The sequence below is a fragment of the Miscanthus floridulus genome, chromosome 10 (assembly GCF_019320115.1).
Source record: "Miscanthus floridulus cultivar M001 chromosome 10, ASM1932011v1, whole genome shotgun sequence".
Classification (NCBI taxonomy): Eukaryota; Viridiplantae; Streptophyta; class Magnoliopsida; order Poales; family Poaceae; genus Miscanthus; species Miscanthus floridulus.
The window spans coordinates 121,374,136-121,506,986 of NC_089589.1; the positions used below are offsets into that span (position 1 = coordinate 121,374,136).

General features: G+C 48.8%; 5 protein-coding genes across 6 annotated transcripts in view; all 5 read left to right on the forward strand.

The window, feature by feature from the left end:
- Positions 1-8,448, forward strand: part of LOC136489460 (putative disease resistance protein RGA3) — a 15,385-nt gene extending 6,937 nt beyond the window's left edge. The window contains exons 2-4 of the mRNA XM_066486088.1: positions 1,929-3,047; positions 5,582-6,360; positions 7,878-8,448. Of these exons, the coding sequence (XP_066342185.1) occupies positions 1,929-3,047; positions 5,582-6,360; positions 7,878-8,448 (2,469 nt within the window). The remainder of the gene's footprint in view (positions 1-1,928; positions 3,048-5,581; positions 6,361-7,877) is intronic.
- Positions 8,449-16,471: 8,023 nt separating this feature from the next.
- Positions 16,472-81,171, forward strand: LOC136489461 (uncharacterized). The gene is made up of 9 exons (XM_066486089.1): positions 16,472-16,559; positions 16,674-16,919; positions 17,824-17,924; positions 18,364-19,162; positions 26,385-26,399; positions 29,150-30,428; positions 32,790-33,087; positions 77,632-77,813; positions 80,961-81,171. The coding sequence occupies exons 1-9, from the start codon at positions 16,472-16,474 to the stop codon at positions 81,169-81,171; spliced, it is 3,219 nt and encodes a 1,072-aa protein (XP_066342186.1).
- Positions 81,172-90,366: 9,195 nt separating this feature from the next.
- Positions 90,367-98,269, forward strand: LOC136487083 (putative disease resistance protein RGA1). The gene is made up of 5 exons (XM_066484217.1): positions 90,367-90,745; positions 91,500-92,633; positions 95,235-96,101; positions 96,181-97,559; positions 98,133-98,269. The coding sequence occupies exons 1-4, from the start codon at positions 90,455-90,457 to the stop codon at positions 96,349-96,351; spliced, it is 2,463 nt and encodes an 820-aa protein (XP_066340314.1). The 5' UTR covers positions 90,367-90,454; the 3' UTR covers positions 96,352-97,559; positions 98,133-98,269.
- LOC136489462 (putative disease resistance protein RGA3) lies at positions 96,801-97,598 on the forward strand. The gene has a single exon (XM_066486090.1). It carries the CDS (start codon positions 96,801-96,803, stop codon positions 97,596-97,598), a length of 798 nt encoding a protein of 265 aa, XP_066342187.1.
- A 25,784-nt stretch (positions 98,270-124,053) lies between the features above and the next one.
- On the forward strand, positions 124,054-130,783 carry LOC136487081 (uncharacterized). Of its 2 annotated transcripts, XM_066484216.1 has the most exons (13): positions 124,054-124,531; positions 124,842-124,900; positions 124,992-125,075; positions 125,174-125,467; positions 125,658-125,797; positions 126,474-126,561; positions 127,180-127,362; positions 127,505-127,666; positions 127,765-127,958; positions 128,216-128,366; positions 129,482-129,644; positions 129,988-130,070; positions 130,210-130,783. In XM_066484216.1, exons 1-12 carry the CDS (start codon positions 124,135-124,137, stop codon positions 130,050-130,052), a joined length of 1,980 nt encoding a protein of 659 aa, XP_066340313.1. In that variant the 5' UTR covers positions 124,054-124,134; the 3' UTR covers positions 130,053-130,070; positions 130,210-130,783. The 2 variants fall into 2 exon arrangements, 1 of the variants encoding a protein (XP_066340313.1); XR_010767135.1 differs by lacking the exons at positions 129,988-130,070; positions 130,210-130,783 and having other exon boundaries at positions 127,765-127,881; positions 129,482-129,619.
- Positions 130,784-132,851: the final 2,068 nt, after the last annotated feature.

Here is a 132,851-nt window from a genome sequence, read left to right on the forward strand (position 1 = left end):
TGGTATAGACAGAAAGAGACTAAGGGATATAGGGATTGTTTCCTCCACTACAAGAGTGACCATGTTGCTGTAAGAAGGTTAGTGAGGAAGCTAGGTGGGTGCAAGATGGCGGTGGGCCAATTGATGCTTACCACATCACTGGTTTGAGTGGAGGGCCACTGCATAGATCCATGGTGGTGCTCCGCTGTTGAGGGGCTGGTTTATTGAGCATGAAAGGAGGTAGAATTAAACATGGTGCCTATGCAGTGCTATTGAAGTATGGTGAACGACAGTGCAATATTTATAGGTCACTTGAGGTGTTTAGGGCATCGGTGGATCTTGGCGAGTGGATGAAACTGTTACGGCGGTAGGGATCTTCAATTCAACAATAGGTGCTTTGTACCATCCAGTGGTATTGGAAAATGCCATACTAACTAATATCATTTGACATTTTATGATATCCTTTTGTACCATTTTCAATTTTTTTCAAAAAGATTAAAGGTATCATTTTGTGATTTTAGCATGGCAATTTTTTTTTTTGCTTTTTTTATTAGTTATTATGATACCATTTCTTGCTGGATGGCGGCATGTGTAATGGCGTTGTACCATGAGGTTCAGTAGCTCTATCTTCTTGATTTTTCCAGCGAAATCCATGCATGCATTATAGTTTACATCATAAAGCGTCATTTCTTAATTTTTTTAACAGTATGTAGGGATATTATAGTTATGATTCTTCTTTACTGAAAGATGTGAAGTATATATTTAACATGTTCTTATTTCAGTTTGTGGTTATTGAATATGTTATATTCCATATAGTTCTATATACAATTTGATGCATCTTTGCCTAGTGTACGTTCCAACTAAGAAATTAAATAAACTCAAACTCTTGCAGATGCCAGGAGTTCTCTCCTGTCTTCCAGTGGCATACAAGAAGATTACCGTGGCTAATAGGATGAAAACTTTGAGAGAAAAGCTGAGCAAAGTCAGAAATGAAATTGATAGCTTTAACTTCAGAAAGGGCAGTAGTATTAATAATGCGGTGTTTGCAATTGTCCGCCTTGCAAAATCGATTTACGGAGGCGTTTAATGTGGTCGAGCCTGTTAGAAGCCCATCTCGGCCCAAAACTCAGGCCACAATATATAACCCGAACGAAAACCTAGCTCCAAAATCCACTCACTCTTCTCTCCCACACCTCTCTCCTATGCGCCGCTCAGGCCCCGACTCAGCACCGCTCGACTCTCTTCTCTCTGGCCCCTACGGCGGGCTCAGGCGGTGGCACGGCACGGGGACGCTGGATCCAGCGACAGCGGTTTGCGGGGAGCCCCCTCTCTCCTCCCCCGATGGCGGCGTGACGCGGGGACGCCGGATCCGGTGGTGGGGGCACGCGGGGAGGCAACAGGCGGCGGTGGTGGGGCCGTGCGGAGCAAGTGGGCTCGCCAATGGGCTCTGAAATGGGCTCGCTGGTGGGCTTTCATTTTTTAATTTTTTAAAAATGATTTACCGAGCCAGGCAATAGAACCGCCTCTGTAAGTCGGTGATTTACAACGACCTTTGGAACGAGGCGGTTATGATGCCTGCCTCGGTAAATCGAAAACACCCGCCTAGTAGTGAGCATGGCACCAGTGCTGCACAAATCGAGCCCCTTGCAGCATGCGCAAGAGCTTGGCCCGCCGTCCCACTAGTGATGTTCTTGGCTATTGATGCAAACAATTTTTTTCATATTTAATAGAAATATGAAACAAAAAACAATATTTCTTAATTTGTGTGTGACAGTGTGTAGGGATATATTATAGTTTGATCATTCTTTACTAAGAGATTTCAAGTATCTAGCATGTTCTTATTTCAGTTTGTGGTTATTGAATAGGTTATATTCATCATAATTTTATACAATTTGATGCATCTTTGCTTAGTGTAGGATCCTACTAAGAACTAAATCTAACTCTTGCAGATGCCAGGAGTTCTCTCATGTCTCCCAGTGGCATACAAGAAGATTGCTATGGCTAATAGGATGAAGAGTTTGAGAGAAAAACTGAGGAAAATTGAAAAACAAATTGCTATCTTTGACTTCAAAAAGGGCAGTAATACTAATAATGAGCAGCCTTATGATGAACGTGAAACAACATCATATTTGCCTGAAGAACCATTGATTGGAAGGGACGGAGAAAAGCAGGAAATCATAAAGCTGTTATCTGCAAATACCAACAACGATGAGATAGTGATTGTCACTATATGTGGCCTTGGAGGTATGGGTAAGAGTACTTTGACAAAACAAGTTTACAATGATGCCCAGTTCAAAATGTATGATCATCGTATATGGGTTTATGTGTCCCAAGACTTCAATTTGAAAAAAATAGGAAGCTCTATCATTTCTCAACTACCAAGCCAAGGAGGTCCACAAAATATGGGAATACAGCAGGTGATAAACCAATGCCTTGAAAACCTACTCCTAGGCAAGAAGGTTCTGATTGTTTTAGATGACTTATGGGAGGAAAAGATGACCGAGTTGGACAAACTGAGAAGAATGCTTCAGGTCAAGGGCAGTAAGGTAGATGTCGTAGTAACTACACGCAAGGAACAGATTGCAAGGAAACTTTCCTCCGGTGAACCATACAAGCTACGACCTTTGGAAGATGATATATGTTGGGAAATAATTAAGAGATCTGGTAGGTTTGAACTGAAACCTAACAAAGAAAATATGGAGCAAATAGGATTGGATATTGCAAAGAAATGTGGAGGTGTGCCATTAGCAGCTCAAGTAGTTGGATCCATGCTACAAAAAATAGATGATCTGTCCGGATGGATTGAAATAAATAGCAGTGATATCTGGAATATATCTTCTGAAGACAATGATGTGCTTCCATCCTTGAAATTAAGTTATGAAAGGATGCCACCACAGCTCAGGGTATGCTTTTCCTATTGTTCCATATTCCCCAAAGGCCATAATATTGTCGGAGATGATTTGGCTCAACAGTGGATTGCTCTAGATTTTACGGAGCAATCAAAGGCAAAGGAATATATCAAGCAACTTCTGGGAATGTCCTTTCTTCATGTTTCAAAGTTGCCCTCGGTATGCTACATACAACTTCTGGAACACTACTTTTTCCTGATGATTATAACTATGTTGATTCCTATTGTACGTCATGCTTTCATATAGGCATGTTGCATGCATAACATATACACTATATAGTTGATGGGCCTTGCTAAGGTACACCCTTGTGCCTAGCACTTGTGCTGGACCTGGTTCAAGTAATTCACGTTCAAGACCCCATGCCTAGCATGTAAAATAAATAAACAATTTAAATACCAACACGTTCACGTTTCAATTTAAGTAAATAACTAAAATACACCTCAATATTTGTCACACTGAACAAAAAAATACAACTCAAGTTTAGCATCATGGGATTAATGACAACTCCACATAGATCAATGTGTTGAAAAAACAAGACATGTATGTATGGAACCGTTGGTATAGACCAATTAATTAAAAAAACGTTACATGTTATGTTGAGAAACATTCATATATATGCCTTTGCATGTTTACATGCATGTTAGATCTAATTTATAGATACTCACTACTAGAGAACAGACTTTAGAACGATGTCTCAATTTGCCATTAGCCTCGGCATTTTTTGCCCCCTGGACTAGAGAGGCCTTTAGTCCTGGTTGGTGTCTCCAACCGGGACTAAAGGTCCCTGCCCAACGGCTACTGCGCTCGGCACAGTGGCAGGAGACCTTTACTCCCGATTAGAGACACCAACCGGGACTAAAATTCCTTCAACCTTTAGTCCCGGTTGGTAATACCAACCTAGACTAAAGGTAGACCCTTTAGTCCCGGTTGGTAACCGGGACTAAAGGTCCCCCGATGGGTTAGTTCTAAAGGAAAGCATCCCATCCATTGTTAGATGTGTTGTGTAGGTGGGGTGGTAAGCTACGTGCGAGGCAGTGCATGAGGTCTTGGGTTCGAATCTCACGGGGCGCAGCGGTGGGAGACATTATTTTTTTTAAAGCTAGGAGGATAACCGGGACTAAAGAATAACACCTTTAGTCCCGGATTGCTAGTCCCGGTTGGGAAACCAGGAAGTAGAGCTAGTTCCCAACCGGGACTAGATCTCATTTCTGTAGTAGTGACTTTACCTAGAATTTGGCTTACCTTCCTATTTCTCAAAATAATAAAGTATAGTTCTCTTTTTTGAAGAAACAAAGTACAGTTCTCTTATTAACTGTCAGGAGGTAATATGTAATTACAACCATCCAGATCAACGGTCCATAGTTATTTGGGTGTACCATAGCAAAACCCATAGTAGATAAATAGTTGAATGATTTTCCCTTATGCATTTCTAGTTGTGGTAAAAAAAACACTAAGTGGCAATATGCTTGCCCGGAAGTACATATTTTATCTAGTCCTAAAAAGCATGATATATACAATCAAATATAGTTATAGGTAATATCATGTAAAGTAGCATGTAGCTTCACTAAGTACTTTTGTGGGTCTTTTTAAAAAAAAGTACTTTTGTGGGTCCCTCTCTAACCACGCTGGGAACATGTCTTGTATTCACCAAACAATCCAGTTCGTGTATCCTTCTTCATTCGGTGGACATTCTGGTGATCCTATTCACAGTGACTTCAACTCGTGCGCCACCTCTGAGCACACTATATGATCCCATGACATTGTTCTTATCTTCCTCCGCTATGCATATACACACACACTATGCATTTGTCACTGTGTGGAGTAGTCACGAATGGTGGCAGTTCATCCTGTAACAATGGGTGGCTGTGGTATGAAAACTATAACCACACTCAACACAGCCCTGTTTTTAGAATCTAACGGGCCAACAAAGGTCTAAAGGGCATAAACCGAAGTTTCTTTGGCCTTTTCAGCCATACTTCAATGCCAAATATATGAGCATGTTTATAGGTTGGAACGTGAGAAATTTATTTTTCACTTGTAACATATAAATGAGCACTATTTACTAGTAAATCCAACAACCATAACAATTTGGGATGTAGCTGCAGTGCTTCTTGGAGAACTTAATGTTCTTAATCATATTAGTGGAGCTGTTTACATTCTTTGTATTTGTATATAAAAAATTTCTTAATAATGCAAAGAAGAAATTTTATACTTGCATAATTGCATATTGTTGTATTCTACTTACTCTGGTAACAAACAATAATTTGTACATATCGTTGTATTTTATACTTCCAATCCAGGCAGTTAGTAGTCCCTAGTGTATATCTTTGATTGGACTTTTGTCTTACAAGCTTAGGATATATAATTATGAAGCCCGATTAATTTATGATATGATTGATATTGAAGATTAAATATCATAGACTGCAAAAAACATTAGTTTTGAACAGAACCTTGTTCAGAAGGACGACCTAAAAATTCTGCACATGAATTGTACTAGAATTCGGTGCAACTTATAATTCGATATCAACCTTTATAAAAAAAATTATTACTTAATTCCCTGTCTCCATTCTCATAAGTAAACAGGGTTTCCTTGCAGTTTATTTGCATCTGATCGTTGGACTTTACTTCTCTTTATAAAATGTGAGCATTAGTTGACATTTCTAATCAATATTGCTATATACTTGTCCTTTCAGACTTGTCGAGAGCAAGTGGTGCGGTACACCATGCATGACCTGGTGCACGACCTGGCAAGATTGACAATGGATGACAAGCTAATAGATTTCAACGCACAGCAGAGAAATACACGTGGCCAGAAATATTGTCGCTATTCATTGCTAAAAAATTATAACCAGACAATAAAGTTGGCAAGTATTTTGCCTTCCAAGATTAGGGCACTTCGCTTCTCGGATAGTGGCGAACTGCATATCCAGAGTGGTGCATTTTCATTTGCGAACTGTCTGCGTATTTTGGATTTCAGTGAATGCTCAGGTATATTGTTGCCAGCTTCAATTGGCAAACTGAAGCAACTGAGGTGTCTTATTGCTCCAAGAATGCAAGATGAGAGTCTCCCGGAGTGTATCACTGAGCTAGGAAAACTGCAGTACCTAAACATAAATGGATCTTCTCAGATTTCTGCACTGCCAGAATCAATTGGCAAGCTTGGATGTCTGAAATATCTATGTTTGTCTGGTTGTTCTAGTATATCGAAACTGCCAGAATCATTTGGGGACTTAAAATGTATGGTGCATCTTGACATGTCAGGCTGTTCTGGGATAAGGGAACTGGAAGACTGGCTTGGTAAGCTCAGGAATTTGCAGCATCTTGACTTATCTGGATGCTCAAGTGTAAAAGCAATACCTGAACCGTTGTGTGGCCTCACACAACTCCAATATTTGGACTTATCATCTTGTCAATGCCTTGATCGGCTACCAGAAGCTATTGGTAGTCTCATGGATTTACAATATTTAAACATGCACACAGAGACTTTGCCGAGTGCAAAATTCTTTGCCGAGCGTCAAAAATCGGGCACTCGGCAAAGACCTTCTTTGCCGAGTGCTGCCCACTCGGCAAAGATTTCTTTGCCGAGTGCCGGGAACTCGGCAAACACGGGCACTCGGCAAAGGACTTCTTTGCCGAGTGCCAGACTCTCGGCAAAATATCTACACTCGGCATAGGCTGACCCGTGAAACGGCGTCCTGTCACGGCCTTCTTTGCCGAGCGTCTGCGATTAGGCACTCGGCAAAGATTTGTTTTTTTTTGTTTTTAATTTCTTTGCCGAGTGCCCCAGATTTGGCACTCGGCAAAGATTTAAATTTTTTTAAAAAAATTCTTTGCCGAGCGTCTCAGATCTGGCGCTCGGCAAAGAATTTTTTTTTATTTTTAAAATACTTTGCCGAGTGCCCCCTAGGACGGCACTCGGCAAAGATTTAATTTTTTTTTATTATTTCTTTGCCGAGTGCTCCTGTGGACGCACTCGGCAAAGAGGAAATTTTAAAAAAAAATTAAAACATTCTTTGCCGAGTGTCTGATGGTTGGCACTCGGCAAAGACACCCTTTGCCGAGTGCCATGCCCCGGCACTCGGCAAAGTTTTTTTGTTTTTTTGTTTTTGGCCTCCAATGTGGAGATGTCCTGGTTTGTAAGCATCGTACGTGACAACGTGCACGAAATCTTCTGAAATTTTTATCATAGCCTCCACATATGATATCACGACATCTCAACAAGTTTCATGATTTTCGGACTTCGTTTGCTTTTTATAGAATTTATAAACACTTCACACGCAATTTCGCGGACATGTTTCGTGAACAAGATGTCCGAAATTTCGGGTCCGTTCCTGGATACGGCCTCTCACAACACTCACTAACATGACTATCAATTTTCGAATCATTAAACTCCATTATTCGTACCACGTGCAGTTCAAATTTCAAATTTCTGAAAAATTCAAGTAAACGAAATAAAGTAACTAAATATAACAAAAAGCTACAAAAAATCCCCAAATTGTAACTAGGAGTTCCTGGTGCTTTAAAAAGGCTGCACAAAAAAATTGGAGGCCAAAAACAAAAAAAAACAAAAAAACTTTGCCGAGTGTCGGGGCATGGCACTCGGCAAAGGGTGTCTTTGCCGAGTGCCAACCATCAGGCACTCGGCAAAGAATGTTTTAAATTTTTTTTTAAAATTTCCTCTTTGCCGAGTGCTGTCCACAGGAGCACTCGACAAAGAAATAATAAAAAAAATTAAATCTTTGCCGAGTGCCGTCCAGGGGGGCACTCGGCAAAGTATTTTAAAAATAAAAAAAAAATCTTTGCCGAGCGCCAGATCTGAGACGCTCGGCAAAGAATTTTTAAAAAAAAATTTAAATCTTTGCCGAGTGCCAGATCTGGGGCACTCGGCAAAGAAATTAAAAACAAAAAAAAACAAATCTTTGCCGAGTGCCTCCCTGATCCGGCACTCGGTAAAGCCGCGGACTTAGCGGTTTTTGACCGGCCGGGCAGTCACAGCCAGCCACCCCGCGCCCACGCCCGCCCGCCCCCGCCTCCGCCTCCGCACCGCGCGCCGGCCCACACCGCCCCGCTCGCCCGCCGCCGCCACCGGCCGCCCGCGCGCCCGCACCGCACCGGCCGCCCGCGCTGCCCGCGCGCCTGCCCGCGCGCCCTGCGCCCGCGCCGCCCGCGCGGCCGCCCGCGCGCCGTGCCCTCGGCCGGCCCTGCCCTCGGCCGGCCCTTCCCCTGGCCGCGCCGCCCGCTGTCGTCGCGCCCTGCCGCCGGCCGCGCCGTGCCCCCGGCCGGCCCTTCCCCCAGCCACGCCGCCCGCTGCCCGCGCGCCAGGCCGCGCCGTGCCCCTGGCTGGCCCTTCCCCCGGCCGCGCCGCCCTGACCCCGGCCGGCCCTGCGCCCTGGCCGCGCCTTTTTTCGGCCTTGCCCTGCCCCCGGCCACGCCCCGTGGACCACCCGCCCCGACGCCATCCGTGCTCGACCCCGTCCCCGACTCCGCCCGATCCCGACGTCGCCCGCCCCTACCCCGTCGCCCGTCAGGTATGCCTTCTCACTTATTATTGTCGAGGTAGTTGTAGTTGTAGTAGTATTAGTTGTACTAGTGGTAGTATTAGTACAACTAGTGGTAGTATTAGTAGTAGAATTAGTGGTAGTAGTAGTAGAAGTAGTGGTAGTAGTAGTAGTACAACTAATGGTAGTAGTTGTAGCAATAGTGGTAGTATTAGAAGAACCAATGGTAGTAGTAGTAGCAATAGTGAAAGTAGTAGTACAAGTAGTGGTACTACTTGGATATATTCTTCTGCATGGATTGATATCCAAACTACATGGCTTCTGTTGAGCCATATGTGCTTGTCGGCCATCGTGCCGTTGTTTTTTGCAGGTTTTGGAAACCTCACCGTGCAGGGGAGGTTCTGCCGAATTTTTTTGTAAATGACAGTATTTTGTTCCATTTTTGTAGAGAAGAGCCCGTCAGAGCTGAGTCGGAGTTCTCGCCACCAGTGTCGGTCTGCCTGCACCGCGTCGTCTCGCCACTGCACCGACCCGCCACGGCCCCGCTAGCCTGACTCCGTCGCCACCCTAGGTATAACCCCTCTTTTCGTATCATTGTCGTAGATCACGTAACCCAGTTAGGCGTCTCCTGTTCGAAAGAGATACGGTTGGAGGTATGCAGATCTTTGCATATCTATGACCGTATCTATTTCGGATTGTCCACGCTTTTTGGACAGCCCACGGATGCGTAGATGGGTTAGTTTCCATGTTCTGCTCTAGTCCGAGACAGAGTTTCGGCATCACCTCCCTGTTGTTCTCCGGATACACACTCTTCTTTGGCAGGACGTGTATCTGGAGAACAGCGGGGAGGTGTTGCCGAAATTCTATCTCGGATAGGAGTAGAGCATGGAAACTAACCTCATCTACGCATCTGCGGGTGGGATTAGGACCTATCCTCACCTATTAGACAGTAGGAACACCATGTAGATGCAATTGATGGTTACATTACTCGCCGATACATATGTTAGAGGATGGATGACCGTCAGTGGATGTACACGGGCTGGAGAAGTCAGAGTGATTACACCACGGAATGGATGAACAAGACCGATGCTTTCTTGAACAGTGCATTTGGCAACGCTGCTAAAGGACATTGCCTAGTTTTGTGTCCCTACAGCAAATGTGGAAACAGGAGAAGGGTAAACAAGGTGGAAATGGGTAAACATCTTGTGAAGAATGGATTTACGCCGGACTACACCCGGTGGGTCCACCATGGTGAAGCCCATCGTATGAGAGAGGAGGTGGTGAGACCACGGGTGGAGGCTTTTGATGCTGATGCCAGGGGTAGCAGACATGTTAGATGACTTTCACCAAGGACAGTTCGATGAGGGACGTGAGAAGGAGGAGATGGAAGCAGCCGCACAGGCGTTCTACGATATGATGGACTCGGCACAGAAACCCCTTCACGATCGGTCAACGGTGTCTCAACTGGATGCCATTGGACGCTTAATGGGGTTGAAGTCCGAGTTAAACTTAAGTCGACCTGGCTTCGATAAGATGTTGGCCGTGATTGGCACCTTGCTTCCCGAGGGCCACATTCTGCCGAAGAGCATGTACGAGTCACAGAAACTCCTTCGAGCACTTAAGATGCCGTATGAGCAGATACATGCTTGTCCGAAAGGGTGCCTCCTATTTAGGAAAGAACACGAGCATGCAAAGTTCTGTCCAAAGTGTAAATCCTCCAGGTACCTGGAGGTAGACTCTGATGATGGCCAGAAGAGGCAACTTACGATCCCCATGAAAATCCTACGGTACCTTCCGTTCCTACCGAGGATCCAACGGCTATACATGACCGAGGAATCCGCGAAACAGATGACATGGCACAAAAATGGCAAACGGTACAATCCTGACAAGATGGTACATCCATCCGATGGTGAAGCTTGGATCCGCTTTAATGACAAACATCGTGACAAAGCAGATGAGGCTCGTAATGTACGTGTCACGTTGGCAACAGATGGGTTCAATCCTTATGGAATGATGGCTGCCCCATACACATGTTGGCCCGTCTTTGTTATCCCCCTTAATCTCCCCCCCCGGTGTCTCCTTTCAACGACATAACGTATTCTTGTCGTTGATAATTCCTGGACACCCAGGGAGTAATATGGGTGTGTTCATGGAGCCCGTGTTTCATGAATTGGTCCGTGCTTGGGACGAAGGGGTATGGACATACGATCGAGCTACAAAGACAACCTTCAAAATGCATGTTTGGTACCACTACTCCCTGCATGACTTTCTGGCGTATGGGATATTCTGCGCCTGGTGTGTTCACGGGAAGTTCCCATGTCCAATATGCAAGGAAGGTGTGAGGTTTATTTGGTTGCAGAAGGGTGGCAAGTATTCGTTGTTTGATAGACATCGTCAATTCCTACCTCTTGACCATCCATTCAGACAAGACATCAAGAACTTTACGAAAGGCGTCAAAGTGACAAACCCTGCACCGCGGATGATGAATGGTGCCGAGGTTCATGCTCAGATAGATGCTCTCGTGCCCAATGAAGAAGGTGGTTTTGTGGGATATGGTGAGTAGCATATGTGGACTCATATCTCGGGCATGACGAGGCTCCCCTATTTCGATGACCTTCTTCTACCACATAACATTGATGTAATGCACACTGAAAAGAATGTCGCCGAGGCACTTTGGGCAACACTCATGGACACTAAAAAGTCTAAGGACAACCCAAAGGCTAGAGTAGACCTGGCAACGTTGTGCGATAGACCAAATCAAGAGATGCAACCTCCTAGTCGTGGCAAGACCTGGAGAAGGCCTAAGGCTGATTTCGTCTTGAAAAAGGACCAAAGGAGGGAAGTACTTGAATGGATCAAGAAGCTAATGTTCCCTGATGGGTATGCAGCGAATCTAAAGAGGGGAGTTAACTTAGGCACTCTGCGAGTCAACGGGATGAAGAGTCATGACTACCACATATGGATTGAGCGGCTTCTTCCGGCGATGGTTCGAGGCTATGTCCTGGAGCATGTCTGGCAAGTGCTGGCAGAGTTGAGATACTTATTCCGCCAGCTTTGTGCCAAGGAGCTCTCTCAGACCGTCATTGATGACTTGGAAAAAGCGGCACCTGTGTTGCTCTGTAAGTTAGAGAAGATCTTTCCACCCGCCTGCTTCTTGTCGATGCAGCATTTGATTGTGCACCTCCCGTATGAGGCACGGATGGGGGGGCCCGTGCAGAACCGTTGGTGCTATCCAATCGAGAGATGTCTGAAGACTCTTCGCAAAAAATGTAGAAATAAAGCCAGAATTGAGGCTTCCATTGCAGAGGCATACATTCTAGAGGAGGTGTCGAACTTCACAGAGAAATACTACAATAAGAAACTTCCTAACGTTCATAATCCACCCCCTCGTTACAATGCTGGTGAAAATGAATCGAACCTCAGCCTTTTCCAAGGGCAACTTGGAAGCGCAAGTGCATCGACCACTAAGCAATTGAAAAATGAAGAGTGGCGCAGTATCATGCTATATGTGTTGACCAACCTTGTCGAGGTGCAACCGTTCATTCGGTAAGTTCTAAACGAACTTGTTTCATTTCGCTGTATGTCCTTGTTTCGTCGTCCAACCCCCTTGTTTCTCGTTGGTACAGGGAATTTCTTCGTCAATCCTGGCATGGATCAAGGCAACCTACCCCGCAAGAAAATGATACCCTTCTTTCACGGGGTGCGGGACCAGGGAGCCCCGATTTCATTTGTTGGTTCAAACAGAAAGCCCAAACTGATGCGCCTATAAGTGATGAGTTAAGACAGGTTGTAAATGGCTATGCCGTTAGGGTCAAGTCATTTACCGGTTATGACGTGAATGGATATCGTTTTCACACAGCAAGCTACGAGCAGAGTCGGCCCAATCGATAAACCACAAACAGCGGAGTTGTTACGCCCGGCACTGATGGACTCGACTATTATGGAAGAATTGAAGAAATCTACGAACTATCATTTTATGGTTCCAAACCTCTTACTCCTGTCATATTCAAATGCCACTGGTTTCATCCTGGTGTAACGAGACGGACCCCTAAGCTTGGGCTAGTCGAGATTCGACAAGATTCCGTCTATCCAGGAAAAGATGTCTACATTGTGGCTCAACAGGCCGTCCAGGTTTATTATACGTCATACGCGTGCAAAGACGCCGAGCATCTTAAGGGTTGGTCTATTGTGCACAAGGTATCGCCACACGGTAAACTACCTGTCCCAAACGATGAAGATTACAACTTCAACCCAAACACATATGATGGAGAGTTCTATCAAGAAGAGGGGCTACAAGGGAGGTTTGACATAGACTTAACCGAAGAGATAGGAATGGAAGTAGATAATGAAAGGGATGATGACGAGGACGCTGGAGACGAGGTGCGAAATCTGAAGGACATACAAATGCTTGAGCGATTACATTTCGGCAATGACAATGAAGACAACATTCCTCCTTCGGATAGTGTTGATGAGTTGGACAATGTTGATAGTGATGACGAGACCTATGATCCAGCTAATTTCAATCATGAAGATTATTTCTAATACATGTAATATTATGTTTTTTGTAATTATGTTTTGTTCATTTTTGCATATATTTCTAATACATGTAATACTATGTTTTTTGTAATTATGTTTTGTTTATTTTTGCACCTATTTCTAATTACGTCTTGTTTTTCTTTTTTATTGCAGGTGATTGAACAAAGATGGCGGGCGACCGTCATAGGTCTGTGAACTCGATTTACCAAAGACCACGCCGGTCGCAGGAGGGGGCGGAGGGGGCGGCAGAGGGATCGAACAGGAGGAGGAGGACCGCTAGCCGCAGGAGGGGGCCGTCTCCTCCCACGCCACGTGAGGAGGACCGCCAGCCGCAGGAGGAGGTGGTGCCCGTGGACGAGTCAGACTGAGGAGTTGGTTCGGCAGACGGAGGAGGAGGAGGAGGAGGAGGTGGTGGAGGAGGAGGAGGGGGGGAGGCGGCAGGCACGGGTTCCGCTTCCTCCAACTCCTCTTCGAGTGTCTACTTGCGAGGTCCCGCGAGCCTCCCACAGGTTTCGCTTCCTCACCAACGCCCAGTGATTCGCCCCGAAGGACAAAAGTAAGTAACTGTATATGTTATCACCACTACTTCATATGATATGATGAAAAAAACTAATAATTTTTCTTAATTACTTGTGCAGGAACTGGGTGGTTGTGTCGGGTGGTAGCGCACGGCTAGTCAACGGCATCCTGGGTCTTCTGTGCAGGCAGCACTTCCCCGGCATTGTCACGTACGCATCGAAGACGGAGCCGGCCTACTCGTTTGACCACTACGTCGTCGCCTCCGATGCGGAGTACCCCAACAAGGCGGCGCGGGTGAAGGCAGAGTTTTGGGTAAGTCTCCCTTGCACAACATTGCTCAATACGTCGCATTCATTGGACTTTTCTTGAAATAATGAATCGATACATCGCTTTTGTATGCAGACTTATTACAGATGCGAGGAGGGATTTGAGGCCAGGGCGGAGCAGGCGACTACCAAAGCCTGTAAAAAACTCGTCACCGACATGCATCACGAGGCGCGCATCCAGGCCATCGTAACCTACTACGGGTCGAAGCTTGGAGAGAGGAAAACCAAGAAAGACGCAAGAGAGATGCAGCTGACCCGGGAGCAGTACCTTGAGGTAAATGAAGAACATCAATATTGATTCGATTTGAGATTAAGTTGGTTTAATTTGATCTTCTTATATGTCCAATACTTGATGACGTGTAGGTGATTCCCTGGTGGTGCCAAGCGTATCCCGAGTGCTGGGCGATGATGGTGGACAGGTGGTTCACGGAGGAGTACCTCAAGACGCACAGGGATGCCCGGGACCGTCGTTTACTGATGCAAGGTCCAGCACACCATCAAGGCAGCCGCAACCTCGCCGGATACAAACAAGCATGGGTACGCGAATTGATTTATCTATTGTCACGCTCAGTTCTGTCTGATTTCTAATCATCGTGCTGTCTTTCTCGCAGTCGGCGTCACATAGTGGCCAGGCTTGCTCGGACTTCCAGGCATGGTGTATGGCCCACAAGGGTAAGGCGACGTCCGACGTCTCCTTCAACCTAGAGGACCCGCCCGAGGCATACACGAACCCGAGCGTCCACTCCCGCATCAGTGAGTACACTGAGGTGGCGAGGTCGCTCCATGGGGCAGACCACGATCCGAGCACCCAGGACTTCGATGGAGAGGCCGTCATGAGGGCGGGGCAAGGCAAGAAGCATGGGCGGTTCTGGCTTGGCGACGGCGTCATCGACACGGCCTCTACTCCCTCTCTCTCCCAGATCCGAGCACGGAGCACGAGCGAGAGCCCGGCCATTCGCACACGGCCGACCGCTGCACAGCACCGGGTCGACGCACTCGAGGTTATTCCTGTTTTACTCGTCATACATTGATCTTTACACACCTTAATTAGCTTTGCATTACTGAAACATTGGAGTGAAATATTGCAGGCCCGGCTGGAACAAGAAATGAAGGAACGTCAGGAGCTGGGGGCCCAGTTGGAGGCCGAGCGGGCCGAGCGGCAGGCCCAGGCGCAGAGGCTGATGGACATTACGGATTTCCTACAAGGGCTTGGGCAACGTATGGGCTTGTCTCTGCCACCTGGGCTGTTGGTTCCACCTCCGCCTCCACGTCCTGCAGCTGCAGCTACTCCTGTGAGTATCAAAGTTTTTTACTTTCGCTTGTGCTTTGCTTGTATGGCCTCTATCGTCCTAGATTAGCTATCAAAATAATCTTGTCTCACATGCAATCTTTTCTCCTTTGTGCAGTCTCCATCTGACGGTGGTTCGAATAATCTACCTCATGCACCTACGAATGATGCATCTGGGCCTTCACCACAGTCGCAGTGGCCGAGATGAGTGCATGTTGTATTTTTTACATTTGTTGTTCACTTGGTGATGGACTTGTGATATACTTGTGATGCACTTGTGGACTTTGATGGACTTGTAAACTTATTTGGATGGACTTGAGCACTTATTATTATATATTGTGATGGATGTGATATGGGCGATGGATGTGTGGATGGATGAGATATATATGTGATGGATGAGATATATATGCGATGGATGAGATATATATGTGATGGATGAGATATATATGTGATATATGTTTGTATGAATGTATTTGTCATGATGGAATGCAAAAAAAAATTGCCGTTTTGGGTCACTTTGCCGAGTGTTGCACTCGGCAAAGGACCCCTTTGCCGAGCGCAATGGTCACAACACTCGGCAAAGCTGGCAAAATGGGCGACCAGAAAACAGATTTTCCAGCTTTGCCGAGTGCTGTGACTACAACACTCGGCAAAGAAATTTAAAAATAAAAAATAAACTTTGCCGAGTGCCTGCCGTGTTGGCACTCGGCAAAGAGTTTTTTTTAAAAAAAATAAAAAATCTTTGTCGAGTGCCTAGAGGGGTGGCACTCGGCAAAGAAAATTTTCAAAAAAAATAAAAGCTCTTTGCCGAGTGCCTTCCGGGTTGGCGCTCGGCAAAGAATTTTTTTTAAAAAAAATAAAAAATATTTGCCGAGCGCCTGGAGTGTTGGCACTCGGCAAAGAAAATTTTTCAAAAAAAATAAAAGCTCTTTGCCGAGTGCCTCACGGTTTGGCACTCGGCAAAGAATTTTTTTAAAAAAAAAAATCTTTGCCGAGCGCCTCACGGGTTGGCGCTCGGCAAAGAAATTTTTTAAAAAAAATTAAAAAAATCTTTGCCGAGTGCCTGCAGGGTTGACACTCGGCAAAGTGACCGTCAACGGGACCGGCGCCGTGACGGTCGCTTTTCTTTGCTGAGTGCCCCCGGGGCACTCGGCAAAGCCTTTGCCGAGTGCCCGATAAAATACACTCGGCAAAGAGTGCTTTGCCGATCAATTTTTTACCGTGTGTGCTTTGCCGAGTGCCGCACTCGGCAAAGGCTTTGCCGAGTGCAATATAGCCTTTGCCGAGTGCCTCAGGCACTAGGCAAAGAACCTGAATCCAGTAGTGATGTCATGCTGTTTTCAAATCAGAGAACTTCCAGAGTCACTGATGATGCTCCAAAATTTGTTGCATCTAGATCTGTCATTTTGCACCAGCATGTCAGGGGTACGGGTATTTGATATTGGTGTTCAAGATTTATCATATGTTTTGGCAAACCTCACCAATCTCAAGTACTTGGGCCTAGGTAATTCAATCATACACGGCAGGGGTAGTTATGTCTTCCCTGATGGGATCGGTGGCCTTACCAATCTGGAGCACCTGAACCTATCTTATAATTATAATATTGCATCTCTTCCAGAAAGTTTTGGTAACCTCAAAAGATTGCATACACTGGATCTTCCGGAATGTTCTGGGCTTAAGTCCCTACCAAAGAGTATAGGTACACTTGGGCTGAAGACTTTATTGCTGGATGGGTGCTCGGATGAACTGCTGGATCAGGCCAGTTCCCTGGTAAATTATTCACAAACATTACCACTCTTCAAGGTTCGTGCTGATGAGTTCAATGGTTGCAGCAATCTTCCTCTGCTCGAGGGCGCCCATGTCAGTGAGTTAAGAATACGTTGTCTTGAAAAATGTAAGGTCTCTAGAAGAAGCAACTAAAGTTAAGTTGTCAGGCAAATATAATCTGTCCAAGTTAACATTGGCTTGGTCGACTGAGCGTGCGGAACAATTTTTGAAGGACAAAGATTTGTTGGGACAACTAGTGCCACCAAAAGGCCTGAAGCACATGCATCTCCAAGGTTACAACTGTACAAGGTTTCCAGGCTGGCTTATGGATATTTCTTGTTACCTCACAAACCTTGTTTATATTCGACTGCAAGATCTGCCTACGTGTAGCAACCTGCCACCACTTGCACAGTTACGGCACCTAGAAAACCTGGAGCTCTTCAATTTGCCTGGCATTAAAAGAATCGACAGGGAATTTGCGGTGGCAAAGGAGCATTCCGTCGGTTGTCACATTTCTGGATCTCAGAAATGGATGGGTTGGAGGAGTGGAACACAACATACTGTGTTGAGGAGGGTGTGGAGGAGTTCATGTTCCCTGTGCTAGACTATCTAAGTATAGACAGGTGTCCAAGGTTGAGGTTGAAGCCATGCCCACCAACATTTCTTGAGTGCTATATAGGCAGGAGCGACCAAGTTATTTCTTCATTGGAGGAGGTAGACAAAATCAGTCATCACTGTTCTTCCTCTAGTCCAGCCATCAAATTGCATTTGGCAGGTTTACGCTACTCCTGCCAGAGCATAAGGATATTTCACCACTTCCCTCTACTCCGAGAGTTGACAATCTCTGAGGATCACCTGACAAACCTGGAACTATTTCAGGAAAGCATGCGGCACCTCACTTCCCTTGAGTCGTTGACGTTGTTATGCTGCAATAGCATATCCGCACTGCCTGAGTGGCTGGGCGACCTCTCCTCTCTAAAAAGCCTTTTCATCATTGGCAGCAATAGCATCAACTCATTGCCTCCATGTATACAACCGGCAACTGAAGGAGTGGTGTGAATCGGAAGAGAACAAGGCGAATCTGGCTCACATAAACGTTGTAGTAAGTTCACTACCCGAACCTTATGTCCCCCTCAGGTGACGATGAGAACCTCGTCGAGGTCGCTCCTGCCTGCGGTGCCACCGAAGTGGAGCAGGCTAGTCTCTCAGGTGCGGCGGCCTCGCCGCCCCTAGCGGAATGATTGACCAGCTGCTCGTGCCAGTTGTGGAGCATTGTCACCACGACATGCCGTTCTGGTGCGCCTGCTCCCTACGACCTAAAAATTCTGCACATGAATTGTACTAGAATTCGGTGCAACTTATAATTCGATATCAACCTTTATAAAAAAAATTATTACTTAATTCCCTGTCTCCATTCTCATAAGTAAACAGGGTTTCCTTGCAGTTTATTTGCATCTGATCGTTGGACTTTACTTCTCTTTATAAAATGTGAGCATTAGTTGACATTTCTAATCAATATTGCTATATACTTGTCCTTTCAGACTTGTCGAGAGCAAGTGGTGCGGTACACCATGCATGACCTGGTGCACGACCTGGCAAGATTGACAATGGATGACAAGCTAATAGATTTCAACGCACAGCAGAGAAATACACGTGGCCAGAAATATTGTCGCTATTCATTGCTAAAAAATTATAACCAGACAATAAAGTTGGCAAGTATTTTGCCTTCCAAGATTAGGGCACTTCGCTTCTCGGATAGTGGCGAACTGCATATCCAGAGTGGTGCATTTTCATTTGCGAACTGTCTGCGTATTTTGGATTTCAGTGAATGCTCAGGTATATTGTTGCCAGCTTCAATTGGCAAACTGAAGCAACTGAGGTGTCTTATTGCTCCAAGAATGCAAAATGAGAGTCTCCCGGAGTGTATCACTGAGCTAGGAAAACTGCAGTACCTAAACATAAATGGATCTTCTCAGATTTCTGCACTGCCAGAATCAATTGGCAAGCTTGGATGTCTGAAATATCTATGTTTGTCTGGTTGTTCTAGTATATCGAAACTGCCAGAATCATTTGGGGACTTAAAATGTATGGTGCATCTTGACATGTCAGGCTGTTCTGGGATAAGGGAACTGGAAGACTGGCTTGGTAAGCTCAGGAATTTGCAGCATCTTGACTTATCTGGATGCTCAAGTGTAAAAGCAATACCTGAACCGTTGTGTGGCCTCACACAACTCCAATATTTGGACTTATCATCTTGTCAATGCCTTGATCGGCTACCAGAAGCTATTGGTAGTCTCATGGATTTACAATATTTAAACATGCACACAGAGACTTTGCCGAGTGCAAAATTCTTTGCCGAGCGTCAAAAATCGGGCACTCGGCAAAGACCTTCTTTGCCGAGTGCTGCACTCGGCAAAGATTTCTTTGCCGAGTGCCGGGAACTCGGCAAACACGGGCACTCGGCAAAGGACTTCTTTGCCGAGTGCCAGACTCTCGGCAAAATATCTACACTCGGCATAGGCTGCCCGTGAAACGGCGTCCTGTCACGGCCTTCTTTGCCGAGCGTCTGCGATTAGGCACTCGGCAAAGATTTGTTTTTTTTTTGTTTTTAATTTCTTGCCGAGTGCCCCAGATTTGGCACTCGGCAAAGATTTAAATTTTTTTTAAAAAAATTCTTTGCCGAGCGTCTCAGATCTGGCGCTCGGCAAAGAATTTTTTTTTTATTTTTAAAATACTTTGCCGAGTGCCCCCTAGACGGCACTCGGCAAAGATTTAATTTTTTTTTATTATTTCTTTGCCGAGTGCTCCTGTGGACGCACTCGGCAAAGAGGAAATTTTAAAAAAAAATTAAAACATTCTTTGCCGAGTGTCTGATGGTTGGCACTCGGCAAAGACACCCTTTGCCGAGTGCCATGCCCCGGCACTCGGCAAAGTTTTTTTGTTTTTTTGTTTTTGGCCTCCAATGTGGAGATGTCCTGGTTTGTAAGCATCGTACGTGACAACGTGCACGAAATCTTCTGAAATTTTTATCATAGCCTCCACATATGATATCACGACATCTCAACAAGTTTCATGATTTTCGGACTTCGTTTGCTTTTTATAGAATTTATAAACACTTCACACGCAATTTCGCGGACATGTTTCGTGAACAAGATGTCCGAAATTTCGGGTCCGTTCCTGGATACGGCCTCTCACAACACTCACTAACATGACTATCAATTTTCGAATCATTAAACTCCATTATTCGTACCACGTGCAGTTCAAATTTCAAATTTCTGGAAAAATTCAAGTAAACGAAATAAAGTAACTAAATATAACAAAAAGCTACAAAAAATCCCCAAATTGTAACTAGGAGTTCCTGGTGCTTTAAAAAGGCTGCACAAAAAAATTGGAGGCCAAAAACAAAAAAAACAAAAAAACTTTGCCGAGTGCCGGGGCATGGCACTCGGCAAAGGGTGTCTTTGCCGAGTGCCAACCATCAGGCACTCGGCAAAGAATGTTTTAAATTTTTTTTTAAAATTTCCTCTTGCCGAGTGCGTCCACAGGAGCACTCGACAAAGAAATAATAAAAAAAATTAAATCTTTGCCGAGTGCCGTCCAGGGGGCACTCGGCAAAGTATTTTAAAAATAAAAAAAAATCTTTGCCGAGCGCCAGATCTGAGACGCTCGGCAAAGAATTTTAAAAAAAAATTAAATCTTTGCCGAGTGCCAGATCTGGGGCACTCGGCAAAGAAATTAAAAACAAAAAAAACAAATCTTTGCCGAGTGCCTCCCTGATCCGGCACTCGGTAAAGCCGCGGACTTAGCGGTTTTTGACCGGCCGGGCAGTCACAGCCAGCCACCCCGCGCCCACGCCCGCCCGCCCCCGCCTCCGCCTCCGCACCGCGCGCCACGCCCACACCGCCCCGCTCGCCCGCGCCGCCACCGGCCGCCCGCGCGCCCGCACCACCACCGGCCGCCCGCGCTGCCCGCGCGCCCTGCGCCGCGCGGCCGCCCGCGCGCCGTGCCCTCGGCCGGCCCTGCCCTCGGCCGGCCCTTCCCCTGGCCGCGCCGCCCGCTGCTGTCGCGCCCTGCCGCCGGCCGCGCCGTGCCCCCGGCCGGCCCTTCCCCCAGCCACGCCGCCCGCTGCCCGCGCGCCAGGCCGCGCCGTGCCCCCGGCTGGCCCTTCCCCCAGCCGCGCCGCCCTGACCCCGGCCGCCCTGCGCCCCGGCCGCGCCTTTTTTCCGGCCTTGCCCTGCCCCCGGCCGCGCCCCGTGGACCACCCGCCCCGACGCCATCCGTGCTCGACCCCGTCCCCGACTCCGCCCGATCCCGACGTCGCCCGCCCCTACCCCGTCGCCCGTCAGGTATGCCTTCTCACTTATTATTGTCGAGGTAGTTGTAGTTGTAGTAGTATTAGTTGTACTAGTGGTAGTATTAGTACAACTAGTGGTAGTATTAGTAGTAGAATTAGTGGTAGTAGTAGTAGAAGTAGTGGTAGTAGTAGTAGTACAACTAATGGTAGTAGTTGTAGCAATAGTGGTAGTAGTAGAAGAACCAATGGTAGTAGTAGTAGCAATAGTGAAAGTAGTAGTACAAGTAGTGGTACTACTTGGATATATTCTTCTGCATGGATTGATATCCAAACTACATGGCTTCTGTTGAGCCATATGTGCTTGTCGGCCATCGTGCCGTTGTTTTTTGCAGGTTTTGGAAACCTCACCGTGCAGGGGAGGTTCTGCCGAATTTTTTTGTAAATGACAGTATTTTGTTCCATTTTTGTAGAGAAGAGCCCGTCAGAGTTGAGTCGGAGTTCTCGCCACCGTGTCGGTCTGCCTGCACCGCGTCGTCTCGCCACTGCACCGACCCGCCACGGCCCCGCTAGCCTGACTCCGTCGCCACCCTAGGTATAACCCCTCTTTTCGTATCATTGTCGTAGATCGCGTAACCCAGTTAGGCGTCTCCCTGTTCGAAAGAGATACGGTTGGAGGTATGCAGATCTTTGCATATCTATGACCGTATCTATTTCGGATTGTCCACGCTTTTTGGACAGCCCAGCGGATGCGTAGATGGGTTAGTTTCCATGTTCTGCTCTAGTCCGAGACAGAGTTTCGGCATCACCTCCCTGTTGTTCTCCGGATACACACTCTTCTTTGGCAGGACGTGTATCTGGAGAACAGCGGGGAGGTGCTGCCGAAATTCTATCTCGGATAGGAGTAGAGCATGGAAACTAACCTCATCTACGCATCTGCGGGTGGGATTAGGACCTATCCTCACCTATTAGACAGTAGGAACACCATGTAGATGCAATTGATGGTTACATTACTCGCCGATACATATGTTAGAGGATGGATGACCGTCAGTGGATGTACACGGGCTGGAGAAGTCAGAGTGATTACACCACGGAATGGATGAACAAGACCGATGCTTTCTTGAACAGTGCATTTGGCAACGCTGCTAAAGGACATTGCCTAGTTTTGTGTCCCTACAGCAAATGTGGAAACAGGAGAAGGGTAAACAAGGTGGAAATGGGTAAACATCTTGTGAAGAATGGATTTACGCCGGACTACACCCGGTGGGTCCACCATGGTGAAGCCCATCGTATGAGAGAGGAGGTGGTGAGACCACGGGTGGAGGCTTTTGATGCTGATGCCGGGGTAGCAGACATGTTAGATGACTTTCACCAAGGACAGTTCGATGAGGGACGTGAGAAGGAGGAGATGGAAGCAGCCGCACAGGCGTTCTACGATATGATGGACTCGGCACAGAAACCCCTTCACGATCGGTCAACGGTGTCTCAACTGGATGCCATTGGACGCTTAATGGGGTTGAAGTCGAGTTAAACTTAAGTCGACCTGGCTTCGATAAGATGTTGGCCGTGATTGGCACCTTGCTTCCGGAGGGCCACATTCTGCCGAAGAGCATGTACGAGTCACAGAAACTCCTTCGAGCACTTAAGATGCCGTATGAGCAGATACATGCTTGTCCGAAAGGGTGCCTCCTATTTAGGAAAGAACACGAGCATGCAAAGTTCTGTCCAAAGTGTAAATCCTCCAGGTACCTGGAGGTAGACTCTGATGATGGCCAGAAGAGGCAACTTACGATCCCCATGAAAATCCTACGGTACCTTCCGTTCCTACCGAGGATCCAACGGCTATACATGACCGAGGAATCCGCGAAACAGATGACATGGCACAAAAATGGCAAACGGTACAATCCTGACAAGATGGTACATCCATCCGATGGTGAAGCTTGGATCCGCTTTAATGACAAACATCGTGACAAAGCAGATGAGGCTCGTAATGTACGTGTCGCGTTGGCAACAGATGGGTTCAATCCTTATGGAATGATGGCTGCCCCATACACATGTTGGCCCGTCTTTGTTATCCCCCTTAATCTCCCCCCCCGGTGTCTCCTTTCAACGACATAACGTATTCTTGTCGTTGATAATTCCTGGACACCCAGGGAGTAATATGGGTGTGTTCATGGAGCCCGTGTTTGATGAATTGGTCCAGTGCTTGGGACGAAGGGGTATGGACATACGATCGAGCTACAAAGACAACCTTCAAAATGCACTGTTTGGTACCACTACTCCCTGCATGACTTTCTGGCGTATGGGATATTCTGCGCCTGGTGTGTTCACGGGAAGTTCCCATGTCCAATATGCAAGGAAGGTGTGAGGTTTATTTGGTTGCAGAAGGGTGGCAAGTATTCGTTGTTTGATAGACATCGTCAATTCCTACCTCTTGACCATCCATTCAGACAAGACATCAAGAACTTTACGAAAGGCGTCAAAGTGACAAACCCTGCACCGCGGATGATGAATGGTGCCGAGGTTCATGCTCAGATAGATGCTCTCGTGCCCAATGAAGAAGGTGGTTTTGTGGGATATGGTGAGCAGCATATGTGGACTCATATCTCGGGCATGACGAGGCTCCCCTATTTCGATGACCTTCTTCTACCACATAACATTGATGTAATGCACACTGAAAAGAATGTCGCCGAGGCACTTTGGGCAACACTCATGGACACTAAAAGTCTAAGGACAACCCAAAGGCTAGAGTAGACCTGGCAACGTTGTGCGATAGACCAAATCAAGAGATGCAACCTCCTAGTCGTGGCAAGACCTGGAGAAGGCCTAAGGCTGATTTTGTCTTGAAAAAGGACCAAAGGAGGGAAGTACTTGAATGGATCAAGAAGCTAATGTTCCCTGATGGGTATGCAGCGAATCTAAAGAGGGGAGTTAACTTAGGCACTCTGCGAGTCAACGGGATGAAGAGTCATGACTACCACATATGGATTGAGCGGCTTCTTCCGGCGATGGTTCAAGGCTATGTCCTGGAGCATGTCTGGCAAGTGCTGGCAGAGTTGAGATACTTATTCCGCCAGCTTTGTGCCAAGGAGCTCTCTCAGACCGTCATTGATGACTTGGAAAAAGCGGCACCTGTGTTGCTCTGTAAGTTAGAGAAGATCTTTCCACCCGCCTGCTTCTTGTCGATGCAGCATTTGATTGTGCACCTCCCGTATGAGGCACGGATGGGGGGGCCCGTGCAGAACCGTTGGTGCTATCCAATCGAGAGATGTCTGAAGACTCTTCGCAAAAAATGTAGAAATAAAGCCAGAATTGAGGCTTCCATTGCAGAGGCATACATTCTAGAGGAGGTGTCGAACTTCACAGAGAAATACTACAATAAGAAACTTCCTAACGTTCATAATCCACCCCCTCGTTACAATGCTGGTGAAAATGAATCGAACCTCAGCCTTTTCCAAGGGCAACTTGGAAGCGCAAGTGCATCGACCACTAAGCAATTGAAAAATGAAGAGTGGCGCAGTATCATGCTATATGTGTTGACCAACCTTGTCGAGGTGCAACCGTTCATTCGGTAAGTTCTAAACGAACTTGTTTCATTTCGCTGTATGTCCTTGTTTCGTCGTCCAACCCCCTTGTTTCTCGTTGGTACAGGGAATTTCTTCGTCAATCCTGGCATGGATCAAGGCAACCTACCCCGCAAGAAAATGATACCCTTCTTTCATGGGGTGCGGGACCAGGGAGCCCCGATTTCATTTGTTGGTTCAAACAGAAAGCCCAAACTGATGCGCTTATAAGTGATGAGTTAAGACATGTTGTAAATGGCTATGCCGTTAGGGTCAAGTCATTTACCGGTTATGATGTGAATGGATATCGTTTTCACACAGCAAGCTACGAGCAGAGTCGGCCCAATCGATAAACCACAAACAGCGGAGTTGTTACGCCCGGCACTGATGGACTCGACTATTATGGAAGAATTGAAGAAATCTACGAACTATCATTTTATGGTTCCAAACCTCTTACTCCTGTCATATTCAAATGCCACTGGTTTCATCCTGGTGTAACGAGACGGACCCCTAAGCTTGGGCTAGTCGAGATTCGACAAGATTCCGTCTATCCAGGAAAAGATGTCTACATTGTGGCTCAACAGGCCGTCCAGGTTTATTATACGTCATACGCGTGCAAAGACGCCGAGCATCTTAAGGGTTGGTCTATTGTGCACAAGGTATCGCCACACGGTAAACTACCTGTCCCAAACGATGAAGATTACAACTTCAACCCAAACACATATGATGGAGAGTTCTATCAAGAAGAGGGGCTACAAGGGAGGTTTGACATAGACTTAACCGAAGAGATAGGAATGGAAGTAGATAATGAAAGGGATGATGACGAGGACGCTGGAGACGAGGTGCGAAATCTGAAGGACATACAAATGCTTGAGCGATTACATTTCGGCAATGACAATGAAGACAACATTCCTCCTTCGGATAATGTTGATGAGTTGGACAATGTTGATAGTGATGACGAGACCTATGATCCAGCTAATTTCAATCAGGAAGATTATTTCTAATACATGTAATATTATGTTTTTTGTAATTATGTTTTGTTCATTTTTGCATATATTTCTAATACATGTAATACTATGTTTTTTGTAATTATGTTTTGTTTATTTTTGCACCTATTTCTAATTACGTCTTGTTTTTCTTTTTTATTGCAGGTGATTGAACAAAGATGGCGGGCGACCGTCATAGGTCTGTGAACTCGATTTACCAAAGACCACGCCGGTCGTAGGAGGGGGCGGAGGGGGCGGCAGAGGGATCGAACAGGAGGAGGAGGACCGCTAGCCGCAGGAGGGGGCCGTCTCCTCCCACGCCACGTGAGGAGGACCGCCAGCCGCAGGAGGAGGTGGTGCCCGTGGACGAGTCAGACGAGGAGTTGGTTCGGTAGACGGAGGAGGAGGAGGAGGAGGAGGAGGTGGTGGAGGAGGAGGAGGGGGGGAGGCGGCAGGCACGGGTTCCGCTTCCTCCAACTCCTCTTCGAGTGTCTACTTGCGAGGTCCCGCGAGCCTCCCACAGGTTTCGCTTCCTCACCAACGCCCAGTGATTCGCCCCGAAGGACAAAAGTAAGTAACTGTATATGTTATCACCACTACTTCATATGATATGATGAAAAAAACTAATAATTTTTCTTAATTACTTGTGCAGGAACTAGGTGGTTGTGTCGGGTGGTAGCGCACGGCTAGTCAACGGCATCCTGGGTCTTCTGTGCAGGCAGCACTTCCCCGGCATTGTCACGTACGCATCGAAGACGGAGACGGCCTACTCGTTTGACCACTACGTCGTCGCCTCCGATGCGGAGTACCCCAACAAGGCGGCGCGGGTGAAGGCAGAGTTTTGGGTAAGTCTCCCTTGCACAACATTGCTCAATACGTCGCATTCATTGGACTTTTCTTGAAATAATGAATCGATACATCGCTTTTGTATGCAGACTTATTACAGATGCGAGGAGGGATTTGAGGCCAGGGCGGAGCAGGCGACTACCAAAGCCTGTAAAAAACTCGTCACCGACATGCATCACGAGGCGCGCATCCAGGCCATCGTAACCTACTACGGGTCGAAGCTTGAAGAGAGGAAAACCAAGAAAGACGCAAGAGAGATGCAGCTGACCCGGGAGCAGTACCTTGAGGTAAATGAAGAATATCAATATTGATTCGATTTGAGATTAAGTTGGTTTAATTTGATCTTCTTATATGTCCAATACTTGATGACGTGTAGGTGATTCCCTGGTGGTGCCAAGCGTATCCCGAGTGCTGGGCGATGATGGTGGACAGGTGGTTCATGGAGGAGTACCTCAAGACGCACAGGGATGCCCGGGACCGTCGTTTACTGATGCAAGGTCCAGCACACCATCAAGGCAGCCGCAACCTCGCCGGATACAAACAAGCATGGGTACTGCGAATTGATTTATCTATTGTCACGCTCAGTTCTGTCTGATTTCTAATCATCGTGCTGTCTTTCTCGCAGTCGGCGTCATATAGTGGCCAGGCTTGCTCGGACTTCCAGGCATGGTGTATGGCCCACAAGGGTAAGGCGACGTCCGACGTCTCCTTCAACCTAGAGGACCCGCCCGAGGCATACACGAACCCGAGCGTCCACTCCCGCATCAGTGAGTACACTGAGGTGGCGAGGTCGCTCCATGGGGCAGACCACGATCCGAGCACCCAGGACTTCGATGGAGAGGCCGTCATGAGGGCGGGGCAAGGCAAGAAGCATGGGCGGTTCTGGCTTGGCGACGGCGTCATCGACACGGCCTCTACTCCCTCTCTCTCCCAGATCCGAGCACGGAGCACGAGCGAGAGCCCGGCCATTCGCACACGGCCGACCGCTGCACAGCACCGGGTCGACGCACTCGAGGTTATTCCTGCTTTATTCGTCATACATTGATCTTTACACACCTTAATTAGCTTTGCATTACTGAAACATTGGAGTGAAATATTGCAGGCCCGGCTGGAACAAGAAATGAAGGAACGTCAGGAGCTGGGGGCCCAGTTGGAGGCCGAGTGGGCCGAGCGGCAGGCCCAGGCGCAGAGGCTGATGGACATTACGGATTTCCTACAAGGGCTTGGGCAACGTATGGGCTTGTCTCTGCCACCTGGGCTGTTGGTTCCACCTCCGCCTCCACGTCCTGCAGCTGCAGCTACTCCTGTGAGTATCAAAGTTTTTTACTTTCGCTTGTGCTTTGCTTGTATGGCCTCTATCGTCCTAGATTAGCTATCAAAATAATCTTGTCTCACATGCAATCTTTTCTCCTTTGTGCAGTCTCCATCTGACGGTGGTTCGAATAATCTACCTCATGCACCTACGAATGATGCATCTGGGCCTTCACCACAGTCGCAGTGGCCGAGATGAGTGCATGTTGTATTTTTTACATTTGTTGTTCACTTGGTGATGGACTTGTGATATACTTGTGATGCACTTGTGGACTTTGATGGACTTGTAAACTTATTTGGATGGACTTGAGCACTTATTATTATATATTGTGATGGATGTGATATGGGCGGATGGATGTGTGGATGGATGAGATATATATGTGATGGATGAGATATATATGCGATGGATGAGATATATATGCGATGGATGAGATATATATGTGATGGATGAGATATATATGTGATATATGTTTGTATGAATGTATTTGTCATGATGGAATGCAAAAAAAATTGCCGTTTTGGGTCACTTTGCCGAGTGTTGCACTCGGCAAAGGACCCCTTTGCCGAGCGCAATGGTCACAACACTCGGCAAAGCTGGCAAAATGGGCGACCAGAAAACAGATTTTCCAGCTTTGCCGAGTGCTGTGACTACAACACTCGGCAAAGAAATTTAAAAAATAAAAAATAAACTTTGCCGAGTGCCTGCCGTGTTGGCACTCGGCAAAGAGTTTTTTTAAAAAAATAAAAAATCTTTGTCGAGTGCCTAGAGGGGTGGCACTCGGCAAAGAAAATTTTCAAAAAAAAATAAAAGCTTTTTGCCGAGTGCCTTCCGGGTTGGCGCTCGGCAAAGATTTTTTTAAAAAAAATAAAAAATATTTGCCGAGCGCCTGGAGTGTTGGCACTCGGCAAAGAAAATTTTTAAAAAAAATAAAAGCTCTTTGCCGAGTGCCTCACGGTTTGGCACTCGGCAAAGAAATTTTTTTTAAAAAAAAAATCTTTGCCGAGCGCCTCACGGGTTGGCGCTCGGCAAAGAAATTTTTTAAAAAAAATTAAAAAAATCTTTGCCGAGTGCCTGCAGGGTTGACACTCGGCAAAGTGACCGTCAACGGGACCGGCGCTGTGACGGTCGCTTTTCTTTGCTGAGTGCCCCCGGGGCACTCGGCAAAGCCTTTGCCGAGTGCCCGATAAAATACACTCGGCAAAGAGTGCTTTGCCGATCAATTTTTTACCGTGTGTGCTTTGCCGAGTGCCGCACTCGGCAAAGGCTTTGCCGAGTGCAATATAGCCTTTGCCGAGTGCCTCAGGCACTCGGCAAAGAACCTGAATCCAGTAGTGATGTCATGCTGTTTTCAAATCAGAGAACTTCCAGAGTCACTGATGATGCTCCAAAATTTGTTGCATCTAGATCTGTCATTTTGCACCAGCATGTCAGGGGTACGGGTATTTGATATTGGTGTTCAAGATTTATCATATGTTTTGGCAAACCTCACCAATCTCAAGTACTTGGGCCTAGGTAATTCAATCATACACGGCAGGGGTAGTTATGTCTTCCCTGATGGGATCGGTGGCCTTACCAATCTGGAGCACCTGAACCTATCTTATAATTATAATATTGCATCTCTTCCAGAAAGTTTTGGTAACCTCAAAAGATTGCATACACTGGATCTTCCGGAATGTTCTGGGCTTAAGTCCCTACCAAAGAGTATAGGTACACTTGGGCTGAAGACTTTATTGCTGGATGGGTGCTCGGATGAACTGCTGGATCAGGCCAGTTCCCTGGTAAATTATTCACAAACATTACCACTCTTCAAGGTTCGTGCTGATGAGTTCAATGGTTGCAGCAATCTTCCTCTGCTCGAGGGCGCCCATGTCAGTGAGTTAAGAATACGTTGTCTTGAAAATGTAAGGTCTCTAGAAGAAGCAACTAAAGTTAAGTTGTCAGGCAAATATAATCTGTCCAAGTTAACATTGGCTTGGTCGACTGAGCGTGCGGAACAATTTTTGAAGGACAAAGATTTGTTGGGACAACTAGTGCCACCAAAAGGCCTGAAGCACATGCATCTCCAAGGTTACAACTGTACAAGGTTTCCAGGCTGGCTTATGGATATTTCTTGTTACCTCACAAACCTTGTTTATATTCGACTGCAAGATCTGCCTACGTGTAGCAACCTGCCACCACTTGCACAGTTACGGCACCTAGAAAACCTGGAGCTCTTCAATTTGCCTGGCATTAAAAGAATCGACAGGGAATTTTGCGGTGGCAAAGGAGCATTCCGTCGGTTGTCACATTTCTGGATCTCAGAAATGGATGGGTTGGAGGAGTGGAACACAACATACTGTGTTGAGGAGGGTGTGGAGGAGTTCATGTTCCCTGTGCTAGACTATCTAAGTATAGACAGGTGTCCAAGGTTGAGGTTGAAGCCATGCCCACCAACATTTCTTGAGTGCTATATAGGCAGGAGCGACCAAGTTATTTCTTCATTGGAGGAGGTAGACAAAATCAGTCATCACTGTTCTTCCTCTAGTCCAGCCATCAAATTGCATTTGGCAGGTTTACGCTACTCCTGCCAGAGCATAAGGATATTTCACCACTTCCCTCTACTCCGAGAGTTGACAATCTCTGAGGATCACCTGACAAACCTGGAACTATTTCAGGAAAGCATGCGGCACCTCACTTCCCTTGAGTCGTTGACGTTGTTATGCTGCAATAGCATATCCGCACTGCCTGAGTGGCTGGGCGACCTCTCCTCTCTAAAAAGCCTTTTCATCATTGGCAGCAATAGCATCAACTCATTGCCTCCATGTATACAACCGGCAACTGAAGGAGTGGTGTGAATCGGAAGAGAACAAGGCGAATCTGGCTCACATAAACGTTGTAGTAAGTTCACTACCCGAACCTTATGTCCCCCTCAGGTGACGATGAGAACCTCGTCGAGGTCGCTCCTGCCTGCGGTGCCACCGAAGTGGAGCAGGCTAGTCTCTCAGGTGCGGCGGCCTCGCCGCCCCTAGCGGAATGATTGACCAGCTGCTCGTGCCAGTTGTGGAGCATTGTCACCACGACATGCCGTTCTGGTGCGCCTGCTCCCTTCGCCAAACTAGTAGGCCTCGGGCCTGCAATTTTGGTCATAGGCGAAGTCTTGTAACTAGCTACCCCTTGCCTTTCTGGCCTAGAAGTGTCCTTAGTACAGTTTGTAGTTTTGGATCAGTCTGTGTCCCTAGTTACCTTTTATGTCTGAAGTTCAGACCTTGTACTAGTGAGCATGTGGAGGCTCGCGTTGTAAGCTTGACCTGCTCTTCCTGTTGTATGAGCGGTCTGCTGTCTGGTGATGGCCACCAGCCCTATGAATAGAACTTTCTCAAGTGTGGTGATGGCTGAACTGCTCTCGTCAAATTCGACCATTGTCCTTCCCCAAGAAGCCATGCTCTCGGACATCCCTCATTCCAAGCTCAGATCCTTCTTACCTCACCGCCTGGATTGTTTTGATCATGCTCCTACTGTTGACACTTCTGGTGGGATCCTCACTATATGGTCTTCCAGCGCCTTCATTTGTATTGCCTCGTCTCGCACCCGTCATTCCCTCACTCTCCATCTTGCATCCACATACTCTAACAAATCCTTCTACATTGCTAACATATACGCCCCCTCCTATTCCACCTACTACTCCCTGGATGCTTGGTGGTGATTTAAACATGGTCCGTTACTCTCACGAAAAAAACAACACAAACTTCCTTGATATTGTTGCCAGCTTCAATTGGCAGACTGGAGCAGTTGAGGTGTCTTATTGCTCCGAGAATGAAAAATGAGAGTCTACCAAAGTGTGTCACTAAGCTATCAAAACAGCAATTCCTACACATAAATGGATCTTCTAAAATAACTGAACTACCAAGATCAATTGGCAAGCTTGGGTGTCTTAAATATCTATGGTTGTCCGGTTGTTCTGGTATATCCAAATTGTCGGTCATTTGGTGACTTAAAAAGTATTGTGCATCTGGACATGTCAGGTTGTTCAGGGTTAAGACAACTGCCAGACTCTCTTGGTAATCTCAAACATCTGCAGCATCTTAAGTTTTCTGGATGTTCTAGTGTAAAAGCAGTACCTCGATCATTGTGTAGCCCAACACAACTCCAATATTTGAACTTATCATCATGTGCTTGTCTTGAAGGGCTACCAGATAACATTGCAGTTTTGTGTAGCCCAACACAAAACTGCAATGTTCTAGTGTAAAACTGCAGCCTAGTTGATCTACGACATTTATACATGTCAGGCTGTGAACAAATCAGAGAACTGCAAGAGTCACTCATGAAGATCCAAAGTTTGTCGCATCTAAATTTGTCATGTTGCAGGCGCATACAGAGAGGGTCACTGGCAGGTGTGCGTGGCCTAACCGCACTGCAACACCTGGATATTTCACGTTTATGGCAGGTTTGAAGAGCATGCACCTCGAAGGTTACAGCAGTACAACTGTACAAGCATTATTCCAGGCTGGCTCATGGCTATTTCTCATCACCTCACAAACCTTGTTTCTTTTGAGCTACGTGATCTGCCCACGTGTAGCAACCTGTTACCACTTGGACAGTTACTGCACCTAGACAAGCTGTCGCTCTGGAAATTGCCTGCCATTAAAAGAATCGACAGGGAATTCTGTGGTGGCAACGGAGCATTCCGTAGATTGTTATCCTTCTAAGTCTCACATATGGAAGGCTTGGAGGAGTGGAGGAGTTCGTGTTCCATGTGCTAGACCGTCTGGATATGACATCTTGTCCAAGGTTGAGGTTGAAGCCATGCCTACCAACATTTTGTGTTTGCAACATATTTTGAAGCGACCAAGTTATATCTTCATTGGAGGCGGTAGACAAAACAAGTCATCACTGCTCTTCCTCTAGTCGAGCCATCAGATTGGATTTGCATTTACTGGACCACTCCTGCCACAGCATAAGGCTATTTCACCACTTCCCTGACCTGCGAGAGTTTGCGTATCTCTGCAGATCAGCTGACGAGCCCGCCAGAAAGCATGCGGCACGTCACTTCCCTTGAGTCACTGACGTTGGATTGGTGCGATCGCATATCAGCACTGCCAGAATGGCTGGGTGACCTCTCCTCTCTAAAAAGCCATGTCATCTCGAGATGTGACGGCATCAAGTCGTTGCCTGCATGTATACAGCAACTCACCAAGCTTCAGAAGTTAGAGATTTGGAGCAGCCCGGAACTGAAGAAGTGGTGTGATTCAGAAGAGAACAAGACGAAGCTGGCTCACATAAACCTTCGAGTAGGTTCACTGCCGAGCTGTACTATATCATTTTTCAGCCTTATGTTCTTTGTTTGCATTCTCTTCGATCGTGCAGTACTTCAGTTTCAAAGCTGCATACAAAAAGTACGATAAAATTTAAGAAAGTAATTTAGAGGCTCAACTCTCTCGGATGGATTAGTTATAGTTAAGGATGAAAACGGTCGAACTCGGTCGAAAAACTCCTCAACCGTTTTCTACTTTTACATTTGAAATACGAAAGCGAAAGCGAAAGCGGACAAGCCAGACACGAAAACGAATACGAACTTACGGATTATCTAGAATTTCGGAAACGAACCAATTCGAGCGGAATTATGTCGAACACGGTCGGTATGCGAAAATTCAATACGAAATACCGACCCACAGTGCATAGCATTAAACAAGTGCACGACCAAATGCATAAGAAGTTCACAACTAACAAGTACATGATCTAGTTCAAATGCATAGTATTAAACAAGTGCACGACCAAATACATAACAAGTCTAGAACAAGCAATTAACAGAACATACTGAATCATGTGGTCGCCACGCCAGGTGTGAATCATGTGGTCGCCAGGTCAAACCCTAGTCAAACCTAGGAGAGCTCACCGATAATCTGTGCATTCATATAGAATTGCTTGTAGGAGTATGACTATGTTCTTGAGTTGGATTTTGGTTTGAGTCTTGTTGGAGTTTGGAGAGCATGAACCCATAGCAAATTCCTCTCAATTTTCTTTTGAATTCATCTCAATTCCCTTGAGACATAATTCATAAAAAGAAAATCTAGTTTTCCTTTCTCAATCCAGCCAAACCAGCCCACTACCTCTTTCCCATCCCTTCACCCGCGCCAGGCCCAGCTCCCCTTCTCCCACTTGGCCCACTCGCGCTGCAGCAGGCCGCCCAGCTGGCCCACTCCCCTTCTACCTCTTCCTCCCTTCTCCTTTCCTGCGGCCCAGCTCACGTCCTTCCTTCCCCGCTGGCCCAGCTCCAGCTTGCCTCACGCCCTTGGTCCACCAGCTAGCAGCACGCGTAGCTGGAACCGAATTTAGAATACGGAACACTCCGAATAAAATGTAGAAAACTAGAAATCGGTCGAACAAAGCTTAAACCGAATTCGATCCGATTTCAAATTTAGTATTCCGTATTTTAAATTCGAATTTAGTGTTCCGTATTTTGTCCGAAAATACGAATTCGCTCGGGTCAAATGTAGAAAACGATACGGTTCGGTTTGGCATATTTCCTTTCCGTTTTCATCCTTAGTTATAGTTAGCACACCTAAATTAAACAATTGCAATACCAATCTGTTCTGTTCATTGAAAACAGAATAGTGAGAACAACTATTTCAAAGAAGACATTATCTAGGCTGGAGGATTATCTAGGCTGATGCGTTGCTATCAATCGTAGCTGGAAATTAATGTTCCACTTTGGAGGGACTGAGTTGAAGAGTACCGTGTACAACAATATCGCCTTCAGTCTACTCACAGAAATTTTGAGCCTTCGTTTGGTGCAGATCTACTGAAGGTGTGAAGAATGTGACCTTTTCATTTCGACATCCCGCTTGGAGGTAATTATAGCCTAAAATTCAAGTACATCTTCTGGCTCTTGAATACAAATCATTGTGTTGATGGGACATGGGAGGGGAAGATTGCCGCAAACTAACTCATTTGTCAGAAAATCAATCACACAAAAATCTTATCAAGATAGCTAAGGTGATACCCATGAAGACTTGGCAGCAATCAACTAACACTCATTGTGTTATGTGGTTGCCAAGCTTGGACACAATACTAACAAGGAGCTCCAACTTCACAATGCGGACCACAGCCAAAACCATCAAGAATGCCAGCCATGTGCCGAAAAGATGAAGTGGCGCCAATGAACGAGACATAGGCCTCGTCACCACCTCAACAAGACTGGCACGAGCCTCTACAGGTCATGGTCGCCAAGCTCAGCATGTAAGCTATCTTTTTTTGGAAAGAACATTAAAAGCTTTGCCGCAAATTTATTAGAAGGATAAAGGTGAAAAACAACAAATACGACTTGGCCAGGCGGCCACCCACTTAAAACTCACAACTTACATCCGTTTGAGCCTCCAAGAGTTGGAGCACAAACCGAAAAAAATGTACAAAGAAAAGAGAAGGCACAACATGAAAAACCACTATCAGAAGCGGCTAAAGCATATTGTTCTATAGCTTCTTTTATGATGAAAGCAATATCTAACGAGTGCTTAGAAACTTACTGGATAATTCTCTGTTTGTGTTCGTTCTAGATATTCCACCAGAAATGGATGATTAGGGCCTGTTTGGAACGCAGGAATCACACAGGAATTTTACAGGAATCAGTTCAATTTCACAGGAAAAACGCAGAAATAGGAAAAAAATCCCGCATTCCAACAAGCCAGAAATGGATGATTAATCCGTCGAACTCCCTGTGTCTTCTTTTTTTCAATCTTGACTCTTGATCTTCTCCACCATTTTTATGGTGACGCCTGAAGAAAGACACTGCTGACCATTAAGAAATTTCACCAACTCAGAAGGACATTCCACACCTGTTTTGTGAAAGTGCAATAATTGCAAAGAAGGTTAATCCTTTCATTGGCCACGTCACACGGTTTGCAGATAGGGTCATGTTTTGCCATCCATTCTTCTGGAGGTTTTCTGCAGTGAGAATCTTTCTATGAAACAGAGTCCGCACAAAAGAATTGACTCTTAGGCTCAGCCTTTGCCTGCCAGATTGGAGCAATCTTGAGCCTACTTATTACATCACCTATGAATTAGATAAGCACTACCTCCAATTCGAGTACTCTCTATTTCCAAATACAGCAGTGTTCACATTGATTTTCCTTCGCCTTGTCTTCTGGTATAGGCGCGGGGTGATGTTCCGTGCAGCCCTGCCATCGATCCAGCATGAACAACAGAGAGAAGTTTTGTCCCCTTTTCCAACAGATACAATGTTTGAGGCATGAAAAAAGTCCCAATCGGCCTTCTCACAGGGTGTCGGGTATCATAAAAAGGGTACCCTAAGCAAAGACCGAAAAAATTGCTCAGGACTTGTAAATATCGAAGCCAAAATACAACCGCAGGCAAACCCCCATTTCATCCGAGGCCCGGCTGGATCACCCGGCCCACCTCGAACAACATCCGGGCACAACCGAAGCAGGCTCGGCCCAGAACCATACCGCGAGGCCTCGGACGAGGTACCAATTCTCCGACTCGCCCGAGGCCCCGCGCCACGAGGCTTCGGACGAGCCACCGATTCTCCGACTCGCCCAAGGCCCCGCACTACGAGGCCTCGGACGAGCACCCAGTTACCGACTCGCTCGAGGCCGGCTCGACATCAACCCCGTCACCGCCGCTTTGACCGACTTCTCTGACGGGACGTCACATCCAACTAAAGCGTTCAACCACTCCCGCAATGTCAGCCGCACGGCGGCACGGTACAGCGGAGTGGCCGACGAGACGGAAGTCACATCAACGCCCTGCCACCCGAGACAGGACGGGGAGGGGGTTACCGGCCGCTGTGCTCGGCACTATGCCCACGGCTGACGCCCATGCTACGCTGTGCTACCTAACCCCTGCTCCAAGGACAGCGCGGCGTGGAAAGTCATGCCCGGGTCCATGTAGCCTCGGAATCGACGCAAAAGGCCAACTGCTCTCTCCGAGCCTCGGCTAACCGCTCCCGGTTTCCTGTAGCCTCGGGGCTTGCGCCCGCCGAGCCCCCCCCCCCCCCCCACAATGGTTCAGCATCTGCACCGACTGGGCCTCGGCTCTCTACGTCGATGACGCGCTGGGACCGGCACGTCGCCCGCAGTATGCGCCACGCCCTGCGTCAGGCTGCAGGAGCTCCCACGTCGTACACAGGGCCTAGCTCTGGTAGCCCCGGAATCAGCGTGCCCACGCCGTCGCATCAACCCGGCCTCGGCTCTCCATGCCGGTTGTCGGGTACCTTAGAACGGGGTACCCCGAGCGAACATCAAAGGGGTCACTTAAGTCCCATCAAAAAATAAAGCTAGAAGGTAAGCCACGGGCCCCTCACCCGCCACGTCCGAGCCCACCAGGCTCTCCGCCTCGCCTCGAGCCTCGCGCAGGAGGTCTCGGCGCCCTGACGCAATCTCCGCCTCACGAGAGGCTCTCCATGGAAGGCCTCGGCAGGGAGTGCAATCTCCGTCTCGCGCAAGGCCTCATTCTCCGTATCGTTCGAGGCCGGTTCGTCCATAGTCCGTCACCCCCCGCCTCGGCCGACCCTCCCGACATCACGTCGTGTCTCATTAATACGCCAACCACTCCCGCAATCTCAGCCAGACGATGGCTCGACACCGCAGAATGTCCGACGGGACCTAAGGTCGCATCAGCGCCATACTAGCTAGGACAGGGCATGGCGGGGATTACCGTCCACTGTGTCCCAACGCTGTGCCCACGATCAGTGCCCACACTACACTGTGCCCCGCGATCCCCGCCTCGAAAACAACATTACATGGACGGCCTGGCCCGGTTCATCACCGCCTCCAAGCTAGCACCCCGGATCGACCGCTCTCTCCTGGGCCTCTGTACTATACACCAGGGCCTCGGCTATCTCAGGGTTCGTGCCCGCCGAGACCCCCCACTGCGGTGCAGCCTTGGCACCGACCAAGCCTCGGCCTCGTGCACAGTCCATCCACAGCGGCTTGCACGTCCACCGCCGCACCCACTCCGAGGCAGTCCTAGGGCTCCCACGACGCACAGGATCGGATGGGACTAGCACGCCGCCCTAGTGCTCCAAGGACGGACCACTCCGACGACCACGCCGCCACAAGGAACAGGCCACAAGGCTCGGACATGCCGCCCCTGTTGGCACGACACAGTATAGGTAGCACATGTACCGTCCTTGTCCTCCCTTCAGACTATAAAAGGAGAGGACTTGGGCCATTTTAAGGGGAGGGACAGAGAAGAACACACACAGACTCATCCCAGCCGCCTGAGAGCAATGTCTCAAGCGGCCCACACGACACCTCGCCGAGACCTAGGACTAGCTCCCTCTCTCACCCAGCTTATAACCCCCTACTACAAGCACTTCGGTGCAAGGAATATAAGATCGATCTCTCGGACTAGACGTAGGGCACCGATTGCCTGAACCAGTATAAACCTTGTGTCTCTTTGCATCACCATCCGGAATTGGGAACACGCAGGATAAATTCACTAGTTGGTTGAGGACCCCCCGGTCCGAAACACCGACAGTTGGCGCGCCAGGTAGGGGTCTCTGCGTGTCAGTTTCGTCATCCCAGCAAGTTCTGGATGGCAGACCCCGTACGATCATTGCGTCTAGGCACGGTGGTTTGGTTCGGGAGCCTAGAGTTCATGTCTCTAGGGCATGAGTACAACATGGTACTCCTCACTCCTCGAGCCCCACCAACCGACGACGAAGTCACGCATCGGCAGCCCAGGCGTAGGCGGTGCCCGGGCGGCCGCTCTCGCCGCACTCGCTAGGCACGACGCGAGCAAGACCACCCCGACGCTACGCGAATCCAGGGCGGCACGCCGCTCCCCACCGATATCCTACGACCAGCTGTTGGCACAGAGTCCCTGGCTGGGGACCTGTCTAGCCTGAGCTTGGACAAAGGAAAATCGCCGGTGGCACACAGCGATGCCCAGTCATCAAGCTCCGCTCCACCACTCCCGGAGGAGCCAATTCCGGCAAAGCAAAGTCTGGCGACGGCACCATCCCCATACTCCTTTGGGTTGAGAAATGCCACCACCTCTTATGCTTACGCTTACGCTGCCGCCCACGAGGATCCCTCAGAACGCCGCCAGCGTTTCGCTCTCGACATAGGCACCCACGCCGACTCCTCGGAGGAGGATGAGGCATGGCCCAGAGTGGATTTCTCTGGACTCCACGACCCTGGGGCTATGCGCCAGTTCTTGACCGCAAGCGACTACTGCTTTGGCTACTCTGACTCCGACGGTGAAGGCGCTTACGACCCCACTCGCGAGTGTTTCCACGTCGGGCTCAGGATGCCGAGGGCGGGCGAGGAGGACGAGGGGGTAGGTAGCTATTCCCCGCTTCGCCTAGGTACAGGCGCCGCCACACCTCCGCACATTGTCCTACCGGCAGCACAGAACGAGAACCTCGCTCTTGCGCGACCTCAACGTCCAGACCTGGAACAGCTCCGCGAGCTCCAAGCCAAGGTCGAACAACACCGACTCCTTCTACAGCAGCTTCGAGACTCTCTCGAATAGGAGCAGCGAGGTCGCGGCGAAGGCGGAGGAGCCCGACGGAGGGCCCGCGATGTACATCACCGCATCCACGACGGCGAAGGGAGCGAGCAACCCCCGGTCTTCAATCGCGCTAGCCAGAACATCGCGGCTGCGGCAATGCTGGTCCGCGCGATGCCCGAGCCCTCTACCACGGAGGGGCAGCGGGTCCATGACGAGCTCCGAGAGCTCCTAGAGACCGCCGCGGTTCAGCAGGCCGAGAGTTCCGCCTCCCGATGGCACGGGGGCGTCTCGAACCTGCCCGCGGCACCACCTCGGCAGGATAGGGAAGCCTCGGCTCATCCCGAACCCGCTCGAGCACCGATAGCCCACAGGGTCCCCGTGCTTCTGGACCACCTCGACAATTGGTGCGAGGTGCAGGGAGACCATGAGGTGGTCAGCAGGCGATGACGCCACGACAACGAGGGGCCCGCTCGGGGCTACCACCCACACCGAGGCGGCCGCTATGACAGCGAAGAGGATCGCAGTCCTTCTCCTGAACCGCCAGGCCCTCGGGTCTTCAGCAGGGCCATCTGCGCAGCTCTTTTCCTGGCCCGGTTTTGGCAACCAGCCAATCTCGCAAAGTACAGCGGCGAGACCAACCCCGAACTCTGGCTTGCCGATTACCGCCTGGCCTGCCAGCTAGGTGGCGCGGATGATGACCTCCTCATCATCCGCAACCTCCCCTTGCTCTTGTCAGACTCAGCGTGGGCCTGGCTCGAGCACCTTCCTCCCTCACAAATCCACGACTGGCGCGACTTGGTTAGGATCTTCATCGGGAACTTCCAGGGCACATACGTGCGCCCTGGGAACTCCTGGGATCTCAAGAGCTATCGCCAGAAACCGGACGAGTCTCTCTGAGACTTCATCCGACGCTTCTCCAAGCAGTGCACCGAGTTGCCCAGCGTCGGCGACTCGGAGATCGTCCAGTCTTTCCTCTCTGGCACCACCTGCCGAGACTTGGTTCGAGAGTTAGGTCAGAACGTGCCGCGCTCAGCTACCGCTGCTCCTCGACATCGCCACCAGCTTCGCCTCGGGTGAGGAGGCTGTTGGAGCCATCTTCCCCGACAGCGACACCAAGGGTAAGCGGAGGGACGAGGCCCCCGAGGCCTCAGCCTCCCACCTCCCCAAGAGAAAGAAAAAGGGGCGCCTAGGGAAGCAGGAGGTCCTAGAGTCCGATCTGGTCGCGGCCGCAGAATGCAAGAATCCTCGAGGCCCCAAAGGCCCTATGCCTTTCGACGATATGCTTAAGAAACCCTACCCTTACCACCAAGGCCCGGTCAAGCACGCCCTCGAGGATTGCTCCATGCTGCGGCGTTACTACGCCAGGCTCGGGCCCCCCAACGACGACGCCAAGCAGAAGGGCGCCGGCGACCGGGACGACGACAAGGACGATGGGTTCCCCGAGGTACGCAACGCCTTCATGATCTTCGGTGGACCCTCGGCGTGCCTCACAGCACGGCAGCGCAAAAGGGAACACCGAGAGGTCTTCTCGATCAAAGTGGCCACCCCCCGGTACCTCGACTGGTCTTAGGAGGCGATCACCTTTGATCGAGACGACCACCCTGACCATGTTCCGAATCCCGGGCAGTACCCACTGGTTGTCGACCCGATCATCGGCAACATCCGACTCTCCAAGGTGTTGATGGACGGAGGCAGCGGCCTCAATATCCTCTACGTCAACACCCTGGAGCTCTTGGAGATCGACCAGTCGAGGCTCTGAGGCGACGTCGCACCCTTCCACGGCATCGTGCTAGGGAAGCGCACGCGACCCCTCGGGCGCATCGACCTTCCCGTCTGCTTCGGCACCCCCTCTAACTACCGCAAGGAAGTCCTGACCTTCGAGGTAGTCGGGTTCGGGGGAGCCTACCACGCCATCCTGGGGTGGCCGTGCTACGCCAAGTTCATGGCAATCCCCAACTATACCTACCTCAAGCTCAAGAAGCTAGGCCCCAGCGGTATCATCACGATTGAGTCCACGTACGAACATGCATACGACTGCGACGTCGAGTGCATCGAGTACGCCGAGGCTCTTGTGGAGGCCGAGACCCTCATCGCCCACCTCGACCAACTCAGTGGCGAGGCGCCTGACTCCAAGCGTCGCGCAGGGGTGTTCGAGCCCGCGGAGGCCATCAAACTCATCCTGGTCGACCCCGCCTGCCCCGGCGACCAAGCGCTGAGGATCAGCGCCACCCTCGGCATCAAATAGGAAGCCGTGCTCGTCGACTTCCTCCGTGCGAATGCCGACATATTCGCATGGAGTCCCTCGGACATGCCATGCATACCGAGGGAGGTCGCCGAGCACACCTTGGACATCTGAGCCAGATCTAGACCGGCGAGGCAACGCCTGCGCCGCTTTGATGAAGAAAAGCGTAGGGCCATCGATGAGGAGATACAGAAACTCCTGGTGGCCGGGTTCATCAAGGAAGTGTCCCACCCAGAGTGGTTGGCTAACCCCATGTTAGTCAAGAAGAAAAATGGGAAATGGAGGATGTGTGTAGACTACACCGGGTTGAACAAAGCCTGTCCAAAAGTCCCCTTCCCATTACCCCGAATCGATCAAATCGTTGATTCCACTGCAGGGTGCGAGACCCTGTCTTTCCTTGATGCGTATTCTGGTTACCACCAAATCAAGATGAAAGAGTCCGACCAGCTCGCGACTTCTTTCATCACACCATTCGGCATGTACTGCTACGTGACTATGCCTTTCGGCCTTAGAAACGCAGGTGCCACATACCAGCGGTGCATGACCCAGGTCTTTGGCAACAACATTGGGCGGATCATCGAGGCCTACGTAGACGACATCGTGGTCAAGACCAGAAAGGCCGAGGATCTCGTCGACGACTTGAGGATAACCTTCAAATGCCTTAGAGAGAAGGGCATCAAGCTCAATCCCAAGAAGTGTGTGTTCGGGGTCCCCCGAGGCATGCTCTTGGGATTCATAGTCTCGGAACGCGGCATTGAAGCCAACCCAGAGAAGGTCTCGGCCATAACCAGCATGGGACCAATCAGAGACCTCAAGGGAGTACAGAGGGTCATGGGATGCCTTGTGGCCCTGAGCCGCTTCATCTCGCGCCTCGGCGAAAAAGGTTTGCCTCTGTACCGACTCTTGAGAAAATCTGAGCATTTTTCTTGGACCCCCGAGGCCGAAGAAGCACTCGATAGACTCAAAGCGCTGCTCACGAATCCTCCCGTCCTGGTACCCCCGACCAGGGACGAGGCCCTCTTACTCTACGTCGCCGCAATGACCCAAGTGGTCAGCGCTGCCGTAGTAGTAGAGAGGCAGGAAGAGGGGCATACTCTGCCCACCCAACGACCTGTTTATTTCGTCAGCGAGGTGCTCTCCGAGACCAAAGCATGCTACCCCCACATCCAGAAGCTGGTCTACACCGTGGTCCTGGCCCGACGCAAACTGCGTCACTACTTCGAGTCTCACCCAGTGACGGTGGTATCATCTTTCCCCCTGGGGGAGATAGTTCATAACCGGGAGGCCTCCGACAGGATAGCCAAGTGGGCCGTCGAGCTTATGGGGGAAACCTTGACTTTTGCGCCTTGAAAAGCGATCAAGTCTCAGGTCTTGGCCGATTTCGTGGCTGAGTGGGCAGACACCCAACTACCACCTGCTCAAATTCAGACGGAGTGCTGGACCATGTACTTCGACGGATCCCTGATGAAGACCGAGGCAGGCGCGGGTCTGCTCTTCATCTCGCCCCTCGGAGTGCACATGCGCTACATGGTGCGGCTCCACTTCGCTGCCTCCAACAACATGGCCGAGTACAAGGCCCTCGTCAATGGCTTACAAGTTGCCATCGAACTTGGGGCACGGCGTCTCGACGTCCGGGGTGACTCGCAGCTCATCGTGGACCAAGTGATGAAGGAGTCAAATTGCCTCGACCCCAAAATGGAGGCTTACTGCAAATTGGTACGTCACCTTGAAGACAAGTTCGACGGCCTCGAACTAAACCACATCGCGCGGAAGTACAACGAGGCCGCCGACGAACTGGCAAAGATGGCCTCGGCACGGGCCTCGGTCCCCCGAACGTCTTTGCCAGAGACCTCCACAAACCTTCCGTCGACTACACCTTGGTAACAGAGGAAGGCCCACCTATGGAAACTACGGCGAAGCTCGACGCCCCCTCTGCTACCGAGACCCCCTCGACCGAGCCCGAGGTCATGGAAGTCAACACCGAGCCTCGGCAGACTGATCAGGACACGGATTGGCGGATCCCATTCCTCGATTGGCTTGATCGGGGGGGAGCTTCCTGGCGACAGGACTGAAGCACGATGGCTTGCGCGCCGAGCCAAGACCTACGTCCTCTACAATGATGAATTGTATAGGCGAAGTCCCTCAGGTGTCCTCCAACGATGTTTCACTGCCGAGGCGAGCCGAGCCCTGCTTTGGGACTTGCACGCAGGGGCTTGCGGGCACCATGCGGCGCCTCGGACGCTCGTGGGGAAAGCTTTCCGCCAAGGGTTCTACTGGCCGATGGCGGTCGCCGATGCCACCAAGCTAGTACGCTCCTACGAAGGATGCCAGTACTACGCTCGGCAGACACATCTCCCGGCCCTGGCCCTGCAAACCATCCCCATCACGTGGCCGTTCGCCGTGTGGGGGCTCGACATGGTCGGGCCTCTGCAAAAGGCCCCCGGAGGCTACACCCACCTACTAGTATCAATCGACAAGTTCTCCAAATGGATCGAGGCTCGTCCGATCAATCGAATCAAATCCGAGCAGGCAGTGCTATTCTTCACTGACATTATCCACAGATTTGGGGTTCCCAACACCATCATCACCAACAATGGGACACAGTTCACCGGTAAAAAGTTCCTGACATTTTGCGACGACCACCACATCCGTGTGGCCTGGTCCGCCGTAGGACACCCGAGGACCAACGGCCAAGTAGAGCGTGCCAACGGCATGATCCTACAAGGCCTCAAGCCAAGGATTCATGACCGGTTGAAAAAGTTTGGCAAGAAATGGCTCGCCGAACTCCCATCGGTCATCTGGAGCCTGTGGAACACTCCAAGCCGAGCCACGGGGTTCACGCCTTTCTTCCTGGTCTATGGGGCCGAGGCCATCCTCCCCACTGACTTGGAATATGGTTCCCCAAGGCTACAGGCCTATAACGAACAAAGTAACCGCACCACCCGAGAAGACGCCATCGATCAACTGGAGGAAGCCCGAGACGTCGCGCTACTACACTCAGCTAAATACCAGCAGACCCTACGGCGCTACCAGGCCTGGCGTGTCTGAGGCCAAGACTTGAAGGTAGGTGACCTGGTGTTCAGGCTAGCACAGAGCAACAAGGGCCGCCACAAGCTGACCCCGCCATGGGAAGGACCGTACATCGTCGCCCAAGTACTGAAGCCCGAGACCTACAAGCTGGCCAACGAAAAGGGCGAAATCTTCACCAACGCTTGGAACATAGAATAGCTACGTCGCTTTTATCCTTAAATTTCCAAGCATTGTATATATCGTTTCTCGGAATACAATTAAAAAAGCGTTCTTTAGTTGGTCTAATTTTTTGAGAAACCCCCCCCCAAGCCCATCGTGGGTCTCGGCAATACGGTAATACGGTAAGGGAGACTTGGCTCTGCCTCGGCAGAACCAAGCCTCCCTCGGGGGCTAGATGGGGGACTCCCCCTAAGTCCCACGCACCATCCTTTAGTCGTTTTTCAAAAAATTTCCTACGCCAAGTCCCCAGCACACTCTGACGAATCGGTTGCAAAACCCCTTGGACCAAAGTCTGTTTCCTAAGCAAGAGGCCGGTAGAGTCGCGAGACGGCCTACGCCTCCGGGCTACGGCACTCCCTCACTAAATCTCGCCCAAGGGATGGCTTAGGCTCCAAGGAGGAGTTTTGCAAAAGAAATCTGATCAGATGCAATAGAGGGCAGAGGCTTGGAAACACGAGAAAAACAACTAAGAAACACGAATACTTCAAAAAGAAAGGCCTCGATGGCCACAAGCGTCATGGTACAAAGATAATTCCTACTCTATTTTTACATGGCCCCTTGGGCCCAGGTCAAGGCTCAGGGCCTCCAACATCGGCAGATGGTAGGGGAGGGACCACCTCCTCTTCGAAGAGCGTCGCCAGCGCCGTACCAGGGCCTTCAGCCGCCTCCATCAGCTTCGTGACCGCCGCGTCGGCCTCCTCGTCATCATCAGGCAAGACATAGCCATCACTGATGGCCAGAAGGTCGACACCAACGTAGTGAGAGGAGATGATGGCCAATGCCCGCTTGACACCCGTGTGCAACGCTCCTCAGAGCCGCTCGCGCATCTAGCTGCTCAGCGCAATCAAACGGCTCCCAAGGGAGCTGCCTGACTGAACACCTTCGACCTCCAAGGCCTCGCAGGCGGAAAGGGCGGCACGTTTCAGTGCCTCGTGCTCCCCGATCTCGGTCTCGAGCACCATCTGCACCGCGCTGGAAGCCTCGGCTGCTCGAGTAACCTCCGCCTCTGACTCTGCACCACAGGAAAACGGAATGAGGTCGAGCGAGGGAAGAAACAACCTAAGTTAGGGGTGGAAGCCCACGGAACTCACCCTTGGCCTTCTGCTCCCAGCGTCAGGTCTCGACCTGACAGGCCTCGGCTTTCTCCTTCCCGCGCAAGGCCTCGGCCTGGGAGGCCTCGACCTTCTCCTTCAATCGCTGGGCCTCGACCCGAGAAGCCTCGTCCGCCCTGGAAGCTTCACTCCCCAGCTCTGCGTCATACAAGGAAGTTAGGGAGCGAACACAAGGAAAAGAAAACAAAACAAGGGGACCGGAACTCACCCTCGATCGTCCCCCTCCAAACCACAGCCTCGGTCTGCGAGGCCTCAACCGCAGCAAGGGCCTCGTCCAGAGCGCCTTTCGTCAGCTGGTGCGCACTCTCCTCTGCCCCCAGCTGCCCAGCAAGGGCCTTGCCCGAGGCCGTCGCTTCTTCGGCCCAGGACCTGAAGGCATCCCGATCACCGGCGACGCGGGTAAGCTCCTCCTCCAACTCCTTGACCCGCGCCATCAAAGGGGCGGCCTGCCCCTGGGCCGTGACCACCTCGACCCTCGCATCGGCACAATGAAGCCGAAGGTCCTCCACCTCCGTGCTCCACGCCGCCAGCAGCTCGTTGGCTCCCGCAAGCAGGCCCCTTTGCCGCTGGAGCTGGTCCTAGATGTCCCTCTCCCGCCAGAGAAAGACTGACTTCCCAAGGGACCGGGTCTCGAGCTCCTAGGGAAGCAGAACAGGGGTCATTGATTGCAACAAAACCCAGAAAAAGACAACATCGCGGGAGAAAGGAAAACACGAACCTGGGCGACTCCGGGCAGTTCGTCGGCCACCACGGACAGCACCGTCCGTAGCGACCGCTCCGCCAGCTGGCGGTATTGCTCGAAGGTGCCCCAGTGCCCGCCCTCGACTACGTCCTCGAGGGCGAACAGAGGCTCCCCTCAGGGTCGTCCCGGCGCCGCCACAGTACCCGCGGGTGATCCCACCCATGAGGCTCGGGTCGCACCCGCACGAGGGCCGAGCTTCCTTCGTCCAAGATCGGCGCCGGCTGCTCCACGGCACCAGTCTCCTCGGCATCGACCACCTCCCGCGCCCAGGAAGTATCGTTGGAGGAGATCGGATAGACCTCCGCCTCCCGGGCGCTCTCTCACGACAACGGCGGGCCCTGAACCAAGGGCACCACCGAGGCCTCCACCACCTTCGTCTCCGCCTCCTGGATAGACGTCCTCGCCGCCATCACGATGGCCTTGGTAATCTCGGGGGCTCCGGCCTCTGCAACTGTGGCCTCGACGGTCTTGGGGGCTCCGGCCTCCGCCATCGTGGCCTCGGTGGACGCAGAAACACCGACCGCGGCCACTGTGGTCTCGGCGGTCTTGGGCGCCCGAGCCCCCGTCGCCTCAGCCTCGGAGGCCCCGGGGGCCTCAGCAACCAAGGGCACGCCGGCCCCATCTGACTCGTGAGCCTCGCCCTCGCAGGGCGGAAGCACTCCCTCCCTCGTCTATGTAGGGGTCGCCTCGGCGGCCCCTCCTCGGGCGGCCGGCTCCTTCGGGTCGGCCCTCGCCGACGCCGTGCCACGTTGAATAGCGGCTTGTGCCTCTGCCACCCAGTGGGCGGAGGAGCCGGGGCTCGCCTTGAGCGCCTTAAGGGGCGCCAAGGGAAGGTCCTCCGCAGGCCGCTTCCGACTAAGAAAAAATAACCTACAGGGTTAGCGCGAGGCCAAAAAGGCGAACGGAAGGCACTATGACCCTACCAAAAATACACCTACCTTGAACGGGGCGGCAATCGCTTCGCCACGGCAAACCTCATCCGCAAAGGCGGAGGTGGCGGCAGAGGCATCGCCTCCGTGTCCATCGGCGCCGGCCGGTCCTCAAAGGACCCCGCCGCCTCGTTGGTCCTCTGCAGGGGCGGTTGCGTCGCCTCCGCCGCCACTTGTTCCACCATCACCGTCGAGCCCACCGGGCTAACGGCGCGTTTGCCCAACGTCCGCGCCTCGGGCGTGTCGGCCTCAGCCCCGGAGCGGGCAATCGCCAGCGCCCCGGGCACCACCTCCACTATGTCAGGAAGGTGGTCCAGGGGACCTCACCCTCCCTCGCCGTTGTCATCCCTGTCCGAGGCCTCCGTCGACAGCGACGTCGACGGGGATTCCTCCAACAGGAGACCATCCTTCCGTTGTTGACAGCGGCGCTTATCCAGCTCTTCGCGCGCGAGGATTTGCTTCATGCGCTTCGCCGCCTTGGCGCCTTTTCGCTTCTTCTGCGCGTCGGCATGCGCGCGGTTGATCGCCCACCGCCTCGCGTCCTCGGAAATGGGCGGCGGAGAGGAGCACACGTCCCTCATCCCCAGCAGGAACAACGGACGTGCATAAGGAAACAAGGGGTAACGGGAGATTAAGGAGGCTCGGAGGCTATAGCGGCACACGACTTACCAGCGAAAGGAACCCCCGCGACGGCCGCATCATGATAGGTGTCAAGTTGCCACCCCTCAGCTTTGCCTCTACCGTCTCCCCCACCCGACGAAGAATTTCCTCATCGGAAAGGGCAGAGGAGGACATCCGGGTGCCCTCAATGGGCTCACCCGGCTTCATCTCGAACAGCCGCCGCCGCCGAGCCATCAGCGGCAGCACCCTCCGGTGGTGGAAGGCGGCCATGACCAAAGCCACGGTGAGACCGTGGCCCCGTAGCCTCGCCAGCCCCTCCAGAAGCGGCTGCATCTTGGGCTGGTCGTCCTTCGGGACGCCGTACTTCCATCTCTCCGGGCAACTCCCCACAATCCGCCCAGTGTAGGGGGGAAGTCCTCCGTCGTCGTTGCGAAGGTAGAACCAACTCGTGTACCACCGGCGATTGGAGGACGCGAGTTGGGCCGGGATGTAGAGGTGTAGGCGGTCCTGGCGCACTTGGAGAGTGCAGCCGCCGGCCCTCGTCGCCTTCCTCGTACCCGACGTGCCCGTCGGCTTGGTAGTGTGCCCTGCCCAGAATAGGTGGAGCCACAACTCCCAATGGGGAGCAATCCCCAAATACCCCTCGAGACGGCAACAAAGATAGCCGCCTGAGCGATGGAGTTGGGATTAAAGTTGTGGAGCTCCATGCCGTAGTAGTGCGGGAGCGCCCGCATGAACCAATCCGCCGGGACGCCGAGGCCGCGCTCATGAAAGGAGACGAAGCTCACGACGTAGCCATCGCGAGGCCTCGGCTCTGGCTCGCCGTACGGAGCAATCCACTCCGGCCTGGTGGGGTCTGTCACCGGACGGAGGAGTCCACCGTCGACAAGCGACTGAAGCATCTCCTCGGTGATGTCCGACGGATCCCAGGGGTACGCCTCGACAACAACGATGTCGCCGGCCATGGGTGCGATGGAGGAATCGGGTGCGGCGGTGAGTTTTTCTCTCTCTCCCACGCTCTCGCTTTTTTCTCGATTTCTCCCTAGGCTTGCTCTTCTCCCCTCTTCTTCCTGGCACCCACTGCTTTAGCGACGGCTCGACGGAGGCAGTGCTAATGCAGGCAAGGTAAGACGAGGAGGGGCGAGACTCTTCAGAGATTTATGCAGGGAGGAGGCGAAATGAACGGGCAACGAAATCGGGGAAGTTTCCCCCTCGATCCGGCGTAGTTAACCATGAGCCGATTTTGTCGGCCCACGCGCCCACGTCTCCCTCATTAAATGCGTGAACAGTTACGTCCCATCCACCACATCACGCTCGGCCACTATGGCAGCAGGCGTCGTTTCGCCTCCCAAGGAAACCGCCTCAAAAGGCGCGCCACCCATTGCCGAGCCAATAGGGAAGATATTCCCCCTGGCCTATTCCTTTCATATGAAGGAACCGGGCTCTGAGCCTATTACGGTCCAGGGGTTCGAAGGCTGGGCCCCAAGGGGTTTCGACAGCCGCCCCAGGATAACAGAGTCAAGGACGACCGCGGGCGAGCCTATACGGGGCCGAGACCCAAGCAAGCAAAACGCTTGGGACGCCCAAAGTCGTGTCCGAGACCGGCAGGAAGATCTCTGAATGGGATCCCACCGTAGGGAGGCACCGAGCCACCGAGGCCCAGCGAACGGCCTCGGCACCCACTAGAGAAATCCTCTAGTACTCTTGGAGTGTGTCCCTAGACTGCTAGCCGTCCCCTAGCGAATGGGGTTCGGGCCTCCACTCGGACTACCCGATAACAGCTCACCAGAAGTGCCATCGCTCGTGCCCGCCGAGGGTAGCGAGGCACATTCCACCCCTCCTTCCGAGCGAAAAGGAAGCATGAGGGTCGTACAAAAAGTCAGGGGAACCCCCGACGGCCTTCTCGCTCTATGCAGAGGCTAAGGGGCTCTTCCTACAACTTTGCCGAGACCCAGCGACCCCGACTCGCACTCAAAGGGGCTCGGCAAAACAAACCCTCCTTCCGAGCAAAAAGGAAGCGTGAGGGTCGTGCAAAAAGACAGGGGAACTCCTGATGGCCCTCTCACCCTGTGCAGAGGCTAGGGGGCTCTTCCTGTAGATACACTGAGACCCCATGACCCGGGCTCACACCCAAAGGGGCCTCGGCAAACAAACCCTCACGCGCGAGGGGCGTATAAAAAGTCAGGGGAACTCCCGACGGCCCTCTCGCTCCGCGTAGAGGCTAGGGGCTCTTCCTGCAACCTTGCCGAGACCAGAATGGGCTCGGCAAACAAACCCTCCGTCCGAATGAAAAGGATATATGAGGGTCGGATGAAAAGGTCAGGGGACCCCCGACCGCCCTCTTGCTCCAAGCGGAGGCTCGGGGGCTCCTCTTGCACCCAAGACAGACAAACGGTCCAAGTCCACGCTGGAGGTTTCGTTTCAAATACGATAAAGGGCACCGAGCCCGTTACGGTCCAGGGGTTTGAAGGCTGGGCCTCCAGAGGTTTCGACAGCCGCCCTAGGGCAACAAAGTCAGGGACAACCTTAGGGCGAGCCTACGAATGGCCGAGGCCCGAGCGAACAATCGCTCGGGGCACCCTAAGTCGTGTCCGAGACCGGCAGGGAAGTCTCCGAATGGGATCCCACCATAGGGAGGCACCGAGCCACCGAGGCCCAGCGAACGGCCTTGGCACCCACTAAAGAAACCCTCTGGTACTCTTGGAGTGCGTCTCTGGACCACTAGCCGTCCCCTAGCGAACGGGGTACGGGCCTCTACTCGGACTCACCCGATAATAGCTCACCGGAAGTGCCCACGCTCGCGCCCATCGAGGGTAGCCTGGCACATTCCACCCCTCCTTCCGAGCGAAAAGGAAGCGTGAGGGTCATACCCAACATCAGGGGGACCCCTGACGGACCTCTCGCTCCGTGCGAAGGCTAGAGGGCTTTTCCTGCAGCCTCGCCAAGACCCCCGCGACCCGAACTTGCGCTTGTGGGCTCGGCAAATGCGATAAAAACTCCTCGCTCGAACGCAAAAACGAAAAAAGCCCCTAGAGGAGTAACTCCACTCCTCCAGGGCCTTGGGGGCTACACCCGGCGAGTGCGCTCACGCGCACCCACCAGAACCTCAAGAAACAAAACCCAATTCCTACGAGAACGGGTATAAACCAAGCCTCGGCAAACCCTCAGGGAGAGTGCACGCACTCCCCCGGAGGCTCGGGGGCTACCGTCGGGTACCTTAGAACAGGATACCCCGAGCGAACATCAAAGGGGTCACTTAAGTCCCATCAAAAAACAAAGCTAGAAGGTAAGCCGCGGGCCCCTCACCCGCCACGTCCGAGCCCACCAGGCTCTCCGCCTCGCCTCGAGCCTCGCGCAGGAGGTCTCGGTGCCCTGACACAATCTCCGCCTCGGGAGAGGCTCTCCATGGAAGGCCTCGATAGGGAGTGCAATCTCCGTCTCGCGCGAGGCCTCATTCTCCGTATCGCTCGAGGCCGGTTCGTCCATAGTACGTCGCCCCCCGCCTCGTCCGACCCTCCCGACATCACGTCGTGTCTCATTAATACGCCAACCACTCCCGCAATCTCAGCCAGACGATGGCTCGACACCGCAGAATGGCCTACGGGACCTAAGGTCGCATCAGCGCCATACTAGCTGGGATAGGGCATGGCGGGGATTACCGGCCACTGTGTCCCAACGCTGTGCCCACGATCAGTGCCCACACTACACTGTGCCTCGCGATCCCTGCCTCGAAAACAACATTACATGGACGGCCTGGCCCGGTTCATCACCGCCTCCAAGCTAGCACCCCGGATCGACCGCTCTCTCCTGGCCTCTGTACTATACACCAGGGCCTCGGCTATCTCGGGGTTCGTGCCCGCCGAAACCCCCCACTATGGTGCAGCCTCGGCACCAACCAAGCCTCAGCCTCGTGCATAGTCTGTCCACAGCGGCTTGCACGTCCACCGCCGCACCCACTCCGAGGCAGTCCCGGGGCTCCCACGACGCACAGGATTGGATGGGACTAGCACGCCGCCCCAGTGCTCTAAGGACGAACCACTCCGATGACCACGCCGCCACAAGAACAGGCCACAGGGCTCGGACATGTCGCCCCTATTAGCACGACACAGTATAGGTAGCACGACACAGGGCTTCAGACTATAAAAGGAGAGGACTTGGGCCATTTTAAGGGGAGGGACAGAGAAGAACACACACAGACTCATCCCAGCCGCCTGAGAGCAACGTCTCAAGCGGCCCACACGACACCTCGCCGAGACCTGGGACTAGCTCCCTCTCTCACCCAGCTTGTAACCCCCTACTACAAGCACTTTGGTGCAAGGAATACAAGATCGATCTCTCGGACTGGACATAGGGCACCGATTGCCTGAACCAGTATAAACCTTGTGTCTCTTTCCATCACCATCCGAAATTGGGAACACGCAGGATAAATTCACTAGTTGGTTGAGGACCCCCCGGTCCGAAACACCGACACCGGTCAAACCCACAGTGACCAGCACGTCTCCAATAGAAGAAGGCGCGCCTGTCGGACCACCATAGGAGCTCCCACGTCGCATAGGATCGGGCGTGACCGGCGCGTCGCTCCAGTGCACCGAAGACAAGACCGCTCCACCGACCATACTGCCACAGTGACAAGCTGCAGGGCTCGGACATGCCTCCTTTGCCAAACAAAAAACGTCACGTAGCAAATACATGTACCGCCCCTGTGCCTCCCTTCGGCTATAAGAGGGAGTGACCAGGGCCGCTCCTAGGCATCAGATAACACACCCTATAACGCACACACTCCTTCGCTGCAAGGGATCAACATCTCTGTCGATGCGGGACCCACAGGATACCCCACAAGGGAGAGAGAAGATCTAGTCCAACTAGGATTCTCCCCATGTAATCTTAGTAGTATAACTATTAAGTAATCCTACTAGGAAATCTCATTGTAAACGGACTAGGACTCTGGCCTCCTGACTATATAAAGGAGGGCAGGGCTCCTGAGACAGAGGACAATGATATAACACAACACTTGACAATCAATCCAACGCAAAAAGGCTAAAGCCGATTGGACGTAAGGTTATTACTCGATCTACGATCGAGGGCCTGAACCAGGATAAATCGGCTGTCTCTTGCGTTAACCATCGAGTTCGGCATACGCCGAAGTCCGAACATACTGCCCCGGGTACCCCTGTGGCAGGCTATCGGTGGTAAAACATCGACAGCTGGCGCGCCAGGTAGGGGTCGAACCTACGGCCTTCGGTGACTTTGCATCCGAGAGCTCGATGGACCTCGACAACATAATCTTCCCGACGAGATCAACTTTCATCTTCGGCTCATGGATCTGCGAGGCAGACAACAATGGCAAGCTTCAGGGCCATCTCCTCAAAGATCCATATCATCATAAAGAATTTCCTATTTCAACAACTACAACGGATCAGCTCACCAAAAGATTCGCGTAGCTCATAGTATCCGATTCAAATCAGATTTCACGACCACTCATATCCGATTCGAATTCAAGCTCCAAGGCGAAGTTTTATCCGAGTGCTTTCAAGAAACCGAGTTCTTTTTCGGCAAGATTCCAGAGCACAACCCAAAACAACTCGGATTACCCTCAGAGTTCTTTCAAGAGGTCGAGTTCTTTTCCATTTGGGCTCAACAACATGGCAAAATCCTATCAGGGACAGTTCGAAAGATCTTTCAATCCAAGATTCGGGATACCACTGACAGGAGCTCAGGAGGGTCTCGTGCTAACGATAACATCGCAAGACTGTATCATCCACTGGCCAGGTTCCGTTCCTGAAAGTAGCGGAACCCAACTAGTCGGCACAACAACAACAGCTATTCTACCTTACCAAGAAGGAGACTCGATCTACGACACCGAGGCATCCACTGAAGTTATCAGCGATTCCGACAGCATGAAAACTAACGCCAATAACAGAACGACTCATGCGCGAGAAGTGCTCATGGTTCGACGACCGCGGTCACCATTAAATCCCCCGGAAGCACCCGATGTCAGATCATCAGATGAATCAGAATCCAACATATCACCTTTTGCCCAGGGCCACGACGGAGAAACAGATAGTCAGAAACAAGCTAGAGAAAGAAAAAACAAGTTGAAGCAAGGGCGTCAACACCGTGCTAGGCAGCGCAGGGAAGCTTGGATCAGATACGAATCAGAATTGGCTGAGTACGACAAAAGAAAATCGCAACGAGAAGTCGAGGGGAGACGCACAGCGAATACGCCTTACGATAAGATTCGAGAAGCATTAGAAGAACTCGAAACAACTTCACATCCCGGTGAGAAGTATGAACAGCTCCAGGACTTGCTCCGATCGACGATCCCGAGAACGCGTGAAGAGAGAGCTCGATCAAGACTACCCGCCAGATCAACAACCAACAGGCAAGAAGATCAAAATCAAAGGAAATCCGCTTTTGAAAGACTTGGGCCGGGTGGAAGCCATGACGGAGGAAGTAGGAAGGAACATAATCAAGGCCACCAATTTGAACAACCGAGGAAGACTAGGAGTAGGGTACCTACCCAGACAACCTCGCAAGATTATGCCCATCAAAATGACAGTTGGCCAGAAGAAGGTGCCGAATCCGAATTCAAAGAAACCAAGACACACGACAGATTCCCCTGTTTCGCGAACAGGCTTGCATTGGTACGATTACCTCATAAATTTAAGCCGTCTAACCACTCCAAGTATGATGGCAAAACTGAACCAAGGCAGTGGCTCAGAATATATTCACAATCAATCGAACTAGCCGGAGGAGACGACGATATCAAAACCCTGTTCTTTCCCATGGCACTGGAAGCCATGCCTCTCCAATGGTTCGACAAACTGAACCCAGGATCTATCAGAAATTGGGAGGATTTGCAAAGAGCTTTTTGTGAGAATTTTGCAGGAATCATTACACACCCAATCACTCATGCAGAACTAAAAGGACTCAAGCAAAAGGGAGGTGAAAGTCTCAGAAATTACTATCGACGATTCGGCGAACTACGAGCTCAAGTGCATGACATAACCGAACGAGAAGTAATTGAAGCTTTCTCTCACAGAATCATGGCTAGGTGGCAATTTCAAGACTTCTGCAAAGAAAATCCGAGAAACAATGAAGAATTCAGACGAACAGTAGAAAAGATGATCACTGCAGAAGAAAAAACACGAGAAAGGTTCCCGGACAGAAACAACCAGGACAACTCGGACAAGCAAAATCATCGGAATAGCAGACATCAAGAAAGAAAACGTAGACCAGACAATACTGTGGCAATGGCCGACAAATCAAAGAAGTTTCCCAAACCCAGAAGATATGATGACATTGAAAACATACGTTGCCCATTGCACCCTAGTGGGAGGCACACCATCGGAAATTGCTATACTTTCAATGATCGATACACAAGAAAAGATAGTAAGGAAAACACCAAAGAGGACAATCAGAAAAGAGAAGAAGACAACCACGAGGACAAAGGATTCCAAAAACCTAGGGGAACGGTAGCAGTGATTTTCTCAGGGGCTCCGGATTGCAGAAGCAAACATCAAGAAAAACTAGCACTGCGGACCATTATGACAGCAGAACCGGCTACACCAAGATACCTCAATTGGTCACAGTATCCTATCCAATTTACCAGAGAAGACCAATGGACTAGCGTGGGAAACGCAGGCCATTATCCATTGGTTCTGGATCCGACTATTGCTGGTATGACCGTCACCAAAGTACTAATCGATGGAGGAGCTGGGCTTAACATCATCTTTTCAGAAACTCTAAGGAAAATGGGACTACAACTCGCCGGGATGATTACGCCAACAAGCACACCTTTTTATGGAATAGTACCCGGCAAAGCAGCCATGCCACTCGGACAAATTACTTTACCTGTTACTTTTGGAACTCCTTCAAACTACCGAACAGAGTTTATCAAATTCAAAGTCGCCGACTTCGATTCATCATATCATGCAATCCTCGGACGTCCAGCACTGGCCAAATTCATGGCAATACCACATTATCCGTACTTACTGCTTAAGATGCCAGGACCCAACGGTATCCTTTCTCTTCAAAGCGATTTAAAGCGTGCTTTTGACTGCGACGTTCAGGCGATCCAAATTGCGGCTAAAGCACAAGCCGACAATGGAAGAAAAGAGATAGCCGCAATCACTACAGAAACAAGCCAGGAAGAATTAGAAATACCGGCTAAAAAACCCAGTATCATCGCACCACCAAAAGAAGCCGACGTCAAGCAAATCGACTTGGGCACAGGCGATACCTCCAAAACAGCAACTATCAGTGCTCACCTCTCGGCAAAATAGGAACTCGCGCTCACCAACTTTCTTCGGGACAACAAAGATATCTTCGCTTGGAAGCCAGCCGACATGCCAGGAGTCCCAAGGGAGTTGGCTGAGCACAGAATTGATGTTAACAAAAGCTCCAAACCTGTAAAACAACGGCTACGACGATTCTCACCCGACAAAAAGGCAGCAATTAAAAAGGAAATAACAAAGCTGATGGTAGCCGGATTCATCAAGGAAATCCTTCATCCAGATTGGCTAGCAAACCCGGTCCTTGTACAGAAGAAAAACACGGACGAGTGGCGTATGTGCGTCGATTACACAGATCTCAACAAACATTGCCCAAAAGATCCGTTCGGGCTACCACGCATTGACCAGATAGTTGACTCGACAGCAGGATCTGCGTTATTATCTTTTCTCGATTGCTATTCAGGGTATCACCAGATCGCACTAAAAGAAGAAGACCAGAGCAAGACATCTTTCATCATCCCGTTTGGTGCCTACTGCTACAAGACCGTGTCGTTTGGACTAAAGAACGCTGGCGCCACGTACCAAAGAGCTATCCAGACTTGCCTTGGGAATCAAATCGGTGAAAATGTGGAGGCATACGTGGACGATGTGGTGGTGAAAACAAAGAACCCAGACACTCTAATTGAAGATTTGAAGCAAACCTTCGAAAACTTGAAGAAATGGAGATGGAAATTGAACCCAAATAAATGTGTATTTGGAGTTCCCTCAGGACAACTACTTGGATTTTTGGTCAGTCAGCGCGGGATCGAAGCCAGCACCAAGCAAATTCGAGCTATAACAGAAATGGGCCCACCTAGAAGTGTCAAAGAAGTGCAGAAACTAACAGGATGCATGGCGGCCCTCAACCGTTTCATATCAAGACTCGGCGAAAAGGGGTTACCTTTCTTTAAACTACTAAAGAAGACAGACAAGTTCGAGTGGACAATAGAAGCCGACAAAGCTTTCAAAAAACTTAAAGAATACCTCACTTCATCGCCTATCCTGACACCTCCAAAGAAAGATGAAGATATGATGCTATATATCGCGGCAACTCCCACCGTAATCAGCACAGCAATAGTCATAGAAAGAGAAGAACAAGGACGCGTGTATAAAGTGCAACGTCCAGTATACTACATCAGCGAAGTACTGTCAGAATCCAAAATCCGGTACCCACATGTACAAAAACTACTCTACGCTCTACTCATTACCTCATGGAAGCTTCGCCACTATTTCGAAAGCCACAAGATTACCGTAGTGACAGATTTTCCACTCGGAGACATCCTACACAATAAAGACGCCACGGGACGCATATCCAAATGGGCAGTTGAAATTGGAGCTCTTGACATCAATTTCACCCCACGAAAAGCAATCAAATCTCAAGCCCTCGCCGATTTCGTAGCCGAATGGACAGAGATTCAACAGCCCTTATCAGATACAATCCTCGACCACTGGAAGATGTACTTTGACGGATCACTCAAACTAGGCGGGGCCGGTGCAGGCATTCTCCTCATTTCTCCAGAGGGAAAACAACTCAAGTACGTTCTTCAGATATTATGGCAAGCTACAAATAACGAAGCAGAATATGAAGCCCTCATCCACGGGCTACGAGTCGCGATTACCCTCGGAATAAAAAGATTACTCGTATACGGTGATTCAGCAGTAGTCATCAACCAAGTCAACAAAGATTGGGACTGCACCAAAGAAAACATGGGTGCTTATTGTGCTGAAATACGGAAACTTGAAAAACACTTCCAAGGATTAGAAATTTTACACGTCCTACGCGATTCCAACATTGCAACAGATGTCCTTGCCAAGCTCAGATCAGACAGAGCAAAGGTTCCACCCGGCGTATTCATAGAAGAGCTATCAGTTCCCTCTATCAAACAACCCGGTGAAGCAACACATGAAATTCAGGCTAAAGGCGTTCAGATCTTGATAATCAACACTTCATGGACCCAAGTTTTCATTGACTATATCAAAGAAAATAAACTGCCAGCAGATAAAGCAGAGGCCACACAAGTTGTTCGCAGAAGCAAAAACTACGTTTTAGTAGGGAATAAACTCTACAGAAGAGCAGCATCATCGGGAGTACTACTAAAATGTGTCTCATTTGAAGAAGGCAAAGAAATCCTAAATGAAATACACTCAGGTTGCTGTGGAAATCACGCCGCCTCAAGGACATTGGTTGGCAAAGCATTTCGCACCGGATTCTACTGGCCAACCGCTTTGAAAGACGCCGAAGAGCTTGTCAGAAAATGCAAAGGTTGCCAAATGTTTGCAAGACAAGCCCATGTACCAGCTCACAATCTTATCTGCATCCCACCCGCTTGGCCTTTTTCCTGCTGGGGGCTAGATCAAGTAGGACCCCTGAAAAAAGCAAAAGGCGGCTTCGAGTACATCTTCGTAGCAATCGACAAATTCACCAAGTGGATTGAATACAAACCACTCGCGAAGTACAGCGCAACCAAAGCAGTCGAGTTCATCCAAGACATTATGCGCCGCTTCAGCATGCCCAATCGAATCATCACAGATCTAGGCTCCCCCTTCACAGCTACGGAATTCAAGAGCTGGGCACAAGACTGTGGTTTCAGTATAGACTATGCATCCGTTGCACATCCAGAAGCCAACGGACAAGTAGAAAGGGCTAACGGACTCATACTAGCCGGATTAAAACCAAGGTTATACGAAGAACTAGTGGACTATGGGTCCAAATGGATTGAAGAATTACCGAAAGTAGTATGGGGGCTACGAACTCAAATAAGCAGAGCAACAGGCCACTCACCCTTCTTCCTAGTTTACGGGTTAGAGGCCGTACTACCCGCTGACTTGATCTGGACATCCCCAAAAATAGAACAATATGATGAAGGAGAAGCAGAACACACAAGAAGATTAGAACTCGACAGCTCAGAAGAAGTCAGAATAAACGCTACCCTCCAATCAGCCAGATACCTACAAGGCTTAAGACGGCACTACAACAAGAGTACCCAACCTCGATCACTACAAGTTGGAGACTTAGTGCTAAGAAGGATACAAAAGACTGATGGACGACATAAGCTACTCAGTCCATGGGAAGGCCCGTTCATTGTCACAAAAGTCACCGGACCAGGCACATACAAGTTAATGACCGAAGATGAAAAAGAAGTCAGCAATACATGGCACATCAGCCAGCTAAGAAGATTCTACGCGTAAAAACAACTCAAGAAAAAAAAAGCAGATATGCAAGCCACAAGGGACCTACGTTCACAATCAACGAAAGACAATACTCTTCAACAACATATGTATTAATTTATACTCATGATCAATAAAGATGGTATTCATCCGCAGCATGTCTTGTCATGACTTCCAACGAGTTGTTTTCATGAAACAAAAAGCAAAATGGCTGAAAACATGCCTGAGCATCCCGGCCGAGAGCAAAATAGCTGAAAAAACGCTTGAGCCCGCCGATGAGGGTAGCTAAAAGCTAACACCCGAAACAAAAAGCAAAATGGCTGAAAACATGCCTGAGCATCCCGGCCGAGAGCAAAATAGCTGAAAAAACGCTTGAGCCCGCCGATGAGGGTAGCTAAAAGCTAACACCCGAAACAAAAAGCAAAATGGCTGAAAATATGCCTGAGCATCCCGGCCGAGAGCAAAATAGCTAAAAAAACGCTTGAGCCCGCCGATGAGGGTAGCTAAAAGCTAACACCCGAAAACAAAAAGCAAAATGGCTGAAAACATGCCTGAGCATCCCGGCCGAGAGCAAAATAGCTGAAAAAACGCTTGAGCCCCGCCGATGAGGGTAGCTAAAAGCTAACACCCGAAACAAAAAGCAAAATGGCTGAAAACATGCCTGAGCATCCCGGCCGAGAGCAAAATAGCTGAAAAAAACGCTTGAACCCGCCGATGAGGGTAGCTAAAAGCTAACACCCGAAACAAAAAAGCAAAATGGCTGAAAACATGCCTGAGCATCCCGGCCGGGAGCAAAATAGCTGAAAAAACGCTTGAGCCCGCCGATGAGGGTAGCTAAAAGCTAACACCCGAAACAAAAAGCAAAATGGCTGAAAACATGCCTGAGCATCCAAGCAACCCGCACTACTCCTCACAGAGACCTGGGACCAGCTCCCTCTCTCGCTCAGCTTGTAAACCCCTACTACAAGCACCTCGGTGCAAGGAATATAAGATCGCTCTCTCAGACTGGACGTAGGGCACCTATTACCTGAACCAGTATAAACCTTGTGTCTCTTTGCATCACCATCTAGGATTAGGGACACGCAGTACATTTTCACTCATTGGTTGAGGACCCGTCGGTCCAAAACACCGACAGTTGGCGCTCCAGGTAGGGGGCATACTGCGTGTCAGCTTAGTCATCCCAACAAGTTCCGGATGGCAGACCCCGTGAGACCACTGCGTCTCGACATGGTGATCTGGTTCGGGAGCCTAGAGTTCATGTCTCTAGGATACTAGTACGACCTGGTACTCCTCCCACCCAGAACCCCATCGACCGACGACGATATCGCGCACCAGCAGCCCAGGCGCAGGTGGCTGCCTGGGCCAGTCGCTCTCGTCGTGCTCGCCAGGCACGACGTGAGCGGAACCACCCCAACACCACGCAAGTTCAAGGCAACGCTCCGCGCTCCGCCAGTTTCCCACACCCGGCCGTTGGCTGTAGAGTCCCTAGCTAGGGAACCTGTCTTGCTTAAGCCTGGGCAAGGGAAAGGCATCGGTGGCGCGCAGCGACACCCCGTCATCAAGTTCTGCCCCGCCACCTCCTGAGGAGCCGACTTCGGCAAAGCGGAGCCCAGGCGACAACATCATCCCCATATCCTTTCGGGTTGATCAATGTCACCGCCGCCTACGCTTCCGCTCACATAGGACCCCCAGGATGCCATCAACGATCTGCCCTCGACCTCATTGCCACAACTCCGACCCACGCCCACGCTAACTCCTCGGAGGAGGATAGGACGTGGGCCGGAGCGGACTTCTCCGGGCTTCACGACCCTGAAGCTATGCGCCGCTTCATGGTCGTGAGCGACTACTACTTTGGCTACTCCGACTCCGATGATGAAGATGCTTACGACCCGACTCGTGAGTGCTTCCACGTCGAGCTCGGGATGCCAAACGCGGGCGACAAGGACGAAGGGGCAGGCACTCGCCCCCCGTCCCGTGTGGGGGCAAGCAACACCACACCGCCACGCGCCGAGCCCCCGCCAGCGTGAGACGATGTCCCCGCCCCCGAGGAACTTCGACGCCTAGACCTAGAGCAGCTCCGTGAGCTTCAGGCCAAGGTCAAACAAGACTGACTCCTTCTGCAGCAGCTCCGAGACACTCTCGAGTGAGAGCAGCGGGGTCACGGTGATGGCGGAGCAGCCTGGCGGAGGGCTCGCGACGTCAACCACCGCATCAACAACGACGAAGGGGGCGAGCAACCCCCTATCTTCAATCGCGCTAGCCAAAACATCACGGCAGCAGGCGATGCTACTCCAAACAATGCCCGAGCCATCTACCTTGAAGGGGCGACGGGTCCACGGCAAACTCCGAGACCTTCTCAAGACCGCCATGGTACAGCAGGCCGAAAGCTCCATGTCTCAACGGCGCGGGGATGCCTCAGAATGGCCCACGGTGCTGCCTCGACAAGATAGAGAGGCCTCGGTCCATCCCGAGCCTACTCGGGCACCGAAAGCCAACAAGACCCCCTCGGTGCACGACCACCTCAGCAACCGACACGAGGCGCAAGGCGACCACGATGTGGTCAGCAGGCGACGGTGCCACGACAATGATGGGCCCGCCCGAGGCTACCACCTGCCCCGAGGCAATCGCTACGATAGTGGGGAGGACCATAGTCCTTCTCTCGGGCCACCTGGCCCTCGAGTCTTCAGCAAGGCCATCCACAGCGCCCACTTCCAGGCTAGGTTTCGACAACCGGCCAACCTCTCCAAGTATAGCGGCAAGACCAACCCTGAGCTATGGCTAGGCCGATTACTATCTAGCTTGTCAGCTAGGCGGCGCGGACGACGACCTGCTCATCATCCGCAACCTCCCCCTATTCCTGTTAGACTCGACGTGAGCCTGGCTTGAACACCTTCCTCCCTTGTAGATCAATAGCTGGCGTGACCTAGTAAAGGTCTTCGTCGGGAATTTCTAGGGCACATACGTGCGCCCGGGGAACTCCTGGGACCTCAAGAGTTGTCGCCAGAAGTTGGACGAGTCTCTCCGAGACTTCGTCCGACTGCTTCTCCAAGCAATGCACCGAGTTGCCCAGCGTCGGCGACTCAGAAATTGTCCAGGCTTTCCTCTCTGGCACCTCCTGCCGAGACCTGGTCCAAGAATTAGGCCGGAATGTACCGACCTCGGCGGCCGTGCTCCTCGACTGTCGCCACCAACTTCGCCTCGGGCGAAGAGGCTGTCGGGGCCATCTTCCCCGACAATGACGCCAAGGGGAAGCGGAGGGCCGAGGCCCTAAAAAGGGTCGCCTGGGGAAGCAAGAGGCCCTCGAGGCCTGATCTCGTTGCAGCCGCGGATCGAAAGAATCCCCGAGGCCCCGCCAGGGCCCCAGGCTCTTCGACGACATGCTTAAGAGGCCATGCCATGAAAGCATCTAGGCCCCTTATTGGGTTTCGGTGATTAATGACAATACAAGATTACTATGACTAACGTGTGTTTTGCAGAGGCAATTAAGTTAGGTCATGGTAATGGAGATTAATTGGGCCATCAAGGCTGTCATGCCCCTACGATGGAAATCGTTTCGGTTTTCAAAGGATGGACGACAAGGTTAAGGATGACTAGTTCTAAGTGTCGATTGGAGTTGGAGTGACACTTAGAGTAGTTTAGGACTTTGTTTTTCCTTTAGCCGTACTATTAAGGAGGGTATGGACGGGTAGCTTGACCTAGGTGAGTCTAGTAAGTTAGGTGTGGTGCACACTTGTTAAAACTAGCACTAGGTGGCTCCACAACAGTCCTATGATCCTATGGAGCAAACTTCATTCACATATGATCGAGAGTTGGAAGTGAATGGAGGGTCAAATGCTGACCGGACACTGGCTCCGGTGCGACCGGACACTGGCCGTAGGGTTCGGTCAGTTCATTTGATCAAGCAGATTGAGTTCGGTGCGACCGGACGCTGGAGTGGTCAAGTGACCGGACGCAGAGAGGCAGCGTCCGGTCGACTCTAGTAAGGTTCCAGAGAAGAGAATCTGCGACCGGACGCGTCCGGTCAGTGCTGACCGGACCCTGGGGGTTCAGCGTCCGGTCGAGTACAGTAAGGTTCCAGTGAGGGTTTAATGCGACCAGACACGTCTGGTCAGTGGTGATCGGACCCTGCCAGCGTTCGGTCAACACTTTATCACTGGTTTGCGGGTTGAACTGACCGGAGCGTCCGGTCACCCCGCAGAAGCTCATAACGGTTCATTTTTCAAGCTGCCTTATAAATAGAAGCTCCACTCGTGTGTGGAGTGACTTTTGCTCATTCCAACAGCTGAGAAACACATTTGTGAGTGCCAAGAAGAGCAAGGTCCTAGTGAGGTGATTGAGATTCATGAATCCAAGAGAGTAGCCTCATTAGTGAATCAAGAGTAGCAAAGTGTGCATCCACCATTCTCATTAGGCTTCGCGTGGTCAAGTGAGAGTTCGTGCTTGTTACTCTTGGTGATCGCCATCACCTAGACGGCTTGGTGATGATTGGAAGCTTGGTGATCACCCGACGGAGCTTGTGGGTGACCCAACTCAAGTTGTGAGCGGCTTTGGGTGATTCGCCACGACGGAGTGTCGAAGAATCAACCCATAGAGAGCACTTGATCCTTGCGCGGATCAAGGGGGAGCTATACCCTTGCACGAGTGCTCCAACGAGGACTAGTGGGGAGTGGCGACTCTCTGATACCTCAGAAAAATATCACCGCGTTCCTCTCTCTCTATTTACTTTGAGCATTTACTTTGAGCAATTCAATACTTGTCTTTACATTCATAGAATTGTCATACTAGAGTAAGTTTGGAACATAGGTTGCAAGTCTGTTGTGCGTTAGTGTAATAGAAACACTTTTCTAGGCACAAGGGGTTAATTGGGCTAACCGTAGGATTTAATTATTGCAAGAAAATTTAGAATTAGCCTAATTTACCCCCCCCCCTCTTGGGCATCTTGATCCTTTCAATTGGTATCAGAGCGTCGTGCTCACATTTTTAAGCTTAACCGCTTAGAGCAAGATGTCTTACGGGGATGGACCTCCTCCTATCTTTGAGGGAGATGACTTTCCATATTGGAAAATCCGCATGGAGGCGTACTTAGAAGCTCTAGACGTTGGTATTCTTAGAGCCGCCTCACAAGGCTTCCCAAAACCTCGGGATGCTACTAACCTACAAGGCGATGAGGTTAATTATGAAAAATGGAATGCAAAGGCTCGCAACACCATCTTTAGAGGCCTTTGCAAAGATGTGTTCAACCGCGTAAGGAACCACAAAGACGCCCATGCACTATGGTTGGATGTTTGTGCGCTCCATGAGGGAACCAAGAGTGAGCATGAGGAACGCTATCATCTTGTGATTAAAAAGCTAAATTCATTTGAGATGCTTCCCAAAGAATATGCTAATGAGATGTATTCACGTTTGAATGTTCTTGTAGAGGAAGTCAATGGGCTTGGACTTACTCAAACGTCACCATCCGACGTTGTGAGAAAGATCTTGAGTATCCTCCCCATTGACAAATATGGGCATATTGTGACCGTGCTACACCAAGGTGATTTTTCCACCGCTACACCGACACAAATCTTGGGAAAGATCAATGCTCATGAGATGTATATGCACATCACGCCACAAGATGGCTCATCCTCTACCAAGAAGAAAGAGAAGGACTTAGCATTCAAAGCTAGCCAAGACAAGGGCAAAGCAAGACTTGAGTATGAGAGCTCAAGTGATGAAGAAGATGAAGATGAAAACCTTGCTCTCATGGTGAAGAAAGCCGCCAAGATGCTAAAGAAGCTAAACAAGAGTGGCATCAAGTTCGACAGGCAAGAAGAAGAAGTTCTTCACAAGCTCTAGAAGAAAGCCAATCTCCTGAAATGGATTGCTTCAATTGTGGTGAACTTGGTCATCTAGCACATCAATGCCCCAAGCCCAAGAAAGACAAGTTCAAGAACAAGAACAAGGGCAAGAAAGATGATTCAAGTAATGAAGATGAAGATGAGAAGAAGAAGAACAAGCCATACAAGAAGAGAGATGGCAAAAAGAGGGAATTCCACAAGAAGAAGAAGAGTGGAAAGGCCTACATCGTCGGTGATTGGCTCACGGACATTGATTCATCTAGTGGATCATCTGATGATGATAGTGACAATGAGAAGGTGGCCGCCATTGCTATTGACCTTTCATCTTCACCACCACCATCGCCATCATCCTCTACACACCTATGCCTTATGGCCAAGGGTGAATGCAAGGTATCAAATGATGGTGATAGTAGTGATGATGAACATGCTAGTGATGATGATAGCGATAGCGATGATGATGATTCACCTTCATATGATGATCTTGTCAAAATACTAAGAAAATACACTAAGATCATTAGGAAGAGTAGAGCTAAAAATGAAAAGCTTGATGCTAAAAATGATTCACTTTTAGCAAAATGTGATACATTGGAAAAGGTCCAATATTGAGCTCAAAGAAACAAATGATTCTTTATCATCCAAACTCAAGGAGCTCAAATCTTCTAAGAAAGAGCTTAAAGATAAACATGATAAACTTGAGTGGGTGCACAATGAGCTCATCACTAGCCACAACAAGCTAAAAGATGAATACACTACTCTTAAGATCAATCATGATACTCTTGTTATTGCTCAAGAATTTTTATCGAATGAGCCACATGATGCCACTAACCATGTTGTTAAGATTGATATAGCTACTTCATGTGATGATTTAATTGATGAGAGCATTGAGCAAGGATCTAGTAGCAAAGGCAAGCAAGTGGTTGAGTGCAATGACTATGATGAGTATGTCAAGCTCAAGAGTGATAATGAGAAGCTCATGAAAGATCTTGAAGAGATGAAAAGCCACAACACCATTGTGCTAGAAACTCTTCATCATGACAAAGAGTTGATCCTTGAGAATGAGAAGCTCAAAGAAGAAAACAAGAAGCTCAAGGAAGAGAAGAAAGATGATGCTCTAAAGGAAGAAAATAAGAAGCTCAAGTTGGAGAAAGAGCATCTCAAGATTGGGTTGAGCAAGTTTGCTAGAGGCAAGCACCTCTAAAGTGAGCTACTCATGAACACAGTTATGAAGATGGATAGAAGTGGCATTGGATATGTGGCAAGTGTAGAAAAGAAGAAGGCTCAAGTTCAACAACAACAATCAAAGCCAAAGCCAAAGCCAAAGAGATGTTTTGAGTGTGGACAAGAAGGCCACTTTGCTCATGAGTGCCAAACTCCACCGCCACAACCCTTGCCCAAGCATGCTAGACCCTTTGCCTTCAATGCTCACTACATGCTTAGAAAGGACTCTAGTGGAAAGATGAAAGTCATGTTCTTAGGTCCCCCTAACAAGAATAGGCCTAAGAAGATTTGGGTGGCTACGTCACTTGTTGAAAAGGTGAAGGGCCCTCAACAAGTTTGGATTCCTAAAGCTTGAATCTCTTGTGTGTAGGTAAACTACAAGACCGGTGGAAAGTCATTGGGTTATTGATAGTGGTTGCACTCAACATATGACCGGTGATCCTCGTATGTTCACCTCACTAGATGAAGAGGTAGATGGACAAGAGAAAATAACATTTGGAGATAACTCAAAGGGCAAGGTCAAAGGATTAGGTAAAGTGGCAATATCAAATGATCATTCCATCTCCAATGTGCTATATGTCGCTTCATTGAGCTTCAACTTGCTATCCGTTGGACAATTATGTGATCTTGGCTTCCAATGCTTGTTCATCGAGAAGGAGGTTGTTGTATCCAAGGTAGATGACAATCAAGTGATATTCAATGGATTTAGCTACAACAACTTATATCTAGTGGACTTCACCTCCAAAGATGCAAATTTGAAGACTTGCCTATTCACCAAAACAACACTTGGGTGGCTATGGCATAGAAGACTTGCTCATGTTGGGATGAGCTCACTCAAGAAGCTTATGAAGAATGATTTGGTGAGAGGGTTGAAGGATGTGAAGTTTGAAAAGGACAAGCTTTGTAGTGCATGTCAAGCCGGCAAACAAGTTGCAAATACTCATCCAACCAAAGCTTTCATGTCAACCACAAGAGTGCTAGAACTCCTTCACATGGATTTATTTGGACCAACAACATACAAGAGTTTGGGAGGAAATCTTTATTGTCTTGTGATCGTTGATGACTATTCAAGGTATACATGGGTATTCTTCCTTCATGACAAATCCGAAGTTGCATCTTGCTTCAAGAAGTTTGCCAAGAGAGCTCAAAATGAATTTGAAGTGAAGCTCAAGAAGATAAGAAGTGACAATGGAAAAGAATTTGACAACACAAACATTGAAGCTTATTGTGATGAAGTTGGGATCAAGCATGAAGTCTCCACAACTTATACTCCTCAACAAAATGGTGTAGTTGAGAGGAAGAACCAGACTTTGATCACTCTTGCAAGGACAATGCTAGATGAGTACAACACCCCCGAAGCTCTATGGGTGGAAGCAATCAACACCGCATGCTATGCATCAAACCGCCTATTCCTTCAAAAGTTCCTTGGCAAGACACCTTATGAGTTGCTCAATGGGAAGAAGCCGGACGTCTCCTTCTTTAGGGTGTTTGGTTGCAAATGCTACATCTACAAGAAGCGGCAACACCTAGGGAAGTTCCAAAGACGTTGTGATATTAGTTTTCTTGTTGGTTACTCATCAAAGTCTAAATCATATAGAGTATTTAATCATACCACCGGCTTGGTTGAAGAAACATATGATGTGGAATTTGATGAATCTAACGGCTCCCAAGGGCACATGAGAATCTTGATGATGTAGGTGATGAACCATTGAGGGAGGCTATGAAGAACATTCCGGTTGGAGACATCAAGCTAAAAGATGATGAAGATGATGTACAAGTCATTGATCAACCTTCTTCATCAAGTGTGCCACAAGATGGTGAAAAAGATGGGAGAGTAGAAAATAAAGATACTCATATCTCCCATGAGCAAATGGTGGTACAAGCACAAGATGTTGATGCTCCACAACCTCCTCCTCAAATGGTCAATAGAAGAAATACACCTCTCCTACAAGATCATCCACAAGATCTCATCATAGGGAGTCCATCAAAGGGTGTAATGACTCGATCTCAAAAACTTGCTTTATTTATTGCTCATCACTCTTTTGTCTCTTGCTATGAGCCTACCAAGGTAGAAGAAGCTCTTAAAGATCCGGATTGGATCAATGCCATGCATGAAGAGTTGAATAACTTCACTCGCAATGAAGTTTGGACTCTTGAAGAGCGACCAAAAGGTGCAAGAGTCATTGGAACAAAGTGGGTGTTCCACAACAAGCAAGATGATCAAGGTGTTGTTGTGAGGAACAAGGCAAGACTAGTTGCAAAGGGGTTCTCTCAAGTTGAAGGTTTGGATTTTGGAGAGACCTTTGCACCGGTTGCAAGATTAGAAGCCATCTGTATCCTACTCACATATGCATCACATCATGAAATGAAACTATATCAAATGGATGTGAAAAGTACATTTTTAAATGGCTTTATTAATGAACTAGTCTATGTTGATCAACCTCCCGGGTTTGAAGACCCTAGATATCCTAATCATGTTTATAGGTTGTCCAAGGCACTATATGGGCTTAAGCAAGCCCCAAGAGCTTGGTATGAGCGCCTTCAGGACTTCCTCATTGAGATGTCGAAGGAGTTCGAAGATGTCCATGATTGGTGAGCTTACATTCTTTCTTAGTTTTCAAGTCAAGCAAATGAAAGAAGGCATCTTCATCTCTCAAGAGAAATACACAAAAGATCTTCTCAAGAGATTCAAGATGGATGAATGTAAGCCAATCAAGACACCAATGCCTACCAATGGACATCTCGACCTAGATGAGGGAGGTAACCCGGTTGATCAAACTCTCTACCGTTCTATGATTGGTAGCTTATTATATTTAACCGCATCTAGGCCCGACATCATGTTTAGTGTGTGTATGTGTGCTAGATTTTAAGCTAATCCTAAGGAAACATATTTAATTGCCGTAAAAAGAATCCTTAGGTATCTTAAGCACACACCAAGCATTGGCCTTTGGTATCCCAAAGGAGCTATATTTGAATTAGTTGGCTACTCCGATTCGGATTATGCCGGTTGCAAAGTTGATAGAAAGAGCACATCCAGAGGGTGCCATTTGCTTGGTAGATCACTTGTGTCTTGGTCCTCCAAGAAACAAAATAGTGTGGATTTGTCCACCTCCGAAGCGGAATGCATTGCCGCGGGTGCTTGTTGTGCACAAATTTTATACATGAAACAAACTTTGCTAGACTATGGTGTAGTTCTAGAAAAGGTACCTCTTTTGTGCGACAATGAAAGTACGGTAAAACTTGCAAATAATCCAGTTCAACATTCTCGCACTAAGCACATAGATATCCGCCATCACTTTCTAAGAGATCATGTTACTAAAAATGATATATCACTAGAAGGTATAAGAACTGAAGATCAATTAGCGGATATCTTCACTAAACCGCTAGATGAGGCTACATTTTGTAGATTGCGGAATGAGCTCAATGTACTTGACTTTAGCAACTTCACTAAAAATTGAGCTTGTGTTGTCCCTTCCATTCATTGTAATATACAACATGTTTAATTTTTAGCAATGCATATAGGGCTTGTCTAACATGGTTAAGATAACTGCCGAAAAGCGGGTGAAGAAGCTTAACCTTGGATCAAACTTGATAAGCAACTAGATTTACTTACAAAGTATTGCATATGCATGGATGTTGTTTTGTCGTTTTGTTCCATTTGCCCTCTTATTGCCTATTTTCTTAAAAATAATTATAGCCTAAGGCAAAATATTTTGAAAAATATGAGGGTTTGAGAGAGGTCACTCACATCAGTCCTAATTGGTGTTTATTTGGATCTTATTCAAGTTGGGACTTGATTGGGAACAGGCAGCGCGAAGGAATATTGAAGATTTGCTGGAAAAGGGTGATCGGACGCTGCACCGGACTCTGCAGTCTAGCGTCCGGTTAGTTCACAGGAGGTCAACTGCTGCTGAAGGAGTGACCGGACGCTGCATTTGTGCGTCCGGTCAGGAAGGGATCTAGTGTCCGGTCGATCTACATGGAGTTTAAGGCAACTGACCGGACCCTTCCTGTGTCCGGTCATGGACCACCAAACGCGTCTGATCGTGATTCCAGACGAATTGGACCTCTCTGGAATCGATCGGATGCTGGGTGGTAGCAGTCCGGTCGCTACCACCGGAGCGTCCGGTCAGTAGATCTCGTGCGGTATAAGGACTCTTCTTCCGTTTCCTATTTTGTCGTGTTGGGGGACCCATATAACCGCTAGTGTCGTTCCTTGCCTCGCATCCACCGTGACCTAGCCCTAGCCAGCGCCACCACAGCTCTTCCATGCCGCCGCGCATCCTTGTCACCGAAGTGCAGCCCGTGCTCACCCCTGCTCTGCGACCGTGCGCCACTACAGCCGCGCGCCTACCGTAGTCGCTCGCCATGTCTGTCCGCTGCCACGCACACGCGTCCCCGTGCCTCCACCGCGCCGATCTGCCGCACCAGCAGTGCTTGTGCTAGCCACCGAGCGCCATCCAAGCCTGCACCTACCATGCCCTAGCCCTGCCTCCTCGTTGGTAAGGCCAAACCCTTGCTTTCAATTTGCTTTGCTTGTGACCTAGATCAATTGCAAAACACTGATTTCAAATCACATCCAGGGCTATCAATTCATTCACCGCTCAAAACCCTAACCCTAGCCGGTTCCGAGGTTTCCCCCGCGTGTCACTTCTCTTTTCATTCGGATCACCGTTTCGTTAGGTAGAAAGCCCGTCGCCTCAATTTCGTACCTACATCGCTTGCTTCCTAGGGTTTTCGCATCTATTAGATATATTGTATTTATTTGTATATCCATCTATTCCATCATGCAGCGAGTCGGTGCCGTTGAGGTTCTTGTGGTAGTTGTCAGTTAACTCGAGGCCAAGCTCACGAGTACGGATCAGGGCCAAGCCTCGGGAGTGTTAGTTTGATAGTTGATCTTCGTCAGCGGTAGTTCATCTTCTTGTTAGATTAGATGGCTCGCACGAAGAATGTTGGGGGTGGTCCAGGAGATGACGATCGGAGGCCCCCGCCTTGCTTGCCCGCAGGAACCAAAGGCAAGACAATGAAGCAGGTTACATCTAAGAAGCGCAAGTACCCCGACGCAGAGATAACGAGAGCAGCAGCAGTCGCTGAGGCCGCAGAGCGTGCCGAGAGAGGCAGCACTCGTAGTGGTGTTGTCATTGTAGATCCACAGCTCACACCAGCACAGAGGGTAGCAGCTGAGGAGGCTGAGCGTCGTCATGGTGGTCCACCTAGGACTGTCATGATGGCAGGACATCGACTGGCTATTGAGGAGCCTCGACCTTAGGGGGAGTCCCAATAGGAGCCACAGCAGCAGCCCCCACCAGCAGAGCCTCAGCCAGCTTAGGAGACTCAGGAGGGCGAGCAGGCCGAGGAGACCGAGCAGGCACCCCAGCTACGTTGCTCTGGTCGTACCAGTGCTACAGTTCCACCGAGGCCAGCTACATAGCGTAGGGGTTCACGCCCACCGCCTAGACCACAGGGTCCGCCTCCTAGTGGTACATCTTGACTTGAGGGCCGCCACGGCCAGGCAGGTTCGGCAGCTGAGGTTTGTTGAGTTTGAGGTGTGGTTCCCTCCGAGGAGGGATGAGAGAGCAGCAGAGGGTTTCTACACGCCACTGCAGGAGGATTTCTATAATGCTTATCTCAACAGTGGGGTAGTGTTCAGATCTCAGAGAGTCTGCAGTATAGAGTCTATTGTGGCAGCAGCTGGAGAGCATATCCGCCCCTACTTGTCATATTTGCCTGGGGCGGACAGATTTAATTGGCCGGACTGGACTGTATGTACCATCTTGGGTTCGGTAGTTTTATGCTTCACTCTACGTTGACCCGCAGCACAACTTCATACACTTTGCATTCAACAGCAGAGACTATAGGGTGATGAGTTTTAGGGCTAGAGAGATACTGAGGCTACAGGATCAGCCTGTCAGGTTACATGAGGTATGTTATGGACAGCAGGAGCCTCCCAGGCGTCCTCATGGAGGGATGGTGCCCCCTACAGATCTTGTGCGCCATTGCTTCAAGGAGCCCTTTGGTGAGGGGTCGAGGAGGAACCCCAGTGACCTTACTCCTACAGCTCGAGTGCTAGAGGCTATCATCAGGAGGACACTACTTCTCAAGTTGGGATACAGAGAGGGTCTGACTCGCCTATAGCTCTAGCTCCTCAATGCCCTGATGCGGCAGACCGTGTTCGACATTTGGGACCTCCTTCTATCAGAGATGGAGGATACTATAGCTGAGGGCTTCAAGGGTCGTAGGTAGGTCCCATATGCACATTGGATCACTTTCCTAATGCTTAAGGCTATGCAGGTTAGGACCCCTGAGATGGTTGCAGAGTACAAGGGTGCCACCACTGAGTTTTCGGCTTATAACATGGCATAGAGGATCAGGCATAGCACACCACAAGGCACCCACTTCAGCCTAGCCAGTCGTCTAGATGCTCTAGAATCACCAGCTCAGCAGGATGAGATTATCAGAGGCATAGCCGCTACTGAGGAAGGAGCAGCTTGAGGCACAACAGGAGGTGATAGAGTCGAGTGACAGTTCGGATGATGACTATCTGCCGATTCCTCATATGCCTCCATGCAGACACGATGCAGAGGCTGACAGTTCTAGCTCAGCTCCACCTGCACCGCAGATGAACCCCGCTTTGATTGCTATTCTTGAGCAGATGCAGCAGGATCAGGCACGATAGGCTCAGGAGACAGCTACAAACTTTGCATAGTTTTAGGCTCGTTAGGAAGAGTTCCAGCGACAGCAGCAGATCCTCCAGCAGCAGCAGCAGCAGATGCATCAGCAACAGTTACTCATGCAGTAGCAGCTTATGGGATTTATGTAGCATGTAGTAACAGCACTTGGGGCCCCACAGCCACAGCTTTCGCCCCAGCTTGCTCAGCCTGTTACCACTTCGACGACTCCAGCAGTATAGCCCAGTGGGCTTCAGAGTCAGGGATAGCCTCCAGCTCCGTTTGCTTCTCCCACAGTTCAGGTGTCTTAGTGGTTGTCCTCACCAGTGGTAGCCCCGTAGTTCACACCATATCATATGGGCTTCTCATCGGATCAGTCTTCCTCGCTATTTGTGCCTGACACGTCAGTCTCTAGAGTCTTGGAGCATCCTTCAGCGAGTTGACCAGCATGCCTACACCGCCTCATATGCATACCGCTGGTCCTTCTACAGCAGCCCATGTCGCCGTGACTACTCAGAGGCTCCCTTTGTCTATTGCCTATTTAGATCCCACGACAGACGTACTAGCAGCTTCACAGGCAGCACCTGCCCTAGCTCAGACCCAGACCGCTTTAGCGATGCTTCCTGCCACAGAGGGTCAGTCAGTACAGAGCTCAGGGTCAGATGATGATGGCACCTAGTTTCATCTTGCTCCACGTACTTCAGTGCCTGGCTCGTCCGCTGTAGCCTCGCCGACCTGACCCTTAGGTTTTGGTGTTTGACGCCAAAGGGGGAGAGGGTTCGAGTATGTAGACTCAGGGGGAGCGATATTTAGGGGGAGCTAGTTATCTATTATTAGTCTATTATATACATTTGGAGTCTTATTTGTGTGATACACTATTACTATTATGCATTCGTGTGTTACTTTCATGCATACTATTATATCTATGTGATAGTGATATCTATGTCATTGTGATTTATGACATGTGTGCTCTCTACTTTGAATTCCTTTATATGTCATATCACTTGTGTTATGCTCATTTGCCTTTGCTTTCGCATTTATACTCTGATGCAAATGAGCTTTACTACTTGTACTCATGCTTATTTCATATCTTTTGAGTACATCGTGTTGGCTTGGGTCATATAAGCTTGCCTAACTCTTTTGTTCTTATCGACAAAAGCTTATATGAACCAAGCCCATCAAAAATCTCACTCTTTCACATACTCGAGGTGGTATTGTCATCAATCACTAAAAAGGGGGAGATTGAAAGCATCTAGGCCCCTTATTGGGTTTCGGTGATTAATGACAATACAAGATTACTATGACTAACGTGTGTTTTGCAGAGGCAACTAAGTTAGGTCATGGTAATGGAGATCAATTGGGCAATCAAGGTTGTCATGCCCCTACGATGGAAATCATTTCGGTTTTCAAAGGATGGACGACAAGGTTAAGGATGACTAGTTCTAAGTGTCGATTGGAGTTGGAGTGACACTTAGAGTAGTTTAGGACTCTGTTTTTCCTTTGTCCATACTATTAAGGGAGATATGGATAGGTAGCTTAACCTAGGTGAGTCTAGTGAGTTAGGTGTGGTGCACACTTGTTAAAACTAGCACTAGGTAGCTCCACAATAGTCCTATGATCCTATGGAGCAAACTTCATTCACATATGATCGAGAGTTGGAAGTGAATGGAGGGTCAAATGCTGATCGGACACTGGCTTCGGTGCGACCGGACGCTAGGCCGTAGAGTTCGATTAGTTCATTTGATCAAGTAGATTGCGTTCGGTGTGACCGGACGCTGGAGTGGTCAAGTGATCGGACACTGAGAGGCAAGCATCCGGTCGACTCCAGTAAGGTTCTAGAGAAGGGAATCTGCGACCGGACGTGTCTGATCAGTGCTGACCGGACCCTGGGGGTTGAGCGTTCGGTCGAGTATAGTAAGGTTCCAGTGAGGGTTTAATGTGACCAGACAGTGTCCGATCAGTGGTGATCGGTCCCTGCTAGTGTCCGGTCAACACTTTATCACTGGTTTGTGGGTTGAACTGACCGGAGCATATAGTGAACTTGACCGGAGCGTCCGATCACCCCACAGAAGCTCATAACGGTTCATTTTTTAGGCTGCCTTATAAATAGAAGCTCCACTCGTGTGTGAAGTCACTTTTGCTCATTCCAACAGCTAAGAAACACGTTTGTGAGTGCCAAGAAGAGCAAGGTCCTAGTGAGGTGATTGAAATTCGTGAATCCAAGAGAGTAGCCTCATTAGTGAATCAAGAGTAGCAAATTGTGCATCCACCGTTCTCATTAGGCTTCGCGTGGTCAAGTGAGAGTTTGTGCTTGTTACTCTTGGTGATCGCCATCACCTAGATGGCTTGGTGGTGATTGGGAGCTTGGTGATCACCCGGCGGAGCTTGTGGGTGACCCAACTCAAGTTGTGAGCGGCTTTGGGTGATTCGCCGCGACGGAGTGTCGAAGAATCAACCCGTAGAGAGCACTTGATCCTTGTGCGGATCAAGGGGGAGCTACACCCTTGCGTGGGTGCTCCAACGAGGACTATTGGGGAGTGGTGACTCTCCGATACCTTAGCAAAACATCGCCGTGTTCCTCTCTCTCTATTTACTTTGAGCATTTACTTTGAGCATTTACTTTGAGCAATTCAATACTTGTCTTTACATTCATAGAATTGCCATACTAGAGTAAGTTTGGAACATAGGTTGCAAGTCCGTTGTGCGTTAGTGTAATAGAAACACTTTTCTAGGCACAAGGGGTTAATTGGGCTAACCGTAGGATTTAATTATTGCAAGAAAATTTAGAATTAGCCCAATTCACCCCCTCTCTTGGGCATCTTGATCCTTTGAATGCCCTTGCCACCAGGGTCCGGTGAAGCACACCCTCGAAGAGTGCACCATGCTCTGGCGTTACTACGCCAAGCTCGGGCTCCCCAACGATGATGCCAAGAAGAAGGGCGTCGGCGACGGAGACAACGACAAGGACGATGGGTTCCCCGAGGTGCACAATGCCTTCATGATCTTTGGCGGGCCTTCAGCATGCCTCACGGCACGTCAGCAGAAGAAGAAACACCGGGAGGTCTTCTTGGTTGAGGTGGCCACTCCCTAGTACCTCGACTGGTCTCGGGAGGCGATCACCTTCGATCGGGGTGACCACCCCGATTATGTCCCAAACCCCGGGTAGTACCCACTCGTCGTCGACCCGATCATCGGCAACACCTGGCTCACCAAGGTGCTGATGGACGAAGGCAGCGGCCTCAACATCCTCTACACCAACACCCTAGAGCTCCTGGAGCTCGACCAGTCATGGCTCCGAGGCGGTGCCGCACCCTTCCATGGCATCGTGCCTAGGGAAGCGCATGCGACCCCTCGGGCGCATCGACTTGCCCGTCTGCTTCGGCACCCCCTCCAACTACCGTAAGGAGGTCCTTACCTTCGAGGTGGTTGAGTTCTAGGGAACCTATCACGCTATCCTAGGGTGCCCGTGCTATGCCAAGGTCATGGCGATCCCCAACTACACCTACCTCAAGCTCAAGATACCGGGCCCCAATGGCGTCATCACTGTCGAGTCCACATACAAGCATGCATACGACTGCGACGTCGAATGCATCGAGTACGCCGAGGCTCTCGTGGAGGCTGAGGCCCTCATCGTCAACCTCGATCGACTCGGTAGTGAAGTGTCCCAACTCCAAGCGTCGTGCCGAGACTTTTGAGCCCATAGAGGCCGTCAAGCTCGTCCCGGTTGACCCCACCTGCTCCAACGACCGAGCGCTGAGGGTCAGAGCCACCCTCGACAGCAAATAGGAAGCCATGCTCGTCGACTTTCTCCACGCGAATGCCGATATATTCGCGTGGAGTCCCTCGGACATGCCGGGCATACCAAGGGAGGTCGCCGAGCATGCCTTGGACATTTGGGTCAGCTCCAGACCGGTGAAGTAGCTGCTTGCGCCGATTCGACGAGGAGAAGCGCAGGGCCATCAGGCGAGGAGGTGCAGAAGCTTTTGGTAGCCGGATTCATCAAGGAAGTGTCCCATCCAGAGTGGTTAGCTAATCCTAGTATTAGTTAAGAAGAAAAATGGAAAGTGGAGGATGTGTGTAGACTACACCGGTTTAAATAAAGCATGTCCAAAAGTTCCATTTCCATTACCTCGAATCGACCAAATCATTGACTCCACTATGGGATGCGAGACCCTATCTTTCCTTGATGCGTATTCCAGTTACCATCAAATCAAGATGAAAGAGTCCGACCAGCTCACGACTTCTTTCATCACCCCACTCGGCATGTACTGCTATGTGACTATGCCATTCGGTCTCAGAAACGCAGGGCCACATACCAGCGGTGCATGACCCAGGTCTTTGGCGAGCACATCGAGCGAACTGTCGAGGCCTACATGGATGACATCGTGGTCAAGTCCAGGAAGGCCAGTGACCTCATCGATGACTTGGAAGTAGCCTTCAAATGCCTCAAGGAGAAGGGCATCAACCTCAACCGCGAGAAGTGTGTCTTCTGGGTCCCCCGAGGCATGCTCTTGGGGTTCATAGTCTCGGAGTGCGGCATCGAGGCCAACCCTGGAGAAGGTCTCGGCCGTGACCAGCATGGGGCCAATCCGAGACCTCAAGGGAGTGCAGAGGGTTATGGGATGCCTTGCGGCCCCTGAGCCGCTTCATCTCGCGCCTTGGCGAAAAAGTCTTGCCTATGTACCGTCTCTTGAGAAAATCCGAACGCTTTTCTTAGACCCCCGAGGCCGAAGAAGCCCTCACCAAGCTCAAGGCACTGCTTAGCAACCCTCCCATCCTAGTCCCGCCAACCAAGGACGAAGCCCTCTTACTCTACATCGCCGCAACGACCCAAGTGGTCAGCGCAGCCGTAGTAGTCGAGAGGCAGGAAGAGGGGCATGCTCTACCCGCCCAACAACTTGTTTACTTCATCAGCGAGGTACTCTCCGAGACTAAAACACACTACCCCCACATTTAGAAGCTAATCTATGCCATAGTCTTGGCTCGGCGCAAGCTGCGTCACTACTTCGAATCCCACCCGGTGACCGTGGTGTCGTCTTTCCCCTTAGGGGAGATAATCCAGAACCGGGAGGCCTCAGGTAGAATAGCCAAGTGGGCCATCGAACTCATGGGGGAAACCCTGTCTTTTTCGCCTCGAAAAGTGATTAAGTCCTAGGTCTTGGCTGATTTTGTGGCTAAGTGGACCGACACCCAGCTACCCCCTGCTCAAATCCAGGAGGAATGCTAGACCATGTACTTCGACGAGTCTCTAATGAAGACCGGGGCAAGCGTGGGTCTGCTCTTCATCTCACCCCTCGGAGTGCACATGCGCTACATGATCTGGCTTCACTTCGCCGCCTCCAACAACGTGGCTGAGTACGAGGCCCTCGTCAACGACTTGCAGATCACCATCGAACTTGGAGTACGACGTCTAGACGTATGGGGTGATTCGCAGCTCGTCGTCAATCAAGTGATGAAGGAGTCGAGCTGCCATGACCCCAAAATGGAGGCGTACCGCAAGCTGGTACGCCGCCTAGAAGACAAGCTCGACGGCCTCGAGCTCAACCACATTACGCGAAGATTCAACGAGGACATAGATGAACTGGCAAAGATGGCGTCGGCACGGGCCCTGGTCCCCCAAACATCTTCGCCAGAGACCTCCACAAGCCCTCCGTTAGCTACGCCTCAGTGGCAGAAGAGGGCCCACCGATAGAGCCCACCGCAGGGCCCGAGGCCCCCTCTGTCACCGAAACCCCTATGACCGAGCCCGAGGCCATGGAAATCGACACGGAGCCTCCCTGAGGCCGACCATGGAAATCGCCTCATTCGGGGAGAGCTTCCTGCGGATAGGACCGAGGCCCGACGGCTTGCGCGATGAGCCAAAGCTTACGTCCTTAGCAACGGCGAGTTGTACAGGCGAAGCCCATCTGGTGTCCTCTAGCGGTGCATCACCACCGAGGCAGGCCAAGCCCTACTTTAGGACTTGCACACGGGAGCCTGCAGGCACCATGCAGCGCCTCGAACGCTCGTCAAAAGCGCCTTCCGCCAGGGATTCTACTGGCCAACGGCGGTGGCTGATGCCACCAAGCTGGTGTGCTCCTGCGAGGGATGCCAGTACTATGCATGACAGACGCACCTCCCGGCCTAAGCCCTCCAGACCATCCCCATTACATGGCCGTTCACCGTATGGGGGCTAGACATGGTCGGGCCTCTACAGAAAGCCCCCGGGGGCTACACCCACTTGTTGGTAGCTATTGACAAGTTCTCCAAATGGATCAAGGCTCGTCCGATCACCCGAATCAAATCCGAGCAAGCGGTGCTGTTCTTCACTGATATCATCCATAGGTTCGGCATTCCAAATACCATCATCACCGACAATGGGACGCAATTCACCGGCCACAAGTTCCTGACGTTCTGCGATGACCACCACATCCAAGTGGCATGGTTGGCCGTAGGACACCCTAGGACAAACGGTCAAGTAGAACGTGCCAACAGCATGATCCTACAAGGTCTCAAGCCAAGAATACACAACCGATTGAAGAAATTTGGCAAGAAATGGCTTTCCAAACTCCCATCAGTCATCTGGAGCCTGAGGAACACTCCGAGCCGAGCCACGGGGTTCACATCGTTCTTCCTGATCTATGGAGCCGAGGCCATCCTCCCCACTGACTTGGAGTATGGTTCCCCGAGGCTACAAGCCTACAACGAGCAAAGCAACCGCACTGCCCGCGAGGATGCCCTCAACCAGCTAGAGGAAGCCCAAGACGTCGCGTCGCTACACTCGGCCAAATACCAGCAAGCCCTACAATGCTACCAAGCCCGGCATATTCGAAGCCGAGACCTGAAGGTTGGTGACCTGGTGCTGAGGCTGAGGCAGAGCAACAAGGGCCGTCACAAGCTGACCCCACCATGGGAGGGGCCGTACATTGTCGCCCAAGTACTAAAGCCTGGGACCTACAAGCTAGCCAATGAGAAGGGCGAAATCCTCACCAACGCTTGGAACATAGAATAGCTACATCGCTTCTACCCTTAAATTCTCAAGCGTTGTTCAATTTTCCTCGAAATACAATAAAGAAACGTTCTTTAATTGTTCTAAATTTTCAAGAAACCCCCCAAGCCCATCGGTACGAGTTTGGCGTTATGATAACGCTATAAGGGAGACTCGGCTCTGCCTCTGTAGAGGTGCCCACCGTGGGCCTTGAACCCGACTTGGCTCTACCTCTGCAGAACCGAGCCTCCCTCGGGGGCTAAAAGGGGGGGGACCCCCCAAGTACCAGACACCGTTTTTAGTCGCTTTTTCGAAAAACTCCTACGCCAAACTCTCTCGCGTACTCTGACAAATCGATTGTAAAAAACCTAAAGACTGAAAGTTCGCCTCGAGGCCAAAAGGCCAGCCAAGCCACGAGACAGCCTACGCCTCTGGGCTACGGCAACTCCCTCACCACCTTTTGCCCTAGGGGCAGCTTAGGCTCCGAGGAAGTTTTTGCAAAGGACTTGTCTAGAAACAAGACAGAGGGCAAAGGCTCGGAAATATAATAGAAAACGATTAAAAACATATATACACAAGTACTAAAAGGGCCTCGACGGCCACGAGCATTATGGTACAATGGTGTAAGTCCTAATCTATTACATGGCCCCTTTGGCCCAGGTCAGAATACGGGGTCGCTAGCATCGACGGACGACGTAGGAGGAACCACCTCCTCTTTGAACAGCCGGGCCAGCGCCATGCCAGGGGCCTCAGCCGCCTCCACCAACTTCATCACCTCCTCCTCGGCCTTCTCATCGTCCTCTGCCATGATGTAACCGTCACTGATGGCCTCGAGGTCGATATCGGCATAGTGCGAGGAGACGACGGCTAGGGCGCGCTTAACGCCTGTGTACAGCGCCCCCGGAGCCGCTCATGGATGCGGCCGCCCAACGCGATCAAGCGGCTCCCAAGGGAGCTGCCTGACTCGACCCCCCGACCTCCAAGGCCTCACAGGTGGTACGGTCAGTGCTCTGCAACACATTGTGCTCCCAGATCTCGGCATTGAGCACTGCCTGCACCGCGACGGAGGCCTCGGCTGCCTAGGAGACCTCCTTCTCCAGTCCTGCGCCAAGACAAGCGGGTTGGGGGTTAAGCGGGAAAGGAAATAAACCGAACAAGGGCGCAGGCCTATGAGACTCACCCTCGGCCTTTTCCTTCTAGGCTAAGGCCTCGACCCGAGAGGTCTCGGCCACCTTAACAGCCTCCGCCAGCGCGCCCTTCGTTAGCAGGTGCGCGCCCTTCTCCGTCTCCAGCTGTTCGGCGATGGCTTTGGCTGAGGCTGCCTCCTACTCGGCCTGGGACCTAGAGGTGTCCCGCTCGCCGACCACCCGGGTCAGCTCCTCCTCTAGCTCCTGAGTCTGTGCCGCCAGAGGGGCAGCCTGCTCCCGAGCCATGGCCGCTTCGACCTTCAGGTCAGCACAGCGAAGGCGGAGGTCCTCCACCTCCGCGCTCCATGCCGACAGAAGCCCATTGGCATTGGCAAGCAGCTCCTTCTACTGCCGGAGCTGATCCCAGACGTCCCTCTCCCACCGGAGGAACATTGATTTCTCGAGGGACCGAGCCTCGAGCTCCTGGATAAGCAGAACATATGTCAAAGAACTGCAAAAGGGCTCGGAGGAAGGACAACGTGGCGCAGGAAAGAAAAGCACATACCCGGGCAACACCGGGCAGGTCCTCGGCCACGACAGACAGCGCCGTCCGCAGCGACCGCTCGACCAGCAGGCGGATTTGCTCAAGGGAGCCCCAGTGCCCCCCCCTCGTCCATGTCCTCAAGGGCGAACAGAGGCTCCCCCTCAGGGTCATCCTGGCTCCGCCACAAGACACGCGGGCTATCCCACCCCTAGGGCTCGGGTCGGACCCGGACAAGGGCCGAGCTCCCCTCGCCCAGAGCCAGGGCTAGCTGCTTCGCAGTGCTAGCCACCTCGGCATCCGCCACCTCCTTCCCCTAGGAGGTATGATCGGAGGAGATTGCCTGAACCTCCACCTCCCGAGCGCTCTCCTTCGACGGCGGTGGGTCTTGGACCGGGGGCCGCACCAGAGCTTGCCCCGCCTCCGTCTCCGCATCCTAGGCCGATGGCTCCGCCGCACCCGAGCTGACCTCCGCCTCTCCCTCGGTGGCCTTAGTGATTGTAGGTGCCTCGTCCTCACTTGCTTTGAGGGCCTCGGCCTCGCGAGGCATAGGTGCCTCATCCCTCGCCTACTTCGCGGCCGCCTCGGTGGCCTCTTGTTGGGCGACCGGCTCCTCCAGGTTAGCCCTACCCGACGCCGCCCCATGCTGCAAGGCGGCCTACGCGTCCACCACCCATCGGGCGGTGGCGCTGGTGCTCACCTTGAGCGCCTTAAGTGGCGTCAGGGCGGGCACTTCCGCCTGACGCTTCTGGCTGAAAACGAACCACTCACGAGGTCAGCATATGACCAAAGAACGAGTGGGAGATATTGCAAACTCCACTGGTAAAACACTTACCTCGAATGGGGAAGCAACACCTTCCGCACCGCGTCCCTTGTCCTCAGTAGTGGCGGTGGCGGCGACAGTGGCACGGCCTCCGTATCCGCCGATACTAGCTGGCCCTCGCCAGACTCCGGTGCTCCCTCAACCCTCTGCAGAGGCAGTTGAGTAGCCCCCGCCGTCACCCGCTCCACCTCCACCATCGAGCCCATCGGGCTGACGGCGCGCTTCCCCGATGCCCGTGTCTCGGGCGTGTCGGCCTCGGCCTCGGGGCGGGCGATCGCTAGCCCCGAGGTGCTTTCTCCTCCTCTTCCTCCTCCTCCCGGAGACGCCGGGCCGCTCGCCGACGCCCCGGGCGCCATCTCCCTGACGTCAAGGAGGTGGTCCAAGGGACCATGCCCTGCCTCGCTCTCGTCGTTGTCATCGCTCGAAAAGTCCGTCGACAACGATGACGGAGACGGCTCCTCTGAGAGACCGTCCCACCTCTGTTGCCGACGATGTTTCTCTAGCTTGTCGCGCTCGAGGCTCTTCCTCTTGCGCCTTGCCTCCTCGGCGTCCTTCCACTACTTGTACGCCTCGGCGTGTGCCCTATTCTTGGCTCGCCGCTCTGTGTCCTCGGGAACGGGCGGTGGGGAGGCTCGCACATCCCTCATCCCCTACAAGAACAGCAAACGCAATAAGGAAATGGACTAAAAATATAAGGAGCAAGAAGGCCTCGAGGGCCGCAGCAATGCGCAACTCACTAGAGAGATATACCCCCGCGACGGGCGCATCGGGAATGGGATTAGACCACTGTTCCTCAGCCGCCCCTCCACCGTCTCTCTCACCCGACGCAGAATCTCCTCGTCGGAGAGGGCGACGGCAGACATCCGAATGCCATCGATCGGCTCACCCGGTGTAATCTCGAATAGGTGCTGCCGCTGAGCCATCAGCGACAGCACCCTCCGGCGATGGAAGGCCACCACGACCACAGCCGCCGTAAGGCCATGGCCACGTAGCCTCTCCAAGGACCTCAGGAGCGGCTGCAGCTTGGGCTGATCAACCAACGAGACGTCGTACCTCCACCTCTCCGGCTGGCTCTCCATGACCCGCCCAGTATAGGGGGGAAGCCCGCCATCATCATTGCGGAGGTAGAACCAGCTGTTGTACCAGCGGCGGTTGGACGACGCGAGCTGGGTCGAGATGTAGAGGGGCTGCCGGTCTTGGCGCACTTGGAGAGTGTAGCCGCCGGCCCTCAACGCCTTCCGCATGCCCGTCGTGCCCGCCGGCTTGGTGGTGAGCCCCGCCCGAAAGAAGTGGAGCCACAGCTCCTAGTAGGGGGCAATGCCCAGATACCCCTCGTAGATGGCAATGAAGATGGCCGCCTGCACGATGGAGTTGGGGTTGAAGTTGTGGAGCTCCACGCCATAGTAGTGCGGGAGCGCCCGCATGAACCGATCTGTCGGCAAGCCGAGGCCGCGCTCGTGGAAGGCCACGAAGCTCACGATGTAGCCATCGCGTGGCCTCGGCTCTGGCTCGTTCCTCGGAGCAATCCACTGTGACCTGTTGGGGTCGGTGACCAGGCGGAGGAGACCGTCGTCGACGAGCGATTGTAGCGTCGCCACAGACACGTCGGATGGACCCCAAGGATCCGCCTAGAGGACAACGGCGCCACCAGCCATGGGTGCAGTGGAAAACACAGCTATGGCAGTAAGGCAAGCTCTTGCTTTTTTTTCTCTCTCTCCCTCTCTCCTTTCCTCCCCCTTCTCCCTTCTTCTGCCCGATGCTCTCTTCCTCTGTTCTTGGCAATCGCTCGAAGGCAGAGAGGGCGAACGCAGGCGGAAAAGGTAAAGAGGGGCGGGGCGCGGCGCGTCACGTATTTATAAGGGAGGAGAGAAGGCAAACGGGCGGGCGACAAAATCGGGAAAAAAATTTCCCAGATCTGGCGCAGTTAATGCAGATCTGACTAAACCGCCCACGCGTCCACCTTGTTCTTATTAACCGCGCGCGTGCAGTAACATCCCATCCGCAGACATCGCGCCACATCCACCCACAGCGACGGCAGGCGCCGTTCCGTCTCCCCGAGGAACCGCCTCAAAAGGCGCACCCACCGTCGTCAGCCGATGGGAAGGGAATATTCAACACCCGATTCCTTTCAGACTAAGGAACTGGGCATCGAGCCCGTTACGGTCTAGGGGTTCGAAGGCTGGGCCCCCGAGGGTCTCGACAGCCGCCCCAGGACAAACAAAGTTAGGGACGACTACGGGCGAGCCTGTACATGGTCGAGGCCCAAGCAAGCAATTGCTTGGGATGCCCTAAGTCATGTCCGAGACCGGCAGGGAGGTCTCTGAATGGGATCCCACCGAAGGGAGGCACCGAGCCCCCCGGGGCCAATCAAACGGCCCTGGGACCCACTAGAGAAGCCCTCTGGTACTTTTGGAGTGTGTCTCTGGACCGCTAGCCGACCCCTATCGAATGGGGCACGGGCCTCCACTTGGACTTACCTGATAACAGCTCACCGGAGGTGTCACTGCTCGCCCACCAAGAGTAGCCCGGCATACTCCACCTCTCCTTCCAAACGAAAAGGATGTGCGAGGGCCGCAAAAAAAGATAGGAAAACTCCTGACCGTCCTCTTGCTCCGGGCAGAGGCTTGGGGGCTCTTCCTGCGACCAGGCTGAGGCCCAGCGACCCGAACTCGCACTCGGCCCGATTCCTTTCAGACTAAGGAACTGGGCATCGAGCCCGTTACGGTCCAGGGGTTCGAAGGCTGGGACCCCGAGGGTCTCGACAGTCGCCCCAGGACAAATAGAGTCAGGGACAACTATGGGCGAGCCTGTACATGGCCGAGGCCCAAGCAAGCAATTGCTGGGGATGCCCTAAGTCGTGTCCGAGACTGACAGGGAGGTCTCTGAATAGGATCCTACCGAAGGGAGGCACCGAGCCCCCGGGGCCAATCAAACGGCCTTGGAACCCACTAGAGAAGCCCTCTGGTACTTTTGGAGTGCGTCTCTGGACCGCTAGCTGACCCCTATCGAATGGGGCACGGGCCTCCACTTGGACTTACCCGATAAAAGCTCACCGGAGGTGTCACTGCTCGTCCACCGAGGGTAGCCCGGCACACTCCACCCCTCCTTCCAAACGAAAAGGATGTGCGAGGGCCGCACAAAAAAGACAGGAAAACCCCTGACCGCCCCCTTGCTCCAGGCAGAGGCTCGGGGGCTCTTCCTGCGACCAGGCCGAGGCCCAGCGACACGAACTCACACTCGGGGGCTCGGCAAACGTGATAAAACCCCTCACTCAACAGGGAAAAAGCCCCTGGAGGAATAAATCCACTCCTCCAGCGCCTCGGGGGCTACACCCGGCGGGTGCGCTCGCGCGCACCCACCGAAGCCTCGAGCACGAAACACAAATCCCGACAGGGGCTGCCACAAGCCAAGTCTCGTCAAAACCTCAGGGAGAGCGCTCACTCTCCCCGAGGCTCGGGGGCTACTGTCGGGTACCATAAAAAGGGGTACCCTAAGCAAAGACCGTAAAAAATGCTCAGGACTTGTAAATATCGAAGCCAAAATACAACCGCAGGCAAACCCCCATTTCATCCGAGGCCCAGCTGGATCACCCGGCCCACCTCGAACAACATCCAGGCACAACCGAAGCAGGCTCGGCCCAGAACCATACCGCGAGGCCTCGAACGAGGTACCAATTCTCCGACTCGCCCGAGGCCCCACGCCACGAGGCCTCGGACGAGCCACCGATTCTCCGACTCGCCCGAGGCCCCGCGCTACGAGGCCTCGGACGAGCACCCAGTTACCGACTTGCTCGAGGCCGGCTCGGCATCAACCCCGTCACCGCCGCTTTAACCGACTTCTCTGACGGGATGTCACTTCCAACTAAAGCGTTCAACCACTCCCGCAACGTCAGCCGCACGGCGGCTCGGTACAGCGGAGTGGCCGACGAGACGGAAGTCACATCAACACCCTGCCACCCGGGACAGGACGGGGCGGGGGTTACCGGCCGCTGTGCTCGGCACTGTGCCCACGGCTGACGCCCGTGCTACGCTGTGCTACCTAACCCCTGCTCTAAGGACAACGCGGCGTGGAAAGTCATGCCCGGGTCCCTGTAGCCTCGGAATCGATGCACAAGGCCAACTGCTCTCTCCGAGCCTCGGCTAACCGCTCCTGGGTTCCTGTAGCCTCGGGGCTTGCGCCCGCCGAGCCCCCCCACAATGGTTCAGCCTCTGCACCGACTGGGCCTCGGCTCTCTACATCGACGATGCGCTGGGACCGGCACGTCACCCACAGTATGTGCCACGCCCTACGTCAGGTTGCAGGAGCTCCCACGTCGTACACAGGGCCTAGCTCCTGTAGCCCCGGAATCAGCGTGCCCACGCCGTCGCATCAACCCGGCCTCGGCTCTCCGCGCCGGTCAAACCCACAGTGACCAGCACGTCTCCAACAGAAGAAGGCGCGCCTACCGGACCACCACAGGAGCTCCCACGTCGCACAGGATCGGGCGTGACCGGCGCGTCGCTCCAGTGCACCGAAGACAAGACCGCTCCACCGACCATACCGCCACAGTGACAAGCTGTAGGGCTCAGACATGCCGCCTCTGCCAAACAAAAAACGTCACGTAGCAAATACATGTACCGCCCCTGTGCCTCCCTTCGGCTATAAAAGGGAGTGACCAGGGCCGCTCCTAGGCATCAGATAACACACCCTATAACGCACACACTCCTTCGCTGTAAGAGATCAACATCTCAAGCAACCCGCACTACTCACAGAGACCTGGGACCGGCTCCCTCTCTCGCTCAGCTTGTAAACCCCTACTACAAGCACTCGGTGCAAGGAATACAAGATCGCTCTCTCAGACTAGACGTAGGGCACCTATTGCTTAAACCAGTATAAACCTTGTGTCTCTTTACATCACCATCTGAAATTAGGGACACGCAGTACATTTTCACTCGTTGGTTGAGGACCCGCCGATCCAGAACACCGACACAAGGAATGTCAAGTTCCCTCGACGCTCTGTGTTGACCTTTCCATCTGAACCATAACCACAGTAGTCGAAGGGCTCAAGAAAAACGTTCCAAGTCTAAAATTCCCAAACCTCCTCTATTTTTTGGCCTGCACGAAGATGTCCACCAGACTAGGGCCTTGTTTAGATTGGGGTTAGGAATCAGTATTTGGCACAATAGCACTTTCGTTTGTATTTGACAATTATTGTCCAATCATGGCCTAACTAGGCTCAAAAGATTCGTCTCGTAATTTACAATCAAACTGTGTAATTAGTTATTTTTTTTATCTACATTTAATACTCCATGCATGTGTCCAAAGATTTGATGTGATGAAGAGAAAGTGAAAAAACTTGCAATCTAAACAAGGCCTAGGCAATGACCATCATTTACATTTTCCAGGTCATCCCCTTTCCAGAGCAATGCTCTTCTTTTTTTATCAATCTTATGAATTAACCACTTTTGCACTGGGAAACTGTAAGCTAGTAGATAGGTTGCGAAGACAAGACTGTTTTAACTAGAGTTTCTCTTCCAGCCTTATTAAGAAGCTTTCATTTCCACTCCGGTAGTCTCCCACTAATTTTATCAATGAGTTGCATGCTGCGGGAGGCCTCAATACTTCTCTTGAAAGGCACTGATTTTTTCATGGAAGAGAGGAAGATATATAGTAGTGCCTGGACTTGTTGTGTAGGGAAATTAGTGATTGGTTAAATCTTAGTTTTTTCTAAGTTGGTATTTAGGCCAGAACATCTCAAAACAAAAAAGTAAAGAATGCATGATTCGGAAGCCGAAGGGTTAGCAATAACCCCAGCATCATCAGCACAGAGAGCACCTTAGCTTTGTTGCTCTAGGCAAGACTAGCTGGAGGATTCCAAAATTCGCCACCAACTTGATCAATTTTTGCAGTAGGTCAATTGCTAAGATGAAGAGCATAAGCAACAAGGATCCCAGATTGAGTTAGGCTTTTGTGCCCACCTCAGTCCTCAGCAAGAACGGAAGTATGCGGAGGAAGATGACGAGACGAGATGGGCAGGAAATGAGAGAGGAGAGGAGAGAGAGGGGGTTGACTGATAACAGCAAGTCTCGCCATGCATGGGGACAAGACCTGAAAGCCACGTCGTTGTCCTAGCGGCCCGACAAACGGCCCTGTTCGCTGGTGTTAGGTTTCCCGTAACAGGTTGACTGGTTTGGATTGACTGAAATCAACACATGAACAGACTGAAAAGCTAGGTGTGAATGTGAATGACAACTGTCTATTATTATGTTGTTTATTATTGGTCTTGTTCGCTTCTCTTATGATCTGTACTATTAAAATAATGTTTTTTTCTTACAATAAATATTTATGCTTGTTTTTTCAGCGAAATAAACGATTTGTGTTTGTTTTTCAGCGAAGCGAACGTCACGTCAAATCAGCGTCGTGCTGGCAGACTCCGCGTTGGCGACTCCGCGTTGGCAGGCAGACGCCGAAGACCCAAATCTTGGCTTCTTGCTGCGGGTAAACACGCAGGCAGGCTCGCGACATTTCGCAGCGGGGTGTCATGGCCGCACGGGGTTGCCCTGCCCACGACCACGACCACGACCACGAGCCACGAATTTCCTCCGCAACCGCAGAGCGCAGCGTGCAGCAGCGACGTGCGACGCAGATGCAGCGAAACGGGACGGGCGCCGGGCGGGTCTCGCCAATCAATGCGCTCGGGTCGGGGCCCTCGCCCGTCTGTCCGTCCTCGCGTCGCGTCGCACCCCGCCCCGATTTTTCCTGCGCTCTTTGAACGCTTTTCCCTGCTTTCCCCGGGCCCGCCAGCCTCTTGTCCTCTTCGCAGCGCGGTCCTCCTGTGGCCACCCCCTCGCTGACAGACGGGGCTCCGTAAGAACCGGGACCCAGCTCTCAGCCAGGCACCAGACGTCCGCCAGCGTCCCTCGCTAGCCCGGCTCTGGCGCTGGTCGCGTGCTACCAGTGCCCCGCGGGCCCCTTTGAAAATATCTACGACCGTGGGCCCACGTGTCAGACATGCCAATAGTGACTCGCGTACGGCCGCCGTCTGGCTGGCAGCCATTGAGAGTCGAGCGGAGCGAACAGGGACAGCGAGGGGACGGAGGACGGGAGGAGAGTCGGAGACGGTGGGTGACACGCGGAATCTGGCAAGCGGGCCCCGGAGACAGCGGGGCAATAACGATGCCTCACGTACGTCTCCGGCTGGAAATTTATGACTCCGGCTACAAATTTACTATCGTTTACGAGGAAACGAACATGCTAATGATCATATGACAGTAGCAGAATTTGATCCAAGGGTAACAAGCTGGGCATGTGGCCAGCTGTATACAGCTTGCATCGACCTCGCCGGTGTAAAACAGGCAGATGATCTACTTCATAAAAAATATTTCCAAAGGTTTAAGCACTTATGTATACTGGCTTACTGACTTCCCTCCATGCAGAACATGTATGTGTATATATAAATATGCTATATATGTCGGCATACCTGTACCCCAGCTGTCAGCACTAATTTTTTTATATGTGATTTCTACAATAATATGGCCAACTAAACTGGTTGTCTGTGATGCCACTAACTACTCCTACATACTATTATATTTCACCTTTCTCCTTCGCGCAGTCGCAGACGACCTGCGCATACCATTCTACACAAACCTTGTGACTTGTGAGAGCGATTCAGAGCTCCGCAGCCATGGCGGAAGCAGTAGCTGGCTTGCTCGCGTCCGCTTTTGTCAGTATCGCGAAAGATAAGCTGAGCTCTGCCATCGCGGAGCAGCCCAGTTTGCTGTGGAACTTCACCGACGATCTGGAGGAGATGAAGGACCATCTGGAGACCATCTCAGCTGTGCTCGAGGACGCTGAGAGGCGGTCGGTCAAGGAGAAACTGGTGCAGCTATTGCTGAAGCGGCTCAAGGACGTCGCCTTAGACATCTCCGACGTGCTCGAAGACTACCAAGACACCAGTGACCAAGCAACTGCAAAGGTGCGTAGTTTTACATTATTATACTCCCCCCGTCCAAAAACTATATCCATCTGATCGCTTTCTCATGATTCAATAAATCTCAAATTTAACAAATATATACAAGAATATAGTAATGTTTATGATGCGTAATAATTGTTGTATATTAGATAAACTATGGAATATACTTTTATAATAAACCTATTTGGAGATATAAATATTGATAATATTTTTATAAACATAGTCAAACTTGGAAAAAATGGACTTAGCCCATACCTAGAACGATTTTTTTTTTGAAATGAAGAGGGTGACATGAAGAATCACATGCCGGTTGTTTGTTATTTTCACCATGTGCATGGATGAATATTTGGCATTTTTCGCCAACATGCATGTCCATATATATAAAGTGTGCCCAAATATGAGGCGTATCACCTTAATTACATGATTAAACTTTGTCACAATCTAATCACATTATACGTGTCTACGTTAGGGATAAATTGATCTTTTATGTGTCGGTTAATGGTGATAACAAACAAATAGGTAATGAAATTTGAATTTAGCGTCAAACAGGGAACTCTAGAATTTTGAGTATCATAGAAGAAATAAGTGACTTTATTCATATATATAGAGTTTTCTCAAATTTGGTACCTGAGATATCAACTGGGTGGCAACTCTTGATAATTTAAGTTATAAAAAACTGCTCATAAGTACTAATTTATAATTCAATGCATCTTTCCTAATTTATCACCCAACTGAAAATTAAATGAAATTCTTGTAGAATCCTGGGGTGCTCTCGTGTATCCCAACTGCATACAAGAAGATTGCCATCGCTAATAGGATGAAGAGTTTGAGAAAAGAGCTGATGAAAATCATTATGGAGTTTCGTAGTTTTGAGTTCATCAGCACACAAGGCACTAGCACTACTAATGTTCAGCATTATGACAAATTTGAGACAACATCACATTTTTTGCCTGAAGTAGAAGGGAGGGAAGGAGAAAAACAGGAAATCATAAACCTGTTGTTACGTGCAAGATCAAACCATGATGAGAGTGAGACAGTGATTGTTCCTATCTATGCCCTTGGAGGTATGGGCAAGACTACTTTGGCACAACTAGTATACAACGATGACCAATTCAAGAAGCAGTATGATTGTCGTATGTGGGTTTATGTCTCCCAAGATTTCAATTTATTGAAAATAGGAAACTCTATAATTTCTCAAGTATCAGCAGAAGGTGCTCAGCAAAATAGGGATCTCCAGAATAGAGGTCTGCAGGTGATAATGGACTGCCTTGATAACCTACTCTGTAACAAGAAAGTTCTGATCGTTCTAGATGACTTATGGGAGAAAGATGACACTGAGTTGAGCAAACTGAAGAATATGCTTCATGTGGGCAAGAAGGGCAGTATGATAGATGTCATAGTAACCACACGAGAGGAAGAAATTGCAAGGAAAGTTTCCACCAGTAAACTATATAAGCTACATCCTTTGAAGGATGATGTATGCTGGGAAATAATTAAGAGATCCAGTAATTGTAACCAAAAGGAATTTGAGTGGATAGGACTGGATATTGCAAAGAAATGTGTAGGTGTGCCATTGGCAGCTCAAGCACTTGGGTACATGTTACAATCCAAAGATATATCTGAATGGAAAAACATAAATGACAGTGATATCTGGAATGAAACATCAGATGATAGAGTGCTTCCATCCTTGAGGTTGAGTTATCAAAGGATGCCACAGCAGCTGAGGATATGCTTTTCCTATTGTGCCATATTCTCAAAAGGACACAATATTGTTGAAAATGACTTGATTCGCCAGTGGAGTGTGTTGGGTTTCATTGAGACATCAAAGGGGAAGGAATACATCAAACACCTTTTAGGAATGTCCTTCCTTCAAGTTTCAAAGATGCCCTTGGTATGTTACATTATAACTCCAAGAACACTACTTTTAATTTTCTTACTTGTTTTTGCCTATAGTATGTCACGCAGCGCATATAGTCATTTATACTATCAATTATGTACCAGTTGTGGCAAACCATTGGGTAAAATTATAATCTCCCCATTGGTGAGGTTCTTTTTTTTTAATCCTAGGTTTCTTACAGCCATTGGAGAGGTACCAAAATTATAACTAGGTATGTACCGATATTTTGTATCAAATTCATTTTCCTTTCCAAGGACAAGTAAAAAGTATGCTGGCTTTCAACTTTTGACCTGATTAGTTGTTGTATTTTTTATCCACATGCTAGTTCAAACTGTAGTTCTTATCTTTTATGCAAAATTTTTCTTTTATATTTTGTTCAAAATGGATTCTAGGTCGTAGACTACACTCTGTTAATATAAAGGCATAAACAGTTCTTTAGTCTGCATGTCTCTGCACCATAGCAACTCCACTTGTTGAATTTCTACTATCAAAGAATTATATGTGTGGTAGTATTGTTTTATAAAAAATTGAGTGCTTACAGTTAAGCTACTGGTAATTGGTCCAAATGTATAAACTTATCTGAAGTAACAACTAAAATTGTTTATTCTTATATAGGTTTAATATGGTCTAATATGGAATACATTTTATTTCCATTGCATGGTTTTAATGAAATAATTTTCACATATTTTTAGCTAATTTATGCGTATATACTTGGTATGCATGGTGACACAAAGAATTTATGTTTAATTTGAGTTTGGCAGTGGCAGAATTGTGTAATCTATAAACATGTATAATGTACTTTAGGTCTATTTAATGTCAATTATAGCTTATATTGGTAATGTAAAAGCAGATTTAAAGGACTTCTTTATGTTTTATAACTGCATATATGGGTAGTTTGGATGCAAATTAGAGAGGATGATTTATACTATCTTTCATAATGACAGAGGTAGTTAGTTTAAAAGCAAACTTAGGGGTTACTTTAAATTATCTTTCATAATGGCATATATTGGTAGTTTGGATGTATATTTAGGTAATAATTTATGTTTTCAATAATGGCACAAGTAGATATCTTTTTAAGACAATAGCAATCCAACAGCTATTATTCTCTAGGATAAACAGAGAAACCTGATTAATAGCAGCTGTTTCTAATTATTATGAGAATTTCTTTTCTAATGCATCTTGTGAGGATTAATGTGCAGACTTTGTTGAGGACCTCTCGTTAGTAATATTAAGATACAATATCTTCGATATGTATTTATTCAAAACCAAACCATAAGTTATATGGACTGTTGTTACATCCCTTTCTATGACACCATGAATCTATAGTTTGGCAATTATCTTTGATCTTATTAATTTTTGTATTTTTTGTGTACATGTTAAGTTAGAGCTCTGGCGCTTATTATAATTGTTACTATATTTTTTTGCAACTTATTAAAAAATAGATTATTTTTCATAGATTACACTCTTAATTACTATAATAGCATAAAACAGTCTGTTGAACCTGCACCATAGTACTCAATATGTTGAATTTGTTGTACGGATGATTTATATATATTCTTGTATTGTTCTATAAAAACATACAATGTTTAAAATTAAATTACTAGTGTCGATATGACACAATGGTTTAACAAAAGCGTATACACTTTAATGTAAATTGCAGTGTCATCGGTATGTGGTTTGTAAATGGAACCTTTTTCCAAGATTGATAAATAATTAAAATAATTGTTTTATCCCAATAAATGCATGTTTAATTGGTCTGTGTGGTTTCAAAGAGCATTTATGCTTACTTTTAGCACAACATTGGTAGAAGTGTGTAATCTGGATAAATATACAGCGTACTATTATGATTGTTGAATTATTTTTGATAATAGCTTATATTAGTATTTAGACCTAGATTTGGGAGATATTTGGGCTTCACTTTTTAAAAGGAAAATATGGGTCATTTAGATACAAATTGAAGCGTTAGATTATGTTATCTTGGGGCTTAAGCATTCATGCCCTCGTTTTGAAGCGAAATGGTAATTTTGCCCCTGTTTTCTAAACTGAAGGAAGATTTTGCCCCCATTCCATGAAAGCCCCTTAATGGTGTTAACTTTTGCACGAATAGAAAAGTTTGCCAATGTGATTTTACCCCTATTTCAAGAATAAACTTTTGAGATATTTGGTAGGGATGTTGTCAACAGAATTAGACATAAATTTATGCATTCATTTTATTAATATAAATTTCATTGTTGGAAACTAACATGACGGTGACACAACGAAGTAGCACCATGGGGTCTAGAATGACAATGAATGCGCTTATTGTTCTAATGACAAATCTGATACGCATTTATTTCTAGATGCCTAATTATACTCGACAAGGTGAACGTGAGATTTGCCAAATCTCTAACTTCTTTATACATATTAAAAACACGTGTAACACTCCAGAACATTTTTTGTCAGTAAATTTGGTGTCCTTGCAGTATTAATGTACATCTCTAATGAATAATGCTATATTCCTAAGCGTGCATGCATGTGAAGGTGGATCTAAACTCGTGGTTAAAAGGTGGGTATTAGTTGACATCTCTAATGAATGTTGTATCATTATCATTTCAGACTTCTCAAAACCAGGAGGTGCGATACACAATGCACGATCTGGTGCATGACCTGGCAAGATCGACAATGGCTGACCAGCTAAAAATTTACGATGTTGCACCACCGAGAAAGACAAGGGCCCACAAATATTTCCGTTATTCATTGCTCAAAAAGTATGACAGTACAACAAAGTTGGAAAATATGCCTTCAAAGATGAGGGCACTTCATTTCTCAGATAGTGTCCAACTGAATATCCCGAGTGGTGCATTTTCATTTGCAATGTGCCTGCGTATTTTGGATTTCAGTGAATGCTCGGGTGTATTGTTGCCAGCTTCAATTGGCAAACTGAAGCAGCTGAGGTGTCTTATTGCTCCAAGAATGCAAAATGAGACTCTCCCTAAGTGTATCACGGAGCTAACAAAACTGCAATATCTAAACTTAAATCAATCTCCTAAAATTTCTGCACTGCCAGATTCAGTTGGCAAGCTTGGGTATCTGAAATATCTATGTTTATCAGGCTGCTCTGGTATATCTGAACTGCCAGAATCATTTGGCGACTTAAAGTCTATGGTTCATCTTGACATGTCAGGATGTTCTGGAATAACAACAGTGCCAGAGTGTATCACTGAGCTATCTAAACTGCAGTACCTAAATATAAATGGATCTTCTGAAATTACTGAACTACCAATATCAATTGGCAAACTTGGGTGTCTGAAATATCTATGTTTGTCCGATTGTTCTGGTATTTCAAAACTTCCAGAATCATTTGGTGACTTAAAGTGTATGGTGCATCTGGACATGTCACGTTGTTTTGGGATAACAGAACTGCCAGATTCTCTTAGTAATCTCACGCATTTGCAGCATCTTAATCTATCTGGATGTTACAATGTAAAAGCACTACCTCAAATATTGTGTGGCCTAATACAACTCCAATTTTTGAACCTGTCATCATTTGCTCGTCTTGTAGGGCTACCAGAGGGTATTGACTTTATTGCTACCCTTACCAATCTGGAGCACCTGGACCTATCTTGAAATTTTGATCTTGAATGTCTTCCAGAAAGTATTGGTAACCTCAAAAGATTGCATACAATGGATCTTTCTCGTTGTTTTAAGCTTAAGTCCCTACCAGAGAATATAGGTAAACTTGGGCTGAAGTCTTTAGTGCTGGAAGGGTGCTCCGATGCACTGCTGAATCAGGCCAGTTCCCTGGTAAATTATTAACAAACATTACCACTCTTCAAGGTTCGTGCTGATGAGGTCAATGGTTGCAGCAATCTTCCTCTGCTCGAGGGCGCCCATGTCAGTGAGTTAAGAATACATTGTCTTGAAAATGTAAGGTCTCTAGAAGAAGCAACTAAAGTTAAGTTGTCAGAAAAACATAATCTCTCGAAGTTAACATTGTCTTGGTCTACAAGATACAAGCATGCGGTTCAAATTTTGGAGGACAAAGATTTGTTGGAACAACTAGTGCCACCAACTGGTTTGAAGAGCATGTGCCTCCGAGGTTACAGCAGTACAAGCTTTCCAGGCTGGCTCATGTGCATTTATCGTCACCTCATAAACCTTGTTTCTATCGAACTCGGGCAGATGCCTACGTGTAGCAGCCTGCCACCACTTGGGCAGTTACCACACCTAGAAAAGCTGGAGCTCCGGCAATTGCCTGGCATTAAAAGAATCGACAGGGAATTCTGTGGTGGCAAGGGGGCTTTCCGTCGATTGACATCCTTCCAAGTCTTATATATGCATGGCTTGGAGGAGTGGAACACAACATACTGTGTTGAGGATGGTGTGGAGGAGTTCATGTTCCCTGTGTTGGACAGTCTGATGATACAAGGTTGTCCAAGGTTGAGGTTGAAGCCATGCCCACCAACATTTCGTGATTGCATTATATATGAGAGCGACCAAGTTATTTCATCATTGGAGGAGGTAGACATAACCAGTCATCACTGCTCTTCCTCTAGTGGGGCCATCAAATTGGATTTGACTATAAAGGACGACTCCAGCCAGAGCATGAGGCTATTCCACCACTTCCCTGCCCTCCGAGAGTTGACAATCTCTGGAGATCACCTGACAAACGTGCCGGAAAGCATGCGGCACCTCACTTCCCTTGAGTCGTTGACGTTGCAATGGTGCGATAGCATATCAGCACTGCCAGAGTGGCTGGGCGACCTCTCCTCTCTAAAAAGCCTTGTCATCTTTGTATGTCACGGCATCAAGTCGTTGCCTGCATGCATACAGCAACTCACCAAGCTTCAGACGCTGGAGATAAGTCGTTGCACGGAACTGGAGAAGTGGTGTGAATCAGAAGAGAACAAGACGAAGCTGGCTCACATCAGCAATGTTCGAGTAAGTTCACTGCATGCAGATCAAGTGCACTTTATCTAATTTGTAATTTCAGCCTTCAAGTTTTTCTCTATACGGTGACATATATAGTTGCTGTTTGTTTGTAGCACCCAAGTTATCTTTTACTGTAGTGTATATATACACTCTGCTCTTTAGTTTGTTTGCATTATCTTCATGCAGTACATTATTTTACTTGCCGAATACAAAAGTAGGAGAGTTATACCAGGAGGGAAAAATTAAGAAAGTAATTCAGAAGCTCCACTCGTCGTCCATGGATTAATTAGTTAGGATGCCTAAATTGAACAACTGCACTATATCAGTTTCTTTGGTCGAAGACATTGAGACAGATTAGTGTAAGACAACTATTTCAAAGGAGACATTTGTTTTTGTCGAAAGAAAACAGAATATTGATGATGATGTTTCAAAGTAATGAAAGTAAGACCTTACGTAATAAGTGCTTAAACATGGGAACGGTTATTTTGTTTTATATATGCATTGTGCACAAGGTTTTTTTTTTGTTGAATTACCACCCATAGCTAATTAACTAGTACACATTATATATATTTGCATGTGCAGATTGGTTAGGACTGATTGATTGGTACTTGGTAGCATGACAAGGAAAAAAGAAGGGTGTCATAAGAGAAGTGCATAAGGTCACAATCAGGTGCATGAGAGACTGCTATAGGATCTGGACATATCCTTTTGTTTCTTATTAAAAGGTGCAACTTCAGTAATGACTACCTCGATCGGCGGCGCCTCACGTTGCTGAGGTAGAGAGCTTAATGGCATTCCGAGGAAGTGCCGTGCTCCCCTGCTCTGCTCCCTGCAACTCCATCACTGTTCGGCCTCATCCATCTGAACAACATTGCGGCCACCGATGATGAGCTCACGGAAACCAGTTGTTGGATCCACTGCCTGCTATATGATGGCCATCTCAGGATCAATTCTGTGATCCTCCGTCATATATTTTGTATCTAATAAGTGTACCTTTGTTTGATACTAGTATTGCTTTGAGATGTACTTTATTAAGTGTCTATTCGTACTACTACTACATGGAGTATATATTAAGGAGCGTGCGCGCTGCTTTTAGCGGTGCTGTCCAGCAGGTGGCCACTGTCACTCGGGGAATCGGGGTCTCGGGCAATTCCATCTTAAGCCGCAACCAAGGTTTTCCGGCGCAATATTGCTCGCGTGGACCGGATGTCTTTTTTTTTTGTTTCTTTCACAACTTCCCATGCCATGCATATTTTTGGAGGTGTATTCCTTTAAGTAAAATACCCTCAGCCAGCAATTTCAGTGTTACTATACTCTGTAACGACACGGCCTGCAGGCTGTAGTAGTTCACTGCCATGTGGGCCAGGGTGAGGCGCTGTTGTCCAACCGACACAGCTGTAAGCCTTCTGGCAACATAAGCCGTGGAGCGAGGGCCAGAGACGGCATCGATGTACTTCTGAATATTCTGAACTCTAATACGAATAGAAGCTGGAACGCAATACCCACGTTGGGGAAAAACGTCATCATCCAAAGGGTACGTACCACACACTACTCATGGGCTTATGGGCCGGACAGCATGTGCCTCGCAACCAAGGCCCAAGAGAGACACTACGAAGCACTACAAAAGCAACAGGAGCTGGAGGGGAAACGAGATGGAATATTCAGAAAACAAAGGTTATCTTCCTTCTCGAGAATTCCCCTTTATCTACTGTTCTTCTCATTCCTCTAGAACCCTATACTTCCTCTGCTGTTCTCTAATTCTCTACTGCTCTCCTCATTCCAGCTATCGGTTGCTAACAGAAGACCAACGAAATGGATGTATAACATAGGTATCCGTATTCTAATATGGATACTAAATGGATGTATAAGATTTTTTTTCAGCATTTTTACCTATCTAGTTCCATATCCAAATTCGATAAAAATATGGAATATTCGACATTTATCTGTATCCACGAAGAACAAGGTATAATGAACCTATTTTAAAGTTTTCTCTCTATGACCGGTGACCAACTATTTAATTTTAATACTACTAATGATGCATTGAAATTGTCTAATAGTATATCTGTAAAAAAATCTTAAAATTAATATAATCATTCATAATGCATAAAGATTAAATTACTTTTAGTATTTTTCAATTTTAGTTTAAACCTAATATATTTATTGTTGCAAATTATTTTAATACTTTAATATATTTATTTATACATATAAATTATTTTATATAATTTATATTTTCATGATAAACATTATATAAACAATGATTGATTAATTGATATTTTTAATTATTATAAATATTTATTGAGAACTATGTTTGTTTTGATGAGTTATCCTTGTCTATGTTATATACCCACATACTTTAATTCTACTTGTGTAATTATAAAAACATTGTAAAGCAAAATGGCTACTTCTTGCATACCATTCTTATTATAATTTCTTCACTTGATATACCATTTTATTAAACATTATGCATTATAAATTACTTTACTTGGATATTAGAGGTTGTCAGAAAATGTACTTTGATTTTGTTTCACTTTGTTTGTCAATGAACTTAGTAGTAAAATTCTATTCATGTATGTTAAATTTAACAATATCCACTTTGAGTTGAATTGAATAAACATGTAAATAGAAATCCGAATGTGAGACACCCTATTTGTATTTTTATTCGAAAGTATCTATATCTGTGTCCATATTTGAATTAAAATATGGTAAAAGGTGATATCCACGTTGGGGAAAAACGTCATCATCCAAAGGGTACGTACCACACACAAGGCCCAAGGACAGCATGTGCCTCGCAACCAAGGCCCAAGGGAGACACTACGAAGCACTACAAAAGCAACAGGAGCCGGAGGGGAAACGAGATGGAATATTCAGAAAACAAATACTGTTCTTCTGCTGTTCTCTAATTCTCTGCTGCTCTCCTCATTCCAGCTATCGGTTGCTAACAATTGATACCAGAGCCATCGATTCTCGGTTCCTAGTACCATGAATCCCCTACTGAGATCTCGCCTTCTACCCAAGTACTCCTTCTCGACAAAATCCACAAGCTCTTCAACGAGTTCAACTGGAAGCTCGACGAGAGCGAGGCTCGGTGGGAGCGGCGCGACTCCGAGTGCCGAGTCGCACGGGCGCAGCGGGTTGCTGCCGTCGAGTCCCGCGTCGACATTCCCAAGCGGATCCCTGCGGCACAGTTAGATGACGTGGTGGTCGCCGACAACTGGGGTGGGCTGTTCGAGCAGTCCGCCGACTTCCTGGAGGTGCGCGACCTTGATCTCTCCGACGCACCGGCGGTTGCTCACAACTGGGGCGGGCTCTTCGACGGGGGCAACTACTTCTCCACCTGCTCCTCCTCCGCCTCGGTCACGCCCGCACCTTCCGCCACCACCTCGGTCGTCCAGAGCACCACAGAGTTCGCGCAGGCCATCCAGAAGACGCAGGTCGCGCAGCAGGAGGCCGAGCGCTCCAAGGTCCTCTTCGCGGAGTTCGCGCACGCCGAGCAGGAGAGGCGCACCACTGGGCCGTTCCTCAAGGAGAGCACAACAGCGGACGCCGCGGACCCCGCACGGCTTGACTCGTCCTCCCTCGCGCCGCTGCTCCTCCATCCGTCGTCGACGAGCCGTACCGCGACGCGGCTGCGGGGGTGGAATCCTCGAGCACGGGCGTCGACCTCGGCCTTCAGCAAGTCGCCAAGGTGCTCGCGCCGCTGGAGTACCACGAGATGGCCCCATCGGCCACGCGCCTCGGCGTCATGGCGTCTGACGCGACATGGCTTGGAGCACTCACCATCTTCGCCGACCCCTCTGCGTACATCCTCGCCGTCAAGCCATCACAGCTCTCCGTGTCTGGTGTCGTCGGGCACGCCGTCACCATCAGCTACATCCCTAAGTCGTACCACTCCGTCCTCGACTTCGCCTAAACCGAGCTCGCCACCGCGGCCACCGAGAAGCTTCCGTCGGCCTCCGCCGGTTTATGCATCGACGTCGCCCCCAGCAATACTGCTGACTTCGTGCCCACCAACTGTTCGATGTATTGCCGCAGTGTTTTCACTTCCATGCTGACCATAGCACTGAGCAGTTCTACTCCAACCTGGGTGTCTGCTGAGGTCGTCCACAACTTTGACAAGCGACCGTGGCCACCACCATCTCAAGATCAAGTGCTCCGTGAACAAGGTATGCACAGACTAGTGGTTGGTAATCTTTTTGACACTGAGCTGTATGTCATATGGTCCAAGCCCCCATGGCCACCACCTCAAAGCTAAGGATTGTGGTTTCAGTTATCTGTGATTTTTGTGCTTAGTTGTTCAGTTGGCAAGTGTAGGGTCACATTCTTGCTTTGTGTGAGCTGTGATGCTGGGCTGCGTCCTCAACTATGGCCATCATTCAATCTACTGGATGAGGGTTCTGCAAGCTGGTGTTCCACTTATTTATGGACACCCCCATGGTTCCCTTCACTCTGGCAACTAAACAGGTGTGTTCCAGGCTTCCAGCTACTGCACTTCAGGAGCTTCTGACATGTCTAATGGCGCTATCAGTGAGTATGGATGGCTGTGCACTAATTCAAGAGCTAGTACAGCGCGGAAGTGTGGTGGCAATTATCGGTGTTCCTTGCTTGAAGAGATAGGACAGAAATTTCGAGTTGCAGGAGGACCCATGGATCACTGGCATGCTAAACAAGATTTGTTGCAGCAATTTTTGTCATATGGTGCCAGCTGTACGGAAGTGTTGAATCTCTAGTGGAGCATTCAGTCACAGCTAAATGGAAGTGCCGGAGTTCCTCCCTTATTGACTATTTCCACTGCACGATGCATGGTTAATGGTTTGCTGCTACCTGAGCGTAGACTAGTTGCAGTGACAGATTGGTATGAAGGCTTTCTTGGACTGCATCCTGACCACTGTACCTGTGTTGGACAAGCATTTGGCAGCTTCTTGTTTATGCCAGGTTGGACTGTCCATGAATGGATACATTGAGTTGCAGCCTTGGCCACCTCGTAGGCAGGACTGCAAGAATTTGCTTGGCGACACCATTAAGCTCTGCTGCAGTTTATGGTCCATATTTTGTTTGGGTTGGTTTTCCCTCCACTTCTAGCCACCATGGTCACTGCATGTGCTGCTTGAGATCAAATGTGATGGAGTCCAACTCTGGCCATTTTTCTGTAGCTATGCAGTTCTGGTGCTCATGAACACATCAGCGTTAGTTGTTCCACCTCGGATGTCCTTTAGGTGCATACAAATTGCGGATGGCTCTCTTGTGTGGAGTTTTATAATGGGGACAAATACTACTCGAACTTACACTTCAGGTGCAGCTCCTCTTTCGGTTGCAGATGATGGCTTCAGGTGTGATCCCTGTGCATTACTAAGGCAACTTGACAGTGCAAAAGCTCAGAGAAATTTACACATGCAAGCACCTGTGTGTTTGATTGCTGCTCAAGTTATTTTAGTTCCTTGGAAGTTTTGGCCTTGGTTCACCATATACACCTCTGATAGGTTTCTGCAGTTGACAGGTCCTTGGTCACTAGGTGTTTGGGCATGCAGTTCAGCTCGCATGATAGCATGCTCAGTGTTGCTGGGAGCATTACTGGTTACACAGTCTGTGACTTTGGAATTCAGCTCGGAATGGATGATGCTTGATATGGGCTTCTTGACTACCAGCAAGGATGTGCGGTATAGTGCTAATGGCTTCAGCTTGACATATTCCCAGTCTCATGAGCTTTTCGCTACTACAATATTGATCACTAATTCAGTATGGCAACAAAGGGAAACACTAGAGCTAGCATATTACCATTTGGCCTTGATAAGTCAAGAATCATTTGGGATCCCGGTGGTTCCATCCTTCTCCATCGGCTTGGGGGCAAGCCGAATCTCAAGGTTAGGGGAATGTCAGGATATGGCCATGGGCTTATGGGCCTGGACAACATGTGCCTCGCGACCAAGGCCCAAGGAAGACACTATGAAGCACTACCAAAACAACAGGAGCCGGAGGGGAAACGAGATGGAACATTCAGAAACCAAAGGTTATCTTCCTTCTCGAGAATTCCCCTTTATCTACTGTTCTTCTCCTTCCTCTAGAACCCTATACTTCCTCTGCTGTTCTCTAATTCTCTACTGCTCTCCTCATTCCAGCTATCGGTTGCTAACAGAAGACCAACGAATCAGATACCGCTGGCGGGCCGGCCGTGAGCCAAGCCGCCGCATGCGGCATGTCGCTGTTGGACGGGCAACGGGTTGACGCCGCATGCACGTGAAGGTGCACACATAGGGATGGGAGCACCTACTGTGTGTCCCGGTAGTCGGTGGTCATGGACCAGGATGAGCCGCGCGCAGCCGCCGGGCAAGCCAATGCAAGCGTCCGCCGGGCAAGCCAATGCGAGCGGCGAGAGATGCCGGCCGGCATTATATTTATCAAGGCTCCCTGCTGCGATCGATGCACTGTGGTCACCTTTTTTATTTGCCTGGCTCTCCATTGAGTCTAAGATATGGTAGTTGACTAAGAACTAGTTGAAGACCAATCAAAAAATAGCCCACTTATTACCCTCCTGTTTAGATGCACTAGAACTAATTTGAGCTAAAAATTAACTAGCTAACAATCAGCCGATGGTATTCAAATATCCCCTCAATTGTTTATCATTTTCACTATTTGTGTAATTTATTTAGAATATTTGTAGAATATAGTTGCAAGGCTGAGACCAACGTGGTCAATTTTTTTGACGACTGGCTGTTTGCCTCTAGGGATGGAAAATGGAAATGGATATATCTGACATTCGTACCTACGAAAACTTGTAATGTAGGTATCCGTATTCTAATATGGATACTAAATGGATGTATAAGATTTGTTTTCAGCATTTTTACCTATCTAGTTCCATATGCATATTCGATAAAAATATGGAATATTCGACATTTATCTGTATCCACGAAGAACTAAGGTATAATGAACATTATATACATATAAATTATTTTATTTATACATATAAATTATTTTATATAATTTATAATTTCATGATAAACATTATATACACTACCAGGAAACGTCAACTTTGCCGAGTGTTTTTATGTTTGTCGAATGTATTCTCTCGGACACTCGGCGAACAAGTTCTTTGCCGAGTGCTGCGCTAAAAACACTCGGCAAAAAAAAAACACTCGACAAAGAGGAGGTTTGCCGAGTGTCAAAAAAAACACTCAGCAAAGAGGGGGATTGCCGAGTGTTTTCTTTTTTGCACTCGGCAAAGAAGTAAAATATTTTTCTGGGAAAGAAAGAGAAGAAAAAAAATTAAAAGCCAATTTTACCTTTTCGTTCCATAGAACCATTGTTCATTATGTAGAACATGTATAGTTACATTGAGCGCTAGCAAACTACTCATATGGCATATAACCCATAGGAAGACAAGGAACAGGATAATCAATCACTAGGATGTCCTTACGGGTATCAAAATTAGACACATGCAAATGAGTAATTAATAAAGGTGAATAGGCATCAAGGTAGATCCCATGCTATACTTGCCTTGGTTAGCAAACTCCTGCTGGTCCTGCTAGGTCATCGAAGAACTCTTGGTCTCCAACGTTCTCCTCATCCGTCTGAATGCGACCAACACGGCAACATACAACATTCCAAAGGCATTCATGCAAATCAAACAATCCTATAATTAGAACAGTACACCAACAGTATAGAAAACAAGATAAAATGTTTATGAAAAGAATCTACGTCTCGCTACGATCACGTCAACGCGAAGTTCATGAAAATCAGAGCTAAAACGCGAAAGTTATGAATTAAACGGGGTTTCCTATAGCAATTTATTTAATTAAACATAACCATGAAATTTAAAAGTTGCAAACATGATTAATAGTAGTACTAACACGTAGGTTATGCAATTACGAAACTAACGCAATTTGAACGGGTCGATTCGGAGCTAAAACGACGATTTTATGAACAAAACAGTGTAAGTGGCATTTCTGTAAATAGAAGGAACTATTTTTGAATTTAAATAAATTAAATTTTGGAATAATTAAATCAGCTGAGGACAGCGGGTTCAATAAGGCGAAACCAGGGGGTCTCTTTAGCAAAGTTACCCGCGAAGGGGTATCGGCTTATGTGAGCCGTTGGATCACAGATGGGTGGCTCGGATTAGATCTGGGGGGAGAGAGAAGGAGCCGGCCAGGGAACAGTAGCTCCGGTGGCGGTGCAGCCATGGCCGGCGGCAAGGAACATGCCGGCGTGCACTGGTTCAGTGGCTACGGGCCACGGTTCGAAGAACCGAGGACACCGGGAGAGCGAGGGGATGAAGGGGACCTCGGACAGGCCGATACGGCGACCGGAGGACGCGGCCGAGGCGGCGGTCGCCATGGCCGGTGGCATGGAGCTCACGGGCGCACGCGAAACGAGGTCTAGGGGCCATGAAACACGCAAATAAGAGCACGGGGAGAAAGAGGGGAGCACGGCGAAGCTCACCGCGGTGACAAACGGGGTCGAAATCGGCTCGGGGACAGGCAATCCGCGAGGAGGGGCGGTCAGCGAACCACGACGCTTCTCCGATGGGGCGGTTGTGGCTACCTCGGCTCGAGCATGTGCGAAAAGGGAGCGGGGAAGCAGCAGGGGAGCGGGGAAGGCTCGGCTCGCATTTGTAGAGGCCGGGAGCGGGGGAAGGGTGCTCCCACGACACGGAACGTGGGCGCAGAACGGCGGTTCCGCCTTGACCGGGAGCGGACGCAGGACGCGCGGGAGGAGGGGGACGGCGCCGACAGGTGGGCCTGAACCGTCAGCGGCTGAGAGCGGGGCGAAGGCGCAGCAACGGCCGCCTGGCCGAGCTGGGCCGGCCCAGGAAGGGAAGTGGGGAGGGCGAGCGGGCCGCGGGGAAGGAAAAAGGCCAGTCGGGCCGAAAGTGAGGAAGGGAGAGAGAAAAGAAAGAAATTCCTTTTCTTTTTCCAAATAAATTTTTCAAACTCATTTTCAAGTTGAATTTGAATTCAATTCAAATTTTAGTCAAAGCTAATCATTACAAAAACAAATGTACAGCAGCATGAATGCATCAACATGTTTCTATCGTTATATTTACTTTTAATTTCATAAAAAATATTATTTCCTAAATTTGAAATGCGCATATAATTGTATAAGTAAATCAAATTTAGCTATTTTGAAAAAATGCAAATTTTTGGGTGTTACAATTCTACCCCCTTTAAGATGAATCTCGTCCTCGAGATTCGGATGATTGCTTACTCAAACAGTTGTGGATAAGACTTTTCGCAATTCCTCTTCTCTTTCCCAAGTAGCCTCATCCTCTGTATACCGATTCCACTGTACCTTGCACATTTTTATAACTCGGCTCCTTGTAACTCTTTCTGTCGTCTGTAAAATCTTTATTGGATACTCTTCATATGTGAGATCTTCCTTAACAGTAAGTTCTTCTAAAGGAATCTGCTCTTCTGGTACTCGCAAACACTTCTTTAATTGAGAAACATGAAACACATCGTGCACACCTGACAAACTCTCAGGTAGTTCCAATTGATAGGCTACTTCTCCACGTCTCTCTAGGATCTTAAAAGGTCCAATATACCTCGGTGCCAACTTTCCCTTCATATTGAATCTTTTCACACTTCTCATTGGTGACACCTTCAAGTACACATAATCTCCAACTTCGAAAGTTAGCTCTCTTCTGCGAGTATCAGCGTAACTCTTCTGTCGGGACTGAGCCACTCTCAAGTTGTCTCTAATCATTCTCACTTGTTCCTCTGCGTCTCTAAGGACATCGGGTCCAAACACTTGAGTTTCACCAGTCTGATTACAGAACAAATGCGTTCTACATTTACGCCCATACAGCGCCTCAAAAGGTGCCATCTTAAGACTCTTCTGGTAACTGTTGTTGTACGAGAACTCAGCATATGGTAAACTCTTATCCCAACTAGTACCATACTGCAGTGCACACGCTCTCAACATATCTTCCAAAATCTGGTTGATCCTTTCAGTCTGTCCATCAGTTTGTGGGTGGTAAGCAGAACTGAAATTCAACTTTGTCCCCAAAGATCTATGTACTTTCTGCCAGAATTGCGACGTAAACTGAGTGCCTCTATCAGACACAATTTTCTTGGGAACACCATGTAAGCACACTATCCTTTCCATGTACAACTCTGCTAGCCTTGCACCTGTATAGGTAGTCTTGACTGGTAAAAAGTGACCAACCTTGGTTAGTCGATCCACTATTACCCAGATTGAGTTATAACCTCCTTGAGTGCAGGGGCAAACCTACGATAAAATCCATACCAACTTCTTCTCATTTCCACTCAGGAATCTTCATTGGTTGTAGCAACCCTGCAGGTCTTTGATGCTCAGCTTTCACTCTTTGACAAGTGTCACACAAAGCCACATACTCTGCCACATCTCTCTTCAAACCATACCACCAATACTTCTCTTTAAGATCCAAATACATCTTGGTACTTCCGGGATGTATAGAATAAGAAGACTAATGTGCCTCTTGCAGAATTGCATCACGGATAGCCTTCACTTCAGGTACACATATCCTTTTTCCAAACCAAAGAGTACCATTCTCATCCATCCTGAATCCTGGTGCCTTTCCAAGCACTATATTCTCCGCTATCTCCTTAAGTTTTTCATCCTCCAATTGACCTTTGCGTATCTCTTGCTCCAAGGTAGGCTCTATCACCAATTCCATTGCATTAGTGACCAAACTCAAGTTGAGATGCTCCATTTCAGCACACAACTCTGCTGACATAAATGTCATCCAAAGTTCATTAGCATAACTCTTCCTGCTAAGTGCATCAGCCACGACATTTGCCTTTCCTGGATGATAATGCACTTCCAAATCATAGTCTTTGATCAATTCTAACCAACGACGTTGTCTCAGATTCAGATCTGACTGGGATAAAGATATACTTCAAACTCTTGTGATCTGTATAGATATCACTCTTATGCCCAATTAGATAATGTCTCCAGATTTTCAAAGCATGAACCACAGCTGCCAATTCCAAGTCATGAGTAGGGTAGTTCAACTCATGCTTCCTCAATTGTCTAGATGCATATGCCACCACTCTTCCTTCTTGCATAAGCACACATCCAAGGCCCAAACGGGATGCATCACAATATATAGAGAAGTTCTTGCTTAAATCTGGCAAAATCAATACTGGAGCTGTAGTCAATCTCTTCTTTAGCTCATCAAAGTTTGCCTGGCATTTATCAGACCATATAAATTTAGCATTCTTTTCCAACAGAGTTGTCATAGGCTTAGCAAGCTTGGAAAAACCTTCAATGAACCTCCTGTAGTATCCAGCCAATCCCAAAAAACTACGAATCTCACTTACATTGGTTGGTGGTTTCCAATTCAATACATCTTGCACTTTGCCTGGATCCACTGCTATTCCACCATTGGAGACAACATGACCCAGAAAAGAGACTTCCTTCAACCAAAACTCACACTTGCTCCGCTTAGCGTACAACTTATGTTCTCTAAGCTTTTGCAAGACCAACCTTATATGTTCAGCATGTTCTTCTTTCGGTCTTGGAGAATATCAGTATGTCATCAATGAATACCACCACAAATTTATCAAGAAACTCCATGAACACCTTATTCATCAGATACATAAAATATGCAGGTGCATTGGTCAATCCAAATGATATAACGGTATACTCATACAAGCCATACCGTGTAGTGAATGTTGTCTTGGGTATGTCCGAGTTTCGAATCTTTAGCTGATGGTAACCTGAGCGGAGATCAATCTTGGAGAACACATAGGCTCCTCTCAACTGATCAAACAAATCATCAATCCTAGGCAGAGGATATTTATTCTTGATAGTAACCTCATTAAGTGAACGGTAATCCACACACATCCGTTGGCTACCATCCTTCTTATCCACAAAGATCACAGGTGCCCCCCATGGGGAAGAACTGGGGCGTATGAAACCTTTTTCTTGCAACTCTTTTAGTTGTTTCTTAAGCTCTTCTAATTCATTAATCCCCCATTCTATATGGACGTTTAGCTATTGGTGCAGTTCCAGGTAATAATTCAATAATGAATTCAATGTCACGGTCAGGTGGCATACCTGGCAAGTCATCGGGGAAAACATCCGAGAATTCCTCCACAACGCGATCTTGTTTATTGGCTTCACCATCCAGCTGGTTCACAGTGGCTTTTGGCTGAGCTTGCACTACCACTTCTACACAGATTCTATCTCCATTAGGTGATGTCACAACAACAGATCTCTCCTGACACTGAATCACTGCCCGGTGTTGTTTCATCCAATCCATTCCCTAGAATAAGATCAATTCCCAGCTGTTCTCAACACAATAGGTTTCACTTTGAAGTCTACCCCCCTTAAGGAAATACTAGTTGAGGGACTCCAATAAGAAGCTGGCATACTACCTCCTGGTGAATTTACTAGTATGGGGTTTTTCATGGCACATAAAGGTATGCTATGCATTCTAACAAAAGCTTGGGAAATAAATGAATGCGAAGCATCGGAATCAAAAAGTACTGTAGCAGAGATAGAGTTGACACTGAACGTACCCAACATGACCTCAGGCGTCTCCTGAGCTGCATCAGATGACACATAGTTCACTTTAGCAGTGTGAGGTGGTCGGGCGTTGAACTTCGGATTGCCATTCTGGTTCTGTGGAGCTTGCTGGTTCTGCTTCTTTGGACACTGATGAGCATAGTGACCAACTTCTCCACAGCGGTAGCATGCGTTGGGGTTATTAGGTGCACCACTCTTCACAGGAGCATTGTTGGGCATTCCCTGGCGTGTTGCTGGATTGCCGGTCTGTTGCGGGGGACGCTGATTACCAAACTGTTGCTGGTACTGAGGGCGTTGCTGGAACTGGTTACACTGAGGATACTGACCACGGTTTCCTTGGTTAGATGGTCCTTGATTCCTCTACTGAAAACCCTACTGGGGATAGGCACGCGGGTGGGTGTTGCTTCTAGAAGCTTGCCCTTGAAGCTTCCTCTTCTTAGCTTCCATCTCTTTGCGCTTATCGTCAATCACAATAGCGCGGTTCACCAAGGACTGAAAGTTAGGGTAGGTGGTGGACATCAGCTGGAGCTGCAGTCCATCATAAAGTCCCTTGAGGAAGCGGCATTGCTTCTCCTTATCCTCAGCTACATCATTTGGAGCATAACGTGATAGTTGTGCGAACTTGTCACGATACTCCGCCATAGTCATGGATCCTTGCTTAAGTGACCTGAATTCCTCTTGCTTCAATTCCACTAGTCCATCGGGGATATGATATGACCGGAAATTGTCCTTGAATTCCCTGCCAGGTGATAGCAGGAGCGTCGTTGGGGCGTCCATACTAGAAAGAATCCCACCAATCCTGAGCTGCTCCCTGGAGTTGACCAGAAGCATACAACACTTTCTCAAGATCATTACATTGTGCTATGTTAAGTTGTTTTTCCACGGCACGCAACCAATCGTCTGCCTCCAAGGGGTCTGAGGCATGGGTGAACACTGGAGGGCGACCCTTCATGAATTCTCCACGCTTGTCTCTGACCTGAACAGGCGGTGGTCCTCTCGCAGGTTCGTTATCCAAGCGTTGCATCATGGCTTGCATCAACTGTGCTTGCATTCCCATCAATTGTTCCATAGTCACTGGTGGCGGTGGTGGTGCATTCATGAGAGCATCACGACCATGACCACGGCCTCTGCCTCTTCCTCCTCTTGCGGCCATCTGCTTTCCAACAAATGCGCTAAATTTTAGAGATTTCCAAATTATAGAGAGCTTATAAAAGATAAGGAACAATGTTGAGAATTTTCTGGACAAGATTCAAATATAGCAGTTCAGTAAATCTGTCATAACTCGAGTTTTAGAGACCCAACAGAGGTGTACCAAGAATGGTTGGAAAGCTTCGGAGATCAGCTACAACTTTTGTTTAGATCACTTTTACAGATTCTGACACACACATGGTCAAAAACAGCGCTAAACCGAATATGTTCTGGGTTCCAGTCTGCGTAGAAACATCAATTTGTGACAGCTAGATCTCACAAACCTGAACATATATTGATGTGATTCCAGAGACATTTGAAAGATACAGAAGTCTAGATATCTCCACAAAAATTTCAGAATTTTTGGCAGCCCAGATTTCGAGATACAAGATAAAGAACACAGACTGCTCCAAAAACAGCACAACAGAGATAAGATAAAGCATACCCATCTGCATTAAGACTTCATCTAAACTTAAGGTTCAAACCTATGGAATTTGTGGACATGCCCACAAACCTCCAGCAATCAAACAAACTCCAAATCATCCAAGTTCACAAATATAAACATCTAATCACTAAAGTTCACATGACAAGACAAGACTAGACATGACCCACGAACTTACAACGTAGTAACTTTAAACAAGGCACCTAACACCTATGGGGCGGTGTCAATCATGGTGAACGACCGGCGCTTCTTCTTGTAGATCGGTGGCAGCCCAAGTTGAGCACACAGTTCATCAACTTGCTTCTGGAGGCGCCTCTCGGCCCTCTGTGATGCACGCAGCTCTCCCTTGACCTCTTCATCTACCCCCTGCATGGCATGGACATGTTGCACAGTTGCCTCCAGAGTTGGATCACTTTCTGGTGGTGCCAGGACCTGCCAGTTACCCTCATGATCATTGCGAGGAAGAAACCTAAAACGATCCTCCTTCATGGCCTCAAAACGATGACCATGGTAGTAGAAGTAGGTGTCATGTGCTGCATCTTCCATGCCATCCAATGCATGGGCCCGTCTGGCAGTGGCACGATGGACAGTCTCCACCTCATGTCCATTCTTTATGTCATTCCAGCGACGGTGACAACCAGCTCTACCTTCCAAAAGGTTGCCTCCAAAGGATGCTGGTACTCTGCACAGTGATAGTTGATGGAGGCGTGCAGGTCAGGATAATAGTCATCCAGCACATGAGTAAGGAGGGTGTGGTAGTAGGCCGTCTCCGGGGCTGGCTTGAAGTAGTATTTGCACTTCCAGCCTATCTCCTCATCCACCACAGGGACAGCTGGGGATGGCATAGGCGTAGGTGAAGTAGCTGATGACTCCTCTGGGGTAGCTACAGCAGGATAGACAGGTGCAACAGCTGGAGTAGGAGCAGGTGCTGGTGCAGGAGTCGGGGTAGCCATCCACTCCTCATCATTGGAGATGACCACAATCTCCCTCTCCACCTAAGGAGCACGGGGGGTGAACATGGCGCGGTAGCCTGTAGTGCTGAGGCGGGTGGTCTTCAGGTTACGAGACATCTATAGATTTAGAGTAAGATAGAATTAGAATCAACAATTTTTATATAATAGATTAAGGTATGAAAAGCATAAATATTTTAATAAAATAACAAGAACGAGACAGTAAGCATGAAACCAGTGGATCAAAGATGCTAAAACGACCATCTCTAACTAGGCTTGCGTCCTACAGTCAACACGGCTCTGATACCAATTTGTCACACCCAATTTTAAGGATAAAATTGAATGCAGAAAGCTCATGTGTGCCCAGGGATCAGTCACACACATAAGTCGATAAATTATATAAAGTATCATCACGGTGTCTCTTACATCACGGTTAATAACATAACTTAGTCTTACACAACACAACGGAAAATAAAAAAATAGCTCTCTCGTGGAAGCTCCAACACAGGAACGATCAACTGGTTGACCACAAGCCTAATAGTCCTCAGGAAACTCCTCATACACGTTGTCATCTGTTACCCATCCGGGATTTTTATCCAAATATAGAAAGTAAACAAGCGTAAGTACTTCCCGTACTTAACAAGTTAACATGGGGTTATGAAGCTCAAAAAGGTTGACACTGGTTTACTACAGTTAGCACTTTTAGTAAGTCAAGATTTTATTATCAAGTATTATCAAGTTATGCTTAAGCTCCCATTTAAACCCACATAATCAGATATCAGAATCATTTGCATCATATTATCACCGTATACCATCATAAATGAACAACAATAAGTAACCAATTATTCTGTGAGTTTTTCGGGCCGCTCATGACCGTGAGCACGGCTGTTATAACAGTTTGTAACCCTCTGCAGAGGTGGTGCACATTCACCGCGAGTCGTGATTCCCATGTGCCTGGGTTAATTACTCCCATATCACTGCCAAGGTGAGCGGGCAGGGTACACTATAAAGCCATTTCATAGGTTTCTCTAACAAGTTAGGGCCGCTAGGTTTCCTCGGCAGGCAGATGTAGGAACCCCCCTTTCCTATGGCACATATCCATCGCGGCTATACACATAGGAACAGAGGTAGTCCTATACCCAACGTGGCAAGCCCCTTTTGCGCCATAAAGGTAACCTCTAACAAGCTAGAAAAGGTCCTATTACTGAGCTAAAGTCAGAGCCATATGACCCTCACGGTTGCACTGTCAGTCCCAGCTTTTGCCGATAGATAAATCCTTATGGAGGGCCGAGAGCATCATGATCGAAAGTCATTCGCTCATTCGCCCTATAATTCAGTTGTTTAAAAGCCAATTTTACCTTTTCGTTCCATAGAACCATTGTTCATTATGTAGAACATGTATAGTTACATTGAGCGCTAGCAAACTACCCATATGGATATAACCCATAGGAGACAAGGAACAGGATAATCAATCACTAGGATGTCCTTACGGGCATCAAAATTAGACACATGCAAATGAGTAATTAATAAAGGTGAATAGGCATCAAGGTAGATCCCATGCTATACTTGCCTTGGTTAGCAAACTCCTGCTGGTCGTCAAAGAACTCTTGGTCTCCAACGTTCTCCTCACCGTCTGAACGCGACCAACATGGCAACATACAACATTCCAAAGGCATTCATGCAAAGCAAACAATCCTATAATTAGAACAGTACACCAACAGTATAGAAAATAAGATAAAATGTTTATAAAAAGAATCTACGTCTCGCTACGATCACGTCAACGCGAAGTTCACGAAAATCGGAGCTAAAACGCGAAAGTTAGGAATTAAACGGGGTTTCCTATAGCAATTTATTTAATTAAACCTAACCATAAAATTTAAAAGTTTCAAACATGATTAATAGTGGTACTAACACGTAGGTTATGCAATTACGAAACTAACGCAATTTGAACGGGTCGATTCGGAGCTAAAACGACGATTTTATGAACAAAACGGTGTAGTGGCATTTCTGTAAATAGAAGGAACTATTTCTGAATTTAAATAAATTAAATTTCAGAATAATTAAATCAGCTGAGGACTACAGGTTCAATAAGGCGAAACCAGGGGGGCTCTTTAGCAAAGTTACCCGCGAAGGGGTATCGGCTTATGTGAGCCGTTGGATCACAGATGGGTGGCTCGGATTAGATCTGGGGGGAGAGAGAAGGAGCCGGCCAGGTACAGTAGCTCCGGTGGCGGCGCAGCCATGGCCGGTGGCAAGGAACATGCCGGCGTGCACGGTTCAGTGGCTACGGGCCATGGTTCGAAGAACCGAGGACACCGGGAGAGCAAGGGGGTGAAGGGGACCTCGGACAGGCCGATACGGCGGCCGGAGGACGCGGCCGAGGCGACGGTCGCCAAGGCCAGCGGCATGGAGCTCACGGGCGCACGCGAAACGAGGTCTACGGGCCATGAAACACGCAAATAACAGCACGGGGAGAAAGAAGGGAGCACGGCGAAGCTCACCGCGGTGACAAACGGGGTCGAAATCGGCTCAGGGACGGCAATCCATGAGGAGGGGCGGTCGACGAACCACGACGCTTCTCCGATGGGGCGGTTGTGGCTTCCTCAGCTCGAGCAAGTGCGAAAAGGGAGCGGGGAAGCAGCAGGGGGAGCGGGGAAGGCTCGGCTCGCATTTGTAGAGGCTGGGCGCAGGGGAGGGGCGCTCCGACAACGCGGACCGTGGGCGCAGAACGGCGGTTCCGCCTTGACCGGGAGCGGACGCGGGACACGTGGGAGGAGGGGGACGGTGCCGACAGGTGGGTCCGAACCGTCAGCGGCTGAGAGCGGAGCGAAGGCGCGGCAACGGCTGCCTGGCCGGCCCAGGAAGGGAAGAGGGGAGGGCGAGCGGGCCGCGGGGAAGGAAAAAGGCCAGTCGGGCCGAAAGTGAGGAAGGGAGAGAGAAAAGAAAGAAATTCCTTTTCTTTTTCCAAATAAATTTTTCAAACTCATTTTCAAGTTGAATTTGAATTCAATTCAAATTTTAGTCAAACCTAATCATTACAAAAACAATTGTGCAGCAGCATGAATGCATCAACATGTTTCTATCCTTATATTTACTTTTAATTTCATAAAAAATATTATTTCCTAAATTTGAAATGCGCTTATAATTGCATAAGTAAATCAAATTTAACTATTTTGAAAAAATGCAAATTTTTGGGTGTTACATTTTCGCTACTACAATATTGATCAGTAATTCAGTATGGCAACAAAGGGAAACACTAGAGCTAGCATATTACCATTTGGCCTTGATAAGTCAAGAATCATTTGTGATCCCGGTGGTTCCATCCTTCTCCATCGGCTTGGGGGCAAGCCGAATCTCAAGGTTAGGGGAATGTCAGGATATGGCCATGGGCTTATGGGCCGGACAACATGTGCCTGGCGACCAAGGCCCAAGGAAGACACTATGAAGCACTACAAAAACAACAGGAGCCGGAGGGGAAACGAGATGGAATATTCAAAAACCAAAGGTTATCTTCCTTCTCGAGAATTCGCCTTTATCTACTGTTCTTCTCCTTCCTCTAGAACCCTATACTTCCTCTGCTGTTCTCTAATTCTCTACTGCTCTCCTCATTCCAGCTATCGGTTGCTAACAGAAGACCAACGAATCAGATACCGCCGGCGGGCCGGCCGTGAGCCAAGCCGCCGCATGCGGCATGTCGCTGTTGGACGGGCAACGGGTTGACGCCGCATGCACGTGAAGGTGCACACATGGGATGGGAGCACCTACTGTGTGTCCCGGTCGTTGGTGGTCATTGACCAGGATGAGCCGCGCGCGGCCGCTGGGCAAGCCAATGCAAGTGGCTAGAGATGCCGGCCGGCATTATATTTATCAAGGCTCCCTGCTGCGATCGATGCACTGTGGTCACCTTTTTTATTGCCCTGGCTCTCCGTTGACTCTAAGATTACTGCGGTTAGCTAGCTAGTGGACTAACAACTAGTTGAAGACCAATATAAAAAATAGCTCACTTATTACCCTCCTGTTTAGATGCACTAGAACTAATTTGAGCTAAAAATTAACTAGCTAACAATTAGCCGATGGTATCCAAATATCCCCTCAATTGTTTATCATTTTCACTATTTGTGTAATTTATTTAGAATATTTGTAGAATATAGTTGCAAGGCTGAGACCAACGTTGACGACTCTCTGTTTGCCTCTAGGGATGGAAAATGGAAATGGATATATCTGACATTCGTACCTGCAAAAACTATGCTGTGATTATTGGATTTGAATTTGCTGATCTGAAGACTGACCCGACAGGGTCCATTGCCCGTTACAAAGCTGAGGGCTGCCCATGGAGAATACATGCGTCAAGGATTTAGGATGCTAGGGACAAACTAGAAGATGATTACGGCATCAAGTTGAAGTATTCGAAGGCATGGGCAGGTATGAAGCTAGCTCTTCAGCACATACATGGTAAATATGAGGAAAGTTTTCAGTTGTTGGTGAACTGGAAATGCACAAATGGAGCTTATTTCACCAAGAAGCATTGTAGAAATAGAGGTAGAAGGGAATAAGAAGTAGAGGTTTAAAAGAATTTTTGTAGCCTTGAAGCCTTGTGTAGATGGATTTTTGGCAGGTTGTAGACCATTTGTAGGGTAGATGCCACATGCTTAAATGGTAAATACACTGGGCAGTTGGCTTTAGCTACTGCTGTAGATGGGCATAACTGGTTGTATCACCTGGCTTATGCCATTTTTGACTCAAAGAGAGAGGACAACTGGAAATGGTTTATGGAGCAGTTGCATAGAGCTATAGGATCACCTGAAGGCTTAGTGATCTGTACAGATGCTTGTAAAGGTTTAGGAAGTGCAGTGGGAGCAGTGTTCCCACAAGCTGAGTACAAAGAATGCATGAGGCACTTGTATTCAAATTTCATGAAGCACTATCAGGGAGATGTGTTCACTGATCATTTGTACCTAGCAGCAAGAAGCTACATAGAGGGGCTGTTCAGGTGGCACATGCAGAAGATATTTGAGGTTGCACCAGATGCCATAGAATTCCTGGAGCAGGATCACAATAGATTGTGGTACAGATGTGGATTTTCAGAGAAGAGTAATTGTGACTACTTGACCAACAATGTATCTGAGAGCTTTAATGCTCAGATAAGGCACATGAAAGGTCTGTTGCTGCACGAATTGGTTGATGGCCTGAGAGAGCTCATCATGGAGAAGAGGTTTTTGAGGAGGAAGATTGCTAGGGAAATGTGTGATGGTATACTCCCTAGTGTCATGAAGGAGTTGAATGCCATCAGCAATATTCTCAAAGTGGTTAAGGTAACAAGTAGTGATGAAAACATGGCCGAAGTGACACTTACGGACAACTAGAATAATCAGAAGAGGCACATAGTTGATCTCCAACATCATTCATGTTCATGTAGAGAGTGGCAGCTCACAGGCAAGCCCTGCAAGCATGCATTAGCTTGGATACTGTCCAGTAGGGGAATGAAAATAGAAGGCTATGTGCATGAATATTATTCTATAGCAAGATTTAGGGCTGCTTATCAAGGAAGAGTAGAGCCTTTTCCAGACCGAACACAGTGGCATGAGGTTGATCTTGGGTTCAAAATATTTCCACCTTTGCTAGGAAGACCACCAGGCAGACCAAGAGTACAGAGAATTAGGGGCTACCTTGAAGGGAAAGCGAACAAGAAAAAGGTGAAGTGCAAAAGGTGTGGTGACTTCGGCCACTTTGCCAAGACTTGCAAATTTCCTGAGGTTGACTCTGATGGAGAAATTGGGGGCAGATCACAAAACAAGAGGTTAGTGACTCATTCTCAAATCATTTCTTGTGCATTCTGTAATGAACCTAGTGCTAACCACTATACTTTGCAGGAAACGGCAAGAAGATGATGACATTGCTGGGTCGTTAGAGGTGAAGAAGAATAAGGCAACACAAAAGAAGAAGAAGAAGAGCCCAAAAAGGAAGAAGACGCCCAAGAAGAAGACTCCAGTGAAGAAAAAGCAACAGAAGGCTGCCGCTGCACCAAAGCCTAGAGTTGTCAGGAGCTTGACACAGTTCCTTAATACCCAACTCACTGCTCAAGTCCATGATTCCTGAATCTTAATGTGATCAGGCTGTGCTTTTGAACTTGTAATCAGGCTGTGCTTTTGAACCTGTAATCGGGTTGTGCTTTTGAAACATGTAATCAGCCTGTGCTTTTGAACCTGTAATCAGACTGTGCTTTGTTTAGTGAAGGTCTTGTGAACTTGTAGTCAGTTAAAGTCCAGGCACTATTATGTCAACTTGTTATCAACTTATCTGTGACTTTTTATGGCATATTATTTGTTCATATTTTGCATTATTCTGTCAAATTATCAACTGAAGTTGCTATGATTGATGTGTCATCACAGATGTTGTCCATATTTTGCACAGAAACACATATCACATTCACATAGAAGCAGATTCATATATGGCATTCATGTTGCACAAAGGTTCATATACATTCACATATGACATTCATGTTTCACAAAGGTTCAGATACATTCACATACAACCATCATGTTTCATCACTTCCAAATAAAGGAAAACAAGACACCAATCACGACACCAGCAACCAATGTTGCTACAACGCCAAAATCCACTACAACCTGCCAATTCCTATTCTCGGGTTCCTTCTTTATCGAACCTTGTTGCATCTTCAAGTTCATGCCTCAAATCGACCAACCCATCACCAGTGAATTGCATCACTGCTGTTGGATCCACACTGCGTGCCTGTATCAACTGGCGTTGCTTCGCTGCCCAGGGAATTGCATCACCATTTCCTTCGCTTCGCTTCGTTGAGCTCGAAATCGTCGTAGCGCCCTTCATCGGGGCGCAGCCGCTGCGGCCGCGTGCAGCGCCTCCGTGCCTACCTGTGCAGCCTCCAGTGGCCACCGGAGCAGCCTCCGCGCCCGGCTGCGCAGCGTCGCCAGTCGGCTCACATGTGCTGCCGCCGCTCCGCCGACTCCGCCGTTGACTCGCCTCGCCTCCTGCACCCTCCTGCAGTGCCTCCAGCGCCCGCCTGAGCTGCCTCCGCCGCTGGCTCGCCTGCGCCACCGCCGCCTGCCAAGCTTGAGTTAGGGTTTCGGGGAGAGAGAAGAGACAGAAAGGAAGTGAGCTGCACTATTGGGTCCAGGCGTTCAGCTTGTATAGTCGGATGAGACAGGGGCAATACGGTCCATACAAAACATGTCACCGTATATGTACATTTGCAGATGGGCCACAGGTCGTAGCAAGCGCTACAGAATGGCATCAATCACGTTCCACTGAAATTATAGTGGCAAGTTTACAATATCGCGAAATGTAATGGTATATTTTGAAAGTCGCTGAATTGTAATGGCAGCATTCAAATTAACCCATAAAAAATAACTAACCAACAGACCGAGGAAACAGACCCCGGGGTCTTCCATTGGTCAGGGAAATGGAGGAGACTCCAGACAGGTGAGTGAATGTTGCCTTGATTTGCGCATCAATTTGGACTGCTATTTGTTGGTGAGCCGCAGCTGAGCAGCTCGCAGCTCGCAGCTAGAGTTGGAGGATGACTTGAATGAAAGCCCCCATTCCCCCATCCAACATCTCCCCTGTTCGGCCGTACGACTACTACCATGCATGACTGCATCGGCATGGTAGCCAGCAGCCGGCAGCCACCAGGCATAGGCATACAGTTGTGTTCCTTGGCTTACTTCTAGCCTGGCTAGGAAATAAGCCAGGCTAGCCGAAGCCTGTCCCTGGCAAGCCAAGTTGGGCTTGTTTGGTTGCATGCACTATCTAATCCTGGGTAGCACCTAGTGTGTTTGGGTGATTGGTTTGGCTTGGATAGTGTCACCTCTTCCTTGTATAGGTAAGTTATCACTTTTGAGATAATTTGTCGAACAGTTGGTGAGCGCCACCTTCGGGAACGCGCACCCATACGTCCGAGCGCTGCCGCTGCACTAGTTGCCGCCTGAGAAGCGGCCAACGCCTCCATGTCGTGGCGCACGCGAGCGAGGTGGAGCTCAGAGCGGTACAAGGAATCGAAGCAGGGGAGCAAATCAGCCACGAGGAATCGAAGCAGGGGAGCGAATCGGCCTCCAGTATCAGCGAGGGTGAGGAGCCGCCACCCCGACCCTCCCCTGAGCTGGAACCCGTTGCTGAACACGTCGCGGAGCCGGGCCGGCACCATCTCCGATAGGTACAGCGGCACGGCCTAGTCTTCATCATCCGAGGCTACCTCGACATGTACACGACGCAGGCGCGGGCGGTCTGGCTTCAACTCGTGCTGCATCGGCGCCGAGGAGGAGCTCCTCATGTGGGCGCTGGACTCACGGCCTACGGAGAAGCTACCGCCCATCCTTGCTGCCGGCTGCATGCCCCGCCGGCCGAAATCGACCGCGCCGACTCTCCCCTGTTTCGATCGCTGGCCCAAGCCTGAGCTATCCCGCTTCTCAAGTGCCAACTCTGATCTCCGCCTCAATGGGAGCTGCGCGATTTTCTCCGCCTCTGAGCTCCGTTCAGCGGTGGGAGCTGCGCGAGGGGGTGACGGGAGCTGGCCCAAGCTTGGCCCGAGAAAAACGACCCTCTTCCGCGTTCCTGTGGAGCCTGGCTAAGAGGGCGGTTTGGCTTAGGGGGGCATGGCTAGGAGGCGTGTTTAGGCAACCAAACATGTTCAACTTGACCCCGTGGAGCCTAGCCGGGCTGGAGCCAGGGAACCAAACAGGCCCATAATATATATGTAGTTCTCACTTCTCGCGTGCATACCTCTGTGTGACTGACTGATTGATTGTCATATACTCACATGGATGACCAGCTGGAACCAAATTAACCACCTGAATTTCCGTTTAGAACGCAGGAATTTTTTAAAAGCATTGCTGCTCAACGTTTTAAAGCAAAGCATCCATTGCTCATTACGCTGGGCCGCGCGCGGGTGTCCATAGTCGAAGAAAAGCTTTGCTCAACGTTTTAAAAGGTTTTAAAAACGTTTTATAAAGGACTTATAAGCAGGACGGCGCATTAATCTTTGTCCAAGCTGTATTCATGCGAGCTACTAATTGACACACCTCACATGTAGTTGTACAACGGAGGTAGATCATCAGCCATATTCTCGATCGAGTGTCGTCGTCGAGCTAGTGTGGAGGTTCATCTAACTCAGAGCTTCCTTGTGGTGATGTGACGTGATGTTTACCTGTTAATAACCACCAATGTTGTCACTTCCAATCCCAGGACAACCAAACCGTTCAACTGTTTGTTGCTTACGGTACTTGCTTGAATAATGCAACGTGTCCACGTCTTACGTGTTCTCATTGGGAAAGCGTAATTTAAGGTTTACCTTGTATTCCCGTGCACCCTTTTGAAACAAGTTGAAACGGATTCAAATTTGTGCTTTTGTATGTGATTGGACGAGTCACTGCCTTTTACAACTGTGATTGGACGAGTTCCAAGCCATGATTTCAGCATCTGGATCTAAGTTCCATCGAGTTCTTTAGAGATTGTATCCCGCAACTACCAACTATCCATATTGTTGAGATTTGCCGGTCTGGAACCGTGATAATTGGTATCGAAGAAGCCTCAAATCCACCACAAATTCAGTTCAGCCCTAAGTTTTTCCCCGTATATAATTGTTCATCGTGTGGAAGGATCGACTTCTGATTTCCAACACTATGGCTTCACCAACATCCACACCTCTGATTGATCGATCCCACGTACTACGGCCATCGATGCCCTCTCTCACAAGATGGGCCAGATGGTGCGAATGATAAGAGGAGAACCTGGTGCCTGGCGGGGATGAGTTGCGCCCCTGCTGCAGTGAACCGTTGTGGGCCTGGTCCCTGGGCCTCCTGTGTTGTGTTGTGGGCCAACACGACCGGCCGCCCGGCCCGCAAGCTCCGCCAAATAAACAACGACCTTGCGAGTCGCGACCCGCATTAGATCCCTTGACTGCGTACATGCGGGTGTGCAGGATGTCGTCGGAGTGCAGGATGGCAGCGGCGAAGGAGAAGGTGGCCAGGGCGTCGGATGATTACACATCAACAGGCATCAGAGGCTTCCTCCGATAAAGCCGCCCCGCGTCTCCGAATCCTTGTTCCACGCGTTCCCCAAACTCCGAGACGGCGAGGCCACGATCAAGTCGCTTATCAAGATCCCGAGGAGGGAATCCTGAGACTGTACCAGGAGGTTCTTGTGTAATCATCCTTGTCTCCCAATGCAGTAAAAGTAATTCTGTTCCCCAAACTACGGGTTGTGTGCCAGTAAAAGTAATTCATGTTGAACTAAATTTCTAGTGAATACTATTCATATTTTCGGCTCCAAAATAATTTATTATGAAAATACATTTCATAATCAATCTAATGATATTAATTTGATATCATAAATATTGATATTTTTTATCTATAATTGATCAAATTTAAGATACTAAACCATGATACTGCGTTAGAATTGTATTCTTTTCTGGATGGAGGGCCTAAAACTTTAGGCCTCATTTTAGAGTTGGACTTTTTTTGTTCCATAATCACACATTTTTTCTAATAAGCTGAACTGATTCCTGTAAAATTCCTATGCAAATTCCTACATTCCGAAAACATGTCCTATATTGTCACTGAGAAAGCGTATTTATTTCTTAACCTAAACAAGAATACAAGACAAGATAATGCACCATGTACACCATTATTATGCATGCCAGCATGTGTACCCTTTGCGAGGGTTGACGTTAACCAAACTCCTAATTAATCTAAAAAATCTGTACAACGTGCTATACTTCCCTGCACCGAGATGAGAAGAACTGTAGATTGGTTCAATATATAATCGAAGCCTAAAATTTGAATAATCAATAGTCAATCAAGTTTTTTTGGTTGGGCGTAGTAACTTAACTTCTAAAGCTAAAATGTATATGCGCTCCATAAGTTAATAATCTACATAAAACCATATGAAAACACCTAACATGTAAAGCCACTCTATACCTCTTGCACAGAATCCCATTACGCCGCCGAATAAACAGCTGCGCAAAACTTTTAATTAATTTATACGCCAGTGGAATAAACAGCTGCGTAAAACCCTTTAATTATCTGTTTTCTTGCCGGCATTGCTGACAAATCACAATTAAATTGGTTCGCTATTCGACGATATACTTGAGCACAAGATAATACATACGTGTTTGATTGGATCCAATTTTTTTTGTTCGAACTCCTGCCGGTTCGGTTTTTTTTTTTTTTGAAAAAAATTGTACGAAAGCTAATAAATTTGGATTTTTTAAGAACAAATCATGGCTCTTCTAAACACGGCACCAAAATCGCATCTTTCTCTACGACAGAAGACAGACAACTCAGCCACTCCTCGATTGGGTCCCATCTCCCTTACTTCCTGACATCCCGGCCCCACCTGCCTATACTCACCCTACCCGCCGTCCGTTAATAACGGCACGCCCAATTCGCATTCACTCCCTTATCCGCCCGCCCGCTCGCACACTGCTTGCGCTGCTCTGCTCCCCGCCGCCGCCGCCAGCCGCAGCGCCATGGCCGCCATGGCGCCCTTCTCCTCCGCCTCCTCCTCGCATCCCCCTCGCCTACCCTCTAAAACCCTGACGCCTCGTCATTCCCGCCCGCTCCACCACAGGTCCCCGCCCGCCGCCTCCGCCCCGCGTCCGCTGCTCCTCTCCTTCCCCGCGCCCGCACGTCGCTGCGGCGCTGGGCTCCGCGCTTCAGCCGCGCAGAAAATCTCTGCCGATTATCAGTTCGATGACGACGGTGATGATGACGAGGAGTACGAATACGACGGCGAAGAGGAGGAGGAGGAGGAGGAGTGGGAGGTGGATGAAGATGAGGAGGAGATGGACGTGGAGGCGATGGAGGAGGAGGCCCGCGGCGCCGCCGCCGACCTCGCCAAACGCCTCGCACGGGAGCTCCACATCGGTGAGCTGCTAGCGAAATTTTTGTTGTGTCAGCTGGATTCTGCAAGATTTGCTCAGAAAATGCATAATTTGCACATTTTATCGCTGCCACTTGGTCTGTGTCATATTCGGTTTTGGGTTCTGCAGATACCACTATTTGGATATTTAATGGCACTGAAGAACTAGTCAGTAGCATTGAAATCACAATGCCTGTTTAGCCTCCTATGGTTACAAAACTTTAGGGTGAAATGTTGTGTCCGTTTTTCATCAGAGAGCCACTGTTATGTGCACTAGTTCATTTTCCAGTAATCCATACAATAATTGCATTTCAGATGATGATGTCAGGGAGAAACGAAGAAACATCAGGGATAAGACATCTGTGTCTAAACATGTCAGTATACATACATTGATGTTCTACTGAATGAAATGCCCAGATGATGAAAAAAATTTCTTTTGATGTAACTCGCCTATACATGATTCAGATTCCAGATAATCTTCTTCCGAAGGTGGCAATTATTGGGAGGCCAAATGTTGGTAAATCTGCGCTGTTCAACCGTCTTGTCGGAGTATGTCAATCATCCCTCAGAGTAGTGCCAGCAATGTTGATCACCATACAACTTTCTGACCAGAATGCAGAAGTAAACTGAATTATGATTTCTTGCAGGGCAATAGGGCTATAGTTGTTGATGAACCTGGTGTGACAAGGGATCGCTTATATGGACGATCTTATTGGGGTGATCAGGAGTTTATGGTTATTGATACTGGTGGGGTAATTACTTTGTCAAAGTCTCAAGCAGGTGTGATGGAAGAACTTGCTGTCACCACTACTGTTGGTATGGACGGGATTCCTCTCGCCACTAGAGAAGCTGCTATTGCAAGGATGCCATCAATGATTGAAAAACAAGCAGTTGCAGCTGTTGATGAAGCATCCATCATACTATTTGTCGTGGATGGTCAGGCAGGTTTAGGCAATTACCTTTTATTTTCAGTTCTGGGAAGTGGTTGCTTGATATTTGAATTCACATCGACATTAAATACATCTACTTCTAATACTTCTCTTAAACATTTTTTGACCAGATATTGTTGTTCTATAACTTCTTATGTAAGTTCCATGTTTAGTAGCATAATGGTGTGAAAACATATTTCAGGCTGGTCTTGTGGCAGCTGATACAGAGATTTCTGATTGGTTACGACGCAACTACTCTGACAAGTGTGTTATACTTGCTGTCAATAAGTGTGAATCTCCACGGAAAGGGCAAATGCAAGCATTAGACTTTTGGTCACTAGGGTGAGCATATAACTCTCTCTCTCTCTAAAATCACTCATTGTTTTCTTTGCATCTCAACATATATACAATAATGTATTGGTTCTTTCATGTGATACTTTGGACAACAATTGTAGTTAAAACATGACACTAGATATGGTGTATTACAGCACTGCTCAAATACAAAAGCCAAACAAGAAACAACACGCATGGATAAAGTAAAAATATTCACTAGTGTCTGTTGTTTGATTTAAATTAAGAAATAAGAAATAAACTGTTTCGAGAATTTAACGCCCTAAGCTCATTTGAACACCACCCTCTTAAGGTCAAAACGGCAGCACAGCACTCGCGGAGCTACAGTACCGCGGGTACTGTTCATGCCGGATGTTTGTGGCGGCTGGGGCTGCGAGGGGAGAGGAGGCCAGCCGGGGGCCTTGCCCACGGCCGAAGCAAGAGGGAAGGGATTTCCTTCTTAATTCTTGCATGATTAGATTGATACATCTCCTCTCCTTATATAGAGAGGTTTACTTGACTCCCCGCTTACTTGACTCCTAAGCAAGAGACCCTTATCTCTAATTAACCCTAACACTAACGGGCTATACCGCCAGCCCAGGCCCAATAGGCCCATGACGTACTCTAACATTTACTGCCCAACAGTCAGCCAAGCTGTTCAGCTCATCTTTCTGTTGGTTCCTACTAGGTTTTCTCCTCTGCCAATTTCTGCTATTACTGGCACAGGAACTGGAGATCTCCTTGACCTGGTGTGTTCAGAGCTCAAAAAATTTGAGGTATGGAAACTGGTTTACCCAAACATTTGTTTCTTGATGCTTTTTTCTGCTAATGACAGAATGCTAATGAAATATTTATGAAACAAAGATTGGACAATATGACGATAGCTGCATGGCACCTGACAGTGGAAGCAAAACAAGTATAGTTACTTACAAAAGGCTAGGCTAATTGATATAGAAGATTTTAAAATAATTGAAGGCTTGGTATTATTCAGTGTGCTGATTAGCTTCGTCCCACAATATCAGAGACAAGATAAAGCTTCTAGAAAGTAGAAAATGCAGCAGAGTGGAAACCCCACATGGATTTATCAACTATATCAAGGGAATTTCCTTATATGCCAATGAAAAAACTCATAACCCCTCAGTCATATTCTATCGATGTGTCTACGACAGGTGGGACCCCCACACTAACTGAGAGTGGCATATGAGGGATTTAGGTTTTACCCAGATGGCATGTGGGGAATTTTTCTATTTGACTATGGAAGCCTTAACCTTGCTTCAGAAATTTATGTCTTTAAAACTCTTGAACATCTGACTTCTTTACTTTTTATTTTCTATGTGAAGATACTTTAATACTTTGTCAATTTCATAACATAAAGTAACTCATGGGTATTGCAGGGATTGGATGCAGTTGAAGAAGAGAAAAATAAGGTTCCTGCTATTGCAATTGTGGGAAGACCAAATGTGGGGAAAAGTAGCATTCTAAATGCTTTGGTTGGAGAAGATAGAACTATTGTGAGCCCAGTTAGTGGGACAACACGCGATGCCATTGATACTGAGTTTATTACAGCAGATGGGGAGGTCTGGTCCCTTTTGCCAATGTTTAATTAAATCTGCTGCTACATTGTTCCATTGAACACCCTAATTATGGTCACTACTTCTTCGTAACAGAATAAAATTGTGACTTAGAAAGCATGATTATTTTTGCTCAAATATGCTGCAGAAGTACAAACTCATTGATACTGCTGGGATCCGGCGCAGGGCAGCAGTTATTTCTGCTGGCAGCACAACGGAATCACTTTCTGTAAAGCGTGCATTTCGAGCAATTCGGCGCTCTGATGTGGTTGCCCTTGTTATTGAAGCAATGGCCTGTGTTACAGAGCAGGTATGTTAACCATGAACACATATATGTTTAGACCCATGAAGAGACACATGACTGTCTTGTATGTTCATTTTAACACAATGAATTCTTGTGGTATCAAGGATTATAAAATTGCAGAGAGGATTGAGAAAGAAGGAAAGGCTTGTGTCATTGTTGTGAACAAATGGGATACAATCCCAAACAAGAACCATAAGAGTACGGCACATTATGAACAAGATGTAAGAGAGAAGCTTCGCATACTCGACTGGGCACCTATTGTCTACTGTTCTGCGACAAATGGCACTAGTGTTGAAAAGTAAACTCTTCATTTTTTTATACCCAAATCTACTAGCAGCTTTTAATTGTTATTGTATCTCTATTTCTTTCAGACTTGTGAAACTTCTGTTGAATCCATTAACTTTTATTTCCCCTCAACATTCTTAGTTCTGTATTACTGTTACATGTGATCTAAACACCTGCTTTGCATAACCCCTATATGATGGTTAGCTCCCCAAATTAGATACCGTTTCCTGTGTTGATATTCTATAATATGCTGTACTAAATTCTCTTCAGGATAATTTCTGCTGCTGCTTTGGTTGAGAAGGAAAGGTCTAGAAGACTCGGCACCTCCATTCTTAATCAAGTTATTAGAGAAGCTATAGCATTCAAACCACCACCAAGAACAAGAGGCGGCAAAAGAGGTCGTGTCTATTACACAACACAGGTAACTTCCTAACTTCGTTCTCAAGACAACAAACTTGTTTTTATAAGCCACTGTGTATATGATACCATCTTCATAGTACAAGCTGAAAATGCCACTACTACATTTTTTTCTGCCATCAAGTTTACACTTCCCAGCTTGCTGGCAAAATAATCAAACAAGAATCCTGAAATGCCGCCCAAAGATGATTAGATCCCTGAAATGCTGCTGAAAATTAAGTATCTTTCAGTGCCACTTTTTCCTAATGAACACCTCTGTTTTGCATTGCTGCCAGACCCTCTAGGCTCAACTGTTAAGATCTGAAATGTTTTTTGTTTATCCTAAAAAGTAGTCTTTCCTTTTCTGGGTTCACATATGATCGTTCTTCTCTTTAGATGTTGTATTGGACAAGTATTTGTAGACCAAAAAATGTTTCAGATGTGCCTAATGAATTTTTAAAGAGTTACCTGCGTAGAGAACATGATAAGGAGGTTACTTCCTCTGAAGTTGATGCCACTTCCTCCTCTCCCAGCTTCCTTCTCATGGCTGTTGATAAAGGTAGATGAGATTGATGGTTTAGGGCAACCTATTGGAGGATGCAGAGGTTCTAGGCAACATCAATGCATGTCGAACAAGCCATAGTGGTAGATCTTACGGGTGCAAGTTGGTACTCGGTACTTTTACCTACCATGGTGTGTAGGTCACAAGGGCATCTTTGGGAGAACGCAATGTGTGACCACAGGCCCCACCACCGAGGTGGTGTTGTGTCAGCTTGTAGATTTTGAGTTGGGTTGTGACAAATAACGGCAACCATTTGAAAGGAGTGGTACAGGAGGATTGTTTCTAATGGCATTTCTAGGAGTTCTTATCTTCAGATGAAAAACATTGGAGTTTCTCTTAAATAATTATCAATATAACAATTGATCCAGCACATCATCCTATATATCTTGTCTTGTTAATTCAACCATAAAGGAATAACAGTATCTAGAAATAACTAGAAGCTTAGTTGAGAAGATTTCAACTTTTCAAGCAAGTGACTCAAAATCTTTTACTGCTTTCAGATATATTTCAAAACTAATATCATTAAACTGACTTGTGCATTCCTTTGCATCTGAAGAAAAGTTTTTGCTAATTTGTAGGCTGCCATTGGTCCACCAACATTCGTTTTGTTTGTAAATGATGCGAAGCTCTTCCCTGATACATACCGCCGTTACATGGAAAAGAAACTCCGGTCAGATGCTGGTTTTCCAGGCACCCCTATTCGGTTATTGTGGCGTAGCAGAAGGCGGCCAGACAAACGAGGTGAGAAAATACCGATGTACATAACCTCAACAATTTTGGTTGAATAGATATTTTAATAATTAAAACAAACACGCAAAGGAAGTTCTGAAATCAGTGAAAATGGGAAAATGAATTAATATACTGCTAGCTTTGGTCAAAGGAAATATTAGTATAGCTGTGATTAGCAGCACACGTAGTATCAGTTTTGTATCAACTTTTGTAGGATTCATATTGATTAGAAGTCTAGTACCCACGAAGTTTCTTCAATTGATGTGTCCCATCTTGTACCCTGCTATGAATTTGATGTTTCCTTGAATTGTGTGGTTACTAAGACTCATTACCTTTTGCCATTTGTTCTTGGTAGGTAATTCTGCTGATAGTAGAATGCAGAGCCCAGGAACCCCTAGCAGAATGGTTATAGCTGCCTAACTAAATCACAGCCTCCAGGTACCTCTCTTCTTTTGTTTTCGCTTTCAGAAAATAGAAGCATGATCTTCATCATGACAACACCCATTTACAATCAATATACTAGCTAGCTAGCAAATGTGGAAATCATAAAATTTCAACTGTTTGTTCTCTGTGGCAGGCCATGGAGCCTCCCTAAATGCTTGCCACAAATCAGCTCTACCACTGGGATTCTATTGAGGCAGTGGCAATTGCTTGCTTCAATCAAGAACCTGAATCGGCTGAGAAGTTCATGAACTAGCTCGTATTCGGTAATCCAGTATATGCATCCATTGTTTTGAGCTATAGAAAAAACATGCATGGAGCAACTAACAGGGGATATATGGTTCGTGGACGTCTGGAGCTCTGTTGGTAAAAGTGTGAGATAATTCATTGACTCAACTGTTACTTTCTCCCTCTGATCCGTTGTATGGACGCAACAAAATCTCCAAGGCATGGATATGGTACACGAGTACAGCTCTGGAATATGCTGATTGTACCAAAACAATGTCGTTAGAATGACTATGTAAATGTAACCGTAGACTGACTGCTGGAATGTGTGGGTAAAAAATGGAATGTAACTGAATTTTGTACGGATGAGCAACCCCATTGTTTACCCCCCACTAAAGCTCATATCCCTTGTACGTACTAACTACTAACACCTACAATCTCATGTTCACATTAACCATAGGGACAACAGCATCTCACTGATTTTATTATTTTGAATTTTTTTTTCTCAATCACGCAAAAGGTTTGCATGTCTCTGTAGAGAAAATGTTCGTTACAACACGCCTTAGCGGCGTCCTAGGGGGTCAATAAATTTTACATGGACGCTCAGACCCTCTAGTGTACTGAAAGCTATGCTGTTACATTGGACACTGATCATCTTGAATTGCGGCGCCGGCTAGGAGGCCTATGCCCGGGCTGCCGAGCGGCGGCGGCGCTGCTTGCGTGAACGCGCACCCACTGTTGCCGTCCCGTGGGAACAATTCACGTAGTGCCTGCATATTCCCGGGGTCACCGGTGTAGATTTCTTCGTATACCTTCAGGGGCGACGTCGACGGAGACATCCTCGCTGGTTAGTCCTAGGTGCATCAAGACAAGGTGCTCATCTCGTTTGGACGCCAGGATATGAGATATGCTCTGCGCCACTATTTGCTTGCTCCTCTTGGGGAGCCAAGCGGGTGGTGTACGTCCGCTGTGGGCCGTATCATCTCTGGGTAAGCTCCAGGAGTGGCGGCTGCCTCACCTTTGTGATTCGTTCCGTGAAGCACTTAAGGCGTCTATCGGCAGATGTCATCTGAGGGGATGAAGTGCGGTTGACGGTGTCCGTCGCTGCCCCCGACCAGCACTGGGTCAGGGAGCGCCCTGGCATCCATGATGTCAGGCTATCCTTCGTGGTGGCGTGACCTGTGGTGGCCCCTGCACTAGGCAACAACGGAGGCGTGTCCGTTGTCCACTGGGCAACCTTCGCTGGAGAATAGGTGTCCACCAGCGATGTGTTCGCTTCCTGAGAGGCGGCCGCTGGAGCAAGCGAGCACCCATGCGCTAGTGCTCCTGCTGAGGGGCTCACGACGAGCGAGGTAGTGACCTCCTTCACCGGAGAGCAGGTGTCCACCAGGGATGTGTCTTCCTGAGCGGCTACTGCTGAAGCCGACGAGCACCCAGCCGCTGTTGCTCCTGCTGGGCGACTCATGATGAGTGAGGCGGCGAGCTCTTGCAGGCATAGGGTCGACCCATGCGGGGGCCTCAACGCTCACTCATAGATCCAACCCTAGCGTATCAGGCTCGAGGAAGCAAAGTGCAGCAGCAGCTGGAGCAGCGTAGTCGGCGCAGGGCAGGCGCGCCCAAGCTAAAATCCCCCACGTAATTCAGCACGGCCCTGTCCGAGCCGCCGTGGGGGCGTGTGCTGGGAGACCCGTGGGTTGCCTACCACGAGCGGAGTGGCGAGGCCAGATCACCATCCCTGTGTCGCCGACGTCGCAGCATGCCATGGGCCACTTGCAGTCCCTAGCGAGGTGGCGGAAGTCCGTAGCATAGACAACGCCGGGGCAACCGACAAGTCGCTACTCGGTGCGAGTAGGAAAGTTGAAACATCTGCCGTGAAGCTCTACAGGGATCTTCCGGGTCTGCGGCAGCTGCTTCTCATCCGAGGCGGCCGCCGGTCGCGTGTTCCTGCCGGGCAAGGATCTCCTGCTAGCCATCGGCCTTGGGGACGGAGACCCGTCCACGACGGCCGAGGCGATGGCAGGCAGGGACACGGCCATCGACCGGCTGTGCAGGCAGGCTGGACACCGGTTGGGGACGCGACTTGCTTCACTTCCTCTGCCTTCGGTCAGGTCTCCGGTGGCCAGCTCGCGTGTCCTGCTTTCTCTGAATGAACTAGATAAAATACTTGAACTAACACAACAAAAAAACATGTCAAACGGGTCTAGAGGTTATGAGGTATTAAAACGTAATATTACTATTTCAGATCAAGACAAGAGACATGTTGCGCACACAACTCACGCCCTGGTTAGTCTCAACACACTAAACCAAAGCCCCAATCACATCCATTGACAATCATTCATCAGTCACACATAGGCATATATCACCCATGTGTTCGCACTGGTGGATAAAGAACATTTAACAAGGGTCTAAGGGGCTATATCACCATGTTCGCTTGATCGTATCAGCCATACTTATCAGCTATGATATAGTGTTTTTCTCTCACAACAAAACAGCATCAGCTGGCTTATAAGCCACAGAAACGATCAAGCGAACATGGCATATATTGGTGGAATA

What these genes read in the sequence shown, in the direction of transcription:
- LOC136489461 (XM_066486089.1), top strand. Translation starts at nt 16,472, where the DNA reads ATGTCAGGGGTACGGGTATTTGATATTGGTGTTCAAGATTTATCATAT. An exon ending in CACTTCCCTCTACTCCGAGA is followed by an intron (nt 30,429 to 32,789) that starts GTTGACAATCTC and finishes GACCTGCGAGAG; the next exon opens with TTTGCGTATCTCTGCAGATC. An exon ending in TGGCTCACATAAACCTTCGA is followed by an intron (nt 33,088 to 77,631) that starts GTAGGTTCACTG and finishes ATTCGGTCTCAG; the next exon opens with AAACGCAGGGCCACATACCA.
- LOC136487083 (XM_066484217.1), top strand. Translation starts at nt 90,455, where the DNA reads ATGGCGGAAGCAGTAGCTGGCTTGCTCGCGTCCGCTTTTGTCAGTATC. An exon ending in GTGACCAAGCAACTGCAAAG is followed by an intron (nt 90,746 to 91,499) that starts GTGCGTAGTTTT and finishes AAATTCTTGTAG; the next exon opens with AATCCTGGGGTGCTCTCGTG. An exon ending in ATCTATCTGGATGTTACAAT is followed by an intron (nt 96,102 to 96,180) that starts GTAAAAGCACTA and finishes CTCGTCTTGTAG; the next exon opens with GGCTACCAGAGGGTATTGAC.
- LOC136489462 (XM_066486090.1), top strand. Translation starts at nt 96,801, where the DNA reads ATGCCTACGTGTAGCAGCCTGCCACCACTTGGGCAGTTACCACACCTA.
- LOC136487081 (XM_066484216.1), top strand. Translation starts at nt 124,135, where the DNA reads ATGGCCGCCATGGCGCCCTTCTCCTCCGCCTCCTCCTCGCATCCCCCT. An exon ending in TTAGACTTTTGGTCACTAGG is followed by an intron (nt 125,798 to 126,473) that starts GTGAGCATATAA and finishes GGTTCCTACTAG; the next exon opens with GTTTTCTCCTCTGCCAATTT. An exon ending in CAGAGCTCAAAAAATTTGAG is followed by an intron (nt 126,562 to 127,179) that starts GTATGGAAACTG and finishes TGGGTATTGCAG; the next exon opens with GGATTGGATGCAGTTGAAGA.